Below are 101,062 nucleotides of genomic sequence, written 5' to 3' on the forward strand. Positions count from 1 at the left end.
TAAGAGAGAGAAATAAAGAATGTACTTCCAGTTTGCCTGATTAATTGTAGTCAGAAAGTTTTGTTTGATTTCCCATTCCTGATTGTTAAAGATTTGCAATTAATTTTAAATAGTTAAAATTCCCATACTTTTGCTGAGTGAGTTCATCTTCAAGGATCATATGCAGAAAAAACAAATTTTAGCCGTTTAGATAAACCCATCAGCATGAAATTTTGCTCAGCTGTGTTCTACAAATGGCAAACTCAATTCCCTTTTGATTTTCTATCACATTTTAATTCCACACATCTAGGTGTGTGACCAGAATCCAGGCACAAATATCAGCAGGTATTTAGAGGGAGACAGATGTCATTGCCGTCTCTATGAGGCATCTTACACTTTGGGATAGTCATAAAGGGACTCCAATCTACATTGCTGTAAAAATATTCTCTTTTCCCTTGTCCAGCCCTTAGTGTGTTCTCATAATGTAAAGTTTCTTAATGTATTCCTACAGCACCCATCAAATTTAACCCACCAAAACCACATGCCTTTGAGCACACATAATAAGGTAACTTATTACTGCAACTGCCTGCAGTATAACAACTGTGATTTTAAAGCTGTAACAAAGATATTTTAATAAAATGAAACACCATCCATTTTCAAAAAAAAAGAAAAAAAAAACAAAAGCAAAAATCTCCAACACCATGCTGGAGAAGGAAGAGAACAGAGAGAACAGAATTAGTATTATCCTTTTCAATGTCTCTTTATTTTATAAAATATTGCACGCAAGAGTTACACAGGTTGAGATAATGAGAAATGTACATCTCTGCTAGGGAAGTCTTTCAAAGCCATCTTTCATGAAGATATAACAAACAATCACAGAATAATAACTAGTATATTCCCCTGGGTAAACGAGATAAGACAGTTACATTTAGCCCACACAGTGTTTGAGAGGATCTGAACTAAATTTGATCATGTTGTAAACAGTGCCCAATCATTTATGGAATTTAAGCTTATAAAAGTGCATTTTAAATGCAACTGTCAAATAAGGGCACAGGAACATAAAAGGATGTCTGTGTTGTTCAGTTGGTCAGGTTTCACAATATGTCACCAAGGATAAAGATGTATATGTGCTGCCAGCGCTCAAGGCAGCACACTTGCAAAGGGAATGGGTACATCAAGTGTGCTGCAAATCCTTTTCTTGGGGGTCTCATCCAGTGCCCCAGATTGCTGGCTCCCTCTGCTCTCAGTGGGAATGGGAGCCAAAGCACCAAAAAGGTTCATCTTAAACTCATATGTTAGTATGGTCCCTGCACAAGGGTGACATGCAAATTCATGAAGCATTCCATATTTTTTGGGCCAGTGTGGACAGAATTAAATGTAGAAAAGTTTTCTACCTTGCAGCACACAAATGTTCTAAAATGAACACAAAAATGTTCACTTTTGATTCATCCTCTCTCTCCACATGAATTATAAATCCAAACTAGAAAAGCAAAATATTTTTGCTTCCAAGCAACTTTTTTGAGCAACAAACTTTTCTTGCTCTTCTACTTTATCATAATCCCTTTGTTTATGCCCATTCAAAAAAATTGTGTTACATGACAATTGCACAGAAAGTCTAGAAGAATCTGGCATAGCACACTGTGTAACATAGAATGAAGACAGCAGAATCTTAAACATAAGGAGGAGAAAAAAAATCTGTGAAAGGAGGCATGTCATGAAAGCAGTGAACCTCCAGCTCCTAGCAAGCTGAAAAGCACACAGCAGAAGGAAACAGTTAAAATCCAGCTACGGCAGCCGAAGCCCTGCTACAATTTAATCCTCCAAGTACAACACCATCTAGGCGCTAAGTCCTCCTGCTGGATCAGTACACAAAAGCGATTACCATCCCTGCAGAACATGCTGCTGAGAGCTTCTCTGAGTCTGTCTTCAAATGATCTTTTTCCTCCTGCAAGAAAGGAAGCTTTTCCCATCCTGACCTGCAGACACTGACTACCTGACCCCTCAGTACATGCTTATAATGCAAAGGCCGGAATGCTGGATGAGGAAAACCAAATTTTCCGCTATTATCCTAAATAGGGGGCCACTGAGACAAGCATTTGGGCTAGGAAAATGAGATTAAAAGGGCTACACTTCCAATTTTATGTGAGTCTTTCTTTCACAAAGAAAGTGAGTGAAAATTCCTAGAGTGTGACATTACAGGCAGTTAACAAGAAGAAAACTGATTTTGAAATAATTTTCCTGGGGGAATGGGAGAATGAAAAACTGAAGGCAGCACTGGGATCCTAGAAGGCAAAAAGGCAGAGTGTCCTCCAGACACTGTAAATGGGTGTGTTTGTTTACATTTAGCACATGGTGCAGACTTTGCACCTGTTACTGTGCGCTTTGCTTAGCGTAAGAATCATTCCAGCTTCAGAGGAGGTGCTGGCTACCTGGACCCTCACCACTACCCACACACAGCTTCTGACCCTTCCCTCTCTGTACAGGGTGACAAAATGCCTGATGCCTTGAGCACTGCCAGGATCTTGAATGTGCCCCCTCCCTTACAGAGATGATGCAAGTCCCAGGCTGTGTATTTGGTGATGCTGATGCTGTATCAGCTCCATCCTTCCAGGCCTGCCTCCTCACTTCTGCCTCCTCAAAACAGGGAAGATAGACAGGGAGCTGATACAGCCCAACAAATTCAACAGTGCACACTGCGAGGTGGTCATAATGTGGTGACAGGAGCTATACAAAAAACTCCAGTACATTTTTTTTTATTGAAGTTGAGGGCATTGGGATTTTCAAGGGTATTTTTCTTTAGCATCCAAACCTCAGTAAATGTTGTGCGATAGCAGCATGATGGTAGGACTGCTAAATGAGTGAAACAGCACTGGCCATTTTGTGCTTACTGTGCAGACACTATTTTAGCATCTCAACATTTTGCAGCCCAGACCTCTTTTCTTGCCATTGTCCTTCGTAATTGCAAGCTCTTTGCTCCAATTAAAGGTGACACCAGTGGTCTGAAAACATTAAATCATGCTGTTGTGGCCACAGTCGGAACAAACGACATTATATGAGAAAAAACCAACAAAACCAACAAAATAAAAACCCAAACAAACTGGATAGCAGCAGAGGAAAGTATGATCTTTCCAGTTCTGTTCTTTATAATGATTCACAGACTTTTTCAAGCTTACCTTTCAGAAAACATAGATAGCTACACTCTGCTGCTGCTTTCTTGGTAGGCTAAACCAGTGTGTCCAAGTTACAGAAGCCTCACTAAAACACTCACTCATTTGCACTCCTGCTCTATAGTCATAATGCACATCCCTGCCTCAGGCTACATTTTGTGACAGCAGTGGGGCTCAGGGACAACTGCTCCTCACTCCACAAGGAGCTAAAAGGTTACACCCATCACCAGAGGAATAAAATTTACTCTGGCACTAAAGTATCCATCACAATTTGGAGAAACATTTGGCGTTTGGAGATGGGCTGCAGGCTATTACTGAGGCAGTCTCATCTTTGTCCTGCAGATGGACAGTTTGCAATTCTTCTTGCAAACTTTCTCTACCTTCTCCTAACTGACAGGTTGTCTCTGAAGGACACTGGTGGCAGACATCCACCTTTCTTACTTCTCTGTCTCTAAACTGCAGCACAAGGAAAGGTGGCCAGCAAATATTGTAATTAGACTTAGGAGAGTCTGTCAGGAAAGGAAACCAGAAACAGGAGGCAAAGATTGCAAAGGAAATGGAAACAAGCAATTAATACAACCTGCCATGCTTCTTCAAGAGGGGATTAATTTCTTTCTGCTTTTGGCATGGTGAGGACCAGGCAGTGGCAAATAAATACACCTTGGATGCCTACAAGGTGCAGCACCAGGCCTTAGGGATTAATTTCTCCCACAGCATCAAATGGCTTTGTTGTTTCAGGGGAAGGTAGGTAAGATGTGCTGCAATGCTTAAGGAAAGGTTTTAGATGAGACTTTAGCAAACATCAAGTGAACATAACTCTGGGCTTCCCACACTGGAAAATGGAAAGTGTCATGCTCGACAGGAGTTTGCCTGTCTCTGTAGCAGAAGATGCAGGTGGCTGCCCAGTGGTCCAGCAGGCTCCTGTTTTGACTCTGTCAGTGTTATTGTAATGAGAGAGAGTGAAAGTTAAAAGGAAGATGAAAGTGGCCTATGGCTTCAGAAACATCCTTTTTTTGTAAAAAGGACTGAGTATCCAAACACAAAATAGTAAACAGTACATGAAAATAACATAATAAACGATATCCCCAAAAGAAGATTGAACTCTGCAACCTTTTTTTTTTTTTTTTAAATAATACTAGAAAATGTAAGAGAAAGAGGGAAAAAAGGTAAAAGCCAAGAGTGTAAATGCAGAAGAGCATGGTGGGATCTCTCAGGAAGGGAAGAAACAGTGCTTAGGAAGAAACATTAGTTTGCCTTTCCTAGGCAACTTTTTGCTCCTGGAAATGCTAAATATAAGTACTGAGTTAGTATGACCAGCACTCTCACCAACCCGAGGAGTCCTGTCTTGGTGGCTGAAGGTCAGCCCTGTTGTTTGGGAGGTACAGTCCCACTCAAAGAGGTGCATAAAGGGGTACAGTCTGTGTTTCTTGTTTGGCTGTGGAACAAGCTCTTTTCTCCTCCCTGAGTGAGACACCGTGTGAAGGCACCATCACTCAGGAGCTCTTGGGCTGGTCCAAGTCAGTCTAAATAGGTGGACACAGGAGACAGGAGGGAACTGTATCACTCAGACAGACATGTTGGCCACGGCCCTCTCGTACATGCGCTCCAAGATGCGGTGGATGCTGGCAAAGCCTGGCCGGTCGGCAGGCAACTTGCTCCAGCAGAGGCGCATCAGGTTGTAGAGCTCCAGAGGACAATTGTCAGGGCAAGAAAGGACATTCCCATCCCTCACGTAGTAGATGACCTCTTCGTGAGCCATCCCATAGTAAGGCTGCATGCCGTAGGAGAATATCTCCCACAGCACCACCCCATAGGCCCACACATCAGACTCCGTGGTGTAGCGGTTGTAGAAAATGGACTCAGGGGGCATCCAGCGGATGGGGATGGCATCGTTCTCGTTTGCTTTGTAATAGTCAGCAGAATACATGTTCCTTGAGAGACCGAAATCTGCAATTTTCACCACCATGTTCTCCCCCACCAGGCAGTTTCTGGTGGCCAAATCCCGGTGGACGAACTTGCGCTCGGAGAGGTAGGCCATGCCGGCAGCAACCTGCTTGGCAATGCAGAGCTGGCTGGTGCAGCAGAGCGCCAGGGGGTTCGGCAGGCGCAGCCGCGTGTCCAGGCTGCCCTGCGCCAGGCTGCACAGGTTGCGGGGCGAGCGGTCACGCAGGTACTCGTTCAGGTCCCCGTAGGCCATGTACTCGAACAGCAGGCACATCGGCTTCCCAACCGCACACACGCCTGCCAGGGGACACGCCACACGCGTCATTTGAGCAGCAAAGAGAGTTTTGCTGTGCAAAAGCCGCAAAGCACAAAAGGGAGGCTTTCTACAATGCAGAGAGAGAGCCATGCAAATACCACCCACTTCGCATGCATCCATCATGCGTGCTCCCTCTTTTCAAGCTCCTGCTTCAGGGATCTGATGATGAGCTCCATGGGTGATGCTTACAAATCATGCACATGCCTGCATGCAAAATTCTTCTCAACATCCCGGGTAAAACACAGAGCTTTGGAGCTAAGTTTAATGAAGAACTTAGGCAATCCTGCTTAAGTTAGTATTAACTAAAGTATTGTATTGCCTCTTCCCAGGTGCAACTGCAAGGACTTTCAGGAAGTAACCTTTAAAGTTCTGATCAAGTTACTTTTTAATTCTTATATTTCTTATGACTGTTGTGTTGTTAAACAATAGTATTGTTGTAGGGGTGACACATATGCGGGAAGACATCAAAAGTATTCACAAGGGGCATGTTCAAGGGTTCAGTGGAACTCTTGAATTACAAGGAAACTCTTGTTATGGATTTTTATTTTTTTTAACAACTCATGCAAAAAAAGTTGGTTGAGGAATTACTTTTGGCATGACAGATATTCAAAAATGAAAGAAAGACAAATCAAAAGCAGACAACAGAAAGGAGATATTTGCCATGTCTGTTAGATGTAGAATGCAGTCCTACATGCTTGGCACTTTATCAGCTTTATTGGTGTGCCAGCATTAACCACACTTCCATGAGCCTTACTGATCATACAGTGATACAGTAATATTTGTGCACCTATCATTAAAATGCTAACCAGCAAAAGCCAACATTTAAAATGTATGTGTTTTGCTTTCTTAGTATCATCGTTTAGCAATTGATGATACAAGTTATTGTGAAATCTGAAATTCTGATTGATGACCTAATATTTGAATCTTTGAGGAAAAACAAATGGCTGCTCCCATTCTGACGACATAAGGATCTGACAAGTGTATGTGAGAGATTTATCATTTAAGCTGTTTTCAACAATGTGGCTATTTCTCCACAGCCCCCTGGTACTAGTTTGTGCCTGTACCTTTGTCCTTTTCTTGCCTAAATTGTGTTAACAATAAACACAAAGTTTAGTCCAGTTTAGCGCTCTTTCTGCCTTTCATTTCTGTAGCCAAAGTGTCTGTATCAACCCAGCTTCCCCAAAAATGTGGTTTATCCATTTTAAAATGTTCTGGAGCTTCCTACTGAAATAAGTTAAGATCTCAAATGTCCCTGTTCATGAGAATCAGATCTGCATATAACAAATTAGAGCAGTATTGCCAGATAAAAGTGGCCAGCAGCATCTACTTCAGAGAAAAAATTACAATCTTCTAAAAGAATATTTTTTGTCAGCAGCTTTCTTCTCAGAAAGTATCTTATTAGTCAAGCTTCAGCACCAAGACTTTCTAAAAAAATCCAACAAAGAAGGATGTCCTTTCAGATGAGAATGGAAGGAAAGGAAGAGGCTGTTTTTGTGGCTGGCTTTTTGTTAATTTAATTTTGTTTTTTTAATGCTATTAAGTGTTCGGACGTCATAATAGTAAGTGGGACATATAAAACTAACAAGACTTGTACTATTTCTTTTCAGTACCCACAAAATAAATCACAGTTCCAGGAAGTTCATGTCTTCCCTGTAAGACATCTGGGTCAAGGTTATTAGACTGGAAGCAGAGTTAGGCAGCAAGATGGCCAGCAGTTTACCCAGTGCACTATGAGGAGGTTTTGATGTGATGCACCCTCTTGTTAAGGCAACAGGATGCCTCACTGAGATACCTAAAAGCTTGACGATGTTCGGATTGTCAAACTCTGCCATGAGAGCTGCTTCCCTCTGAAAGTCAGCCTGCATGTCTGCAGATGCTTCCTCCTTCAGCATTTTCACTGCTACCATGGTGAAAGGTTCATAAGGCAGCAGCCCTGGGGCCCTGCAAAGAGAGGTAAGAGAGGAAACCATCAGTGATGAATACATGCACACTAAATATAGGTTCTGTTTCTGATGCAAAAGGAGAGGCTGACCAAAGGAAAAAAAAAAAAAGGGAGAAGGCCCCAGAACCAAGAGAAGGAGCCTTAAAGCCCAGTTTCATCTCTTGGGACTGCAATATGCATTGCATATTATAGAGGCATTTAATTTGGTTCAGGTAGGACTAAATTCAATATAGCTTTTTTTGATCACTGGTCTTGCTGCTTACAGACTCATTACTGTGTCTGCTAAAGACATAAATAAGTAACAGATTGGTAAGAAACAACTGCTCTCTAGGCTGGAGATCACATCATAAACTTAATGGAGGACAGATGGACTCTTCGGCCCAAACAATTCACTTTTGGGGTATAACAGTGGAGTTAAAAATAAACCTATTTTTTATTAAATTGATGAAAGAGCCTCCTTTCCCATACCTGGCACAGTGGTGACTTGGTATATCTGCCTACTATTAGAGTGAAAGTAGCAATTACAGGAAGTGTATTCCCTTGGTTTTGTAAGGAAAATAGCATTTTGATACTGTTCTCTGTGTATGTGTGTGTGGCGTGTGTATCCACCTTTAACAAGTTATAAAACCATTTGCTAATTTCAGCTGGATTTAATGTGGTGTAGCTGAGGTTTAGAAAACAGTTTATATTGCTTCAAGATTTGTGGAAACATGTGACAGGACAGAAGGGACAAAGCAAGCCTGTGCCTTGTCTGAAGAACAAGTTAATGTGTAAATACACATGTTTTGCTACTTGTGAATCTTCAACTAAAGTTTATAGACACAAATCCTTGGGAAACAGAATCCTGACTTTGAGCAACAGAGTTGTTTTCCTATCCATAGGATTCCCTGCACCCTCAACAAGTTTAATTATTTGGGCTTGCCAAAGATTTAGGTGTAGCTGTTGCCGGAGAAGAGTAACTTTCCACTCTTCAAACATGCACTAAACCTCAGATGTACATTTTGTTTCCTGCACAAATTCTTGCCAGGGGCCTTGCAGCTAACACACATTCCATACAGGTAGCCAGCCAGAGCCCATGGGGAGTGGTGCCCATTTATGTGTCACGTTGCTGCACCAGCCTGACTGCCCTCCCGTTGCTTGAATGCCAGGTTATTTTATTGCTCAGTAGCACCTAGAGGAGACTCCAATCTCCAAAGCAAACTTCCAGCTTCCTTGTCTTCTACTTCAGTCGCATGGCAGTTGCAACAGTTGTACTTGGATGCTGTAAATGTCAAATGTCACTGGATGGCAGGGTGTCCATCAAGAAAGGAATCAGAGGTGGCTGGATCACAGCTGAGACACTCAGCAAGGAGGTCTGGCATGCCAGAGCGGAGGATCAGGCCCCACACTTGTCTGCTACGCCTCCTTTACGGCACAATGTCTTCCTTCTTTTTCCCCGTGCTGGCAGCAGTTCCCTGTCTAGTAGGAGGGGAGGAGTACAAGCACCTGCTGTCAATTCTCAGCACTAGAGCCAGCAGCAGCAGCCTGAACAAAGCAATAGGGGATTTAAAAGTAAAAATAGGAGGGCTTTATATCTTCCAAATAGTCTCAGAGATTACCACTCATCTCTGACTGGCAGACCCAGCACAGTGCTAAAGCAGGGATGGGCAGAGCTCAGTCCTGACTGCTTTGGAGACAGAAACTCACCCCAGGCTGATGTACACCCAACCACCCAATTTCACTGAATTCTGTAATGTAAACTAACCTAAATGTAGCCAAGTGAGGTTAAGCTGCACAATGCCTTCTAAGTAGCCCTCAGGCAAAAGCCAGAAATTTCACCTTTGGTAGATCATGGTGATGCAGTACCGTTCTGAGCAGGCCTGGGAAACTCACACTGCTCTGGCACAAGGGCAGGAACTGTCTGAAGACTTGTCAGGCAGCTATCAAATGTGACCCCTTTCATGCCCTAAAGACAGTCTTTGCACAAATTATAGGGGCGCATCTGCAGGGTAGCAGCGGGAAGCAGCTGCCTCTGAACCTGGAGAATTCAGCTGAGGGCCAGAAGGCGGAGTGTTTTTCGAAAATTAGGCTAATTCTCTCCTAGAACTGGGAAGCATCAAAAGAAATTACCTTAGGTAATCTCTCTTGCAATTAAGGAGGAGAAATTTACACTGCTCATGCACAGGGTGGACAGCAACAGACCTTTGCCTGCTTCACTACCAATGGATTTGTGCACCGGAGTCATTAATTGGCATTTAAGTGCATGCTTAAAGAACTAACCAGCGGTGCGGCTAGGAATTTCACTCTGAGCCTATCTAGAGAATGTCTGACTTAAGTTCCCAGTCAGGTTTTCCTTCCTAAGCAGTGTTATGAGTAGAACAGCTGCCCATTTTTTAAAACGGTTGCAGAGTTCACCGTCAGGGTGGGCCAGTTGCTGCCAGGGTGGAGTTCTAACTGTTTGTTATTGTAATCACCTGTTGTTTTCGTTAACTACCTGTCGTTGATGGTTAAGAATTCCCCTTTTATCGAGTGGCACCCTGCTGCTTCCTGGAGGATGGCACCCAGACGGTGGAGGGGAAGGGACATCGAGTCGGCATGCAAATGACATCATTTCCTGCTTCAATGGGATGGACCCCTCACCAAACCTAGCCAAAAACCCCTAAAACAACGAGCCAACACAAAATTGATGAATCAAAGTGATGACTGGGTGTGAGGAACAGAATCTAGTATCCGCCAAGGCCTTTTTACCCCTCGCCCTAAAATGAAGATGTTGGCTAGACAGAGGACCTCGAATGTTGAACGGAAGAGCAAAGGGTTTCCCGATGATCTCCTGAGGAAGAAATACCCAGCTCTGCCCACAGACCAGTGGACAAAGCTGCACTCTTTCTCCTCCTCCAAGAGCGTGCACCCGTTGTTTCTCCCCACCTGAGCTGATCAGTTTTAATAAAGGCATTGAAAAAGGAGAAAGGTCTCCTGCCTGTGTCTATTTCAAGCAGCAAATATGTAAAAAAAAAATGAGGAGCAGTCTGAACCTGTATTTGAGACTCTGTCCTGTCCCCATCTTGCTCACCATAACAGTTGGGCAGCTTCTGTTAGATGATTAAATAATGTAATTAACATCTACTGAGTCTGGTGGGAGCCTTCCTTTACCTTATTCTTTGGTTCAGTTAATATGTGAGCAGGAGACTGCCCTGAATAAGCAGGAGCTGCTTTTTGAGGAGGAAGGGAAGGTTGGATTTTGGTTTTTTTTTAATAATTAACACCCACACTATTTTTCAGCTATGTATGAGATAGCAGGTCAAATAAATACCCTTTGCAGAAGAGAGAACATGAGACTTCTGTCAAGAAACTGTGACCTTAGGAACAGCCCTGTTCCTAAGGAGGAACAGCATGTTGTGCATTTGGAGTGCAGGTCTACCAGCCTACTAGCAAAACCTCCACACCGACCTACTGGCAAAGACTCCATATGCAGGCTTTTAGGCAATCCTGATCTTCAGGCTTTGCCTGGACCACACAGGTGAACTCTGGAAGAAAACTTGCATGCTAGTCTGCACTGAACTGCACAGAGCTGGTGCTCTGGTGTCTTGTGAGGCCAGTGTGGTCCTCCCAGGAGGAGAATCAGCCACAAAGACCTATCTGGGGACAGACCTGAGCCTGGTCCTGAATTTTGTTTTAAGCATGGTTACTTCCTTATCCTTCCAAGTGTGAAGCTGTTCCTGGTGAAGATAGTAGCCTTTCAGGAGAAGCTAGTAAATGATAGCTAGACACTTCCTGTCCTAACATGTTGCTTGACCCAGGAGTGAGTAAACACTGAATCAGGACTCACAGCAGCCAACTGGCAAAGGCATCGCTGGCACTGAGTGCAGAGCTGTGTTTACAGAAGAGCGAGAAACATGAGAGCAGGAGAAGTAAGAGGATTGCTAAACTTAGCTCAAGATGTCCATTTAACACATGCAGGAGAGTACATTTTATCCTGAGATGGGAAGGCAATAATTTGAGTTTTGATCATTTCAGTAACCTGGATGAACACACAGCTTATACTAGGACTGCACTGATCTGCCAGAAGTGCACAGAAATGTCTATACCTTACTATAAGGAATTATAAAGCCTTGGAGACATGTTTGATACAGATGGTAATAAACAAAGGAGTCCCTAAGAAGCAATATTTCTGTGGCTCCTTCCCTGAGCCAGAGAGAGCAAGCATCTCTCAAGAAGCTTCTCACTTTGCAAATGCTAGATGAGATGTAATACTTTCTTCTCTTCTCCTGTGTCTTTTTCTCTCAGTTTCCATTGACAATAACAAAAAGGCTTAATTGAAAGAAATTGCAGTGCTGAAGTGTATGAAATCCACATAAAAAGTCTTTACACCACTTTGGCACTTGCTTAACTAGCACTTTAGTGACATTTGAATGCCCTTTGAGAAGTCTTTCACGATATCCATGAAAGTCATTTCGAGCTCAGAAAGGTCTGTGCAGCAGTCAAATTGTATTAGACCTTCCAGCGCAGGGCCAAAGCAGCACTTGGGAAGGAGAGTGCCTGCCCTGCTGGCACACAGGTGAAAACTCCTGCAGCATGAGCAGGAAGGTGCTGCACCTCAGGGCACCCCGAGCACTGTGCTGAGGCTGGGACAAGAGCTGCCCTGTGCCCCTGGTGTGCAGTGCCCCAAGCACTGCTGTTGTGCAGCTTCTATAGCTGTGTTCTTGCTTCAAGCTCAGATGTGTTTGGCCATCCAGGATAACAGTTCATCACAGGCTAAGCATCTGTGGCAATCCCACTGTGCACCCTTTGAATTTTGTTATTTTTAGTTCTCTCTATAATAAAGTATGCTTGCTTTTCTTCCATTAGAAATAATTTATCTCTTCATTAGAAAAAAAAATCCATCACAGCTGTTGAAACTGTTTCCCAGCTGTAACATGTCTAACCTGTACAGAACTAATTTTCTAGCAGGTACACCAACAGCTTAACTATAAACATTACAGATACCTGCATTATGACTACTTTTTGCAAGATAGCCCTTTGCTTTGGCAGTCAACTGAAGCATTTCACCAAGCAGATCTTGGCTCATGGTGGGACTCTGATCCTTCCCTGGGTTTTTGTTGAGGTCATCATACACTACTCTAGATACCGCCACAAAATCAGCCATGCCCCATGCAAAGGACAAAAATTACTGCCTTGACTAAGCAGGGAACTATACAGCCTGTACATTTTGTTCTAGGAATATGGGATGGGACTTTAGGAGGAAACTATTAATGTCCGGGTTGTCTTGCAGAAATTATGGATTCTGTCAAGAAAAACTAGATATCTTCTATCCTCCTCACTTTTGGGTTTGTCAGTTAAAGATTTTCCACATTTGTAAAAGTGCACAACGTCACTTCCCATGGTAATATCAGAACTGGGCTGTCATCTAATATCTTAGGTTTAAAACAGGTAACAGTGGCTGCAAATTCCAAAAATAAAAAGTGAGAAACTAATTGAAGGGGACACTGAGGAAGTCGAGAGATAAAGGAATTTATATGTGTTACTCAAACACTGATATCCAGATAGCCATGGAGCCAACCAAGGATTATTATGGCAGGAGGAAGGGGCCATAAAGAGGTAGGGCAACATTTTCAAGTGTCCTTGTTCTGGCTCCTGGAGATAAGCACAACACCAGCATCAGAGGTGCAGGAATGAGGCTGAGAAGTAGGTGGAATGGACTGTAAGAGGGGATCAAGAGCACCCAAGACCCTAAAGCCCCTAAATCATTTCCAGAAAGGTCTGGAAGAAGGGGCTGCCATAATAACCCACTTTGTATAGAAAGTGAGGAAATTAGCTCCAGGGCACATAAATTTTACTATAAAAAGGTACCCTCACAAAGCCTAGACACACATAAAGCCCAGGACCATAAACTTCATAAACTTTCTGTCAGCTGAGTTGATGGTGGAGCCAGGACCACTGATCTTTTTTCCTTTTTTCCTTCACTGCTTCCTTTTTTCCTTCCTTCCGCCACTTTTCTCTTTCTTTCTTTCTTTCTTTCTTTCTTTCTTTCTTTCTTTCTTTCTTTCTTTCTTTCTTTCTTTCTTTCTTTCTTTCTTTCTTTCTTTCTTTCTTTCTTTCTTTCTTTCTTTCTTTCTTTCTTTCTTTCTTTCTTTCTTTCTTTCTTTCTTTCTTTCTTTCTTTCTTTCTTTCTTTCTTTCTTTCTTTCTTTCTTTCTTTCTTTCTCTTTTTCTCTCTTTCTCTCTTTCTCTCTCTCTTTCTCTCTCTCTCTCTCTCTCTCTCTCTCTCTCTCTCTTTCTTTCTTTCTTTCTTTCTTTTTCTTTCTTTCTCTCCTTCCATATTTAATCCATCTTTTTGTTTCTGTTCCTTTTCACAGTACCCCTTTATTCAAAACCCAATGCCCTGTGCTTATATAGGAGGTCAGGGACAATAAAAGAGCTATTTCCATGGAAGGCGTGTAATTTACTAATAAAAATTTGTACACTTTTGCAGATACTCTGACTTTTGCAATTCCTTTCACCTACAAGCATCTGCAAATCCTGGGTGTGCATTTTCCATTAAGGCTGGGACACCACAGACACACAACCATATGCCCATCTCCCCACTGGCCTGTGCAGGGAGGGTTTTTTGGGGATTTTTGGTTTAGTTTGGTTTTGCCACAGAATCAAATTGCAATTCAGTTTGGACTGACCCGTAGCACGATACAAAGACTTTTATGGTAATTACACAGGTCAGTACTGGTGTTATAATGGAGATCACCAAACACTGACAATTCATAAATACTGGGAAATGCAAGAACTTCAGGTGGTACTCTTGGCAAAATTTAGCTGAACTTTTACACCAGATAATGTCAGTAAGGCATTATATCTACTAGAGAGTAGAAAAGATAAATTTGCGGCAAAAGTTTAACAAACATTGACAGATAGCAGTGGACAACAAAAACAATTCTTTAAACCTGAGTGTTGTGTACCATTTGGTACACGTGCATTTGAGTGGATGGATGGATAGATGGATGGATGGATGGATGGATGGATGGATGGATGGATGGATGGATGGATGGATGGATGGATGGATGGATGATTTCCATGCTGATTTTTTTCACAAGTACCTTCAGATAAAGAAGACTCACAAAGAGACTGCTTACCTGGCCTGGAAGACTCTCCCAAATGCTCCCTCCCCAATATCTCTCACATATTCAATATTGTTCCTGGGATACTCCAGGCTAAGCAATTTTGGATTGAGGAGAAGAGGCATGCGCTGGTACATGGGGTTGGGGTGCAGCCGGTCCAGCAGCAGTTCAGAGGGCAGAGTGGTGAGAGTTGGTGTCTCCGACTCTCTAAAACAACGGAGAGATTTTTGGTCAGTGTGTGCACAGCCCTCAGTCAGGAGATAACTAGCTTCATCTCCTCCTGAGTTTATTTATTTGATGAGAAAAGAAGGTGCAGCAGGGCTACTGAAGGAACCTTGCAGCAAGGTGTCCATGTCCCTAGTCACCACCTTCTGCTCTGGCACACGAGTTCAACAGAACTAACACTGGGCTGACACAAGCAGAGGGAGGGCTGCCGTCCCCTCACAGGTGTTCACAGGACTTTTCTCTCAGAAACAAGAAAGCTCTTTTTCCAAAGCAGCATTTCTTGCACTGAATTAAGTTCCAAGCTTTACCTTTTTTTGTTTTTCCACTGTTTTCGATGACGGCAGCAAACCAGGGTGATAATGCCAAAGATCACGACCAGGGCAAAGCTGGAGATGATCGAGATGATAACAGTCATGGAGTATGTAGGGGAAAATGGAGGAGGAGGAGGGGGAAGATTTAGAGTCTCTCCACTTGGTTTTCTTGTTCCTAGTGATAACAATGCTGTAATGCAAATAAAATCAGAGGGTTACGCCTCTGCTCATTTATAGAGCTTTCTCTAAGAGGAATTTACGAAGCTAACTTGTCACCCTGGAAATTACTGACATTACATACAGCCCTATGACCACATGAGAGGACCATACTAGGGAAGCTTGGCTTGCAGGAAGCAAAACCCATTTGTTTTGCCACATGTGAAAATCCAAGATCTGGTACGACCAATATATAGTGTCCATTAAGCTGGGAACACAGTTTTAGTATAGAATATTTGGAAGAGTTACAAATGGGAAGTTCACATCTAACAGTCTCAACAGTATTCAAATATAGTAATGTCTGCAGTGGGAAAGATCAATGGTGCTGTACAATGTAAACCACAATGTATCATGTGTCCTAAAAGGAATCTGCAGGGAGGACTGTAAGACCAAGTAAGTACAGAGTGATACTTTCCCAAAATATCCTCTTACCCCCAACAGTTTGCATCTCAGTGTCTTTATGGGGAAAATGTGGAAAACTAGTTTAAAGCACTCTTGGCTGAATTATTAGGGAAAAAAAATCACATAATTACCTGTGGAGTGCCTTCTGAGATATTCTAGAAAATGCTGTTCTCTGCATGCAATGTTTGAGAACAGAAAGAAATTTAAACTCTTCTTAGTTGTCAGCTAAATTAAAAATTACTTGTGTTCACTTATGTCCATAGAATATAAGTGCAGTAAGTTTCCAAATGCAGTCTTATTTCTGAGCACTGAAATCCAGAAACTGGGAATCTTGGATGAAATATTTTTTAAATTTTTTTCTGTTTTTGAACAAGAAATGACAGGAATACTTAGCTTCTACATCAAAAACCAAAGAGGCTTCTGTCTTTTAATGGCTTATTTTTAGTTTAAATTGGGGAACTGGGGGGAGGGGGGGGGAGGGGGAGGTGGGCAGTCTTACTGAAAAAAATCACCCTAAACTAAACAACTAAACAACTTTGGAAAACAACCTGAAGCCCCACCTTCTAAACAGTGTGACAAATCAATTTTTCAGAGTACCACAGGACATTTCACTTCATCTTTAGCATTTATATAACCTAGGGCAAGATGCTTGATTCATCTGTCTTCATTTTCCCCTCTTCATGGGGGACATTAAACCTTCTCATTAAAGATGCTGAGTGAATCTGTGAGAAGACCTCGAACTAGCTGAATCCAGAGGACAGAACAGATTGGTGTACCCAGGATGCAAACACCTAGCATGGCCCCGGAACAGCCACAGTGGCAGAAATCATAAAGTGCAGTTGCCTACCATCCCCACAGGGAGACACGCTGCAGTATTCCCAGGTCACAGCTGGATCCTTTGTGTAGCACCAGGGACGCTCATTCTCACCTCCTGGGTTGCGGCAGTAATTCTCAGCATCAGACAGCTCTGGGAAAACCTGAGGAGTCCTCCTGTGCATATGGGGAGCCTTGGGGAAGGAAGCAAATAGTATTAGTGTTTCAGCATAATTTTCCATGCTATTATTATTAAAACAAAATTAAAAGAAAACCCAAAGGAGGGAAGCAAGACAGAGCCTTTGGTGAAACAGCCATTTGGTTGCCTGAAATGACAGAGAGCACATCTTGACACAGTAAGGAGAACTTGCAGATTGAAATATGATGAGGTTATAAAATGAGCTCAAGAATGAAGGCAACTTGTTCCCTGCTCATCCCTTGCACTGAGACTAGGCTGCCTGACTCTGAGAAACTCCTTGGAAAAGCAAACCTCGAGCACAGCTCTCCATTTGGTGCATCTCACACTGACACTCACCTGATCACTCCACTTCTGGCAGGGAATGCCAGATGCTGTGACATTGGCTGTGCCCTGGTAAAACTGGCCATTGCCACTGTAGCAAGTCCCTGGAAGAGAAAAACACCTGTAGGGTCAAAGCATTTCAGAACATGTCCTGCAGCAGATGCTCACAAGAATAAAGTTCATGTTGTTACATGAGACCATCTGACAGCATCAGATGTGAAGCGCACAGAAGGACTAGACAACACAGAAAGGGCACTGCTTAGCCTCCTGTTTACTCTCTAATGGATTTTGCACTCAATACATAGGCAGAAATCTGGTAAAACTTCAAAGAGGGCACTGGAGCTCTCTCAGATTGAGAAAATAGGCCATGGGTCTGTGATGGTTGAGCTGCAGCTACATAGTTCACAGCACATCATGCAGAAAGTGCAGGGCAGAACCGCACTGAATCCACTCTAGCCAAACCAAGGCAGAAAGCAAATCACAGCACTGGTTCCATGATTCACAGCCTGCATTCTTACTGGGGCACTAATAGGAAGACACTCATATTCCTCAGGTTGGTAGCAGGGAGCTGGAATTCATAAGGGTGCCTTCCTCCTGCTTCTCTGCAGTGCTTATCCTCTTTGATTATTTGGAAACAGCCTATGATTTTCAGCATGCATGGAGACAATACCCTGAAATATGATCTGAATATGATTTAAGAAATGGTATCAGTATAAAACAATGTTCTTTATAATGAAGATAGTGTAGTCACTGCATACACAGGGCTTGTTCCAGCTGCAGAAAAATTAGGCAGAAAATCTTGAGATTTTACTGCAGGAATATGCATTAATGTCCTCACAGGATATATGTCCTCACATACACCTGTCCCCATAGGAGAGTTTAATGTATGCTGGCATAATCTAGGAAGCAGAAAGACAGCAGAGGAGATTCAGCCTTACAGATTTCAATACATAGTACCTAATCTCTAAACTCAGCTGAGCTGCGGCTAACATTGTAATAGATGGCATATATTAAGGTCCATTGCATTGTTAGCCTTGAAAAATTAACAAACCAGCACATTCTTTTGTCATAATTTTATTTTCTACTATGTTCATAATCTCACAGCTCAGGAATAAAGAAGAACAAGAAGAAACGTGATGTGTTCTAAAATAATGACTTTTTTAAGAAAATACTTTTCATCTTCTTGAAAGCTTTGTGTAAGGGTTGACCCAAATTTGACACAAGGCTGTCTGTCTTTGTGGATTGTACTCTTTCTCATGTACCAGGACCATAGCCAACACAGCATCATGACTATCTGCTGTTTTCTTCTTGTACTCAGGTTGCAGTTGTATATCATGATAGAATCTCAGCTTACTGAGGCTTCAGCAGGTAGCAGACACTATACACCTGTACGTAGGCACACTGCCTTTAAAGTGTTAACTCCAGTCCAGTGAGCTTAAACAAAAGATTGAGTTCATGTAGCCCTGAGGCATCTAAACACTTCAGTAGAGGATTTAAACCCATGACAAATGAAAGTAAAATACTCTAGGGTGAATTTCTTTGGCTGATACATAAATACCATTTATGACTCACATTTGTAATAAGATAGCAGCCCCACATGACCAGCACCTGTAGCTCTGCAGAGGTGCAACATCCTAATCAGAGGTGTTAAACTGTCCTGGAACATACTTGTGTACCTAAGATGAGAATTTACTTGTTTCACATTCAAAGACAAGTAAAACAGTGCCTGAAACATACCTCATGACACAGCTAGTAATAAACAAGGAAAAGATTTCTGCACAGATTTGAAATAAATGTCAGTGGTACACCTTAAAAGAATAATGTGGAGACCTTTAGGGGCAGGAGCAACACTAAGAACCTCTGAATCTTTCATACTCTGGAAATGCAGATGTTTTCATAGACTGTCTTCCTACAATGAGGACAGAGGAATAATATAGCTGGTACACATGGACATTAATGAATAATTTGATAACAAGCTAGAAAACAGTTCAGTTCATGCTCAACAAACCCCTGTGCACATAATAGTGGGTCTAAAGAAAAAAGAGGGGTGAATATTACTAAAACGTTACTATTCTATCTTCCTGGTTCATGACTGAATAGTGTACATTTATGCAATGCCACTCTGGGAAAATGCTGTGGAAGCTGAACAGAAAAGTTCATGCATACACAATTCACAGGAGACAGAGGATATATCCTGAAACAACTGTGGGGAGACTGAAGCCATCCCACAAATGCTCCTCTCATATGCTGACGCCTCTCTCTTGTGGTTCCTCCACCAGGGCAGGGATGGCTGCCCTTGCAGGCTGTAGGCACTGGCCCAGAGGGTTCTGAAGCCCTTGTCTCCATGTCTGCATCACCAGGCCCCTAGGTCTGGGGTTGTCAGGTGAAGCCAAGATCCTTCCATGAGAGAATATTCCCCAATATTCTTTATTTCCTTTTTTTTTTTTTCACTTTGCCTCTCTCTGCATACATAAGGTGTGAACCACTGCAAAATCTGCAAACCTCACCTGCTTAGATGCCTGGCAAAAGAGAGATTCCTTTTTCCAATGAGGCAAGGTCAGTGGCTGAGCTTGGAAGTGCAATTGCACACGAGTGCAAGAGTTGGGTGTGCATGCTTCAGCCACAACCAACAGCAGGGGGGAGCCTGACAGAAGTCAAAGCAGCGCAGCAGGACATGTCTGGGTCTCACCACTGGCCATGGGAGGCTCATACAAGAAACAGCCAGACTTCAGAGGTGATTTGAGGAGAGAGCTGGGAGCTTAAGGTCTTGCAAGGCCAGCCTATTGTTAACATACAAGGCTGGAACGACCTCAGAATCAGAAATCCAAATATAGGTAGAGGGGAATGATAGGCAATGGGTAGATAGAAAAGGAAACAGCTGGAGGGAAGGGTACCATCTGAAACCAGCATGCCTATCTCATAAAAAGTTACCAGCCCATGGTCTCCCCAACCTCCAAAGAGCTGGAAATGTGTTTCCCCAGGCCTCAGTCATAGAAACCCAGATATTCCTCAGTAACATCTAAATTCAGCCAGCCAGGACCAGCAGAAAATACAAAAACATGTGCAAATGGCAGCTTCAATAAAGAATATTCTGTCTCTAAAAACATAGTCTGGAGCAGTCTACTTACTGGTTATGTTCTCCTTCTTAAAATCTGTAAAAAGACAAGACAAGATGTAAGGAGGGATTGTCCAGGAAGCAATATCACCAGATGCTCACTTAGAAGCATGTTACAGGAAAAGGTTCCCTCCCTAGCAGTGCTTAAACAGCTTAATTCTTTGTAAAGGCACCTAAGTGGCGACTTTGCTATCATTAAGACTGTTTTTCAGGATTGTTATGATCTTCCCAGTAAAGATCCAGGCTTTATTTATTTGAGGGATTTTTCCCACACCCTGGTTGCACGAGAGAGGCAAACAGCAACAGCAGCCGCCACAATTCCATGCACAGGAGGTGCTGACAGGACCATACCCACCATCAGCTTTTACTTGAGCTGTAAATTATGGATCATACCCTTCCCCTCTCCCGTATCAAGAACACAGCTCTCTGGACAATCAGCAGCATGTGCCATCTTACCAAAGAAAGGGATGCGGGTACAGGAGCTGGGACTCTGGTGCAGGCTGGGCAACCTGTTGCATTCAGGAAGAGTGAGCAGCATCAGCCCTGGCTTGTAAATTCCCTTCTGAGAGTTCTCCTCCATTGAGAGCCATTCCTTAAAGCAGTAGAGATCCTTTACAGCAAGGCAATTCTCTCTACGTTGTTTTGCAAAAAACAGTGAAATACAGCTGTCAATGGCTTGAAAAAAAAAAAGGCTGCACTTAGCAGTGAAGTGCAGGGGTTATCAAGCTGACAGAAATCCATTAATGGGGTTACACTTCTTTAAAGCCAGAGTGTCTGGCTCATAAACCATAAAAGAAACTGTATGAAATGCAACAGCTTCCTTTAAGAAATATACAAACCTACATTTTTAATGAAGCAGGGTTATGCTCAAAACACAACACACACCAAACTATGAGGAGTTCATTCCAATCTTTTTCTACAGATTTTTTTCACATGTTCTTCTAATAAACATCATAGAGTCATAGAATGGTTTGTGTTGGAAGAGACATCAAAGATCATCTATTTCCAATTTCCTGCCATGGACAGGGGCAGCTTCCACTTGACCAGGTAGCTCAAAGCCCCATCCAACCTGGCCTTGGACACTTCCAGGAATGAGGCATACACAGCTTCCCTGGGCCACCTGTGCCAGTCTCTAACTATCCTCACAGTAAATAATTTCTTCCTATTATTTAATCTAAACCTCTTTCAGTTTGAAGGCATCCCCCCCGTCCTGTCACTACATGCTCTTGTAAATAGTCTCCCTCTCATTTCTAGTTAGAATTTTTCAATATATCCTAAAACCTCTCTTGGCTTCTGTCATCTACTAAAAGCAAAAGGTGAGCTGCAATTCTTAACCTTCTTATATTAAATATTTGCATATACTTTTAATCTCACTGAATAAAACCCCAGAATTTTTTAATTGTGTCTACAGGCAACAACTTTAAATCCATTTTTTTCTCTGTAGATGTCTGCAAATTGCCTGGTAAAAAAGTGACCTGTCTCCCACCTAATGTGTTGCCTCCATAACGATGTGAAATATTCACTGGCAAGAAGTGCGCTGGATTTTTAAATGGGCCTTATATGAGAAATTGTTTGTGGAAAAGGGCGAGGTAGAAATACCTGCACTAGAAAAAAAGGAAAAGAAAAAAAAGAAAACACACCATTCTGGGAAGTTTGTGGATTTATTATATTGGTCACTTTATCAGTGATTTGCTTATTTATGTAGCCATTCTTGAGAGCCTGAGTTACAAAATCAACTTTGAGGTCATGTGCAGAGATTTCTTTTGCACAGCTCAGCTGGAGCCTTTCCCAGAACCACAACTCATCACACAATGATGCAGAAAGCAAAATGTACTTCTGGGGTGTGTGGGGAAGGATTTAGCCAAATTCACCACCTGGTGGGTTGATGCAACCTCCTTAATTATACAACAGTTTTGGCAAGACCAGATGGTCATGAACGTCAGCAATGGCTAACAACACTGCAAACCCTCTAAAGCACCTGAAGGAAGGGGGTCATTGAGAATTCTACTGGAGAAACAGCTTTTCTGCAAGAATAATGGATGCCCCTCAATTCAGCAGGCTGAAGTCATCAATTCCCAGGTACTCTGTGCTTGGTTTTAGCCAGTCCTGGCTTATTCCTTCCTCCCTTCCATGGAAGCCAGAATGCGGCCAGATGGCAAATTTAGTTTTTTTATGTTAAACAACCTGTGGAACAGGAGTGACCTTGTGAAGTAAAGAAATACTTAGATAGGGAAATGAGAAAAACTTGCATTTGAAGCACTGGCTGAGACCTGGGAGATCTGGACTGAATTATCTCTGTTCATTCCTGGATCCCAAGCACCGTTAAATAAGCCCTTTATTCAGTGTTCAGTTGCAAAACGCAGAAGACCATTCTTCTGCAGCGCTGTCTGCTCCAGGGCTAAAGGAAGGTTATCTGCACCCTGGAAGAGTGGTAACACAGCCAGAGGGAGGGTGGTCAGTCACTCCTGGATGGGTTCACACCGCTGTTGTAGCACCCAATGCTGCGCACAGAGGGTTTGCTGAGGCAAAGATTACTTCAGGTTATTATTAGAAATGTTATGTCATGGAAATGACAGATGGACAAAGAGCAGTAATGGCAGAAGATAGCAAGTGTGCCAGTAGTGTTTCTAGGGAACACAAGAGACTATGTAAGGGGAGATGGGGAAACACAGACCCAAACAAGGAAAAACTTTCCCCAACACAGGACTGTTCCCTACAGCCTGATCACTTCCTATCAGCAGTGATTGAAACAGAAACTGGGGGTTGTTCTGCTATTGCAATAGCAGCCAGCAACAAGAGGCAGATGTAATCAAGAATTATGAGATGAGATATCACTTTCCCTTAAAAACTCTCATTTTAATCAATTTGCATCTAAATTTACATTGAGTGAACTTTTCCCATGTGGTTTTCTTGTGTTTCATTTCATCTTATTTTACCCCCTGATTACTTTTAGAAAAGTTTTACTCAGCCTGTCAGTTGTTATTCTTGCTAGCTAGCTTCCAAACAAAATGAAATTAAAAAATGACATAGAAAAGAAAAATAGGTGCAGAAAATAAATAATAATATACAAATACATGGTCATATATTGAGGGCAGTATGTCCCTGAAAAACTGGGAGAGCTCTCCCACATTGGAGAGAGTTAAATTCTTACTCATGAACTATTTCAGCTGAAAACTTGTGTAGTCTAGTCAGCTTCTGCAGAAAGCTATAAAGTTGTCAGTAAAAAGAAGTTAAGAGAATTGGAAAGTGACCAAGACCATGTGAGATGTGTTCAAGAGCCCCCAGACCTCTCTCAGCCATAAAGAAGTCCATAAGATGTCTGAGTTATCAAAAGGAGTATTGGGCTCTGGAAGAACTGCTGTCCAGCTGATGGTCTCTGAGGACAGGAATCAGGAAGGATGCTGTTCCAGAACTTTTCTTATAAAGAAACCTGCATTAAAATTAGGGTCGAAGGAGGAAGGCATAATTAATAAAAACCAACATTGACTCATGGATTTGAAGAAAAATGGTTCCAGGCAAGCCCATTAACATTTATATATATTAGCAGATGTTGTAACTTTTAGCTCAGGTGCATCAAGAGCAAGTGAATATTTATGTTAGTTTATACAATTCTGACTTTAGAAGTGCCCCAGAAGTACAGGTCTTCAGTCAAATCACTGTGAGTTCTGGTCCTGCAGGGCCACTCATGGGCAGGGGTAAATGAAGCAAGGCCAAGATCTAACTGAAATACTTTGCAGAGCAGTATGCAAAACCCTTAGCTGACTAATGTGTTGTTAATGCATGTGTGGCTGAGATACAAATACTGTCACAGGTCTTGAAAAAAGGCAGAGTGATCGTGTATTTAAGGGCACAATGACAAAGAGCAGAATATTGATGTGGCAGAGAGGAGCCTGCCAGCAAAAAGCAAATGGCAGTACTTGGCTGCATGATTATCTCTGGATAGTAGCACAGAAGAATGTTTCGTAGGATATAAGGCAGCATAGGTACCAAGTAGAAAGCCAAATGTATGGTCAATATTCACAGTTGGATTTTCCTCTGCGCCTTTGTTTTAGAGGTGTTAGAGGAGAAGCAACAAAAAAGGTCCCAATTACAAAACCAACATGTTGCCAATTGTCTTAAAAAGCCCCTACATAACTGGAGAAATTATTGCCATTAGACATCAGGCACAAGTCCATCCAGCAGTGTGCTTGCCATGTCTGTAGAAAAGGTTTATATTCTTATTTGTGACACTAGAGCTGGGGCTACTCTTCCAGTAAATGCAGATCTGAATAGTATTTTAAAATGTGTTTCAAGGAGGACAAGATCAAAGCAGTGCACTTTAGGCAGGGATGTCAGCTGCCGAAATGTGGTATGGGTTATGACTACTCTTTTAGGGGCTGAACATGACAGGAAAAAGAAAGCTTCACCCTGATATGTGTGTGCGGGGCTGTCCTCTGCAAAGCACAGCAGGCAATCATAATTCTGTTTCAGTTAAAAATAACCAAACCTGGACTGGGCAGAAGAGCAAAAGCTGTGTGCAGGGCTCGGGAAAACCTGTTTTAATCTAGTTGGAGAATTGGGAAGGATGTAAAATTTCACTGCAAAGAGGAAAGAAAGAAACTCGCCTCCATGACCATGGTGGGAGGACAAGGAGCAACGAGGGAAGGGCTGCTCAGGAGGTTGTGTAAGGAGAGCGTAGTGTCTGTCACTGGGATGTGTTTACAAATACCTGTCAACAGTAGATTAGCTATAGTAAGAGATGCTTTGGACTCCTCAGGTTCCCTGTCAGCCCAATTTCAATGCACATTTCTCTGCATACAGAAGGATACAATAACCACATTGTAGTTTTGGCTTATCAGGTTCAACTACACAGGCAATGTCTCTGGTCTCATCATTTTTGTCACATTTTTGTCATAGCAGGAAGTACTAAATGATTGATATATTGCCTCAGCCAGATTTGTTGCATCTTCTGGAGCTGCATTTAGTCAAAATTTGAAAGAAGCAATTACTCTTTATAGTAATAAAAAATATAGATACTTGCCTAGTAAGATAACAATAACAGAAAACAACATGAATTATTGAAACTACTTGTGTAATTCAAATGGATACTTCTTTTCAACACAATCCTCCAAACACCTGATGTAATGTAGAGGTCTGGACTTCAAATTCAGACCACACCCTAGCAATGAGCACAGTGAGAGCTGAATCAGTCTGTGTGTACAGAGGAGAGAGCAAAGGGAAAACCTGTGCAAAGCTAGAGGGCCCAGCTTCACTCAGCTTCACTTGCTACTGCAAGCAAGCCTGGACAGTCCCTCACCACTCCCCTGCTGCATACACATCCCCACAAAATGAAAGTGAAATATGAGCATGTTTTTCTTCATTTACCTGCACACTGGCTTTGGAGCTGGCCCAGCTCCCGAGGGATTGCACTCCTGGAAGATGTAGTTACACAGCAGAGACTCAGCAGCCGGTTGGCAGAATGAACTCACCATTTTCAGTTCAGTCCAGGCAGTGTGCACAAGCAGCTCTTGGGTCTCCTCTGGGTCAGCATACGAGGAGTTGAAGAAAACAAGAGCATTCTTCGCCAAGATAGCACTACACACCTCACCTCTGTATGTGCTGCAGTAGCCTGCGTCACCCTTGTACAGCTTGCTGTCGGGGACAAGAGCACACACACACAGACACAGAGTAAGCTCACAGACCTAAACAGCTGCAGGAGCACAATGGCCCTGTTTCTGAATAAAGTGGCATGTGTAAAGCTAACAGAGGGCACAGGACATGGTAGATGTTTATACCACTAAAACCAGCTATTATAACACAAGAATGAAAATTCTGCAGGGTACCCTGGTACCAGCCCAGGTGAGCTCCAGGGAGGAGGCTCTGACCAAGTGTTGTTAAAGTTGTAAGTGGACTGAAGGCTGAGCAATCACAGAGAACCATGACCTAGCATGGCCCCTTACCCTGCCCCTGGGCTCTAGTGGGAAAGTGCTTTACTTTCCTGCTTCCCTGCAGTAGGGATCAGCCATGCTGCTTGCTTGCATTGCTTACAGTTCTGTGATAACTCAGGATTTTTCATTCTGCTGTCTAACAAGAGTTAGAGTTTAATGTAAGATCGACTTGATGAACCGGAGCCAGGTAAGTTCAACCCATCGTGTACCAGGGAGTTTTACACAAGGTCAGACCAAGCTCCTGCCTGCCCTTCCAGAGCTCCTGCACCACTCCTGACCTGTCCCTCTTCCACACCTTTAGCTGGGGAACAACTCAGAGATAAGGAAGGCACAAGTCTTTGTGTTTTCCTTCCTAGTGTTTTTCTGCAAGATGCATCTTTTCACCACATCTCCCATTTTGCTAAGTCCTGGCACATAGCATGGAGACAGAGCTATGCAGGAGCAGTAAAATCACAGTAGGGTCATCTTCTTTGAGGGCCATTTATCATTCCCATGTTATTTGTATCTGGAAGGAGATCTCTCCCCCCTCCCTTCCTCCCTTCCTCCCCATGGCCATCAAAAGCAAGCAGCAGGGCAAGGGCAGTGCACAGACCAGCCGTGCTTCCAGTGGCTCCCACAGCCACCCACCAGCAGCCAGGACTGCAGGTGAGGAGGTGCCCTCTGCCCAGGCAGCCCGTGGGATGCAGAGTCCTGGATACGGGAGGCAAAGCTGTGAAAACAGACTGCCTGTGTGTGGGGCATGGCCAAATCAGGGCAGAGAGGAGGGCTGGGTGCAGCTGTCCCCACTGCCATTCGGTCAGTGTAACTGGGGTCAGAGAGTTCAATTCACAACATGCCAACCATTTGGAGCAGTCAACAGAGCTATTTGTATCTTTGCCTTTTACTTCTTTCCCTTGTCCAAATAATCACCCATTGTTAACTCTGGGGTTTCTTGCTGATTTTTTTTTTTTTTTTGGAAAGCTGGAGCTACATGGACAAAGGATTACAGAGGATGCTCACATTTCTGTTCTTCAGATGCTATTTCTGCAGATGACAATCCCTGGCCCTGTTTTAGCTGCTCTATTTTGGGCTCCATGTGAATTTTTTCTTTAATTTTTTTTTGTTACACTGGATGAAAAATACAAGAAAGCACCAATCCTTTGAGGTTTACCAAAATGGCAGTGATGCTCTGACACTGCATCATCTCAGGCTCCATGGACACACTTTCATGTGACACAGGAGTCTCCCAGCATGCTGCACGAGTCTCACAGTCCATGACATCTTCCTGCACACAGCAGCAGGTTCCCCAAAGCAATGCACCAATCCCAGCACCCTGCTGGAACTGCTCTTGGCATGGCAGGGGTCATGTTATTTGCATTTCCCTGATGATTCCCATTGTGCTTAATTTGAAAGTTGCGTCCTTCCTGTGGCCAGGGGCAAAAGCAGGGACAGGTGTGCATGGGGCTGTTGTGCTGCTGACTTCAGGGGACTCAGAGGCTGACCGAGAAGAGATAACAGTGCTAACATTATGTTTCCTTGCTTTTATAAAATATGCAAGGAGACACAGAACAAGTTGCAATGGAGAAGTAGCAACAACATGTTTCTTACAATGGTTTATCACAGAAAGGAAATATAATGCAGCAAATGTTAAGAACACCTATGGGACAGATGGGCTGAGCACTTGGTCTGTGTCCCCATGCCTGTCATACCTGCAGGGGTGCAGGTGTAAGGCGTAAGTCTGCCATTGGGTGGTCACTTAATCACTTACAAACTTCCTGAATCAACCTTGCAAGCTCCTGTGATGGAGGCAATAGCCTTTGCAGGGAGCCTGTGTCAGCAGAGTGGCAAAACCATTTGCTCAGACTTTCCCAGGCTCTGCTCTTTTCTGTGGTGGCCAGACTCTCCCAGCCCATCTCCCAGGCTAACATTCTCATTTTCCTTCCAGACTGATCAGCCAGTGCAGTGTGTAGAAACATGAAAGGATTCTAAAGAGAAAAGACCAGCTAAATTGTTCAGTCCTGCAAAAATTACTAAGCAGAAGTTCATTTCTCATTGCATGTAAGTGGCTTTGTTCATCCATAACTCTGCTTGGAACAAACAATCTTCTGCTGCCCTAATCTGGTGAGCACCAAACCAAATTACATTTATTAACTGTGAACAGGTAGGAGTTTACCTTGCAGTTAAGCTTTGCCATGAACATTTATAAGGTCAAGGCAAACTGTGACTCTGTAACCAAACAGAAGTTTCTTCAGAATATTCTTCCCACTACCGTATTTCAAACACCCTTACTAATGGCTTGATTCAAAACCACTATTAACTACCCAAGCTTAATCTCCAATTATGCCTTTGTAAAGAAGATCAGTGATCCCTATGGGTGAACCTCATCTGCACAGTTGGAATGAAAGAACCCTACCCCTTAATTTAAACCAAATTAACCAGACTCCCTTGGCTCATTATTTTTCTTCTCCCTGGCCCAGAAAGGGCCTCCACAAAGCCACAGAAAGTCATTCTTACCTCCATTCTGCCAAGAGGCACCAGATCCAGGAATTGTGATGAACCAGGAGAAAGAAGAAATGGAAAAGACATCAGTGACAGTTCATTGCTCCCTCTGAGATGCATAAGTCAAGATTTCCATGCTAGGAAATGTATCTGACAACTGCAAGCTGTATGAAAAAAATGCATCTAAATTCTGTTCCTTTGTTTGTATCTTCTTGTGGGGAAGAAAAGTTGGCCAACACTGAACACTGTAAAGTGAGAAAGGAAGAGGAGGAAGTGGATTGTTGATGGCAGTGCCAGCTGAAGTAGGCTCTTGCACCATAAACCCACACTTTTATCCTGGTCCTTTGGGTCCCATGTAACCAGCAGCAGCATCCTGTGTTTAAGCCACATGGATATCCATTACTTGAGGCAGCAGCTGTAACAAGCAGGAGAAGCCAGGGCTGGGGATGCAGCACTGGCACACAGCAGTGGCCCTGGCTTGCTGTGCCACAGGGAGTTGGGCAGTGCCAGCACAGGGAGGAGGCACTGGGCACCAGCCGAGGGCCAGGGCACCTCTGCCCTTGGAGCCTTGTGAGCTGGGGCAAGGCCAAGGCAGACTCCTGCTCAGGTCTAAGGGGTAGTTCTCCTCCTGCTGAGCACACACAGCCTGGAGGAGTAAAACTTCCACCAGCCACAAGTACCTGTCCGCCCCACTGCATTTGTAGGACACACATTTGCCTCGGCTAAAAGCAGAAGTGGGGATGGGAAATTCAGTACCAAATGCTGACTACATTATGGAATGATAGGTTTCAATGCCCAGTGTAAGAAAGGACATGATTATTTTATCAAGAAACTAGAAGCTAAGGCACTGAGAGATAAACAAGTACCTGCCTGGTTAAAAGCAGAACCAGGGCTACCTTGCCATGTTCAATTTGATTCCTCTTTCCTCTAACTAAGTCCCCTTGCCTGTCCAAAGAGGGATGGGACAAGCTACCACCTTTCTCTCTGTATGACAAATGCTGTTAGTTAGCTCTGACAGAGGGATTTCTCCTCTTTGGAAATTAATTTTCACATTTGGGAGACGTCTCTGAGGGAAGAGATAACTTCAGGCAAGGCAGGGTACTACTCTGACAGCAACCACCCTGCTTTCTGGATGCCAACCCCTTGCGAAGCTGAACTGCTTGAAGCTATTTTCACTTTGCTGTTAGATGATACCAACGCTGGGTCATGGCCACAACTTCCTCCATATGGATGAACTTACCAAGTGTGCTTCTGGGACACAAAGTACAAGACAGCATCAAACATTCAGGAAATGACAGCTATGCCCATCTCCAAAGTGTAAGAGTATATGAGGAAATAGCCTGGTGGAGGATGTACTTGTACTCAAATTTAGGCCCCCACACACTATCAGCTCTCCAAAGCTTCCCCTCTTCCACCACAGTATTCCACATCCCTTTCCTCTTCCCCAGCAGGAAAGGCTAAAAAAATTAATGGCCTCTTCTTTCCCTGCATACCTGAAATGCTGATGGTTGCTGCTGCTTTTGCGGCTCCAAAAGTTTTGCTGTGCTTGTTTGTGGCAAGACAAGTGAACAGGCCAGGTCGGGTGACATACACTTGCAGTCTGGAATCAACCACTCTGTCCTTGACGCTTTCTGCTATCGACCCCACAGAAACCTGAAAGAGTGAAAGCCCAGCTCAGTAATATTTCCAACAAAGACACAAACAGGCAAACCAAGGAAAAATCTGAGACAGAGTCCCAGGCATTTAAATTGGCAGAGGAAGATGTGGTAAGGAGACAAAAGTGGCAGAGACCTAAGGATGCTGGTGTTACTTTGGCCCTTTCACAGCCGCCAACTTCACACACAGAAATAAATGCTAAAAGATCTCTCCTATTTCACACCTCAGCAATACTTTTGCAATTAGGTTTCAGTTCAAGAGGGTCATAGTCACAATTTGGTTTATGCAATTGAGCTGGCTAATTACTACACAGCTTCTTGTAGTAGATTGTTTGCCTCTTCATGCCTTAGGAAGGAACTGCACAGGATGACTTTGTGAACATCCGCTATACAGAGGAAGAAAAGAAAATAGTTTGGAAGTCATTGATTCTGGATTAGTATAAGCATTTCAATACTCTCAAAGCAGTCATGAGCATAGAAAGTGCTCTGGCTACAATACTTCAGCAGATACCCGATACATTTTCTTATCTCACAACTAGAAATATGGAAGGGGCTGAAAATATGATGATTTTGGCCAGCTCTTTTCCCAGATCAGTAATTTGCAGTTAAATGAGCTTGAAGCCTGCTGATTTTGGCTAGTTGGCCTTGATTTACCATCAAGTCTTTCTGCCAACATGGCATTCATCAAAGTAGGAGAGTATGGCACATACAGACTCTATCTTGCAAAGGCAGGAAGAAGGAGAGCATTGCCTGCTCTAACCTTCATACTGATAAGAAGCATCAAACATAATTCAAGCAAGGTATGTTGCCTGGGGACCCCCTAGGTGTAACCTGACTCTAAGGACATTGGAGATTTTCTCCCTGGATTCGCCCCAGCAAAGCACTCTACCTACACATGTAACTAAGACAGAAGTATTAATCTGACCTCCCTGGAGGTCAGTAAAAATGTGCTTTCAATGAGACCTTTCAGTGAAATGAAATATCAATTGTATTGATAGCAATAATTGAAAAAAACAAGGAACTCATCAGTGTTTTTCCTTGTTGTTCCATATCTTGTAAGCAGATTGGATTCTTTATGAAAAGAAAATTATGAAAAGAATATATTTGTTTTGCCTCTCTCAGTGTCAGCTTAGACTTGTGGTGAAAGAATGTTCATGGGAAGAAATCACTAAATAATCAGACCAATACAGTTTGTAAGTACTGCACCAGGTATGTCAGCCACTGTGCAAGTGAAGGGACCAGGGATATATTTGGCCTTATAACATGAAGTCAGTTCAAGAGGGTGGGAGCCCAGGGGATATTTTTTCACAGATATGTCTTTTGTTACAGAGCTGCTCAAATTTAGTTTTAGACTCCTTTTCTCTCCAGAAACCACTAAGCACTAAAATGGTGCAGGGCCCTTCTCAGTGGGAAGAATATTTCCTATAGCCCTCCCTACCTTCCAGTATCTTGGTGGGATAGGTGGCTGCTTCCCATGAGCAGCTTGTGCTAATCCAGTCTTCTCTCCTGCTGGCTCCTCAGGCCTCAGGTGTACCACATCTGGCAGCACTGGCCTGTGCCTGCTGAGCACACAGATAACTGGGATTGTTCCTTCCAGCTTGGGACACTGGAGGAAGAGGTTCATCAAGTAACCACAAGCAGCACAAGCAGTATGCACCATGTACAGTGGAAAATCACAGGCAGTGGTGCCTAGGACTTCCACACTGGCCATCTGTTTTTGCCTTTACTGGAAACTTTAAGATATTCCCTTGTGTTAATTGATTCCCTTTCCTTTTCAACCACATTTTCTGAGATTTTTTTTCCAGGAGTTCTCTTTTTAGTCTTTAAAACATCACTTCAGCTACCAGGAAATTATAGACCTCTTCATATCTTCACACCTGGCTCATTTATTCCTGGATATGTGGAAAACTACATTATAAGGTCCATGATGCCCTGTGGTGCATAGCAGGAGGAAAATGTATTGTGTTTCTAAATAGGTAGGCCAGGCAGCTGCTGCACAGAGGAGTTTCCTCCTCCTCTTCCAAGGAAGCTCAGTAAGCTCAGCAGAGTCCTGTTCTTTGAACCTCAGGACAATTACAGGTTGGTGTTCAGAAACCATAACGCCATAGGCATGCTGCATCTTCAAAGGACTCACCCTTGCTGTTAACCAACCCTCAAATTCACCATGCCCCATCCACTGGCTTCCTGCTGACTCTCCCAGAGACAGGCTCTCATTAAGGTTTCCTTGCCATATTTAACATGAGGCAATCAGGAACACTACCCTCCTGGGACTGGGCTATGCCTTTCAGACAGCAATGGGGCAGAGCAGATATGACCAGTCAGACAGTGGTCCAGGCAGGGCCATCATCTCATGTACCTCAGCTCTCTGTGGGACCCACTCACTGGGATCTCAGCAGAGTACAGGTCTGTGCTATGAAAATATATTGCTCTTTCCAGGTACCCCAGACCCCTGCAAAAGGTCGCTTTACCAGTGGGTAAGAAGTCTTAAATAAACATCTGCAGTTGTCTCAAACTAAATATTGTCAGAAACCACCAAGAACCCACAGGTCCCAGCAGAGGCTGGTCTGATCCCTTTGCTGCTCTGCCTAGCAACATTGAAGGAATATAGAAAATTAGCCCTAATCAGACTGGAGATCACAGTAAGGTATAGAGGAGGCAAGGAAGGCAAGACAGCCTGCACAGTAGCCATTGGGTCTTAATGACGTGTTTTAATGTGTGGAGAGAGGAGATACAAAACAGGATAGTGATAGCCCCTTGAAGTAAGAACCAAGGGGATTTATTGGTCCTCTGGACCAGCAAGTCCACAAGAATCAAGATCAGCCTCTGCTCAGAAGGACTCAGGGCTGACATGAGAAAGAGCAAAAGCAAATCGCCAGCCTGCACTCAGCAGACACTCCACCTGCCTCCACAGAATCATGCCCTGGAGATCACATCCTTTAAAAAGCTGTCAAAAGACCAAAGAGAGAATAAAATATGTTCATCTTAAGCACATGAAGACTAGAGGGAAGCTATGGCAGGCTTCGGCTGCAATGCTACCATGACTGGTTCCCTGCTCACTCCCACACAGGCAATATTAGACATCAAGCAGGTATTCAGCTCACTGATATGAAGACATTGCAACAGCCTACACACAGGCATGAAAACCAGGCAAATTGAAAGCAAGCACCCATATTAAGTGGTCAGGATCATTAGACCACAGAATCTTTCCTATGAGACACAGTGGATTTGCATCCTTTGGTGCCTGCCACTGAAGAGGGTGTGCCTTTCTTAAGAAGATGTTTCTGCCCAGGTATAAATTCATGACATATTTCACATCACCTAGGTCAGCCTAGAAAATTTCAGATCTATTATCTTCTTCAAATATCCTGTGCATAATGAGGTTCCACAGGTATTTGACCTCAAAACAGTTTGGTCCATCTAACTCCATGTCATATTTGACATATTTGTCAGATATGCAATTTTGCCTCATTATTTTTACCATGTTATTAAAAAAGGAAAGGAAAGATAGCTGCAGAAAGACACAATGAAGTCCTAGAAATTCTGTCTTGGAGGATGGTTGGAAAGATCTAAAGCACCCTTCATCTTGGGCTTTTTAGATCCTAACAAATTAAGTAATACAACACCGTGGATAAGGGGGACAATATTTTTCCAGGGAAAACTGCAGCAGAGAGATGAACTGGACTCAACCATTTTGAAAAACAAGGTGCTAAGTTAGGAACGACTAGAAATCACTGGTGCTGACTACCAGCCCTTCCAGCTGATAGCAGTCCTCCAGTGCCAAAAGCATGAAAAAGAGGCACTTACAGCTTTCCCATTTTCCAGCCAGGTGACAGTAGGGACTGGAATGCCGGTCGCTGTGCACCGCAATGTCACCACAGATCCAAAGGTGATGTTTTGGGATTCAGGAGCCTTCAGGATTCTGGCAAACACTGTAAGAGAAGACAAAGGTGTTAGCTGAACAATAATGTAATGCTGAGGCTGGTGCCTGGGGGTACTCCTTGTTGTAAGTCACAGCTCCATGAATAAAAGTATAGCATGAACAGGCTTCCCATGAGGAGGAGAAAAAAAATATTTAGTGTGGTTACATTCTGCACCTTACGGACCAAAAGTTTACCTCTGGAAATTTCTGTGTCAAGTCCAAAGGCTAGAGGAGGTAATGTGCAAGAAAACCAAGAGGAAACTCTTTGGTAGCATGCAGATGGAATAGCTGACAGCAAAAAAAGCAGCAAGTTACCATGCTGCCCTGCCCCGATTGACCTGTGAAACTTTGTCTGAACCATTAAGAACCACCAGTATGGATATGTGCCATGAAGGTTAAGGGTCAGATAAACATCTCAGTCTGATTGCAGTGATTAAGACTTGCCACGGAGTGCTGCAAACACTGGCATTTTCCACACAACAACAAGCTGCCCCGAGGGGAAATGTCTAACATCAAGCATCGAGGTATGAGAGAGTGGCTGGCAAAAACTTTAGGAAGATGAGATTGCAGTGGAAAAGTAGATTTTTGAAGTGGCTTCTCATTTCTGCAGCTCTTGCTCCTTTTGTGGAAATATGATTTCTGGGCCCTTTGCAGAAAAGTGACATAAGCATTTCCTTCACCTACCCCCTTCCATTTTTGTTGTGTTTGTTGGTTTTGGGTGGGGGGGGGGATTGGGAATGGGGGGATTTAGAATTGGGGAAGGGGGCAAGGGTGAGGACTGTTGGCCAGAAATAACAACTGAAGTATTTTTGCTGAAAACTTATTTTGATCCAGAAACACAACCCTGATGGTCTTAACAAGCTTGCTGTACTTGGACCACATAGAGAAAAGCAGAGAAGAGAAACTTCCCACCTGGAACATTTGAGTTTTGACCTAAAATTTTTAATGGAAACACCAGAATGTCTGTACAGAAGCAGGCTCAAAAGCACTGCTATTTCTTACTCAAATTTCTCATGCTTAGTGAGTTACACCTTCTAGACCACACAGTAATGTCTAAAAATCTCCATCAGAAATTATAAGAAGCTGGGAAGTTTCTCTTACTGTTGTCAGAAAAGCCTGAGATCTTGTTTGCCACTTTTGTCTGTGTGTTTCTCCTTATCAACATACCTCACCACGTCAGCATCTTCTGTTTGCCCTGTTCAGAATTAGAGCATTTAAGTGTTCCCCTTAGTGTTCCTAATAGTGTCCCCACTATTTGGGATGGGAAGGCTTTGTCTGCAAAATTTCAGTTGAACTGAAAAAAAGTATATGCTTTCCACATAGTCCTTCCACCCAGTTCTCAGCTAGTATGCAGCTGAGGTTTGTTTTGACAAAGAGCCTAAAAACAATTTTTGCTCATAGATAAGTAGCAGTTGGAGTTAATTTCAGCATGGAATCCTTTTTGCCTTTCAATAACCTCTTGGGCAGAGGCTTTTTGGAAGATGAAGTTTAGTGTTAGTTAAGTGAAAATGGCGAGGGGATAAATATTATATTGAGCTTCTTAATTCTTTTGCATGCTTCAAGCAATCCCACTGTCTCTGCTCAGTGCCACCTGCCTAAAGTCAAAGCAGAGCAGTATCAGGCTTCTGCACCTCCTTACCCCTCAGCGAGGCAGCAGGTATGAAGCTCCATCAGTAATAAGCAAAGCTGCAGTCACTGGTCAGAAGCTTTTCTCATGAAAAATAAGTAAAATGAAACCTTTGTCTGAAGTTTCACTTCAGGCCATTAACACCAGATGGTTATGAATTCGGACCCAAGTTTTTCAGGCTAAGCTCATCATTATTTTTATACTTCTTTTGGAGAAATACTAAACTTTGGGGCCTGTCCTCTGGCAGCAGTTACGTTCACATGGCTCCAGCTGAAGCCAGCATGTTTCCTTCCAGGGCTGGAATATGGCCCTTAGTGCTTCTCTTGTGCTGCCCAATATGCTGCTGGGACCCTTGCCCACCTGATGCTGCTCTCTGGCTCTGCTGCTCAGTTAAATTAATACCAAAGTGACAAATTACCAGCACCCAGTTAGCTGATGCTGGATGGTGGCGTGTATGTCCTCCTCTGTACTAGCTGATCTCCCAAAATCTGCTAGGGTCTTTCAGCCAGGAGGAAAAAAGACACACTTTGAAAATGGCAATAGCACAGGCAGGGTGCAAAGCCACAGCAAGCACTATGGCTGGCTCAGCTCATGCCTGGCATGGTGCCTGTGGGGAGGTCAGAAAGCTGCATTCCTCCTCCCAGCGTCCAACCATCAGCACTGATCACTGCACTCGCTTTAGTAGCCCAGCACACTGCTAGGTGAGCAGTTGTCTGCCACCATAGGCAAGGTGAAGCATCAGGCCATTCTTAAGATCCTAAAACACCAAATACTGGGATTAAAAAATCCAGCAATAGCTCCTAAACATTCACATGTTTCTAGTGGCAAGTACTGCAGGGAGGGATGGCTAAGTAAAATTTGGCCTATAAGCAACTAAGCTGATTTCCAAAGTGTGGAAGAATTGAAATTCCTTCTATCCCCAGGGCTATCATGTGCATTTTTCAAAACCTTCAGAATTAAAGTTACAGATTTAATTCTTTAACATTTCAGATACTTACATTTGCATGCTTTCAAATATTTTACTTAAGTATGAAGCTGTAGATGGTACTACTGGAATAAACTGGCGTGGGGGGGGGGGGGGATTAATTATTTTATTTTTAAATGAGAAATTTCCTGGGACAAGGACCAGACTTTCCGGGTCCTAAGAGGTTTTGGAGGATAGCTGATTAGGCGATCCAGGGATATATTTTCCAAAGGCCTCTTAATCACTTTGAGAAAGAGTATTAAAAAAATAATGTCACCTATTTCTCAACCACGTAATCTATGGGTAGATGATCAACACATTGACATTGCTGTCAGACTTGAGTGCTGTGGGAAAGTCAGGATGGGTTGCATAAGTGCAGCCAGTGTCACCATCCTGTGCAAAGCAGGGCAAGAACACCAGGATGAGCTCAGGGTCCATTTTGGCAACTGCATGAGAAACAAAATCTGTCCTATATCTAAATGGCAGAACACATACCCCACAACCATGATTTTTCTGCCCCCTCCCTCTCCTCCCCCAGCCCCCAATTCCACAAGTAAAGACAAGAGGCAAAGGCAAGTAGGAAATGGCAAATCTGGTGGTAGTGTAGTTGGCAGGAAGAGGTGTGAAAGACAAGAAGAAGGATCAGGAAATAGAAATAAATGTTTGTGAAATTCTTTTTTTTTGGTGGGTTCAGGACCTTTTCTTATTCTCAATTTTCCTCAGAGTGAAAATTTCCAACAATCAGTGATTTCTAATGCTTCCATTACTTGTTTGTCTTTTTCCACATCCTCCTGAATTTGGATTTTGCCTTTGCTTGTTTAGCTACATTACTATCACAAGATTAGCAACATTCTTATCAATACCCCTTGGCTCTCTGCACTGGATTCACCCACAGGCATGCCGAAAAAGCAGTTAGGGAAAGTGGGCAAGAACAGCTTAATTTATTTATTTATTTCAGTGGAAAATAAAACAGAGGAGCTGTAAATGAAATCCAGACAGCTAAAATCCAAGCCAGCATGTCAAATTTCACTCCCAAGCCCCTTAATAAATATATTTTTTACAGCCTTGGTAAATGATGTTCTGTGCACTGCAGGGCTTGCTAGGAGGTATCTGTACCATGGCCAGCTGCTCTCGTTTCTGAGAATTACGTAACATCATCCGGTCCAAACAGTAGAGCTTTTATTCAGTCACAAAATTTTTATACTATAAAAAGATTAAAGCAGTATGCCTTCCCCCCTGCCTCCACATTGAATGGCTAACTCTTTCCAGGTGACTTTTTTCCCCCATTGGCTTTGATTGAGCTATGTTTAATTTCCCAGGTTTGGGGTCTGGTCCCGCAGTCCTGGCAGATGCCTGCCCTCAGTCTGGGTAAGGCCTATTTTTTGTTAAAGAAGGCTGGATTTGGCCAGTCACAACCAGACAGCTGTGTAGGTGGCCTGGAGCCATGCTGCTGCTTTGGGGAAAGGACGAAGTGATGCCCAGAGCATCAGTGATGCTGATTGTTTTTTGCCTTTTTACTTTAATATGCTCCCTGTATTCCTCACACATACATTTGTAGCTCTGCAGCCTATTGTACTAGTGGCTGGTTTTCCCAGTACTTTTCCATGGCCCTTCCCGAGGCAGAAAGACAAAAGGACTTGCAGAACTCCAAGCCCTGGGAGGTGCAGGGCCCCTCTGCTGTCTTGGTTCCTCCTGAGAACCAAGGCCTACAACAACTCTTTGGGACACATTTCATGGACAAAGCCCAGCTAGTGCTGACTGGGGGACTCCAGAGAAGGGGCTTGACCTGGGGAGGGGAATTACATCAACATTTGTCCTCCTAATTGGTGCTTTTTATCAATTATGCTAATTTCCTAAAACCTACAAAAATGTACTCATACTTCGGAGGGTGGGCTTTTGTGGACATCTTTCCATAACTGCCCCTGAAGGCCTTCAAATAAAGATCCACTCTTATATTATGTCCTTACTAAAATGATCTTGAGTTTCATTTCCAGGTTGGGAAAAAGGCAACACCAGGATCACTCAAGCACTAGTTTTGGGATGTGGGGTAGGTTGCTTTTTGTCCAGAGGCCACAGTTGCTTTGGTGAACCCTGAATTTAAGAGAATATGAGCAACACTTTCCCATGTACGTGGATTAACTTAGTCTGTCAACATCCACAGGTGTTCACATCCAAGAGTTTGTTGGCAGAGCCCTGTCATACTGTAAAGCATCTGCATCCCCCGTAGTCCAAAGCAAGGTAAGGCCACCAGGAGCTAACTTTGGGTTGGGAACTGCCTGGCAACATTCCCTTCCCACTGCAGCCAAAGCCTGCTCTTTTACAGGAGCCAGACCCAATGTGCCTGTTCTCCCAGGTCTGATATCTCAATCTCCCTCGCTTTCCACAACTGCTTTGTATTTATCAATGAAATATGACCTTTTGGGTGGCTGAAACCAGGTCTTAAGCATATTATTTTTTCAGCTAAGCTGCAGAACGCAGTGTGTAAAGGCAAATCTTGTGTGCACAACACATTTTCCTTTGCGTCCAGTGTTGTGTTGAGATCCAATATGTCTACACTGCTGCCGGAACTGGTAAACCACATATTGTCTTGGAAGGTTTCCAGATATAAATACCCTGGCAAAGACTTTGCACTGTACAAAATTCATGTGTAAGTAATTAGCTAAATTGCAAACATTTTTTGTTTGTGTTTGTCAGTGTTCCCATAGCTCTTTTGTACCTGAAGCGTGAAAGGTCAGAATTATTTCTTGTCTGCAGAGGTGCCACTGGGCTTGGACGTTGCTTACAAAGCCACAGAAAAAATATTTCTGCTTGCTAGCTGTATGCTGTGAAGAGCCATGAACTTGTGCCACTGTGATTTTTGCCAGTGTGAAGTCCATTTGTCTAACTTCCCATTCAGATTCCTTCAGCTCATAACCATGCAGTCTTCCTGACAAGCCTAAACCAGGCAATCAGGGAGAGGTAAAAAGCAGAGGGACTACCATTTCCTTCCCACAGGTGAGAGATGAGGGAAGGTCTGACAAATACACTTTTAAATACATAAAAACCTGCAGCATTTGTGTTTTCTAACATTACCTCCATAAAATGAAAAAAATTCTTCAAATACCCGTGCCAAGAACAGACCACATACCATGCTTATGGATCAGCAGTCACAGAGACAGCCACTCCAAGCTGTGTGCAGCAGCTAATCACATTCCAAGAACCAGGGCTGACCAGGCAAGATACAGTCTCTGCAGCTGACATGACAGAACCAAATCCCACCTTGTAGAATGAACATAATCTCCAGCAAGGGCAAGGAGACAACGAGTCAACCACTCCTCTTGCAGCAGCAGCAGCCGCACCAGCAGCAGGAGCAGCAGCTTCTGAGCGTGGCTTAGCACTTCCAAAATGGGGATGAGGTAATAATTAAATCCCAAGATAACTGCAAGGTCAGTTCTACTTTGATCTCCAAGTATTTCTTACCTAAGTTGCAGCACTTATCTTTTTTTGTAAGCCTACCAAGTAAATACAAAGAGGAGCAAAACAGCTCCAGCAAAGCTGATATGAGACACTTCGATTTATCTCTATCAAATTGCTTACCTATTTTATTTAATCTATGTACAAACATGTTTATTCCTAGAGAACCATGTGTATACAAGTTATCAAAGCAAAAAAAAGTACATACACACTGTAGGAAACCCACACAATCACTGTATTATTTCTCAAGGAGCAGCACTATTATGTATGGGGCCCTAAAAAGCAAGGTGAGGAAGAGCTGTAAGCAAGCTGTAAGCAAGCAGTACTTCATCATCCACTGACCCTCACCCTTTTATTGTGGTAACTCAGGAGGATAAGCCTCCAATGCATCTGAAGTATCTGCATTTTGTACACAATGGCAAGATGCAAGTTCTTCTGGCTCCTGATATATTAATTGGGAGACTTGGGTCTTGTTGTAGTCCTTAAAGCATCATGCAGCACAGGCTAGATTCCACAGCAATATATAGACACTCAGCCTGGAGCCTGAGGCTATGAGGTGAGACAGTTCAAGATCTGTGTGAAAGGAAGATGGAGCAAAGCACAACCTCTCCATCCTGAATCATATGCCTTCAGATTCAAAGCTCTAGTGTCTGATAGAAAAGAAAATTTTTCTTAGCAAGACAATAACTTTTCAAGCTAACTTTATTTTAGGGTGGACTCCTAGATTTATGGGTGGTAGAACAATTTACATTAGTAGAAGGACTCATGTGATGGTAAATATATCAGCCACTAACTTCTCAGCTGTGAAGGACTTTACACTCCATGTAGATGTCTCTGGAATCCTAAAAGGAGACACCACAAATACACAAAGATGTAATAACCAGGAGTAAAATGTAAATAGATAGGTTATATCCTGTGTAACTATATAAAACCTGTTCTGTACAAGTGTTCATCTCTATATACAGAGCAAACACTAGATTCAAGGACAAGTGAGGATAATGTTCAAATTACTTCCCAAGGAAATGAATGAGGAAATTCTTCTCATGTCATTACTGGTCTTATATTTGTGTTTGGTTTCTTTGAAGGAAAAACCCATTTAAACCTCCTTATGATCTGTCTTGTCTACAGTACAGAGTCATATCTGGTGCATTTATCTTTGCCCCTACCCACTACTGAATGTGAAATTGGAAAGGAAGCTCCCAGCCTCCTGAAGTCAAGGAGCAATTCCTTTGCCTGTTCCACTCATGATCACGACCCATCATGACTGCTACCAAGGCTACTAGTCTGTGTGCACATATTGAAGTCATGGTTATGCACACCCAAAAATGAGATAATCCACACATCATCCTGACATCTGGTCTTCACCACTGGTATTAGCAGTACCATAAATTTAATTACATATCATGTGAAAAGTACTTTCTTCTGTCTGGTTTAAAGTGCTGCTCAGTACCTGCTAGGATGTTCCTTGGTTTGGGGACAGCAAGGAATCTGTTCCCTGCTCATCTTATCCATCACACATTCTTGGTTTTTAGTGTTGTAAACTCATCTAGTTCCTCCTACAACAGAGATCCATCTCTTTTCCAAATTCTCAACTCCCCATTTGATATACCCTTTTTGTGAGGGTCTATGAGGAGCTCCAGCAACTTCAGAATGCTTGTCTCAGTTTGCTCTGGTCCCCTTTATCTGTTAGCTATGGATGTTCTCTATCCTCCGCTCCCTCCATTGTTCTGTGGGAAGCTCATGCTTTCTAGCTAGCCAGTAGTTTAGAGAAGAGACGGATTTTAACTGCCATGTCATTTTTTCTCTTAAACCCACAATTCATTCAATGATGTGAGAAGGTCATAAGTTTTTCAAGTGCCTTCCCAAGGTCTTTGTTAGGGGAAAGAGGCTTTTGCGAAAGGAAATAACAGGCTCAAATGCTTTTAAAGAAGAATTCTGTGTATGTGCCTTGTCTGAAGCCTCACTGCAGCTCCTCATTGCAAGAGGCCACCCTGTGATAATGACTCAAAGGCAGCATGAACATCCTGCCAATGTCACAGCAGAGCAAGATTTGGGAGTAAATTGAATAGCTCTCATGTACTTGTCATTTGTTGAAGGTCTGAGGCTGCTTTCTTCCTCCTGCAGCCTTCCCTGTTACCCTGTAATTAGGGCCATGATTGCTTCTGCAGCATCTCAGAACCTTGGGATGACTCTGGTGAGTGCCACAGGTAGGAGGAGATTTAATGAGATATTCTGGGTTCTCAGTTACGCCCACGCCACCCCACTGAGGTCAGCCAAATACTTTGGTGTAATTACAGGCGAACTTGTAATGCTTCCTCCCCATAAACATTTTGCAATGTTTAAAATCAAACTGTTGTATTCTCTCTTTACTATCACAGGACATTGCCTGCAGGTACATACACCAGCACCAACACAAACAGGAAAGGCATCCTTTCCCAGAGCTTCTGCCTCTGCTCAAGGCCAAGCCAAAGGCTCTTCTTCAGTGTTGGTATTAGAATTTCTGTGAAGAAATTTCATCCAGTACTTAAAAGAAGAACTTCAAACTTCCTTGCCAGTTTACTATTTGGCAATTCACCTGACCCAAAACACTCTGCCTCAAAAGATGACAGAGATAAAAATTCTGATTTCACACTGAAATCTAATTTGTGGGAAATGCAAGGCAACAGTGCTGACTGGCTGCTCCAGTGGTCTCTTGGTATCTCCCTGTCCTACATCATCTATGCTACTTGCAGGCAAGTCGACACAAAAGTGTAAAAAACTTTTTGGATGGCATATCAGGAGTCAGCTCATTCATAATATAGACCACCTCTGGAATGTGGTCTATTCAAATAGATAGAATTTTCTTCACTAAATACATGTTTTTGTTCCTGTTACTTGAATTTTGGTGTGACTTGCTAGTCTGCTGATTTATCTGTGCTTTATCTGATTTATCTCAAATTTGTCCCAAGACTATATAAGACATCCAAAAAAGCAGCTGAAGGAAACTAGTGCTTTACACTTCAGAGGGACTTAACTAAGCAGCAATAGCATTGCTTTCTATTGACAATTTGTCTGCCATCTCCTCACTGGCACAAGAATTAGACTACATGATTAAAATAAAAATCTAGATGGAATCTGGCAAGTCTTTTCTTCTGAATGGATGGTTCTCCAAGGAAAGCTTTCCTATTTTTAAGGCTAAGGCAGTTTTCAGAAGTGGCTTACAGGGAAACATTTTTGTGGCCTGTGGCAGGGTACTATTTTAGTAGCTAGTAATAAGCAATAAAATGTGGCCAGGAAAAGACGTCTATCTACCAGAGCTGGAATGCAAAACAAAACAACATCTAAGTCAGGGCAGTATAAGCAGATTTGGTTCTTTAATTGTTTTAATTTGATTGTTTTATGTACTGCCACATAGTAGCACAGGATGAAGTGAAGCAGCAACACTTCAGCAAAGAAATTAATGAAATGGCCTAGTTAAAGAAAGGGTCAGTAGCCCTTAACTGATGCCTCTTCAGACAGCTGGAAAATGCAGAGATTTGAACCAAAAATGTTAATATATCCATGGAGAATACAGGTAGCTTTTTTGTTAAACACATTGCCTCTTCTAATGTTTGCCCTGGCTATTTTGTTTGTTTGTTTCCTTACAGATGTATGATTGCTAATTTCTACACGTGTCTGTAGAGTGACAACTTCAAAACTAAAGGTTATCACACAGTATGCTCCTGAATTCCACAAGTCTCTGGTGCCACAGGCTGGTGGAGATCAAGCTCAGTTTCATATAAATCACAAGATGGAGTTGCATCTAACTCAGTACACAACCAACAGGACCATCCACATGCTTTCTCCTGTCACATAGCAGTCCCTGTATTTATTGCCTTTTACTACACTTTTCAACATTAAAAATGCATCACTGAGCAAACTGGAACTTCAGAGGTTTCAGAGGTAGCTGGATGCAACACTGAGAAAAACAGGAAGTTTGTTCTTTACCTGCAGGGGAAGAAAAACCTTTTGCACACCACATTCCAGCAGACCATTCACATTGTCTCCCGAGTCAGAAAACTGCCATTCATTCACATGCTGCTCTGGTGCCTAATCCACCACAACCCTTTGTACATTTCAGTGACAATAACTCCATTAGTTTCCAGAAAATGTTCTTTCAATAGTTAAAGCTAAGTATAAGGCTAAGGCTGAAATGTGGTTTTTGGTGTCTTTTCATTTGTAAGCAAGTCAGAAATTCATAGTCAACTTTTCAATTTCTTTTGTGATTTTTTTTTAATTGTTGTTTTGAAGAATGAAGAAGAACAAGAGCCCTTCTTCATGTGAATTCTACCAATTCACAAGGTGGCACTTCCCTTCCCCTAAGGACAGAAGAAACATTCTTCAAAACAAAGAAAAAACTGAGCCCAGATCTGGCAATGGTACCTGTAAATCATCACAAAATTTACTGTTTTGTAGCTGTTCTGCAATACACACTTTTTATTTGATGCAGAAATTACATGTAATCTGAACACTGGCTATAAGGATAATATCTGAAAAAGATAGTAAGAGATTAAAGCAAATAGTAAAAAGATAGTAAGAGATTAAAGGAATTTATTTTGCATGTTAAGAAAAAATTAATGAGGCAGCTTCACTCTGTGTCTGAGTGATAAGCATGCTCATAACAGGAATAATCCCATGCCTCTCACCACACAAGAGCTCATGGCTTTAAATATATTCTTTTAATATCACACAATTCATGGATATGGGGAATCCACACATAATGGATATGGGGAATATCATTCTTAGCTCATGTCAGACCTTGGAGACTGTGCAATTTTAGGCAGCAGGCCCAGAAGCTGAACCTGAAAAGCTCTTGCATGGCTTTTGTGAAACGGTTTGATGTCACTGCAAATACCAACAAAAATGAAAATTCCTCCCCTTCTATGGCTCATGTACATAAATATCTGTCTAATGCATAAAGGAAAAAACCAAAGGTCTTACAGACCCTACAGATTTCAAATGCTCAGAGGAGGCCCAAAAAATGCCTTCTTGGCACAGCTTAAATCTTTATACCCTTCCCTAAGTTTTCACTTTCATCTATGGTAATTTCTGCATTTGATGACAAATCTCAACACTATTGATGGCAATGACTGCTTCTCTATTTCCAATGGAGTGATTTCAGATTTCAGATAAAACTGGAACATCTTAGTCATCTCAGTCAACATCTTGTCAATAAACTTCAGCCTTCAGACATCTATGTGAACTACAGATCAGGTAAGCAAGCAAATGCCTCTATTCAACCACAGTCCTGAATCTTGGATTAATTCAGGAACCTTTCAGCCAGAGATTCACTTTGAGAATTAATGCAGCAAACAACAAGAAATCATTGGAAATCTTTTGGCAAAGTACTGCTTCACTGAGTATATAAATACTCTTCTAGGTTTTGCAGAAGTGTACATTACCAAAGTTGATAATGCAGTGATTAAGAAGCTAATTAGCAAAATGCTTAAGATGATAGAAAATGAATACATAACTGCAGGTCAGAAATTTTGCCTCCAGGAAATTAAAAACTCATTTCTTGGCAAACAGTCAAGATTATAATATTGTTCCTTTATCTCAAAGCACACTTTACTTTCTGTATCTCAATGTACCTTCCAACTTCTGGATGCACAATAGCAAGAGGAAGTCATCTTCACATGCTAATTTTAGCAGACCCAACACACTCAGCGCATTTCTTATATGTTTGGCTTTGTAGAAAGCAAAAGCCTTGTCCTTTGTGGAAAAAGCTTGTTTCTGCCTATTGAACTTCTGCTTCATGCCATTACTTTCACTAGTCCTTTTCTCATAAGCTGAGTGGGCTGTAACTAGAAGAACCAGGTGAGGAAAATACAACGATGCAGCTTCTGAACAGCTGTGAACCAGCTCACTAATGAAGAACTAATTTATAATGATCCCAGCAGATGTCAGAAAGAACCAACCCTACTCCTCCGAGACATTCCTCAGAGGGAAACCAAAGACATGTATCATTTTACTGCTACAGGATGCCCCAAGATGACAAAAATTGTGTGCAACCCTTCTTCAGGAGTGATGCCTGCCTTGCGCAGGCACTCATTTGGCTCACTTGGCCAATGCTTGCCGCTTGCATCCTTTCTCCATACCTTATCTCCAGAGCCTGGTTTCTGATGTCAAATCAAGGGGATGATCCATGGCCTCTTTCTTCTCCGAATGTCCCCCAGGCACCCCAGGCAGACTTTGAGTGAGGGCAATGCTGTCCAGAGACTCAACACCGTTCCCAGTGAGGAACCAAGCTCTTCCCACAAACCCAACAATTAGGTCTGTTATGATTGTATATCTAGCACTTGTGGATTATGCCTTTAAAGAAAAAAATTTATTTCACCATCACTTGTCCAAATTCTTCCGAGTTTGCCCCAGAGTTGGATAAAAGATGCAAAAAGGCAGGCTTTTTAATCCTTTCAATTAAAATCCTAAGCCAGAATTAACTTATTATAATTCATGACTTGAGCCCTGGTGCCTGAAACCTGCCCTGGGAAAGCAAAAGGGCTGCCCTTACCTGGGACAGGTCTATGCAGAGTGAAGAGCCTATAGAGTCCTTATCTCCTTCACAGCATTCACTAATGAAAACTGAAAAATCAGTTCCACTAAAAGAGGCCTTCAATGCTTTCTTTTTCCTGACAAGAACTGCATCTGAATTTTCATCTAAAGCTCATTGCTCAAATTATTTCAACTTTGCTTTAAAAATAATAAAACCTTAAAAATACTAAAGCTGTGCTTTTAAAGTAATAAATAGAGGTCAGTATTATGAATGTTGAGGAAAACTGACAAAAAAAGATGAAAAAATATTTGTAAAATCAAAATAGCAGCATTTTTCAAATAGTTCTACCTTGGACCACTAGAACCAGACAAGTAGTACTGTAAGGTACATCAGTAGTGTAAACCTTTGGGCCAAGTCTGTTGTCAGTTTGAAAAAATGGACCCTGCACAATTCACGCTATATACTTGTGACTTGCTGCAATTTCTGGGCCAACTTGAGCAAGTCATTTAAGCATGTGCCTGATCAAAGCACATTTAGGAGCCTGATTGCCTGCAGAGGGCAGAGAGTCAGTCTTTCAAGAACACTTCTGCACTTTGAACAAATGCCTTAAGCTAATTGCAGGATGTGGAAGCCAGAAGATAAGGGGCTAATATGTATGTCTCAAGCACTGATAGCCACACAGCTGTGGGGCCAACCAAGGATTGTTGGTAGTGCCAGCCATTACCAACCATGACTGGAGAAAGGGGCCAAATGGAAGTAGGGCAGTGCCTTTCTGGCACAAGTGTCCTTGTTCTGGCTCCCAGAGTTAGCACAACAGAGTACAGCTGAGGCACAGGAGTGATGCTGATGAGCCAGCATGGAATGTAAGGGGGGATCAAGAGTACCCAAGATCCCTGAAGCCCCCCAACCCATTTTCACAAAGGTCAAAAATAACGGGCTGCACATGATAACTCATTTGCGTAGAGAGTGACAAACTTAGCTCCAGTGCATGGAAACTTCACTATAAAAAGGACAACAAAGCCGGGACACACGTGTGTTCCAGGGGCCTGCATACCTACCAGCTGGATTGATGCTGGAACCAGCACTGGTGGTGCTGCCCTCTTCCTTCTGTTCATTCTCTCTCCTCCTCTTTAATCCTCTCTCTCTCTCTCAGTCCCTCTCCTTTCATCCTAACCCTTTATCAAAATCCACTGCCCCATGCTTATATAGGAGGTCAGGGATTACCATTCACATTTCCATGCCAAATGTGCAATTTATTAATAAAACTTTGTAAGCTTTTGCAGGCACTCTTACTTTTGTCATTCCTTTCAACCACAAGGACATATGATCCTTGGGAGCTCCCTTCTGTGCAAGGGTGGGATGCCACACAGGACCCATTAAAATGGAAGTACACAATGAATCAGTGATTTAGCTCTAGCTAGGCATAAATATTTACACTTTTCCTTGAATGGACACTTGCCTTGAATTAAATATTCCTAGTTAACCAGCCATGCTTATTCATTTTATTTTAATATTAAACCACACAATGCTGGCTGGGGACTCCAGCAAATACTGGGACCAAGATTAACAAAAAAAAATCATAATGTTATTACAGAGAAGCAATAAACAACAATTTTCATAAATTTTATGAACACTATGAATGCTCAAAGAATATTGAAGTGTGATTTTCCTGCTTTGAAAAATTTTAGCATATTATTTACTTGGAGTTATTTTCAAATGCTGATACTAATGGGGTAGGAGAGGCAGGAGGGGAGGGATACTAAAAATAATAGTAGAGGTGTGTGAGGGTGATGTGTGCAAATACCAACTTGCAGGCGTACACAGGTATGCACACATGTAGTTATGCTAAATATCCATGAAAATTGATCTAAAACACCATCAGGGGAAGGGATTTGTATGCACAGCAAGCTGCTGTGTCAGGATTATGAATGTTGATGTCAGTTTGAACAAATGGATTCTGCGCAGTTCACTCTATGAACTAAATCAGGATTAATACCTCTAGATTTTGGAAGCCAAAAATATAAATTAAACACGTGTCTGTCTAGTTTGGGTGGCCACCTGAAATTAAGTATATTATACAGGTGTCCTACCAGAGAAACCCAGGTGAGGCTGAAGAAGAGTATTTATTTGTTCACCCAACAAATGAATGGAATATGAGGGGACAATTTGTGTGGGAGCATTGACCTGCCACTGATCAATTAGGAACTAATGTTCCTCCTTTTAAAAAGAGCACACATACACACCCCAAGTAGGGTATTTGTGATTTATTTTGCCAGTCCTTGAATTAACAGGCCACTGCATAATTCTGGAGATGGAGAAAAACCATCAACATTAGCAGCCTAGATTTTTGGTGCAATTCCAGCTTGTTTTTAGATTCCCTAACTGGCTTTGGCAGAATCTAGAGCAAAGAATTGCAGTGACAGAGTCCCTTCAGCGTTTGTGTTCATAGCACCAATCTGCCATTCACAGTTTAACTCTTGACAAGCCTTTGCCCACTGTCTCAGTGACAGGGGCCAAACTAAAACCCAGGACTCAAGCTGTTCACATCAATATCCAACTGTTTTCAGTTTGCTTCACTACTTTTAGTCTGGGAGAAGTACAGTTCTGAATGTAGGTTAACAATAGCTGCCTTCCTGTTTTAAAGCTATTTAAGGAATTTCTAGTATACGTGGTCTGTATATATAAATATTAAAAAGGGACAAAAAAAACCTGAAAAATTCATGTTTTTTTAAGAAAACAGCAGACCTATAGTAATGTGTAGCTGGATCTAATACATCTGATACTGCTCTCAGAAGGAAGTCTACGTTCTTCTTAGAAATGGGATTGCACACTAAGTAACCTCGGATAGCTCCAGGCCAAATGTAACCTACAATAGCATTTTGAGGCTTACTAAGAAAATGAAGACCCTCTCTACTTTCTGCATTACAGGCATCCTGAATCAGAAATAAAAAATTGTTTGTCTACTAAATTAGTCAGTCCCCCATTCATGCCACAAGCCCTTGCCCAAACCAAATTCTCTTATACAATTCAGGAAGATAGAATGCCTTGTTGCCAACATGTGGGTATCCCTGTCTACTGTTCTCAGCACTCTGAAACTGGTGATGGTTACACCACAAAGCAAATACCTTCTGCACATAAGAACTGGACACAAAGCACATAAGGACCAGAAACTGAAAAACCAACCTAGTGTTCATTTAGTGGGCAGAAAATGTTCAAGTCTACAATAGCAAAACCTCTCCTCTCCTCTCCTCTCCTCTCCTCTCCTCTCCTCTCCTCTCCTCTCCTCTCCTCTCCTCTCCTCTCCTCTCCTCTCCTCTCCTCTCCTCTCCTCTCCTCTCCTCTCCTCTCCTCTCCTCTCCTCTCCTCTCCTCTCCTCTCCTCTCCTCTCCTCTCCTCTCCTCTCCTCTCCTCTCCTCTCCTCTCCTCTCCTCTCCTCTCCTCTTTTTATTATCGCCCTGTAGGGTGGTTTTGACAACATCAACACACTACTTCAGGTAAATTCAAGTTAACGGGGTATACATGAGGGGCTGGCACATGGAGCTGGAGACTGGTTCAAAAGTCACTCACCTTCCACTACCACATTTGCAGGTTTCGAATAGGCTGTGCCCAAACTGTTCTTGGCTACACAACGATACTGTCCTGCATCTTCTCTCTGAACATTGTGTATCCTTAAATTCCCAGAATCGAGGACAGCAATGCGAGCAGTCTCCTGCCGGAGGAAGGAGCCATTGAGGTGAGGACTCTACATGCAGGCTGCACACAAACAGCATCAAAAATCTGTTTACAAAATTTGGGCTTACATGTATGAGCACCATACATGTCCTATAACTCAAGGATTTGGGGCCAGCTCTTCCTGCTCATGACATGACACATTCACCCATTGCTATTTTTGCAGATCAGTGAGTTATAGCTTGAAAGAGCTCCTATTAAAGAGAACACTCACAAGTGCTTTCCTCAGTATTTGTCCATAGTTAGCAGCGACAAGCATATATCACAAAACATATAGATACACGGAGAACATTTCGTTCATATGTAGAATCACTGCAAATGAAGATATTTATGAGATGAGCCCTGGATTTTCCAAATGCTTCCTTTCTAGCTACTAGAATTTACAAATACTATAACTAATGCTAATATTTAACACAGTAGCTTCAGCACATATTTAGTATTACTGAAAACCATTTATACTCACCTTTACAACTGTTTCTCCTTTCACCCATGAAACAGAAGGTTTTGGATTCCCCATTGTAGTGCATGGAAGAACAGCCTTTAATCCTTCTATTATTTCCACATTTACAGGTGGACGAGTTATTTTGGGTCCTAAAATTTTTAAAGCCAAAAATTAAACTTGGGATGAAGCTACAAGGTAATAGAACAAGACAAATTCAGGAATTACATGCACAAATCTGCTGCTTTTTCTCTGTATTGCTGGAAGATAAAGCATTCTTTCTTGGTTTTGAAGTTATTTGGTAAGAAAGAACTTTCTTCAGCACAGCATTCAGTTTAAAAAGCTTCAAAAACAGCTAACTTGCATGGGTTATTTGTTTTCCTGAGTGGAGTTTGACAGTCATTTGAATTAGGGCCTGGGCTAAAATCCAAATTCAGATAAGAGTATTTCCAGTAGTGAAGAATGTTAGCATTCCAGGTTCTGACATTTTTCACTGCGTAAACACTGTCTTGTCTCAAAGCTCAGATCTGGATTGAATTGATTTTGAAAGAATTTTAACCCAGGCTTGCCTCTAACTCAACAAGAAGGGTGTGTAAATGCAATTAACATCCTTAACTGAAGGATTTATAACTATGAAAAGGAAAAGGACAATCAAGCCTAAAAGAAAATGCAATCAAACTCCCTTAAAGTTAATGAGGGATAAATTTAAATTCATTTTACTGAAAGAACACAGTTTGCCTTAGTCTGACCTGAGAGTATAAAGGATTATTATATTAGTATTTTGGGAGATCTGACATTTTGAGGCCCTTGCATGATAAATGAACCAGCAGGAAAAAAACTTTCAGAGAGCATCATCTCCTGGCCACCACCTGCAAGTGACTAGGATGATGCAGAGTTCCAGTATTACCAGACCTTGAGGGTCATCTCATTAGCACAGACAAATCCTTTCCTACAAACAGATGCTTTAGCCAGAATATACCTCCACTGCCTTTTAAAGTGCTTGTGTAAATAACTCTAGCCATGTGAGTCCAGCTTTACTGAGTTTGGCATGTATGTATCTCTCTGCAAGAGCAAATCTTTTCCCCTCCATGTGGAATGATGAGATTTACAACCTGGTGTTCCAGAACATGCAAAGTACTGCTATTCAGAGCATCTGAATATAATTTAGTTGATTTTGCCAGCATCAGGAAGAAAAATTTTACAATTAAAATTCACCAGGGACTTATGCAGTATTGCCAGAGAGGACTAATCTATCAAACCCTTTTACAGATTTTTGCACAAAGGACATTCTTCAAAGCATCCATTTTTTCTTCTGATCTTAGAACAAATATGTGTTATTCAAAGTAAATAATCACAACTGCATTAAGTTATGATCCCATATGCCATGTCTCTGACTGAAAGAACTGCACCCACCTTCCCAAGAACCAAGAATGGGTTTGCCCTGAACATGGATCCCCAGGTGCCATAGATGGGAGTCTGCTCAGGCTTTTGATTAAACATTCACGTGGCATCAGGAAGAAATTGCATTCCCACTTACTCATTTTCACCTGGAGAGCCCCACAGCTCTGTGCAGCTGCTCCAACTCCATTATCTGCTGTGCAGCAGTACACCCCATCATCACTGTCCTCCACACTCAGGATGGTCAGCAGCTGCCCATTCCTCTGGATGCTGTACCGTGTGTCAAACAGCCTGCAGGGCACAGCACAGATTGTCAGGGACAGCCAAGGACAGAGAAAGGGAATTGCATTTGAATATGCAGACTGCTGATGTCACTACAAATGGCAATAATTCTACCTCTGATTGTCAACCCACAAACAGAAGGGAAGGCGCTGAAAATGTTGAGTTCTGAATTAAGATTCAAATTTTCACTAGACCATGCAGCTCTGGACTGTTACTAGTGTAGTGCAATTCTTCTGCCCTGCAGACATTGGTAAAAGCAGTAGGCTCATGTTTGGGGTTTTGACTGGCCAAGGACAGGCATGAGCACAAATAATCAGTTCCAGCCAGGTCCTGGTTTAGGTATCATTGTTCAATGAAAGAGAAAGATGCTTACATAGGAACTAGAGGTAGCTGAAATTGTTTAAAGAAACCTTCTTCAGGAAAAACAAAACAAAACAAAGCAAAGCAAAAAAAGTGGGATTTTTTATTAAACAGATAAAGTTATGGAAATATTTTTAAGGTTGTGAAAAAAGACACAAACTAAAGACCATGAACTTTTGTGTCTACATCCTGGAGTAGTTTTGTCTATTTGTTTTGCAAAAAAACCACCAAACCAACAAACAAGCAAAGAAATGTACTGAAGCCATCTGCAAGCTAGAGGATTCAAGGATAGCTATGGTTTAAAGACAGCAGGCTTTAACCCGGATATTTCAGAGAACTGTAGAAAGCCCTGAAGCTGGATCAACAAAAATATGGGATATTGTAACAAAGTATGTGGGCCAAAGACCAATTTCATATGTGAGCATGACAAGTGTGGTATGTGAGTAGGGAGGCTATGTGGAGTCAAGTGGGAGAGCCAAGGAAATCAGAAAGAAAAATTATGAGAAATCAGAGAGCTGAGGTATTGATCTTCATTGCAAAGCTATGACACATACAAAGAAATAGTATAAATAAAAACAAAGAAATTAACTTTTTGTAGTGTCCATTTTCACATCTTTGTTGATGCTTTTAGGAAGCACCTTCATGCAATTGGATTTAGATTTTAATGAACAGTGGAAAAAGGGTTGGGACCTGAGGATTTTATCCCAAGCAATCACAAGTATCCGACCACTACATATGTCAAGTTTTGTCTTTTAATGTTAAAAATTGTACAGTAGTCATTGACTAATCTGAATGTACCATTATGATGGCTTAGGCATGTATTTCCTTTCAACAGCATTTCACCACTCAGTATTACATCTCCCTCCTCTTTTCCAGCTTGGGAAGAAAGAATACCATGAAGTTATCAACAATGTAAAAGACATGCTGTCCCTGTCTCCTTCTTGTCCTAAAGAAGGCTCATTGTGGGCAGCCCTGTTCTGGATGATGGGCCAGGTGACCATTGCACTCAGCACAGGGCACCTGCTGGCTTACTTGCACAAGTTTTGATGTCAAACAGAAAGGCACATCCAGAAGTCTGCACTGGCTCTATTCTCATTGAAGTTCAAAGTTTACATACTGGGTTTTTTTGCAGATTAATCTTACTGTCTGTCCAGGATCTTGGAACCTTGGCAGGAGAAGAAAATTTTGGAAATGAAATAACTGATATTAATTGCTTTCAATTACTAGACCCTTTGAAGTTTGATATACACACACAGAGGCACAGAAATACATTTAGATAGGGTTTTTTCAGAAAAAAGTGTCTTCTGATCTGATGCTTTTCCAGTGTGCAAATACTTTCATCTGAGTTTTTAGAAAGTAAATATATTCATATATATTTTCCTCTGTCTTTGGTCTGAGCTTTTGTATCCAGCAGTACTGAATATTAATGCCTTGTGAAATGAAACACTTGCTGTTACTAATGCTGCTTCAGAAATCCCTGTAAAGGAATGAAGCCCCTGAGCTCTATGGCCTTACCATAAGCAATGATTTTATCTTTATTTTCCATTTTGGTCAAAGCACTGTGTCTCAGAGACAGAGTGGAATGGCTTTAAGAATTATGATTGGCCTCTGGAAGAGGGGATTGAGGTGATAAATGATCTGCATTTCAAATTACCTTAGAACACAGAGAAGAATGATAATCTTAAAGACATGGGAAGAGAAAGACATAGTCCTTCACGGATGGCTTTCTCTCCCTGCTTTGATTTTCAGTCATGAATGTCAAAGATGGGGAAGGAATTAGGAGAAAGGTCACCTGATTTGGAAATAACATCCATGGAAGTTCAGAACTTCATGCTGGAATAAAGTCAGGATCAGAAGATTAGGGCCAAATTTTGCTGAGATGGCCAACATTGAAAAAAAATTCTGAAGGCCTATATTAATATTTGTAACTTTCTGCTTTGTCCTACTCTAAAGCAGTTTTCCAGGCAGTGAGACCTCCTTCTGCTGCGGACTTATTTGAGCCTCCTATGCCAGTGGTTCAAAACCTTTTTGGATGTTTAACCACAACAGTGAGAACCATACTTCAGGTGACCATCTGCCCAATATGCACATCTCCTGTGGAGGCTGGGTATTAACTATGTTACGCAAAGTTGTGTTGTGCTGCATTTTCCCTCACAGAGTAAGTCGCTTACAGCCATTTGGAATGGGAAACCGATGTGAAGCCATGTGGCAGATGTAATGTGATTTCAGAGCTAGAAGATCAAGTACAGTTTACTTTGTAGAAACCTGTCTACAGCAAAAGAGCAAAAACAATGGTAGCAACTTCCATTTCCACACTTCCAGAAGGCTGCCTTCTTTGTTGACATCTTGATGCCTGGTTGTTAACATCTGACAGTGCAAAACAATGAGAAGACAATTTCCAGATCCAGAACTAGAAGCAAAGATCCAGAACTAGAAGCAAAGAATGGCACAGCACAACCCCTCTCATGCAAAGATTCCAAGAACATTGAGACAGACAACAAACCCTGCTAAGCTCCTTTTAAATATTATACAGCATCCTCCTCCTTCATAGTGGATGAACTGAGGAAGAAAGCACATTGAATTGTCTGAAGCTGGGGAGAAATCTCCTTGCAGCAGAAACCAACTCTCTGCAAACTCAAATGTGTGAAGGTGCAAGAGGAACCTCAAGTGCTCTTACCACTCCCTCAGAAATACAGAATCCTAGATAATTACAGCCACTCATTCTCTCTCCTGCCACAGACCGATTTTTGTATTTCCAGATATCTCCTGTATCATGAAAAGAAGCACTGTCAATTTTTGCAGAAGTTGCTGGTGAGGGCTGGGGCTGCTCCCTACCTGATGGGAATGCTGTTGCGTGTCCATGTAATCTCTGGTTCAGGATATGACTCCACTGCACAGACAAACTTGGCAACATCTTCTACCAGGGCATCCACTGTTTCCAGAGGAGTGCTGATCAAAGGAGCTGTGTGAAGAAGGGAAAATGAGAACATCTTCTGATGCCTACTGGAGAGTGTTACATAGCCTATCAAACACCTTTGGTGGAGGGAGCCATGTCCCTGCAGGGTCACTCACTGGCATTTTCCCTTGAGGTCTTTACATAAGATGCAAAACAGAGCAAACCAAGCACCAACAAACTCAGTGTGTCCTGTGTTTCTGACTCATCTCTTCCTCAAGACTCACAGCAATAGGTGAGCATACTGCAAGGACACCGGTGAGGATGTCCCACTGCAATAGGGGTGGCATTGCATAGGCTAGAAGTGCAAGGGGCAGCACAAAAATTGAAGCCAAGCTCACCTGCCCTTGGAGTGGGAAGAGTGCCTCCTTATTAGTACAGGAGATGTAGGCTTTTTTGTCAATATTACAGGATTTATTCACTCAACTATTTATCTTTAAAGAAAAAACAACAGCAACAAAAAAAAAAAAACCAGCAACAAAAAAAACCCCTGTTATATACAAACACCAAACCCATTATACAGCACTATATTTTTCTAAGCCAGGCTCACAAAGATCATTCAGGTCATTCAGATTTTTGTCATGTCTAGGACTCATTCTCATTTTCTCACATTTTCTAACCAAGAAGCATGAGAGTTAGAAGTTTAAAAGCTATGTCTAATGCTTATTATCATAAATCTGTAGTCATACATTAGTTGAATGTATCTTTAGAAACATTTGCCATCGCTCTGGTGAAAGACTTGCAGCACAGCTGGAAGGGATCAAAGCATAAGCCTAGCCACTCGCTTTCCCTGCTTATGTTATTCATTGCAGCCACTGCCTCCAAAAACACTTGAATGTCTGGACCAATGGCTGCAAGAGACACACATCCATATTGGTTGGACTGGTTTTCACTGACAACTGTGCTGAGATAAACTAGTCTTTACTATATTCCTGAAACACTACCTTGAAAATACATCATGGATTCAGGAGTCTTCCTGTTCCTCACTGAGCACAGCAGCTTCTGGCCCATTATTTGTTCACAGAGAATCTCAACTTCTGTGTATCTACTGGCCCTCCATAGTACAAAGAGATTCAAATTCAGGCAAAAAATAAACTATATCCATTTTACCCTTCCCTCCCTAAGGAATGGGCAAAAGAGAAGACATTCAGATTAAGGAGACTGAGAATAATAGAAAGTCAATATCTTAATCCTTTTTCAATTTATGGAAGTCAAAATTAGAATGTCTTTGGAGTTCTGCCGGAATGAAGCTAGAGGAAGAAAGGATCAGCTTCCACTATCAGGTTTATGTAAAACTCTAAACACTTTTGACACTTAATTAGAATGAATCTGCCTCAATAATATTTCTAGACTGTATGACTTTGGATCGTATCATTGATTAACAATAATGACTATACTTATGTAAATCTCTAAACAACATCTAAGATAGCTCTAAAGGTCATATGGATGAAACTTCAATTAGAACAAGTCTGTGACGAGTTCATTGTTTAGGATCACTGCTTCAAATTGTATCATGCATCACTTTATTAGGTCATTTTGGGTCATATTAAACAGATAGAATCATCTGTATTGTTTCCCAGATGAATCCCATACCAATGAAACCAAATGGAAGACTTCTATAAAGTCTTCATTTTCCTGCTACTGAAGGACATCTCAGGAGAATAACCCCCACAAATGGTCATCCTCTCTGCTTTAAATGAAACGTTGCTATTTTGTGGAAAAGTTTATTGGGGTTTAAAAGCATTAAGCCCAGAGTTTTGCAATCTGATTTTATATAGTACAGTTTTGTTGCTGTTGTCCACATTCCTCAATCTCTGGATGGATCCTTTTCTAACCCTGAGAAATGTGAATTTTTACAGTAATAATAATTCAAAGCAACCAGTTTTATAACTGTTGTAACGGTAAACAAAGCCACTTCACAAATAATAAAGGTACATTTGTGCCAAGAGCTGGTATGCATAATGACAGTATTTTGTTCTTTGGGAAACAAAGAACAGGTTTCTATATTAAATAAATAATTTCCTGTCAGGTTTCTATTTTAAATAAATTCTCTAGAAATAGTTACATACTTTCAAGTGTGTCTTTTATTCAATAGATGACAGAATATTGCATAGACATGGTCTGACTTGGTCCCTTTTGAAAGCCAGCATACAGATTTTTGGGCAGAATGAAGCCACATGCTTCTAAGAAAATAGTATCCAAACTGACAGCACTACAGTAACAGAAAAAGAAATCATTTTAAAACTGCCTTCCCAATTCTGCATCCTCAGTGAGCAACCAGGAGAGCAACAGGGATGTATAACTTCCTTTTATGCTCTTTTCACCTTTGTGATTTTTAACCCAAGCAAGGACAGTGAGCAGTGGGACTTGCCGTCATTTTGTGAGGTGGCCACAGAGTTCCGAAATGGCTGAGAAGGGACTTACATCTAAAAGCCATTCAAGCAGCTTGGATGCTGTTGTTAGTCCATATTTTCTTCAGAAAGCACTCTTAACTCATGATGTGTGCATTACCATATTTTAACATAGAAAAATAAAATTTGAACAATGTACAGACATATCTACCATCACATAGAAAAGGAGCCAGGCCTTTCCATATGCATATACTAGGCGTTTCTCATATTTTTAAGGTATCCTTGTGGCTTTAAATAAATTGAAAATAAATTAATCTATATATGTGTAAAGCCACACAGGTGCCATTTTTCTGGATGTCAGCTGTAGTTTCCCGAGATAGAAAAATGACCCAAGGCTGGTCACGGGACCATGAGAAGGCCAAATACCCTTCTGTCCCCAGCCCACCAGAAGCTTCCAAATGTGTTGGCTTTGGATTTGGATTCATACTTTTGAAACCAGAACCAGGCAAACAAAACAATACGGAAAACAGAACCAGCCCCTCTCCAACACTGCAGACACCTGAAGAAACTGCAGTTCATATGGTAAAAAACAGCTCAACTGTGATGTCCTAGAAAAGGCAGTGTATCTCTTCATTACACTGCGACACTAGAAAAAAATCGATCCCTGTCCTCTTTGTTTTTCTTGTCTCTCCACTACTACTTATCTTACCACAATATTCACAAACATTAAGTTCACAAACTTACTTCAGTGCCTTACAAATATACCAATATTTTTGTTTCAAAACATTTTTGTAAAGAAGACAGGTTATTTCTCTTTATTTCATTTTGAGAATAACCTGACTAACAATTGTAAAAGCATAGGCCTGCAATAGCAGCAATGTTGGCCTAACATGTGAATACTGGCATTCCCTTTAAGATTTCATTTTGTTTTTCTGAAGCTGAAAAGTCTCTAGTAAGCATTGAATTTCAAAAGTTTTGAATTGTAAATCTGAATCACCGTTCAGAAAAAAATTTTGCCCACAGCTTTACCAAACAGGACATCCAGAATGGTATCACAGTTGCGTTTTTACCTCAAAGACTTTTCCAAACAGATTTTTTTACCAATTCTTTTGTTAGTTAAAAGTATGTGAGCATATGCCCATATGCATGTGTGCGCACAAGATAGGAAGAAGGTATGATAACTTCTGTGTTATATGCTATAACAAACAGTGTATATTTGTACATACATATGTATTTTTTGTAAAGACATCACAGATATTTATTTACTCTGAAGCTTTATGTACTTAAAAACCTACACAGATGTGCTGAACACAACAGATCTTGTGCTCTGCAGCAACTGGTGATACCAGCCATTAACACTTCTGAGCTTCCTTTCACAGGAGAAATTTACATCCCACCCAAGCTGAACCCAAAGATCTCCCCTGCCTATTACAATGGACTATGTGCTCTTCACAGACAAAGAATTCAATTCCAAACACAAATATGAGAATATTTCCTCTGCTATCCAAGCAGAGCAGTGACCATTGAAAGCAGACCATTTTTGTCTTTTTTGGGAACGCTACAGCACCACCCTCCCCACTGCTAGCAGAGACAACTTCCCCTTTGCAAAACCGCCTTTAGCAAACGGCAGAAGAAGAGCAGGGAAAAAGCAAACCTTTCAGAAGTGTCTCAGCCAAGCTGAGGGCTGCCAGGGTAAGGACGTGCACCAGCGGCACCTTCAGCAGGTCATTCATGTTTGATCCAGAAGGCATCCAGCTCCTTCAGGCAAGGCGTGCAGACTTCCCAGCCGGCTGCATTTCGGAAGCAGCGTTCAAGCAGAGCTTCTCAGCAAGTGACAGAGTGGGGTCTGAGGGATCTAAGTATAATCAGGAATTCTCCCACCCAGTGGTGGTGACGGACGTGGCCAGCTGGTGTGTATCCACTTTGGTCAGTGTGAAAGCGTGGGGCTCATGAAACAAGAGAAAGCAAATCCCTTCTGAATTCCTTCTAAGCAAACAGAGAACAGTACAATGGGCAATGCATTTCCAGGGCAGTACCCTAGCCCAGTGTTGCAAAGTCATCAGATTTTTATTCCAGAACACTGTAAGAGCAATAGCAGGAAAAAATGCTTGCCACTGCCTTTTCCTTCATCTTAGTCACCCTCTTTTCCAGTTTTTCTCCTCTTGCTCACACTCCCTCTTATTATAACCTTTCAAAATTGGCTGCAATATGCCACCTGTTGCCCTGCTGATAGTATTTCTTTTCTAAACAGATGCATTTGCTGGAGGAGAAGAGGTTGGCATTGGTGACTAAAAGTGCTTTTCTGTAGGGAAATATGACAGTGGGGTTTAATCTCCAGAAATAACTTGTTAATCACGAGGTCCCTGCCTAAGATGAAAGACAGACAAACACTCATTTTCTGGGAAGACTTGAAGAAACATCAGAATCAAGGTCTTCTGACTCATTTTTTCTTGCCCCATCCTACCACAAAGGCCTACACTATATTTTCCAAAAATGTCAAGTCATTTGTACTGCCTGTTTTTCAACACAAATATTTATATGAAGAGCAAAGAGGCTTACCACTGTGGAAAGGCTGATGCAGGGGCAGTATCTGCATGAGCAGATAGATGAATAATTAGTCTGGGAAGAACCTAATTGATCATGATCCTCTTGGAACATGACTCCGCATACTTTTTGTCATTTTATCAGCCGAGTGGACAAGAGCTTTGCACTAAACTACATTGTTTGAGGAAAGAAAATGTGCAGTCATAACACATCACAGTAAAAGGTACTTTGAGATCTCTGGAATTTCCTTTCTTTACTGAAACTCTTGACTTAAACCACTTCTAAACAGTCATTTCTGCAATGAACGTACATGGCCCAGCAATGCTTCTTCTGAGGAGCAAATGGAGTAAAACTGACCAGTGCTGGGAATGTGTGAATCCATGCGGTTTGCCATGGCTTTATAATAGCAATGTTACTTTGTGCACTTGCCATCGTTGATTAAGAACAAGGATCTCTAGACAAGCATTCCTCTGAAGATGAATAAAGGCAGAAACACTCCCAGAGATGTTAAAGGTATTCCAAAAATTCTGGAGCTAGCAATGACAAAAAAGCAAAACAAGTAGACAGTGATGGAACAAGAATCCTACCAAGGAACAGAGAAATACTGATTCATGGCTGAAGTTACAGGGACTTCTTTAGTTTAAGTCCAGACATATCCAATTAAAATGCTCCATAGAAATGCAACTTGGATTTTTAGGGTAAAATTCTGCTCATGAAGGGACTTGGCAAAAGACCTTTGCATTGCTGGATTCCTGTTTGGAATGTGTAATAAGGGCTTTGAAACTGCACCATCCATATGAGTGCAGAAACTATTATTTCCCTTTTATTTGCCAGTTGCAGCATTTAGAAATGTCACTGCCAGCAATGGCTGTAAATGCTAACAATGCCTTTGCATTTTGGGGATTACCAAAGTACTCTTAATCTCTCATTTCCTCTACTTCATGTATTTTTACTAAAGATGATAATGAGCTCCACTACTCTAAACAGAAAGGATGTAAATTTACTCGTACATGAGAGTAGAGAGAATACATGGGCAAAGGTACACAAGCTCCAGCTACACATGCCACACAACTAACATACAATGTATATGGGAGGCTCATGGTCATCTGTGCCTATCATGGAAAGATGTTTCTATGATTTCACACTGAAATCAGTGAAAATCAAATGTTGGTGACACCAAACCTTCCAAGTATTTTCCAAGCTTACCTTATAAAAGTAAAATACGTCTTTAATTTTTACTTATGGGGTTATGATTTTGTTGCTTATTGGCTGTTGTGATTAGGGTTTTTCCTAACAAAGCTGACATGCATGCAGTTTACAGATATTTGTTTTTACATCTGTTGTTTCTTTTAGTCATGCCCCAAGTCATGCTTCTGCTGAGATGAGGTCCCAGCAGCCTACTCAATAATGAGAAGAAGTCCAATCCCCAGCTTTCAGACATTGTGGGAGAAGCTTTGATCCCATAGATTGCTACTTATCTCTCTGCACTTCAAACACTCCAAAAATGTCAGTTCATGAAGTTCAGTACACAAGACAAGGTGTGTTCATTCACCTAGCTACCATTTTTTCCCACTTTAAACTGTTTGTGAAGTGACAAATACTGTATTTTGAAATAAATGCATAAATACAAAGAAAGTAGTAACTTGTTAGAGTTGGTAGAAGAGGTAATTAACTTGCAGTCAGTTAATTGCTTGACATTGCACCGCTATGATAAGTGGAAATTGTTTGCTGAAGAGAACCATGCTGGATCTTTTTTTTGTACGCCTCTGTACACTTCCCTCCTTCTCCCAAATATTCTGCTGGAGGGTGACAGTTTGCATGCTAATGTGACCTAATTTGACCACTGAATTATTTGAAAACTGCCTTTTCTCCCACATCACTCTCTTGGATGTCTTCTCCCCAGGTAGTCCTAGACATTCATCCAAGTAGACAGGCTAGGACAGGTATTTCCAACAGAAACTGTCCAGACAAAAAACAAAATCATCCTACAGAGAGACTTAATGAAATTGCTTTGGCAGTGTTCCTAATCACCCAAGCATCTGGTGATTCACAATGAAATAGTGCAAGTCAGCACTAAACCAGCCTGAGGAGTGATTGACTGGCCTGACCTCAGTTTGAGGTGAGGCTGATTGGCCTGTAGATCCCTGGATCCTCCTTCTTGCCCTTTAACTGGGTGATGTTTGCTTTCTTCCAACTCTCGGGCACCTCTCCTGGCCACAACAACCTTTCAAATATTTGTGGTTGGTGTGAGGTGCAACACCACATCCTTTGTCATTGGCCTCTCCACCTCTTGTATGAGAAAGTGATCATCAATACTTTCAAAGAACATCCTGGATTGTTTGTGTATTGCTGAAGGTAAGCCAGAAAATGAGCATGCCCTAACCAGCCAAGATAGCAGATATGTACAGACACAGAAGACTAGTGGTTTTCAAAGCCCAAGCTGCCAAGCCATGGCTCCAAGCCTCTTCCAGCCAGCAGAGAGATGAAAAGGATGTACTGTGTGACCTTCCCTTCAGATGGATTGCATGCACATGTGCCTGCATGCACTAACTTGGTGCCTGATGCACACTTGTTGCTTCCTGCCTCAAAGATGCTGGCCTCTTAGATAGTGGCATCCTCACAAAACATTTGGCAGTGAAACCCCTTTTGGGGATGCACATGTGCCTTTCTGTGCAGAAATGAATCATGGTCACATTGTCGTAGAGTTATGGTCACACCACTCCTCCCATTCCTCCCTGTTCACTTTGCCTGCAGTGCCTACAGGCAGCGCCAGCTCCTGGGTGTCTGACATGGAAGAAGCATCTTTGACAAGGCATGCCAGCATTAGGGGAGGAGATAAACATCATTTTCGTTCCCTTACTACACAGTGCAAGTTGCTTCTTTACAGTAATCCTGAGTTGAAGCAGCTCATGTAGCCACCAGCTGCAAGGGATTCAACCAGCCTCCCACGCACATGCAGCCAGTAAGGTACTGTTGCTCTTGTCAGAACAGCAAATACAGTGTGATATGTAAAGGAGTGAGCTGTACTGCTGCCATTCTTTACCCTGCACTTGACACTTCCTTGTTTAGTGTTTTTATTTTTTAAATGTCAAGATGAAATAATGGCTTTTCTCTAAAGTCCTTTAAGAAACACAGACCCTTCCCAAAGCCCCACTTAGTGTTTAAATTTGAGGGTTTCAGACACACTTGGCTTGACCTTTACCGTCAGCCATCTGGACCAATCTCTGGTCTCCTACTAATATTTCAACACTTACTAAGTTCTGGTGTTTCAATCTGAAATAATCCTCTTTTATTCTCTTGAGATTTTGTGGCAATGGGGAAAATTAAAATTTGCATTCATTTCTTGCTATCATCTTGCTATTAACTTCTCTATAATTTTTCAGCTCACAAGATCTGACAGTACTGACTAAGGACAATCTAAGATGCCATACTATGTTTTGTGGTAGGGCAAAATTATGCAGGGTTATGAGATGTAATTAGTGTGGTGGAATAATGTAAACAATGTAAAGAAAGAGAAATAACCCTTGCCATGCACCTAGCTAGCTGTGCATGCTATATATAACACAGAGGATGAGCTGAATGCCTTTATTTCGTAATATATAAAACTCATTCCTCTGCTGGGAGATCTGCCTCCTATTTCAGTTGCTATCAATGTTATCCAGCCCCACACCATAGCACAGGGAAAGACCCCATCCTCGATAACCCTCTCCTCTCAGAGGATAATGCTGTCATGGTGCTGAGCTGGAGTGGGACAGAGATGCCATGTTTCCCAAAGAGAATTGCCACAAAAAATATATGATCCTTGCTCCTCAGCTTCTGGTTTCAGTCTGTCAACCTGTGCTTGCCATTGGAAGACTACAATCTGGCGACCAGGATGGCTGTTGACACACAAAACCTGCTCTCCATCCCATGGTGTCACAGCCTAGCAAGTGGGAAACAAGACCTGCATTTAGACAATGTTATAGCAGAGCTCTTACTGGCCCCTGCTCAGGAAATTGGGAAAGGAGGGACCCAGCGTGGATCTCCAGGCCACAACAGCCATATGAAGGAGACCATCTACCTAAGTGATCCCTTTTTGCAGAAATAAGGATGTGTTTCACAACAGGAATACATTAGGGACTTAATATATCCCATTGATTTTGATCCCAGAATACTGCACCTTGTAGCATATCACTCTCACCAAGAAATAAATATAACCTTAGCTTGATCTGACAGTAATATTGGCAGTTACTGTAAAAATATAGTCACTACAAAATAAAATCTGTTTCATATCAGAACTCCTGTATTATTTTAATTATTGTTAACATCTCTTTAAAAGAATTAAAGTTAAAGCCAAAGAAAAGAACAATTAAATAAATGTATATGATATCTCATGTGTCAGATCAATAAATTTTCAATTTTCAGATTTTGTCTGTCATTATTTGCTGTTCTTGATTGCTGTTTTAGATTATAGAGGAGCAAAAGGCAAGCAGTTTATAGGCATGCCCAAAGCAAACAACCAGCTTGGTTTCAAGCATGCAGCCTCTAGCACGGCCAGCTTCAAGTGAAAGATTGTGGTCCTGTACACAGTGTGGAAATCAACTGTCCTGAGTGATCATAGAATCATAGGCCTGCAAACATCTTTTCCTTCCATCATCATGACACTTGTGAAACTCACAGCATCTCTCTGCAGCCAGCTGGGATCCAAGAGGTGTTACAACATAGGGGTGTGATTTGAGGAAACACTCAAGTTTCAGAAGTACCTGCACTCATGCAATAGCTTGTCTGCCAGTGGAACAGGACACTTGAAATGGAGCTGCTGCATCCTGCCAGCTGATGGCAGGTTGCCATGAGTGGCTGCAGGAGGTGTGCAACACACAGGTCCCAGGGGCATCCTATCCCCTTTCCTTTCACTGAATGTGGGCAGCATGCAGCAACATGCGAAACAGCTCCACCCTCTTTTTCCAGACAAGATAGCTTTTTCCTGTTGCTCTGATAGCAAGAAGAACTTTACAGCATGAGTAGCTGAGGAGTTTTTAGACCCTGTGCCATATGCTGAAAATCATCTCGGGGGGCTTCGGCTATACATATTAAAAATGAGAAATTAAATTCTGCTCTGAGCTCACCCCAGGCAACCCCATTGACGTCAATGGAGTGTAACTGAGAGCAGAAGGTTGCCTGTGATCTTTTTTACTTAGAGTTCACCTGCTGCTCATTTGAAGCCATAATCCTTGGTGACATCCCAGTCAGACAGAGGCTTGCACAGCAGAGATCAGGTCCCAGTGTGAACTTCACTCAACGAGGCATTCTTAGCTACGGCATTTTGGATCATCTCAATATCTACCTGCTACAGCAGTCACACTATTTAAACATTGCTGTGTATTATCTGGGAGCACAATAACTAGCACAGCAGGATAAGTGAGTATATCTCCTCAATCAAATGGCAGATCATAGCCCAAGGACACACCCAACACATTCAGAGCATTTAAGAGCAAACACTACAAAAGTGATATCCAGATGATGTGAGGGAAGGAGAGGAATTATGTGAATGGGAGGAGAACCAAAGACAGAAGCCTCAAGGAAACATCCTCAGTAACAGACAGTTCCCCATGGACAATAGGCTCCCACAGCAGGACTGCAGCCAGAACACTGCTTTCTGAAAAAAACCACAATGGGGTTTTGTGCGCTTATGCAGATTTAATAGCCGAGCATAAAAAGCATTTGAAGCACATAGGGCAAGAGGAGGGTGGTCAGGAGCCCATAAGATGCTACAAAAGAGTGATAGGTATGGAAGCTTGCACATGCTCTATAAACCTGGGGAAGAAAGCTCAACAGAAAGACGAACTGTCACCAGGTTCTGCACAGCAGGCGGCATTTATGACAAGGAATGAGATGTTATGCCTTTCTGTCCCATATTTATTAGCACTGTCCGATAATCTTGAGAAAGAAGTAGGAAACAGAAAACCTGATCCAAAATACTGGCATATCCACATTAGTCCTTTAACTTCATTGGACTTGACCTGAGGGTCCTGTCCCTGCATGTTGTCAATATAGCATCATTATCACTTGATATGTTTTAAGTGAGGGCACAGTTTGTGGGCCTAACCCTACAGCCCAGGTGTGCAGGATGTGCTTCTGCCATTGACTATATTGTGAGTAAATAATGAATTGTGCATCAGCTGCATAGCTGGTCAGGAAATAATACAGATGGGGTCAAGGGTTTGCACCTAAGCTGAAATTGTCTTGGGGCTAACTAAAGCAAAACACTCACTTGAAAATCACACAGGGTAGAAGCCATTTCAGGTAATTCTGCAAGAGGCTCAGACTCAAAGGTAGGCTTAGAGCCCTTGCCAAGGGCCCTGGCTACTGCTACCGAGTGGCTTCTCCTACACACACCTGCCCTGACATTTTGTCTCCAGATGGCAGCTAGAGAGCAACGCTAGCCTGGGTGAGGGCCTTTTCTCTCCTCCCTCCCTCCCTCCCTCCCTCTGCTCCATTCTGCTCCAGATGGAGAGGGGGGCTCTGGTCACTGCTTCATCACATCTCTACCTTGGACCTCCTTCCCTCACTAGTGGCAGATTTGCTGTGGGCAGAGGGTCACTGGAGAAGAGGTCATGTTAGGGAAACCTGCATGAGATCCGGGATGTAGATGTTCCTTGGGAGCAGTAAGATACCTGAGCATCTTTGCAGGAGTGGCCAAGGCTTCATCCTGTCTTAGAAATCATACTTGGCAAGCAGCACTGCGTTTCAGCCCCTAAAATAGCTTACAACCTAATCAGTCAATTCTTCCAGTCAGTGCTTCTGTGGAAAGCTTTTGTCTTCGAAAAAATTTTCATAGCATCTGCCTTTTTTCTCTGAGTAGAAGTAGCAGCTCTGGAGCATCTGGATGAATAATAAATTCTCTGGGCCAAATTACTCTCTTCTGACCATTGCAACAGGCATGCAGCAAGGTTGGATTTCCCCCTGCCCAACACCAGGTTAATGCACTGCAGCTGCTGAGCAGTGCCTGCTGGCATGCCTGGAGCAGGCGGGGTTTTCCCATGGTAAGATCCTTGTGTGGTTGCAGACTAGTCTTGTCAAACTGCAGAGTCATCCATTCTGCTCAGTCAGGCCACACAGCTCCACAGGATGCAATCATCTGTGTCCTGCAGCCCTTTCTGTCCTACATCAAGGCATTGCATCCCAACTTCATTACTCTTCCCCAGCCATCTAAAGACAGAGGGGATGTCCATGAGGTATGCACAGAGACCCACTCCTCTCTTAGCAGGAGAGGAAAATCCCACTTTCATTGGCAACAGAAGCCAAATTTCTAACAAGATAGTTGAAGATGCAAGACAGAAAAACCAAGATGGACTTGAATTTTTCACCAAAATGTCTACAAATTTCCAAGCGGTGTAAATTGTTACAATTCCCTTGGCAATAGTGAAACTATGCCAGCTTGCCTTTCCTTGAGAACTTCATATTTGATTGGTATCACTGACAACTCAGCTCTTTGTCTTATCTGCATATCAGAGCTTCCCTGTGCAGCTGCTCTGCTCTGTGAACTACTCTCTCCCACACCCTACCTTCAGCTGAGAAAGAAATTGCTTAGCCCATGGACACATTTTAAATCCAGTCTCTGTGAAGACTTGTGACACAGAAACTGTGTGGAACATAAATTTAAATTTCAGTGGATCTATCTTCTTACTTGAAGCCAAATCAGGGCAGAAGTCTGATTCTGCATTTTGAATATGAAGTTTCTGTTAAAAGTCTGAATTATTCACTTGGTTAGAACATGGTGCCAATAGTGCCACGCTTGTGGTTTTGACCCTCATGCAGGCCATTCATTTAAGATCTGGACTTGATGATTCTTGTGGGTCCCTTCCAACACAGAATATTCTAGAACTCCTGTAACTCTTAAGTGAGGCAAAATGCAGTTTCTTTTTACCCAGGCTAGGATGAGATGGCTTTATAACATCAACCCACCAGCCTACATCCATGCTGTTGAACCACTCGAGGTAGACAGCCTTCCGATCACCTTCTGGTAAGGGACCATTTTAAAATGCAAGCCATCTCTAAGAATTGTTTTAACCTAGTCCAATACTGTGTCAAAGAGCTCATAAGCTGCTGAATGGTGTGCACCTTGAGCTTCTAGCACTGGGACCATCAATCACTGCAATCTCCAGGTATATATGGAGCTAGAATCCAACCAAAGTCAGGGACCCCCTTTCTAAGAGGGCCTAGAATTTTAGTCTAGACCAAACACAATGTCTTTGGGATATCTGGGTGTTTGGCTCTTCCTCATCTTGCACGGCCCCAGAGCTGCTGTCCCCATTAATGCCAGTGTGTTTTCACACCAACAGGAGTACTCTGGATGGGCCTTTCACAAACAATCATCACTTTCCTTTCTTCACCCAGCTGAGCTGGGCAGTTATTAGGCAGCTGTCTACAGCTCTTATGCAGAAACCACAGCTCTAGCTCTGGTAGCTGTTGTCACTAATGCCAGCTGGTGATGCTTGTCCCAGGCCGTGTGCTTATCCCAGCAAACTCCTGTAAAACACTGTCACCTATCCTCTTTCTCTGGAGCTATAGCACAAAAATTCAGCTACACTTTAGTGGAGCCATTGTCTTCTTGCCCCTCAGTTCTCCCCTTTGCCTTCTGTGAGCAAGGAAAAGCCTTGCACAGTCATGCAAGAGGCAACATCACTCACTGGCATTATCAAAGGTCAGACAGCATGAGATGCATTTCTTCCAGGAGTCTCCTCAGGGGGATGAGAACATGTGTCTGGGTAATGCATAACTTTATCTACCCAGATACTGGGCCAGAAAAAGCAGGAAACATCTGTACCTGTAAGGTGGCAAAAGCATGTGGGGCAGCTGCACTCAAAGGCATGGTGCGAACGCGGGTGCTTCAGAGCAGTTGTGTGTCTGCTTTCAGACATTGGAAAAGGAAAGAAAGATATCTGCTTTCCCTGATGAAATTTACATCCTGAAGAAAGTGTCACCACAGAAAGAGACATTCCATATCTAAAATGACTATTTTGGTGGGGGATTTTTGTTTTGGTTTTTTGTTTGTTTGTGGTTTTTGGGTTTGGGGATTTTTGGTTTTTTTTGTGGACAAGTATGATTTTGAATGTATTAATGCATGGTATCACACTTGTCAAGGCACCTCCAACAACAGACGCATGACAGAGGCTCCTGGGGGCTTGCTTCTGGAATGTCAGAAATGCATTACAGAGATACAATGTTCAAAACATCCAGAGGAAAAAAAATTCCCGAATTAGGCAATTCTGTCAGGCTGAGGAAATAAGATAAGAACCTGAAAATCTGAAGAATAGTTGTATTTTTGAAAATACACTAGTGTCCCTCAGGTATTCAAAAATAATGAGTCAGATCTTTAAAAAATCATAGTTGCCTTAAAAATTAGGGCTGTGGGGGTTAGTAACCTTGCATTGTCTGCACTATTAATGGTCGCATTCCTAAATTCTTCTGGGAAAAATGGAAATTGAACTTTATTTTGTAATAAAAGCAGAGACTCTTACATAATCTACCAGCCCCAGGGACTGATGCATTTAGCAGAACATCAGATAATATAAAATCCTAACAGTTGACAATACTGGAGCTAAACTTATTTGTGTAACCCTGGCAAAAGATTTCAGGACCAGTTCAAGAACCCACATCAACAGGAATGGTGTGCTTTGGTGGAGTCATTCACAGACATAATTTTTCTAGGACACAGTTTCTGCATAGTGGCTGTCAGAAATTACATTATATCTCTGTTTCATTCAATGGAAAAAGTCTCTTTGAGTAAGAGAAAAGAAAAGCCCCCGAGGGACAGACTTCTGCAGGGACAAATGGAGAAGAACTAGTAGAACAACTAGTAGAACAAAGCACAACATTTCAAAGGAGCTTCTAAGGTTTTAGGGTTTTTACTCAAGGCAAATGTCTCCCATTGTATTTCAATAAATGCACTGTGTTCCTCTAAAACTTGTGCCCTTTATATTACATTGTGATGACATTCATGTGTAGCATTAGGTTTGGCTAAAATACACTTATTTATTGCTAACATCTTAACTTATAGGAGGACCTAAAGTTTGATTCAAAAGGAAGAAAAACTCTCAGCTTCCAAAACTTCCAAAAGTCCTTGTAGATGCCTGGCCTCTCCAATTGTCAAGCTCCTCGTGCTGGGAGATGACCTGGGGGCCTTGGGTCTCCACCATCACACTGAGAATGGATCTGGCATGGTTTCCTAGGCTTTAAGGATGTCACCATGCACTTTACACTGGAAGAAACACTTCCCATATTTGACTGGGGACAATTCCATATTTAGAAACAACTCTGGAATCACAGACTTATGCTAAATGTCATATTCTCCACACATTGGGCTTTTTCCTGGAACACAGGATTATAATCCTCTGCCAGACCTTTCACTCACCCCCTCAGATCCACCTGACCTTGGTTGTTGCCATACATCACAAAGTGACTAAAATGTTTTTCAGAAAACATGTATCCACATTTTCAGCAAGAATGCTTCATCACAATTTCTTTGCCAAGTGATGCTGCATCTGGCCATGGCTCTGTTACAAAAGACAGAGCACCCTATGCATTTGCTAAGAAAAGCCATGAGGCTCTTCCTCATCAGCTGTTATCCTTAAAAGTGAAGGTGCTGCCAATGTAGCACTCTGTGCTCAAGCAACCCTCACGGGCTGCTCCCTGCCTGTCAGAAGCACAAAATTACACAATCCTTTCTGTGCAGCTGCTCTTTGAGCAACTGTGGTAATGTCTAGACTCTCTTGTCCCTTGTGTGAGCTCAGAGGCATCACTTTGCCCCAGTCCAAGCTCCTACAAGGCTTGATAAAAGATCTGTGACCCTTCTTGTGTGCCAGCCAAGAACATATCTGTCAATGTGGTCCTCTAGCACGGGAGGATTCAGACTCTCTCATACAGTACTTCATGTTGAGTTAGGTAGGAGAAGCTGGGGCTAATGGAGACCTGCTGTTTCATGGCAATGACTCTGCTGCTCTCTCTGAGGCTGTAGTACGTGTCTGTGATAATGCACAGCCCCTGTTGATATCTGTGTGGGATGAGACACATTCCTTTGCCTCCATGCTGCAACTTCTTGGCCTCAACATCAGCGCTGGCAGAAAGGAAGAGGGACATGTAACCAGAGATGGAACTGGGTGTGTCACTCATGTAGCACTAATTACATGGGGCAAGAAAGGAGGCAACAGTAAAAAAAGAAAGTGAGAAACAAGCCCATTCACAGCAGACAGAGAAGGGGAAAGAACTGAAAGATGTGGAGTTGACCAGGGATGTGGGGAGAAACCAAGTTTGGCCTTGAAAGATGAAGGCACTACTTAGGTTCAAAGTAGGTTTTAGACAAAGGGGATTGTGCTAATGGAAAAAATAAATCTGTGCCTGGTGGTGTTTGAGAGAAAGAGATTTGGTGTGGTTACCCCAATCTCACCAGCATATGCAACCAACATGTTAGGAATGGCATTGTGCAACGAAGCAGGCTCACCTTGACTTTCACCCTGAGAGGCTGCACATCATATATTTGCCATGTCACTGACTCTGAACACCACTAAAAATATGAGCAGCTTATTTCTTCTCAGCAAGAGTTCAGAGGGTGGTGTTTGCAGAACAATTAAAAAGCATAACCTGGGGGGTCTCAGCTGAGGATGTAACCAAGAGTCAGAGGAAAGTCTATTAGGACATAATTTACAATACAGCTTGTGACTTTTTTGCTATCCTTGTGCAGGCAGTCTGAGTCTGCTTCCAGTCTGCTGCTTTAGGAATGCTCTTTAACCCCTTGTGTGGGTTTAAACTTATAGTATGGAGGTATTAATCTATAAACGTCCACATCAATCATTGGGCACCAGCAGCAACCAAGAAACTGTGCAACCCGAATAGTAGCTTCTCTCTTTATTAGCTGTTGTCCTGTAAGTTACCATGTTAGTACTAGATGAAGAGTGTGGGAAAAGAATTCTAGCCAGAAAATCCCTGACCCCTGTGCTCAAGGTGTGGGAGCATTTCCCTAGTGGTACCCAGCACCATGAGACAGCAGAACCAGAGGGCACAGGGCTTACACAGTGCTGAGTGGGACAATAGAACAGCACTCAACAGAACTAGTAAATTTTCATCCTGTTGTAGGTAACTGGTGACCTGGGAGCCAATACTCAGGGCTGGTGCCTCTTGCCGGGCATGAGGCTCTCCAGAGCTACCCTATTACCACACACAGAGTATGCACAGGGAACAAACCCTGACACCCAAGAAAAAGGAGAGTTCTAAAATGTCTGCCAAGGTGCCAGAAAGTGTTTTGTAGTGATATATCCTAATTTTGAATTTGATATGCATTACAAGCATATTCAACAAGTAAAGTAACTCCTGTAATAATTTAAATAATACATATAAATTGTTGATCAGAAGTGGATTACAAAGATGTGTTCCACTTCTTTGCAGAGATATGGATTAATTTCATAAGATTTTGTATTACTACTGGGAGTCATCTGCAGAAGCCTCTTCTGTGTACATTTTGCTGTGCATCAAGTATTGATTCTGCAAAACCTCATATAAAAAATGGTCATGGAATGAGAATTTAAGCAAAGTTTCCTGATTTTAAGTTAGATTTTTATTTAATCTTCAGATAATCATTCTGTAATACTGTGTTAAGTACCTGATTTTATCTAAAAGTTATTATTTTTTAAAAGTCAGTTAGTAGGGATTATTGAACAATGACAAGTTAAACTCTTTAAACACTAAGGAAATAAGTGAGGCCTTAAAAAGCAAAATGCAGTCTGGGACTAATTCCCAGGAGATTTTTGGATTACAAGGCCTCTATTATATTAAAAGTACTGATAAATCACAGAAATAGAGCATGGATAATCTTCTTCTTTAATTACACTTCTATTTAAAGTAGTTCGAATCTAGCTGAGTTTGGACTACTAAAATATCTGCCGGGAGTTTTCAGGTTTGAGGAAAGACAAATGGGACGCAGTGGTGCAGTAAGCATTAGCTGATCCGAAAAATAACCTCACTTGGTACAAAGTGCAACATTCCTTTAAAACACAGTCCCTGGCAGTGGTGAGTACAAAGGTTGAAGTATGAGAATGAGACACTTCAGGCACATATCTGAAATTGTGCACCTTATTTACCTCCAGTGAACTCACTCTTTCATCAAGACACTTCTGTGAGCCATGGCACCTGAATTTCTGGGAAGAGAGGCTCCTAAGAGCAATACATTGGGTGTGTGCAAGTTACTGAACTAGAGATCACTTAAAGAAAGGTTGAGGATGAGCTTGGGAGATAACAACCAAGTCAAAAGCAGATAAGAAGTTAAATTGTGCTATAAGGTCCTTTTGAAAGGAAAATGCTATATTGAAAATGAGTTATTGCTGTGTGGGTTGCCTTCTGAGCCACTATGCTGGCTAAGGACATATGCAGAATTATTTGCTTCCTCTGCACATGTCCTCCACTAAAAGGACAGGACTAAGTCTCAGATATTATTTACTCTTAAACTCCCAGAGACTAAGATATCCATTTCCAATGGAGTCAGGTTTGCAGTGGTAGGTGACATTTCATGGAGAAGACTAAGACTTGGCCCCATTTTTATCTCATGTGGAGGAGCACAGCCCTTGAGAAATAATGTTCTGTGATGTGAAATTACATGCTTTAAATCCCTATTTTGAACATGTAGTTTTAAGACCCATCCATAGCTCTAGAAAACAGCATCTGGTAACTGGATAATACTGCCCATTTTGAACAAAAGGATTAAATAAAATCTATTAAGATAATTGGTCTAGAGCCATTTTGTTTCATCATTACAAAGTTTCAATGACAAAGTGTTTTCCTGCAACATTTTTTTTTTTGTCAAGGCATGTTCTCATTGGGTTCTTTTAATGCATGATCCTGAATAGTCTGGTATGAAGCCACAAGGACATCTAGCTACGGGTTCTGGCAGATAGTGCTTTCCTCACAGCCAAAGAACCAGACACTGACAGCACAAGAAAAAAATGTGAAAAAAAATAACACAATTCAACATATCTAACAGAAGAAATAAAGTGCTGACTGTTGGGACACTGCCAGTCTGCTGTTTTAGTGGTGCACAGGAAACAGCAGAGTTGACTTGGGCTGAATGAGTCCTACTCCTGCAGCCTTCACCTGTGGTGTCTGCCCGGCAAACAAAGGCCACAAGCCTTCTGACACTGAATATAATGCTGCTGAAAGCCTTGTGCAAGTCCTCACTGGGATTTTTCATGAGCTGTTTTTATGCCTCCACCTCTGACTTCCTTTACAAGGCATGATTCTGTCAAGGGCAGAAATAGAGAAAAAGTCCATTCTCTCAAAAGCAGTGAATCTGGTTTGTTTCTATATTACTGTTTATTTTATGACAGTGTAACAAAGCCTGTAAATGTTGTTAAGCCAGAGTCAGTATTAGCAATGGAAATAATTACTACCACTTTAACTGATGTTTTGTTAATGTTACTGTAGCACTGTCTCATGAGTCATGACAGGATGGAAATTAATTTGTCACTGCTGTAGGTCTCTTTCTTTACTATAAAGCAAGTTTCTCCTCTTACATTCATCTGCTCTAGTGCCTGTAGTAGAACTAATAAACCAAAAACACGCTTGAACATCCTTGTACGTGCTGCCTTCTCCATGGCCAAAGCATTTTAAGTGTTGTTTTGCTTAGGCAGTGGAACAGTCATGTGAAATTGAGGCCCTGGAGAAGGCATCTCTGAAAGTCACAGAAAGGCTTTGGACTCTTTCAGCCTTTGAAAAAATATATTTTTAGTATCTTCATGAAGAAATTTGCTTCTGAGGACTTCATGTTATAAAAGTTGTGCCTCCTATCAATTCACAGCATAGCCATCTCTCCTCTGTCCCAAGCTGACTGACAACATGGCAGTGCATGGAGTGATGTCCCCTTGGCAGCCAGAGGTGGATCTTCATTTCTTCACACCCCTTCCAGGGTGTCACCTCCTTTAAACCATAATACAGTGAAACCACATAAAGAACAAGCAAGAAGATGCACATTCCACCTGGTGACCCGAGAAGGGCCTTGCAGTGGTCAGGGCTGGAGCATGGACCATGTGAGGGTGGCAGAGGGCGACTGGGCTGGCTCAGCCTGGAGAGGAGGAGGGGGAGGAGGGACCTTATGTCCCGTCATTGTGTGGTGCACAAGAGGCAAGAGGGCATGATTTGCAAAAAGGTTTATTTTGGTTTACTTATTAAGAAAAGTTTTTCACCTTGAGGGTGGTTATTCACTGGAAGATAGGCCTGGAGACATTGCAGGATCTCCAGCCTTGGAAACACTCACACTTTGATAGCACAAGGCACACAGTAACCTGTTCTAATGGGACCTGCTTCGTGTAGGGGGTTGCATAGCTAGAGGTCTCTTCCCATCTCAGTTATTCCATGAGTTAATGAAGTCTTTAGAAAGCTTTTTGTTTTATTTCTTTGTCTAAAGAACTGGCTTTTAATCCCTGTTAAGTTTCTCTGCCTTGGATTTAGCAAACTCACAATGTTTCAAGCAAAATCTTAGACCAGCTTTTCACAAAAGCATTTTTATTCTAAAAACTCCAATAGGAGAAAAGAGGTAGATTCTCATACAAAAATATAAAAGACAATTCCTCTCCACTTTTTTTTTTTTGGCCTGTTAAACCAGAAATTTGTTCAATTTGTGCAACCATTTTGCCTTTATCTCCGATATGTTCAGCTATTCTTCAATACACCAGGGCTGCAGCAGCCCAGTCAGTTTTTAGGTGGTGGCTTAACCTTCATTTCCCAATGTGGATTATGACTGAGACAGCTGCAAATTTATCTGACTTCATCTGGCTCTCTTCAGATCTGCTTCCAGACTCTCTGAAGAGTGAATAAATAAGATCCCTAATGCTAACTCTTTCTGCTGAAGTGCTTTTTCTCATTTGCAGAGCTCGAAGAAGCCTTTCTCCACTGTTAAGAGATTTTTTATTTTAAAAATTAAATTTAGCATTTACTGAAATTTAAATCTGTTGTAAGTTGGAGGCATGTACTTTGGAGTGTTTTGTGATATTTTAATGTCTGAAAGTGGTGCAGTCAGGAAAGCTGTTAAGAAATTAGACTTAAAATTAAAAACAACTTTTCTTGAAAGCAGACTCCAGCAGTGAGTGGGCCGAAAGCTCTCATCCACATGTGTAGGAATCCAGCTTTGTCTCTGGGAAAGTATGCCTACCCTCTGTGACCAATGAGGAATTGCAGCCAATAGCTTACCTGCCTTGTACTTGAAGAGTGAGATCTGAGTCCACCTCACACCTCCACCTGCTCCCTTCACCCAGGCTGCACTGGTCTCCGAGCACCTTTGAGGGGATGACAGTTCCCTCTCAGCACTGCGCTCATGCTGTCACAGCAACTTGGATATACAGCACGTGCATCCATCGTGACAGGACCTGTGGACAAAGGAAATGTCAGTCTCTTTTCAGAGGCTCCAAACATGTAGTTAAACACTTAAATGTTTCATTATGTCAGGATGTGCTTTGACGATACACAGAGGAAGTAACGGTGAGCTTTCCGTCTGCAAACTCCCCTTTTTCACGTGAAATTTCAGTTCTTGAAACCAAATCCTATTGTGAAACTCATTCCAGAGGGCTTTCTGTGAGACTGATGCATATTCCATAAGTTTTGAAACAATACAACACCGTCTCCATGACGCAGTTAAACTGCACCATTTTCCTCATTTCACCATGGCTGTCTGGTTTTAAGCACTGCAGAAATACAGATGTGTATTTCATACTTGAGAAAAAACAGGAGTCCGATAGTTTACACGATGTATTGGTCTGCAACATGGCTGTCTCTTGCATCAGGCGAAAAAGTCTTATCAAAGAAGGACCTGAGGAGGGAAACAGCTGCCCACTTTGGAGTTAGGAGGGGTTGGCATGACTTTTTTTCTATTCCTGTAGCAGTTTCACTTCATTCAGTTGTTTTATTAAATGTTTGGACCTGAGGGCTTGTTCCCAAAATGCATCGTTTCTCTAACCACTGCTTGAAAAACCACTGCTTGAGAAACCATCATGCCAGTATGCTACCCACAGTACTCACAGTGCTCACAAGTTAAGACCTGAAGGGCATTTTATCAGATTTACTGAACAAGATGCCAAAGTCTTGGTAGCAAACTTGAAAATATGTTATATCCTGTCTATTTCTTATCTCTTCCTCCACATCTATAATCTTCAATTCTCTTGACCCATAACTTTCACAGGGTAGATTTGCCTAGCTGAATGGATCACAACATTATTCAAAATAACACAGAGCAGAAGTGAAGTAAAGCTACAATTTTCTTTCAGTAGATATTGCATTTTAGCATCTGCAGTCACCGTATGTTGAATGCTATGATCAGTGCTGATGGAAACCACCAGCACACCTACACAACACATGAAGATTTGCTCAACTAAGTGAGAAAACTTGGATTCTTCTTGTAGATGATACAGGATCTCTTGGGACTTGGCATGAATTGCAACAGATAGCTTAAAAGCAAACAGAATTTGGCTCCTTATAGATTATTCAGGAATACATTATCTTGCCTCCTTCAAATATGGAGAGAGAGGTTTAGCCAGCCTTACAGACTAAACAAGCAGAGCTGACCACATGCAGCCTCACACAGTTCCTAAAGCTTTTGAGACATCTGTCTTTCAGATTTGCTTTCCTTTTCCATGGATGCGTAGATTCCATCAGTCACTGAATGACATATGGAAGCCTGTCCAGTATGTGGTTCAACTTGAGGAGAGCTCTTCTGCAACTTTGACAGGGCACATAATTAGGTTCTATTGCCACCTTTGATCTTACCCACTTAGCAAATATTCTTCTGGATGGGAGAGAATGGGTTGACTGCCTAAGATATAAATAAGGTCTGAGATGGTCCCTATTGCTTCCTCAAGTTGTCTTGAGCTTGTACAGTCGTACTGTACAAGCAGTATACCCTTTCTGAGTATCACTTCTTGATTTCCTTGACTTCCTTGCTTTGTGTGTTAGCAGCATTGATTTATTAGATGGGGTAAGTCTTTTCATGAGCAATTCCATGGAGGTCATTAAATCAAAGGCACAAAACAGTTGTCAAATGTTATCTGATACATGCCATGACTCAGAAATCTAGATGTCATGAGCATTTTCAGTAAACACCAGCCCTGATTTTCATCTCTTCCTCTGGTTTCTCTTTACTTGGAGCATTTTCATGGAACATAATCTACAGAGGGCAAGGAAAAATGCTAAATTCTAAAAATAGCATGGCCACTGCTTGATTCTGTCCATGAGTAAAACACAGGTACATTCAAGCTAGTAACTTTTCCATGTGAATATTTAATTCCCCAGGATGAATTGCTCTCCTAAGCCATGTCATATAAGTGAGGAGCAGCCGGGCTCTTGTGGTCTGTTCAGCCTGGAGAAGAGGAGACTCAGGAGAAGTCACTGCAGGTACAGCTTCCTCCTGAGGGGAAAGAGGAGGAGCAGGCGCTGATCTCTTCTCTGCCAGTGACAGGGAGTGGCCTGAAACTGTGTCAGGGGACGTTTAGGCCAGGTATTAGGAAAAGGTTCTTCAGCCAGGGGATGGTTGGGTACTGGAACAAGCTCCCCAGGGAAGTGGTCACAGCACTAAGCCTGACAGAGCTCAATTAGTGTTTGGCCAATGCTCTCAGGCACATGGGGTCACTCTTGGGGATGGTGCTCTGCAGGGCCTGGAGCTGGATTTGGTGAACCTTGTGAGTCCTTTCCTACTTAGCATAATCTTTGATTTTGTGTAAATATTAACTTCTGAGAGGAAAATAAGCTTAGACTGTCCTCAGCGCAATTTTAAACCATCGCCAGTGATTTGTTCTTTGTGAACATACTGACATCTTGTGGTTTCATCTGAAACTGACTGGTTCACATTCAGAAGAGAAATTTCTGCAAGGGACAGTTGAATTTCTTGCATAAGTTGCATTATTTTTCCTGATTCCAGGAAAGTAGGGGGAAAATAGATGTGAAAGTTAAAAAGAATATTTTTCTTAAAAACAGCTGCTTCTAAAGTGGCTGAACAGACTCTGAAACATGGAACACTGAAGTGCAGGAATTCATAATTTCTAGCAGAGCTACCAATAGCAGGACTCAGCTCTTTTTCCATCATTCACTGCGCTGTCTTCAGATGGAGGGAGGTGAAGTTATTGTCTGGGCGTGCCTACTCAGGGTGACCCAGCCTTGTCCTTCTCCCCAGGCCCCTGGGCCAGTGCACCCATGCACTGACACAGACTGCTGCTGAGAACGTGCTTACCTAGAAGATCTGTGCTGTTCATGCCAAAAAGCATTTCCAAACACTGGCTAAATCAAGAGTACGAACAGCTGAGTAACAAGTGACATTCAGACCACAAAACATCCCATTTGTCACTAAATTCTCTCCTTCTCTATAAAAGGAGTTTTAACAAAGTTTAAAAAGTTAAAAGTTCTGTGGTATTGCATTGGTGGAAGCTGTAATGAAAGGGAACAGACAAGATGTGAAGAGGAAAGGCAGCAGACACAATGTTTAGCTGTAAGGATTATTAATTTCTTATGGAGCTACTCCAATTCAGATATGCCAATTTTTTCTTCTGTGCTGCATGAAAAAAGACCTCCTTCCCATGAAAGTGCTAGTCACAGCGAGTGAGGGAAACAAGTAACAGGAATGTTCTTAAAACCCTCAAAGACTATGTGATCAACTTCTACCTCTGTCAAGCAGTGAAAAGTGGACCAGGTGTTCACAAGCCAGTCTGACATGATGCATGCAAATTATGTGTGACAAGAGCTGCCGTGTCCTTGCAAGGAGCTTGTGGCTGCACAGCAGCACTGGGCACAGGCAAAGTCCAAGGAGCCCAGAGTCCCTCCGCATGGGACCACCCCTCATGGTCGGCGTGCCCCACGCACACCAGCAAAGTGCTGCACAGGCAGCTGCTCTGCCCTTCCCTGGCTTCCCTCCACCACTGGCCCCAGGGACATTTCCTCCAAAACATGTACGGCAAAATCACGCCTGTCTAGAGATGGGCTGACATTTCTAAACTCTCTCTCTGCTCGAGACAGGAGGCATGAAGGCACTGAGACTAGTCAGTGTGGTGGGGAGCACATCCAATATTTATCCCTAGCCATCAAAACATGCAGGAATGTCTTGCCTAAAGCCATGGTAGCCTTTGTGGATAATTAGGTATGAGGTTTAGTGTGAGCTCAGGCTGCAATTACCATCCACATCTCTGCAGTGATGCCTGTTACAGTGCAACTTATATTCCCTCTGAGACACCCTCGTTACTGTGGGGAGCATGGTGCAGGAGGAAAATTGTATGAGGAAGAGGGGTTGTACAGAGTAGTACAACTGTTACTTGTTCATTTCAGTGCCTCCTGAAAAAGAATAAAAAAAAAAAAAAAGTTAAAAAAAAAGAAAAAAAAACCAAACAAACACAAACCCACAAGCAGAGATGTTGTGAGGGAGACTATTCCAGTTTTCATGTGAGCTCAGAGATAATAGTGCATTGAATGGTGAGTTACTTCTTTCTCTAGCCAGACAAGATTGCCTGCTTCTCCTGGAAAGAGCATTCCAGCTGCACATGGCTAAAATTTACTTCATGGCAGGAAAGCTCAAAGTATTTACACCAGAGGAAAAGGCTGGAAGTTGTACCTCTGGTCATTTCTATTAAGGTTTACTGTGTATTGCTCTCAATGTCAGCCTTTCAGGAGCTGTGGAGAGTGTTTAAATAAAATCCATGTAGCAGTCCTCAGGAAGATCTGTGCAATGCCTTAATTCATGCAGGGTCTGCTGCATTTTAGGTATTTTGGGATGGACTTTCCTTAGAGCACAAGAACTTGCAGCCTTTGTGAGATGAAGGCAACCTTTAGAGGATAGAAAGATTTCCCTCAAAAACATGAGGCTTCACTTTTTACAGTCTGCATTTGCAACATGTCATAAAATCCATGCCAGCCTCTCCTCCTGGTTTTTGCTGCCAGCTTGGCTGAACCGCAGTGCTGCCCACAACGAGAGGCTCTTGCAGGGCACACGGCCACCCACAGCAAGAGTTGCTGTGTGTGGGCTCCTTTGATATGGATGGCAGGTGGACTTTGTGACAGGGGCAGCAACGAGCAAAGGTCAAGCTGTCAGCTCTGACCAGCAGTAAGCTGTCTGGGCAGTGGAGGACACAGCTGGGTGGAGAGGCTACCCCGCAGGTTTGGCCTCTCTGGAACTCCGAGGTGCTCTCCCCAGCTCTGCAATGTAGTCACTCTCACCCTTCCCTAAGTGATCTCAAAGGCTTGTGAGGGAAGGGACCAAAGTAAAATTGTTATAAAATGTTGTTTCAGCTCATAAAGTCGCTGACAAGGGAAAAATAAGAGCAGCAAATAGAAGTCACATAAAATTGGGACTGGGAAAATATCTGCTTCAATGGATTTTGAATTAGCCCTTCAAAGCCCATCAGAACTTACTGCCCTTACTGCTTTCAACACTATTCTCTGTCCCTGCACCTGAAATTTTTTGATGCCAGCCATTCTGATGGATATCTCTGCACATGCACCTACCAGGTCTTCAAATAAGGGGCCACTTCCTATGGCTTAGCTGTACTGCTGATGGAAGTGGTAGCAGATGCTGAAATCAGTTAGAGAGAAGAGTGGACAAGAAAAGAGAGGGACAAAGTATTTTACCATGCTGTCAGCTGACAAGATTTTCATTCTTCTACCATCCTGAAATGGAAAGGAAAACTTTTGAAAAAGAGCAGTGGTGGGCTGAAACTAACAAATGGTATTATTGATTTTTAAATTAAAATTACTATTTATCAATTTGGATTTTCTTTGTGTGTTAAAATGGCACAGTTGGACAGCTCTTGCTTTACAACATCTGTTTTCTTGCAGTCTCAAAACAGGCTAATCTTTCTGGAAAAAGCTTAATGGGAAAATGCCACTTGTTGTCTACTTTGCAGTGTACCACTTCACTCTGCCTCTTGATCTATGAGGACACATGAGATTATTCCACCAGGAAGAAGTGACCAGCTGCTTGGTTTATTGACTTTCTTTGCCTCATTTGTGCTGCTTATTTTAAATCACTTGTGGGTGTAATGAAAATAATTATCTCAGTAACTCATGGTCGCTCAGATTCTGCTCAGAGCTCTTAGGCACTAGAGCAGCTTCAAATGTCACTGTGTCTATAGTATGCCAGTAATTGAATATTTGTAGCTTGCCCAATTTTAAGCTTTTCTTGTATCTATCTCTGTGGAAAAAATAGTAAAATATGCAATACTATTTTAAAATGCCTCTTCTCCCCCAAGTAGAGGGCAAAGTCCTGACTTAATCCATCTTCACCAGGTGTTGCAAGTATGCTGTGTTCAACAGAATCAGATGGGCAACCCCAAAATTTGGTCTTTTTCAGGTTTGGATCACATTTTAAGAAAGCATTTGTGTTAGTGACCATACAAGGAAACTGCTAATGCTTGCAGCAGTTTCACTACAGCATCACCAGAGGGTGGCAGGACACTGTTGAGGCCACTGCTGCTGACTTGCAGTGCTGAGTTTGTGCAGACACCCATCTCACCACACCCTGCAGTTGTTCTCTTGATCCACAAGAGAAGTTAGCCTCCTGAAAGAGTAAATGCTATTTTTTATCTTTATCCTCTTGGAAGACAGCACAGAAAATTGGGACTGAAATCCGCATCAGAAGAGTTTTTGTTGTCTCTATTGAATGACAGTGTGCCTCCCTGCTCAGTTTTAGTGGAAAGGCTAGACTCACTCTATTCATGCAATTGCAAGAGCAGTTACTGTCCTCTGACCTACCTTCAAAAGCAAATGCACTGAAATAGGACATTGTCTTCTACACAATTCAGAGCTGTCTTTGTGGAAAGCAATTGTTTGAATGCTAGTTTCCAGCATGCAGTTTGCACAGCTTTACATGGTTGCTGCTTAGTACTTGCAGGACCCCCAGTACTTCCTTCTAAATAGCAGAGACTTCTTTTCTTTTAGCATGGATAGTCTTGGAGGGTTTCCCAGTTAGGACCAAAGTGGTTCTTGTCAAGCAAGAAAGAAAGCAACTGAGGAAAAGAGGAAGACATGTGTGTCTCCCAGGAACTTCAATGCACTTCAAACTCTTCCCACTCATTGGCACAAAGATGGAGAACCACAATGTTCATAGGTGCACCAGCATGTTGCTATTTTTCCCTGTTGCCTTTGCTTGCTCAGTTTGGGAGTGTCTAAAGCATCTCTGCAGAAGGAGAAGGATAGCCTTGGTGGAGACACTCAGCTCATCTAGCAGCTACTACAACAGGCTGCGTGTGGCTTGGCTGCACCAAGTCCTTTCCAGATAACCTTTTCTCCCAGGAGGAAAGAGGGTATTTTCTGCCCCATGTCAAAAAAAAAATGCTATGGCAGTCATTTATGTTCGGTAATTGAATCATACAATTGTGACTTAAACAGTTTTGGTCAGTTCCCACTAGATGATGCTACAGCTCCTCCAGGGAAGAGAGGCTGTAGCTGCCACAAGGGGGGAAGTACATCCCTAGTTTTAACTACAAGTTTAGCTGAAGCACTCTTTCTGCTCATCCATGGACATCCAAACCCTACTCTTCATCTTATCCTAAGAGCATTCTGAGCAAGGTGTTTTGCATCGATGACAAGATGACGTGCTGAGATGTCCTCCCACTTACTTAACAGGATATTCATGCCTGGGTGGCAGCAGGCTTCCAGTGTCAGCCTGAAGTTCCAGATCTCTTCTGTCTTCCTCTTTTCTTCTGTATGTATGGGACATTATCTAGGGTATATTAACATCGGGCTTTGGTGGTCTATTTCCAGAATATATTTGCATCAATCAAGCAGGGCAGATGTCCAAAAATTCTGCCTCATTTAGCTGGAAGCTGAAACAACCCTTCTGGTAAATCTGTGATGTGGTAGCAATGGGGATCATAATTTTAGGAAAACAAACCTAAATTATCATCTTTTATGTTGTAGTGGTTGGGGGGTAAACGAGAGGAGGGAAGTTGTATACATATTCACTGTGAGTGACTTTCTTAACTACACTCTCATTGAGAGTGACTTTTGCCAAATGCTGTTTACTTTTTGCTGTCAAATCTGCCTGAATTGATTGAAAAGTGAGACTTGTTCCCCTCTGCTTCCTAAGTGACACACAGACTGAGTGTGAGAAACAGCCTGCCAATGGCTCCATCAGGAATCCTGTGTCAGTACAACAGCTGAAAAATAGAAGACATTTTGCCAAGTCTCCATCTTAGCCCATGGTGTCTCCTACTGCTCTTCCATGGGTGCAGTTATATGGCTAGAGCTTGGAGAAGGCTTAGCTGTACAGAATTCTTGCCCATGGAGCTTTTCTTGCACTGCTGGAAAATTCAAAAGAGAAGTAAGGCAAGAATCTTATTTCAGCCCAGACTGATCATAGACAGATTACAACTGAGAGAAATTAAGCCTAGATAGCAGTAGATATGAATTTACGAGGGCACATGAAACCAGAATAGTGGACTAGAAAAATTGAGGGTGTGGTAAACCAGATTTAATTAATTGTGTTCATTTCTAGGACTGTAAAAATTTTTACAGGCTTTAATGCCATCTTCATGGAGTAGCTGGACTCTAGAAGAAGCAGACTTCAGTCTCTCATCCTTTTCTAGAGTGACCTGTTCAGTATGTATTGGTGATATTTATTTTGCCCTTATAAATTAAATGAGGAATTCTTGTTACTTACTTACACTTATGTCACAAAAAATAAATGTACTCTGAAACGCAGGCTGTGACTTTTGTTTCCTTTCTTCTTTTCACAAGACATCTAATTTAAATGTGTTTGCTTCTAAGTTAAGATACCTGATTTGTCCTTGTTTTTCCAGGTGCTTTGCAAGGAGTTAAATCCATATTTGACCAAGTCATATGGTCAGTGCTGTACCTTTCAAGGTCTAGTTACAGCTGTGAAGATTTTTGGCTGGCAATCCTTGATGATATACAAATTCTTTCTGAGCTTGACCAAAATACATAACTTTGGTGCTCCATTTTGAACAGCTGCAAAAAGTGAAGAACTCAAAATGAATCATCTTCTTTGAGCTACTCTTTCCTGGACAAGCTGTTGACAAATGGGAAGCATAAATAGTATTTTAAAACCTAAGCATAAGAGGAGAAAATTAAGCCTGTTAAGTGATCTCAGATGCTTCCACATGAACAGCCAAAGCAGTGCTCAGCACACCCTTGTTCTCCCCTGCGAGAGACTAGGGAACACCATCACTTTTTGCAGGGCAGAGGCCTGTATGAGGATGAATTACAGGAGGCAAAAGCTTTGTGCCAGCCTCTCTCCTCCACCTGATCCCCATAGGGGACACATTATTGTCACTATGTTGTCTCTTCCCTACCTGCCTAATACCTTTATTCAAGAGAAAGGAAAAAGGAAACTTCCTAAATCAGCACACTAAGTCAGAAACACTGGGGATTAACTCCATCATGGTCTTAGAAATCTAGAGGATTTTGCACAGCCATCCTCTGCCTTTGCACTGCTAATGCTTTGTCTAAAAAATCCTTGTCAGTTTGACAGAAAGAGCTAATTCTATGCAAAGACACTTTATGATTTAACTGACACTAGAATGGTGAAAATCTGTTTGTTCTCTGTACCTCAGATTCTCTAAGACAAGTATCATGGCTGTGATCCAGCCAAGCTTTTAGTATGAATCTACACTCTAAGTATGTGCATCATTTTATCAGATGCAAGCAGTAGAAAAACAAGAGCCACCATAATAGAAATGCTCCCTGGATTGCAAATATATGAATTTGTCTCTTTAAAATGGATGTTGAATATCCTCTTTGCAAGTGCTTTTCATTGGTCCTCACTTGAACAGAAAGCTTCTTTGAGAATTTTTTTGTAATCAACCAAGTGGGAACAAAGGGAAACAGATTAAGAAATGTCCCTGAAAACAAGTAGAATGACAATTTCAAGTTACCATGAACTTGTAAATATCTATACAAACCTTTCATATGTTTGCAGAGTAAGTCTTGTTCTACATTATTTTTGGAATCTGGGTGGGGTTCCTCCACTGTCAGTTCCAAACCCCTTCTGCTGTCTGTTCAGGCCTCTCAGGCTATCCCATCCCTGGGTGGTATCTCCAGGTCTCTCTGCTGTTCCGAGGCTCTGACCTAACAATTGCTGAGTTCAAACGACACTCCTGGGAGTGAGCTTTCCCTCCCTCCCCTTCAGGAGGGGTGGGAAACAGACTTTCAGCTCTCAGACATGCACTGTGCTCTGTTCTTCTGACTTTGTCCAGGTTAGCAGCACGCACAAGCACGCTCAAGAACTCAACTCCTGTGGTGACAAGCTAGATATGGCTTACAACAGAACGCGTCCTGCTGCACTAGGAAATGGCATATTTCATGATAAACTGTAAGGCTGATCTATCACATTTGTTGTACTTTGAGGCACCTGAATGAAACAAGACTTTCCATCTTGGCAGTGTTGAACAGCCAGTGCTAAAAGTACTGACTTGCTTACAAGCAGGGAAACATTCCAGTTATGTAAACAGCAGAGAAGTACTTTTTTTCTCTGCATTCCTAGAGTAAGCTGGCTTTAGCTGAGTCCATAACTTCTGTGTGTGCTGTTCCCTTTGCTGCCTCCACACACACAAATTGGTTTTTTTAGAACCACAGCCTGCTAAGTAACCTCTTAAGCAAGGGGTTTCAATGTGCTCTTGTAAAAGACAGAGAAAGATTTTGAAAAGAAATTGAGTTACCAGCTCTAAAATGCTTTTCCAAAAGAAGCAAAAACTGCTATTCTAGATGAGGTCAAATGCTGCTCTGAGCAGCAATTGTTTCCAACAACAGTTGCTAATGACAGTTGAAGAAAAATATACAGCAGGACAAGACCTCACTTTTTTTCCTCCTGATCCTCTTCTTCTTCTTCTTCTTCTTCTTCTTCTTCTTCTTCTCCTCCTCCTCCTCCTCCTCCTCCTTCTCCTTCTTCTCCTTCCTCTTTTTCTTCTTTTTCTTCTTCTTGAAGTACTGACTACAATAAAGATTAATAGCCATACATAGTTCTCTTCCTTGAATCTATTGAACCTGTTTAACCTGTTAATGTCACTATCCTCTGCAAAATTCCCTCCTAGTGATTTTCAATCCAACTTGTAGTCCAATTAAGTGTCTATAGTAGAGAAGAGGTCAACAAAGGAGGGAAAGAACATATTTTTGCTGGTTTAAATTGGCTGCTTCTCGTTTTAAATCCATTGCTTCTAACCCTTGAATTATTAGCAGTAATAATTCTCAATCCTCTACATTTTCACTTTTTATAGTTACATTCTCAATCATCATGCTCCCAGAAGCAAGTGTTATTTCACGTATATGATGGTTTTTCTGTTCTTTTGCTTGCTGTGACTTGAAACGAGCCAAGAAAACAGGCGTATAATGTTACTGATCTGGCTATATGACCAGTTCATTAGGACTGGAATGCTTTTCATTCTGTCTTTCTCTCTGTAGCTATAAGAGAAAGCTGCATCCTATTTTTTTCCCTATGATGTACACAGGGACTTGATATGCATGGAGTGCAAGAATATTGTCATAGCAATGCACAGTGGGCTCTGGTTTTCCTTCATTTGGATTGGACGTCCACCTTGACCACAACAACAGAAGAAAGGTGGAAATTATGCTTGAAGTAAAAATACAAATCTGAGATTCTTCTTGTGCAGTTCCAGCTCACTTCTTCACTCATTTATTCAGGAATCTTGTCAGCAATGTATGTTGCAATCAATCCAGTCCTACATTCATCCTACTAAATTGACTTCACCCTATCTACAAAAATGTTATAAATTTTCTGGTTCATTTTCTTTTCAAATTCAGCATGAACAAATACCCACTGGTCTTCTAACATGGAGTGCAATTGTTTCACTTCGTCTTGACTCTTTCTGATGTATTTTGGGCAGAAGACAGAGCAGAACAGACAGATTAACTTCACCTATTTGATAACTAGTATCCACGGAGTCCTCAAAGTAAGGCTTCTCTGGAATGTCAGAGATAAGGAAAGCCCCACATAACTAAACAAACAGCTCAGAACAATAAAGTGATCCATGCAATTTCCTGTATTGTCTCTTGGGAGTCCATGGGCTCATGAGGCTCCTAGGTGAGCAGGAAAAAGACAAGCAGCTCAGCCAAAAAGAGAGGCACTGCCGTAAAACAAACACTCTGCAAGAGCTGTGTCAGCTGCAGTGGGTGTTATTTCACCTTTTCAAACTGCAATCAAAATTGAGATTACCGGGAAAAAGAAACAGCTTGGGAAGTTTGAAGAATGTGTGTGTCAGGTCTTGCTCAGAAGCCATAATTCTACTTTGATGCCAGCATAAGCATTTCTAAGTGTGGAAAATACATTAGGAAAACCTAATTTTCAGGTGCACACCAGAGTTTCTTTTCACATAAACATATGGAAATGGGGACCATGTTCTCAAATGTTGAATATTGCCCTCTTTCTACTGACTCCAGGGAGAGTTGTATTGGTGGCTGCATTGTTTTGCAAAATGTAGCTTATCTGAGTAGCATGTAGCATAATATTGCTACATGCAACTGTTCACATTAACTACGTGAAGTTAATGGATTAAAAGTTCATGGATTTGTGGAATTTTGTGTTTTCTCCCTATATCTTTTAATCCCTGTTAGATTTTCTTTCCTTTTTTTATTACTTTGATTTTTTTTAAAGTATCTCTATTCCAATTTGAAGATGAAGTCATATGCTTTTTAAAATAAGTAGCAAATGTTTACTTTCCAACCTGTTTTTAGCATTTGGGTGTAAGACGATAAAACTGATGTTCAGCTTAAGCTGACCTTAAAGGACACTGTATTATCATCCACATAATGCTGCATTTCACTAGAAATAAGATTATAAATAAAATTGAAAGAACAGCATGAAACCAACAGACCTGCATGCCCCTCTTTCTATCAACACATACCTTTGTTAAATGCTTGGTAAACCACTATGAATTGTTGTTGGTCCAATCCAGCAATATTTTTATGGAGTAGCCAGCCCTGTGAGTGTTAATTTAGACTAATTCAGTGTGTGCAGAAAGACTAATTCTGTCAGTACTCTTTATTTATTATAACTCCTGCCTCACTCAGAGCAAGCACCTTTGTCTAAACAGCCAAGACAAGATATCTGTGTTATTTCCCAGCCTCTGAGTAACCACTTTTGTAATCTGAATGTATCCCTAGAACTTTTCAAGTGGTCTTAAATATATTATTAATGTAGCAGCCAGATACTGCATGTTTCCTGTGGCTCTCTGAAAAAAAATAGTGTTCTAGACAAAATACAAACTTTAAAACATTTGGAAGGCAAAACCAACAGAATTTGCCAGAGGAAAGCTGTTTCACAATAGCTCTCAAGTTTTTAAAAGTTATTTTCAACGTGTGCTAAAAGAAAAACAAAGTTCTTTCAATGTTTTTAGGAGGCAGAGTCATTACAAAATGAATCTCCCCTGACACAGAAGTTCTGAGCGCATACTTTCCACCTCTCAGCAGCAAATCTGTCACGTTTTTCTTGAAAATCCTCTCAAACTGTATGTTAGACAAAATCATGTTTGGTAAATCGTTTTGAAAGCCTTTGGGCACATCTAGTGAGTCTATGAACTCTAAACCTGCAAAGTATCACTTTGCAGATCGGACAGGTCCGTACCAGCCCCAGCTCAAAGGCAAAGGAGACGACAGGAATACTCTCAGTAACCTTTCTAGGATACAAATATTTTTTTCTTTTTGAGGGAGTGGGGGGAATTAAGTTGTGTTTTTAATATATTTTAGTCCTTTTTTAATCCTACATTTGTTGTCTGAACATAATTCTACCTGTTCCTCTTGAAAATAAATTTTAAAAAACAAAATAAAACAAAAGCACAAACAGACAAATAAACAATCCTACAGTGTGGATTTTTACTGACGTAAAAAAATCATGTCGGTAGAGCAGAGCCATAAGCTTTCCAGAAGGACTCATGTATTTCATGGGGATTTTTTGTGTTCTCACAGTGCAGGAGCACATTTTGTGTGTTCTGTATGTTCATCCATAGGATGCCAGAACATTTGCCGGTGAACTTAGCATTTTGCCATTTAACCTTTAGCCACAACTATGCAGACTATTTAACAAGGCAGGCCAAGGAAGTTAAAGTTTTTAAGCATACTTGTGTAGTGATCTTAGAATCTTAATGTGTAAGTGGTCAAATCTTTTTATATTCAGAGCCCAGAAAAATAAATGAGCTTTCCCATTTTGCTTCATGTGACTGTTAAAGATTGTTTTATGAAACAATAATCAATGTGACTTTCCAAGGTCATGTGCATGTTAGTGACAGAATTCAAATATAAAATGTCAATGCACTCTTAATTAGGTCAAGATGTCTGAGCAAAATTCCTTCTGTCCAAAGCATCCTCTCATTCCATGTGCAGGATAATTAAAATAAATTATGCCCATGAGAAAAGCCATGCTCTAACATCAAAATCCCATTTATCTAGATAAGTCTCAAATCCTTCCTTGTTTTGTTCTGATGAAGTTCATCTGTCTGTATTTGCAACTGATCTGGCTTTTCTTAAGCTTAGTACAGTGGGTTGTGGGGGGAATTTTTGCCTCTGTAGTTCCATGATTCAGTTTAAGTAATTGAAAATAGGAGTCCTTAGCCCCTTCTGCTCTCCAGCTCCCCTCATGCTCTTTGTCTTAAACTTTGTTAGTGACCTTTAAGGCCTTCATTCTTGGCTATCCTCAAGAAGCAAAAATCTGGAGTCATCAACAGGTCCATTTCACCCTGAGGTCATAAGGCAAGCAAATGGTTTAGATTTCAGGGAAACACCACCCTTTGACCATAGGTATAACAGTGGACAGCTCATTTCACTGCATCTGTACTCTGGGGAGAAGGCTTGAGACAGGCAGTCGTGCCAAAGACACAAGAAGAGGATGAAATGCTCTAATATTTATTTTCCTAATAGACACTTCATTTCCTCTTCTTCCTTTTCAGTATTTACATTAGAAAAGTACCTCCAGCTCCTTTGCATCCTGCAGCATAACTCACTAGTAGCAATCATACTCACCCATAATGGTATATTCCACACCAAATAGGATAGCTGACCCTAGCATTTAAAACTGGAAAAGCACCCTCCCTTCTTTCCTACCACCTGGAGTAAGAAAACTAGCCACCACATGTGAAGGGCAACTGCTTCCCTTACAGCCCACGGCTTCCCAAGAACTCACCACCCTTCTGCTCTGGGTTTTTCTGAGGTAGGAGAAGGGAGGTTGCCCCTGAGTTTTGACACTGCAGAAAGATGTGTCCCTACAGTAAACTCTCAAATGTGCTTGCAGGAGGAAAAAAGTAAACAATTAAAGGGAAATGATGAAACAAAGAGGAAAAAAGTTCCTTTTAAATATTTAACGGAGCGGGGAAAAGCAATGCTCAACTAGGTTTGCCTACATTCATTATTTTAAAAGGTTCTTGCTTGATGGTTTGTAACATATGCAGCTGATAATAAAGTAACAAAATTTAGTAAAGAAATTAACAGGTTTTAAAGCTCTCGCTAGTCTTTCCAGAAAGAAACACTTCTGTGTTCTTGTAGCCTTTCACTACGGACAGAAAGCAGTTTCCACTATTATCCCAATTTTAGTTCTGCAAACTCTACTTTGGGAGTTCAAATTTCATACTTCTTTTGAAATTCAACTATTTAATTACTTAAGAGTGAATTTTAGCTGTCACTGGACATGGTTTTGATTTTGTGAAGTTTTATCATGCATGTCTTTCCTAACCAGAGTTACATACATGAACTGAAGCATTAAATGCATGCATGTATATCAATTTTTTATGACTTTTGGTAGGCCTGCTGGCAACTCCTGCAGCTATGAACTTGAGATTGCATGGGACAAAACAAAAGACAGAAGAAAAATTGAAAAATTTGCTGATCATATATCTATAGGAGTGTAAGAATCATTTTCAGTATCATAATTATATTTTTAAGGATACCACAGTAGTAAAATTCAGTTTTAGATTTCATGCAGCTTTAGGCTTCCTCTTCCCTCTTGTCTATACAGATTTTTTAAGGGTTCAACAAATAAAAGGAACCTTTAAAAAAGCATATGGATGTACTTTATGCATTTTTTAACATTAAAACTTTCCCAAACTGTAATAAACAATATAGATTTGTGACATACTGTAGTCCTTTTTCTCACATTTTTTAAAAAATACAATAATACTACACTCCTAATCCATTTATTTTTGCCAGTGCAACATGAAAATCTGCAAAATTCCTGTCAGGGAAACTGAACAATTCTTAGAAAGAACAAGACACTTTGACTTTCTATAGTTCTTGAAGGGCTTATCAATTAAATGATACTAAATCTCTGTGGGGGAAAAAAATGACCCTTTTTTCAGTGGTTGTGGTAAGACGTCTGGAAATACATGTGGAAATCACTCTGCTGTTTCTTCATTCCTCTAATTTTAAGTATATAAATATGTTCCACCTTTTTTTTATCCAAACCACCATGTCTACATGAAAGTTAAAATCCTCATCCACAGCAACAAGAGAGAAGAAAGCAAGATTCTGCTAGCATGGGTCTTGCACATAGAAGCAGAGGAAAAAGCTGATCTCATCCTCAGCAAAAAGAACCATTTTATGATTGGGTCACAGTGAAGCTGGTGTGTTTTAAGGTGCTTGGTTTACATAAATGACTGTTGTTGTTGTTAAGGGTGCTTAGTTTACATAAATGATCGTTGTTGTTAGTCACTAGGGGTATCTACAATGTTCTTAAAGAGTTAACCTACGGTCTTTATCTGGAAGGGCAGGGACAGTCACTTCTGGGAGCTTGTCCATTCTTGAGATGGACAAAGACTGTGTGCCCCCATCGCTGCGATTAAGTAACAAAATTGCTTCTAAATATCTTACTCTTTCCTTTTTAAATTACATTATATGACGCAACCTGTAAACACCTTAACAAGCTTTATCTAAAAAGTATAACCCATGGGCTGACACTTGTACATGCACAAACAAAACAACACAGCAGAAAAAAAGTGAAGCAATTCTTGAACTTCTGAAGAATAAAAAAAGAGCATTCTTTGTGGAATGATTTTGCAAGTGTGTTTAATCAATTGTAAATAAATAGGAAAATTGGTGTTTATAAGCAAGAAGCTTTGAGTATAAAAGACTATTTAAATTGGGGTGAAATAAGCCATTGCTTTCATTCACAGAGAGAATTTTCAAACCAATTATGTTCTCTTATGGCACTTCCTCTGATTCAAGAAAGACCTTTTAAGGATTGTCAGTTCGTTGTGGAAATAATGGTATCCTAAATATATGAACAGAAATTGTCCCCATTTCCTTGGTGTATGTATATCATCACAGCCTGAGTCTATTCAAATTTAAAATTAGAATTTAAAATCAGTGTACAAGCCTGCACAGGTGGCCTCTGTATTTGGAGGCCAAAAGGGTCTACTTGAAAGATCAGAACACAACATGTTTACTGAGTCCTGATATCATGGCACTGCACTTATATGTTTAAAAGATGGAGTAAAATCAAGCACATATGTTTTGTGTGTACAGTCAAATGATGAGGAAGGAAAATGCAAAGCTTGGAAGGAGAACCACCAGTAGAAAGGAAAGAAAAAAGCAAAACAGCCAAAATGCTTCCACATAGAATTCATGATTCAGGATCTTCAGTTCCTACCTAATGGCCACTGCTAACAAGCCCTGGAATTTTCCTTCCTGCATGTGAGTAGGTATTATTTATATCCTGTAAGATAAGTTCTCCACACTGCTCTAAGATGATTCCAGTCTAGGTTTCCGGTGAACACCTGTGGTTAAAGCTTCAATTCATATAATCTTAAGAGACTTGATCTGAGGCAACTCTAAACTGATTGATTCTCTTAGAGGTGCATAAGCTATGACAGTCACACCAGGATCCACCAAGCTGACATAACTCACCTCGACAATGGGCTTGTAACATCCCTGATGATGGAGACTGCAAAGCTGCAAGAAGAAGCAGATTCTATTAGAAGCTGATCTCGGTCCTGCAGCACGATTAAGTGCATGGTGCTGATAACAGCTCTGTCTTAGGATGAGACACTGCTGAAGCACATTGAAATCCTCTCTGCTTAGCCACCCTCAGCCAAAGCTCTTCCCTCCCTGGGCATCGCTGTCTTGCCCACTGCACTTGCTATAGGGACAGACTGTTTATTCACGGATGACATGGAGAATGGAGATCCTTAGACCAAATCTCTCCCAAAACTTGCTGTCTAATGCCAAATAAACCAACAATTGAATAATAAAGACTTCAGTGAACATGGCACTGAAAAACCAGATGAAATTACAATGGCTTTAAAATACAGTTTCAGTTAACTATGCCTGGAACAAGAAGAGAGTACAAAGGTACACATAAGTAGAATAGCTTTATGAAATGAAAGAGTAGTACCACTAAGTTGATTAGATATGACTTTTCATCATTACTTAATTTTTGCACACTTCAGATAATTTCAGTGGGGGAAAAAAATTTATTCCTGTTTATAACAAAAATAGGCTTTATACAACATACAGTAAATTTATTCCAAGATATATATTCTACACCTTTTTTCCCAATATATTTTTATGAATAGTGGCAGTACTGACACATAGAGTAATTTTTTCAAAGTAGTATGTGAGTTTTTATTACTAGTTGTCCATTGACAAAAGATGGTACAAATCATCTTCTACCATACACTTTTCAAGGAGATAGCAATTAACTTTATTGATTTCCTTTCTGATAACAATTATTATTTTATTTCATTTGAGGATCATGCTTTACATGCTGAGAAAATTCATCTAATGGAAATATCATAAACAATAGAAGTGAGAGCATATGCTGACTGAACTAGATTCATCTATCTCCTTTTTAGCCATGCAATACTCATCTGCTGACACATGCACAGAAAATCTTTGTGACAAGTAGACAAAATACAAGACCATGGAGAAGGTAAAAAGCAAGATATGGTTCCAGACATGATTACTGTACAGAGAGAGGAGTACACTAAGTGTGGAGCTCATCACACTGATGTGTCTTCTTGCACCACACAGACAGACTTAGGGCCATCACTTACATGGACATATAGGCGTGAAGACAAAAAGGCAATTCTTTCCTCCACACAAGAGAATGCAGGTATAACATTTAGATGATTAGCTTCAGACTCAGATCTGGGAATCCAAAATGGTGTCAACTACCATATCTCCACTGGCTTCACTTCTTTCCAAAGTCCATCCAAATTTTGGTGTCTTTCTTAGATCTTACTTTGACAAAATTTCCATCAATAATAAATATGAACTATGCTTGAATGTGCATGGAAGAATTAGTCCTAGAACACAGAGTCTCAGTTTGAGTTCCTGATGTTTATTTTTGTTTTGCTGAAATCTTAATATTATCCAGCCTTCCTTAACCGGGCAGGAAAGGAGACACTTTGGACTGTTAACAATAAGAGGGTATAACCTGATTGTCCCTTCAACCAGAAAATAAAAAACCCACATGAACCAAATAGGTCAGACTGCTTAAAGACATCTTAAGCTTACTCCAAACACTTTTTTAGTTTAACTGCTGCAAACACATAGATCTTTAGTGTGATTTTAAGTGGGCGAGGGAGGCAAAAGCAAAACACAGCATGTCTTCCTTTCTGTTTGCTTTAACTTCTGATAGGCTGACAAGAGGGATGTGGCATGGTTGCGTGAATGACTTCAAACAAGACTCATAAGCTCTTGGGGTGCTGAGTGTACCTGCTGTTAGGACAGAAAAGATGCAGCAGATGTCTAGATGAGTACAGGATGGAGGCTGACACTCTTCCAGCTGTCCAGTATTGTGAGATGACTGCTGGCTGGGATGCCCCAATGCTACCCTCATTAATGTGTAAAACAGGTAACTGGACCTTTCTGCTGATCTAGCTTTCATTTCAATTTTTGTCTGCTCCCATCCTCCACCAACTATTACTGCTGTCCCTGAAGTTAGCTAAGGAACTCGCACTTCTTTCTGTAAGAGAAACCTTGTGTATTTTCCTTCTTGTGGCACTGTGATTGTAAGAGCTCTTTGTCCTAGATGTGTATCACAATAATTCTGAAAGCATTTCAATTTCTCACATCTTCAGTCCTGGGCTGGCTTTATTTCAAAATAATATTGTGGGTAATATAAATAAAAACTCCGATACAGAGGGAAAGTGAGGTAGTATGAATATAATGACCCATATCAGACTGGAATAAGCATCTGGCTGTGTGCAAGTCTTTTAACTAACATATTCTGTAAACAGTTTAAAGATAGGCAAGTATAGTAAATACTCTTTTAAAATCTAGGGTACAGCACTTCATGTTTTCAGAGGTGGAAGAGATATATTTGCACTGGCACTAGGAGGATTTTTATTCCACAGTTTTTCTGCACACAAATGTTGAGGCATCCTCTGTATTTCTATATGGCTTAGAGTTCAAGTGTTTCACTACACACTAGTGTGTGAAGCATCTCCTTTTAAGAGAGGTCCCAACATATTCACCTAATATCATGTAATTTTTTTATTAGAAATGATAGTGAAGTCTCTCTCTGTTCATCAACTCTGTTTTTCCTCATAATATGTTATCCTATCCCTTTTTCTGTGTTGGTTTCCACTAGCTGGAAATTAAACCCCAAGTAAGCGACTCCCCTTCCCCCCACCCCTTCTGGTAAAGGGAGGGACAAAAGCAGAGACTATGGGTTGAGGTAACAGTTTCTAGAAAGTACAAAGCAGTGAAATAAGACATGTACCATAACAACAGCAATATTAATAATAGTAACAAAAAGAGAAGGTCTTTTACCCACAAAAAGATATTCACCACCAGGAAAAAAACCATGATGGCATGGGTAGGCCACAACCTCATGGCTTCCCCAGGCAAAGGCACTCACACATAATTTTGCAACCACGACACCATCACACCTCTCTTCAGTTGTTGCTACCAAGCTGAAGATAATTTCTTCTCTGAGAGCAGTATTTTCATCATAGTAACTTAAATGCACATCCAAAATATTTCATAATCATATGCAATACTAGAAGTTGTGTGAATTTTAATAAGGTAGCTGTTTCCCTTGAAACTGGAGTCCTTTCTTTAACCACAGCTAAAAGTCACACTTCTCCTGCTTGTGCGTTTCAGTTGCAATTGGGAAGAACTGCTCTGCATGCCCCAAACCTTCTTTCCCTTGCTCCTTAAACTTCAGTACCTCTGGAAATTACAGAACTGCACTACTCATTCAGAAAAGCACTTTCCAGTCATGTCTGTGAAGGGCATTTCTTAGATGCTTTGGACATAGCAAAAAGAGTTTAGAAATTTACCCTCATTATCCCAGAGTACTGCTCTGCTGGGTTAGTGCAGAACATCTTGAGAAGGACACATGCTCAATCAGCAGTAAATCTATGCTATAAGTTAGCAGAGTGAAAGACTGACAAAGCCCATGTATTTCAAGGCTAAAATATACAGCAAGGTTTGAAAAAGCAACCTGGAATAGTCTGTCTACCAAAACTATTTTTTAATTTTATCAGCCTATTCAGGAGAAAAAAATGTCAGGCTTCACCCTACAGACTTTGTCTGCATCTTTTGTCCTGTCCCACTGGAGTTTTCAGAATCTCAAGTTACCTTGAATATGAACCTATCTTTTATGACCAAAGGTGCCTTCCATGTTTTTCTCACATTCAGCATTTGCCTGAATGTTTCAAAAATCATACAGCACATACTTCAGGGTGTAGAATATGGCAAAATACACTCACTTGAGCATGAATGTTGTAGGTCAAAGACAGACTGACTGTGTGCTTATGGATAAAGTATGCTTCATGAATTCTGAAAAGCTTAGCTTAGAAGTGTAGTGAACATCTGCTGTGCAAACAGAGACCAGCAGATGTTTTGATTTTGCCTACCTTTTTTTTAATCTTGGAAGCTAGCCCTATGATGTCCTTATTGTGCATTGGACTTGTCCACCAGCGAAAACAAAATTCTTATGACTAAACTTCATCATTGTCTGAATATTGAGAAGCAATACGAATTTTGTTGTTTTTTTTTTTTTTTGTAACTTGAACTAATAACCCATAATTTGGCTCATTCAAGTGCTTGTTTGCTCTGCTGAAGACTAAAACGCACAGACCTCTGCCTGAAAGGAGCAATTTTTGGCAGACTGACACTTCTCCTCCTACATAATGATCTTTTTCCAAAGTCATGTGGACAGACATTTTGCTCTCATTTAAGTGCTATGTATTCTCTTCAGTCTGTGTCAGAACTCCCAGAGGTGTCAATGGGATCTGTGTGTGTAAATCAAAACTGACTGCCTTCAATTTGTGTGTGTTTAAACAGTATTTATGTGGGAAGTCTGGACTTCAAGTTTCTAGCCCTGGAAAATATATCTTAAAATAATTACAGCCAGTGAATTACTGGTATTTGAAAGGATTGCAAAGTATCTCTCCCAACTTTTGATGATAAAAAAGTGATAATTTAAGAGCTTAATCTCCTTTTATTCCTCCTTCTTGAGAATACTCTTATATTTATAGAAAATTCTTTGTTTCCTCCATATGTTCTGTTTACAACTGAGGCCTAAAATGGCCAAAAAAATCCTCTCAGATTTTATGACTAAGATCTTGATAGCCTAACTTTGGCTCCTCAGAACTGAATGCACATTGCATCCTGTATAGTGCTCTCCTCCTTTCACTATTGCCACACAAAAAAAAAATTAAATTTTAACTGTCCAAAAGTGCTGAGACAGTGTGTTGCAGCAATGCATTCTAACATAGGGAGCTTCCAAGAGCAGACCCTGCTTTGCAACAAGACTGCAGCCTTGCTTGATCTTTGCTCCAGTCTGGGGGCAATGAATGAAGCAGCACTGGGAGGTGAAGGTTCTCAGCCAAGAGAAGATACACTCGGGAGCTGGATGTGTTCTTTCTCCTAAAAGGCACAGGAAGAAAGAGGATGAAGCAACTCCCCAAAGCCCTTTCTTTCTCCCCTTTTCCTAGAACAGCTCTGCTGCTTTCATGTAAAGAGATTGAAAGTATTTCTACCCCTGCTCTGTAAATGCTGTTCCTGAAAGCTTTCCTCCTCATACAGTTCCTTAAACACCCCCTGCTGAAATACTCCCCTGACATCTGCAAGGAGAAGTGGACAGCACAGAGTAATCCTGCACCTTGGCAAAGGCTGAAGGGGAAGAAAGCCTAGCTCTGCTAGCTACATACTGTGTTGGGTTTCCCCAGATGGATGCTGTGTGCTTGAGCACAAAGAGAGTCTTAGAACAAGCTTAACTAACATCAGGCTCTGATTTCTGTTCTTAAGCTGTCATTTTATCTCTTGTTTAGCTAAAATTTAGAATGCTGTAAAACTCCTGCAGAAGACATTTCATTTGCAGCTGGGTTTTCCACTGTGGTACAAAGTTGCTAGCAGAACATCCTTACTGTAAAAACAAAAATGACCTGCATTCCTTCAAAAATTGTAGGGTATGTAATATTGTGGTGCTGTCTCTGCAGGCACAAATACTGTGTGGGCTGAATACAAGGATGTGCTCTGTCCAGCTGTATTTGGGGGAACATGAAGGGGTGGAAACACAATGCTTTTCTTCTCCATATTTGGAAAGATGCTTGTCCATGTTTCATTGAGTAATTCAAGCAAAAAGCTATTTGGCTAAAGGACAGCAATCCTCAGACTGTTTGTTTGCAGAAGGGTTTTTAACTGGGGGTAAAGATTTCCCTTTTGTTTAGTAATCAGACTGGCGTTAAATGACCATATGATCTTGTGGGGAGACAGTAAAGAATTACTGGAATTCAAGAAGTCTGTGGATTTTAATAAGACAATTAAAGAGATACGGTAATGTGATTGTAAAAGCAGCTGAAGTGGTGCTCTTAAGCTTTCCTTTTCAGGGCCGGTCAGCCCTCTTCTGTCACATGACAAAGACAGTTTATTCACAAGATCTAACTTTTTTTTTTATTACCTGCTGATTTTAATGGAATAGAGTCACAGTCCAGCACCACCTTAAGTATCTTGTCATCAGAAGCTGCATTAAATCTGCATTTTGTGTTCAAGTAATGAAGCCCAGGGCAGATATTTTGACCTTCAGGGACACTTAAAGTGGGAAAAAATTCCTTCTGCTCTCCACCTCCCCATCTGCTACAGATCAGTATGAACCAAAGAGCAAATAATATGCATGAATACAACAGGGAAAAGACCATCAAAAGAAGAGGGCTTAAGCACACCAACATGGAAAGGATTTGTAAAAAGCTGGCAGGCAGGCTTGGAGAAGGCAGTTTCATTACAACAGAGATTTCCCCTGAAAATGCTGCTTTCAGAAAAGCTTAGTGAACATACAGTGAACAGAATGCTTGCTGCTTACACATACATACATGACCTTCACCATCTGCAAGACAACTTTTTCTTTTGCAAGTACAGCTTCGTGGATAAAATACTTTCTTGAGGATTTTGCATGCTGAGTCCGAGCTTTTAAGTTTCAGTTTATTCCAGACATTATTCTAGGGTTTTGTTAAATCACATTAGGAGCAGACTTGAATTCTTTGGC

At 41.7% G+C, this 101,062-nt stretch overlaps 1 protein-coding gene across 2 annotated transcripts; it reads right to left on the reverse strand.

Moving 5' to 3' along the window:
• Positions 1-748: 748 nt before the first annotated feature.
• On the reverse strand, positions 749-59,983 carry MUSK (muscle associated receptor tyrosine kinase). Of its 2 annotated transcripts, XM_063180175.1 has the most exons (17): positions 59,735-59,983; positions 55,612-55,738; positions 52,274-52,425; positions 50,761-50,888; positions 50,136-50,277; positions 33,899-34,023; positions 29,933-30,092; positions 29,542-29,545; positions 25,399-25,665; positions 20,491-20,666; positions 20,048-20,071; positions 16,935-17,023; positions 16,434-16,593; positions 14,966-15,158; positions 14,448-14,639; positions 7,199-7,347; positions 749-5,387 (listed from the first exon to the last, which is right to left on the reverse strand). In XM_063180175.1, the coding sequence occupies exons 1-17, from the start codon at positions 59,829-59,831 to the stop codon at positions 4,711-4,713; spliced, it is 2,862 nt and encodes a 953-aa protein (XP_063036245.1). In that variant the 5' UTR covers positions 59,832-59,983; the 3' UTR covers positions 749-4,710. The 2 variants fall into 2 exon arrangements, with proteins under 2 accessions (XP_063036245.1, XP_063036244.1); XM_063180174.1 differs by lacking the exons at positions 29,542-29,545; positions 29,933-30,092; positions 33,899-34,023; ... (3 more) ...; positions 55,612-55,738; positions 59,735-59,983 and having other exon boundaries at positions 25,503-25,636.
• Between the last annotated feature and the right edge of the window lie 41,079 nt (positions 59,984-101,062).

Source organism: Melospiza melodia, chromosome Z, assembly GCF_035770615.1.
Source record: "Melospiza melodia melodia isolate bMelMel2 chromosome Z, bMelMel2.pri, whole genome shotgun sequence".
Lineage (NCBI taxonomy): Eukaryota > Metazoa > Chordata > Aves > Passeriformes > Passerellidae > Melospiza > Melospiza melodia.

Excerpts from the sequence above, each read along its gene's own strand:
- MUSK (XM_063180175.1), bottom strand. The coding sequence starts at position 59,831 with ATGCCTTCTGGATCAAACATGAATGACCTGCTGAAGGTGCCGCTGGTG. Across the intron at positions 20,667-25,398 it reads GCTCCAAAGCCAGTGTGCAG|AGAGAATTGCCTTGCTGTAA; the intron begins GTAAATGAAGAA and ends AAAACAACGTAG. Across the intron at positions 14,640-14,965 it reads CAGTGGAAAAACAAAAAAAG|AGAGTCGGAGACACCAACTC; the intron begins GTAAAGCTTGGA and ends CCGTTGTTTTAG.